The sequence below is a fragment of the Trichosurus vulpecula genome, chromosome 3 (assembly GCF_011100635.1).
Source record: "Trichosurus vulpecula isolate mTriVul1 chromosome 3, mTriVul1.pri, whole genome shotgun sequence".
Lineage (NCBI taxonomy): Eukaryota > Metazoa > Chordata > Mammalia > Diprotodontia > Phalangeridae > Trichosurus > Trichosurus vulpecula.
The window spans coordinates 200,391,959-200,536,137 of NC_050575.1; the positions used below are offsets into that span (position 1 = coordinate 200,391,959).

Below are 144,179 nucleotides of genomic sequence, written 5' to 3' on the forward strand. Positions count from 1 at the left end.
AAAGGATTATTGTAGATCCTGGAATCCTCCAAATCCAACCTATGAATAAAGACTAACTTCACAACTGTGAACAGAAACTAAAACATAAAAAATAGACTTCCTACAAGGAGTATGTGAATACCTGGAAGAAAGGAAGCAAGAGATAAAAAAATGGAAATAAAGGTTCTGGTAAGAAGAACTGGAAGAAGAATCGATAGCTTAGAAAAGAGAGTGCTAAACTTTACTGGACTCCCTGAAAAATTGCCATGACAAAATATTTCAAAAAATCATAAATGAAAACTACCCAGATCATTTAAAACTATAGAACAAAGTGAGAATAGAGAAGAATCCACCATCTTTTTCTTGAAAAAATAAATGAAAAAATGAAAAAGACCCATGAATTTCAAAGCTAAAACCCAAAGTTCGCATGCTGGAAAAAAGATAATAAACTTTAAGCAGCCAGATAGCAGTTCAAATGCCATGGAACAAGGCAAGATCACAAAAGACCTGTGAAGTTCTACTGAAAAAGAGAGATCATGGGATACAATACTCCAAAACGCAAAAGAGACAGGCTTACAACCAAAAATGACTTATCTGAAAAAGCTGATTATCATTTTATGAAGGGGAAAAATAGCCCTTTAATGGAACAGAGGACTTTGAAGGATTTCCAATGAAAAGACCAGAGCTGAGTAAAAATTTTAAAGTACGAACACAAGAGTTCAGAGAAACCTAGAAGGATAAATTTATTGAGCAATAGGATGAGGAAGAACACAATAGAAGGATAATGCAAAGAGATGAATAAGAGAGTATGTGACAATTAATTGGTTCTGTTCTGATCTTATAGCGAAGAACAAAATTAGAAGGTTCTGTTCTGGTCTTATAGCGAAGAACAAAATTAGAAGGTAAAAGGTTTTTATAGGAGGAAAAAGGGTGTAGAATTTATTGTTTCTCAAAATTGGGAGGCATGAGAAGAAAAGTATGCAAACATAGAAGAAGGTGGGGGAGGGAACAGTCATCAAATGAACGTTCTTACTGGAACAAGACAGGGAAAGGGAAAGGGAGAGAGACACAGAGAAAGAATGCCATCGAGGGAATAGTCGCAAGCTAAACAATCTTCTCTTCATAGACCCCAAACCGGGGATGGGGTGGGGGACGGGGTAAGGAGGGAAGCAAAGAACTGAAAACTAAAGGTTTGCCTATCAATTGAGGAAGGAGCCACAAATTGTGATATGGTAGCAGGACATGGTTGTATTGTGAGATTTATAAGAGATGTTTTCAGAGAAATCTGGACTGTTAAGAATGGATACAGAATCAAATTATCAAACAAATATGACCGAGACAATTTATTCAATAACAACAATGTAAAGAAAAACTACTTTGAAAGAATTAACTCGGATCATAGCCGTGGCAAATCATGACTCTAGACCAGAAGCACTGTGTCCATCTCCTAAAAGGTGATGGACTCGTAGGTGAAGGAGGAGGCCATTGCAGTGTTTTTAAAAAATGCACAAAGGAGAACAGAAGTTCAGAAGGAAGCTCTGAAAGTAATGTTAAAAACATTATACATTTTTTTTCAAAAAGCAAGTTATATGAAATAGAGATTTGTAGCTTCACATACAATCCTCTTTTTATGTTTTCCTTTGTATATGGAAATGTTCATTTTAAGTTCAGAATAAGAATAAAATATAATGTAAGGTGTTATGCTACTATTATTATTCATATCTAATAGTTTAGAGGTATGACTTCAATCACTAGGTTATATGATTACTAGTAATGCAATATTATGAGTTTTTGTTTTCTTGGTAACTTAATTGCAGCTGTTTCAAGAGAAATATTAAACTCTTATGGCCAGTTTTCCTATATCCTTTCAAGGAAAATAAAAAATTAAGATCCACAATTTATAATTACTGCTAATAAAAACAAATTCTCCCACTGATGACGCATTTAGCAACTTAAAAACTTTTTTTTGAAAGAGCCAAGAGGAATCTGAGATCAACTAACCTATCCTCCTTATCTTATAGGAGAAAGTGAGGCATATGAGAATACTTATACCTCTATATCTCTACCACTATATCAGGCCACTGGACCCAGATGGCTCTGGAGGAGAAAGTGAGAAAATGAGGCTGGTGACCTTGCATAGCCCTCCCTCACTCAAATCAAAGACAACTGCAAGTTATGTCATCATTTCCCTGATGTCATGGCCCTCTTTGAGAATGAAGGACAAACATAACTTGTGAGTAGCCTCTGCCTCTGCCCCTGCCTCCTCTTCTTTACTCTATTTTGATGGCTGACTCGCATCCTTAACTTCGCCCTTATTGGCTAGATTTCTTTTTCAAAAACCAAGCCTTAAACCCAATTCATTTTGGAGCTCATAAATTGGACAATAGGTCCCTCTCCTACTAGCACAGAATGAATGTAAATACCAAATAGAAACTGTTTCTCTTTTGGCTAGGAACCCTGCGGGTTTTTCCCCTCCCAGTTTGATATTTTTTTTGAGTTTTGATTAAAGGGGTCATCCTCTTGATCAACTTCTTAAAGAGGCCTATTCACTGAATAGGTGTTACCTTACTCAAAGTGAGAACCTGAAATGACCTTAGCCTGAAAGGGTCAGGGTCCCCCATTGCATCCTGGGCCATCTCCAGTTGTCCTAGTGAATATCAGACCACTGGACCCAGATGGCTCTGGAGGAGAAAGTGAGGCTGGTGACCTTGCACAGCCCTCCCTCACTCAAATCAAAGTCAACTGCAAGTCATGTCATCATTTCCCTGAATGAAGGACAAACGCAACAACCTCTACAGGGAGGGAAAGTGACCTGCGCCTGATGACACTAGTAGCTGGTGGCAGAAGTGGCATGGGCCTGAGCATGGGTAAGAAGAGTTGTCTGACAAACATAAAACAACAGCTTGATAGGCTTTAATTACTACACTAAAAACAACTTCATTTTTAAAACTTTATTGATTTGCCACCTGATTAAAGCATGGAATATTTTAACAGTATTATACATAATATTTTTACATAGAAAACTTTACATAGCATTTCATATTATATAATTCTGCTCATTCTTTCAAAAATGTATACATCCATTGGGTAAGGAATGCTTTTCATTAAATTACCAATATTAAATGCACTTAATTATAGCATGTAGATTAAACCAAAGTAGCTATTTAACTAAATTTTAGGCATTTTAAGTAGGTAAAACATACATTTTTGCACATGAAATATATTTGATGCAATATGCAGAGAAATCTTTTTAAAAATCAGAACATTGAGAAAACAATACCTTTGATCAGTATTAAATTTTTTTGACCAGAGGTTGCTAGCCATAGTCAGTCTTTAAAATGCTCAGTTTTTATTTTTAAACTTCAAAGTTTCTCATGGAAAAAACAGATTTGAATTTAAATAATATCTATTAATGGAAAAATACATATTTAGGGACTCAGCTTAAATTTAAAACTTATATCCATTTGCATCATAACAACAAACACTAGAAATGAATGAGAGATGGACACTCTTGGGTTGAACTTTGTCAGAAAGGTATTTTAGCATTTTTTCGGATTATTTTTGAAGGCTGTAGCCATCATCAAAAAGTATTTTTTAAAATGTTTAGGTTATTTTCATTTTGTGCAAAAGTTAACCCTTTACCTAAATATTTTGACCTTTTTTCAACACGAGAATATAGTTTTTGTAATGTATATTCTTTGGTTATGTTGGTGTACAGGGATGGGAAAGGGAGCAATAGAATATTTTATCAGAAAAAAATTCTGTCTAGAAATGTCCAATTTCCCTTCCTAGGTTCATCATCATGATGCCTATGGCTGTATAGTTCCCCATTTCACAATGAAGAAAAAATAGAACTGGTATATGAAACATTGACATTTTAAAGAATATTGTGGTTTAGAGACACAATCAACATTTAAAGCACTGTGAAAAAGAAGGTTGTGAGCGCTTCATTTCCCTACTCTACAGCTTTACTAAATGGCAATCTCACCAAAATCAGACACCCATATATCAACTTCATCAATTTTTGAACAGCAGAGGTTGTAACGTCAACTCCTAAGGAAGTAATCTAAGGAGAAGAATAAACTTATTCAAGAATCAGCCTGTGCTCGATAGCTTACTACTACTGGAGGCTAAGTGCTCTTGACAGCACTTTCCCAACCCAGCATCATGGAAACTGCTCTAAATGATTTTATATCAAGCTTTCTAAAAGGAGCATTGCCAGCAAAACTAAAATGCCATGTTCAAAAAAAGGCTTTTCCTTAAAATGATTAAAAAAATAAATTAAAGCTTGAATATTCAAAGGGATAGCTTGCAATGCTGCCCCAGACTTCTGAGAAGAGAAATCTTGTGATTATTCAAGAGTAGGTGTTTAAAGAGTAACACAGGCATAGCTTACAGGATGATACCTTGCCCAATATCATCTGACAACAGCAACAGTAATATGTTATAACCAAACCCCATCTAACATCAGGAAACCCTGGTTACTGCTGGGTTGACTGCTCATTTATAACCTGGCTTCTGTGGAACTACCTGCCTCCTACACAAGGCAATTTTGCCCAATACTGTGTTTTCAAGGAATAAACTAAAAGCAATGGAAGCATGTGGCTAATATGACTGAAAATTCATATGGTTCATGTTTGGTGAAACAATGGTACACTAAAAACACATACAAAAGTGTCTCCACGCAAAGGGGCAGTCATTATGAGGACCAGAATGCACACGGATAGAGATGCCTGGTTTTTTTGGCTATGCTAAGTATGAACAAATACCAACAGAAACTACTGACACATATATATAACAACCTACAGCACCAGGGAATGAGTCTTTGTACTGAGTTGGATGTTGCTAGGTGAAGAAGCAATGACTTCAAACATAAATAAGGTACAGGTTATATTTAAAAAATGTTTGAGTCATGGTAAAATAAACCTATTTATTCCATTCTACTGAATTCAACTTTCTTATGTGCATTTAGTAACTTAAAGGCCCCAAATTCCTATTATTTCTTTGGTAATAAAATTAAACTCTCTTAGGGGGTAGGTAGAAAAAACTCAATATAGAATTCTGCTGGCCAAAACCTGCTAGTCAAGGCTGTAAAAAAAAAAAAAAAGCATTAGTGAGAACTTTTATTAACAAAAGCACCAGGAATCTTACTCAAAAAAGAAGCCTAAATCCATCAGATATACAAACTGGTTTCCCAAGATATCAGCCTCTAAGGCTCCAGAAATTTATATTAATTCAAATTCAACTAAAAGGATCAGAGGGTAGTTAGAAACAAATATATTTTAATAATTGTGAATAATACTTTTAAAATTCTCAGTGCTGCTAGATGCAGCTCGTGAAAGGGCTCAGATTGCACAGAGTAAGGATTTTATTTTCCTTGCCTATAACACATTAAGCTTGAGACCTTCCCATGATACAGTATATAGATTATGGGATTTTGACCATACTTTTGCAAACAGAAAATTGTTTTCAGACCACTACATTTATAGTTCAGGTATACTACAGTTAGGTTATTGCACTGTCAGCAGTGTGATGAGAATTCTAGAACCTAATCCAAAGTGTGTCACCAGAGGTGGTTAACTACAGTGCTTGACCCTGTCTGTTTTCTGGCTGTCCTAACATTTTGACACGTGCTCGCTTCAGTGTAAGCACACTGATTCTGGACAGCAGAAATCATGGTGTGATGCCTGACGCCTCTCTCCCCCAAAGTCACTACTAACAGGTCCTGCAGAGCTATGATATTAACAATGGGGCACACTCTCAGTTCTGTAATAAAAATAAAAATGCCCTGATTATTTATTATTCAAATATAAATTAACTCTGGCTAATAGACATTTTCACTATTACTTAATATACTATATTTAAGAGGGAATAGATTGGACAACAAATTCTGGAAACGTTTTTTAACATTCCAGATACATTCTTACTTCAGTTTGAGCAATTTCCCTCAGGTGTTTGCCTTCTCTGATGGCTTAGCTCTAAGGTATTTAGTATGTAGGGAGGTAGGAGGCATTCACTACAGTCACTGTTACTGCTCAATCTTAACTGTAGCACATTTAAACTTTTGATAAAAGCTGTCTATAAAATACTTTTTAAAACTCTCAAACAGCGGGAGGTAAACCTCCTTTCCCTCTACTTTCTACAAACTAGGCTAACAACAGATGATCCAAAACGAACACACACCCAACTCGACCTAGCTTAGTGTACACTCAAAGAACAACAAAAAAAATCCAGCCTAGTTTTTAGGTGGCAGTGAGCCATTACAATATATTTTATTAACATACTCTCTAAACAGCACAAACTTATACAACTATATTCAGTATTTTCAAAGATAGAAATTCTCTCCATAAATCATTTACAACCAATTATGTGAATTAGATAGAAAATGACAGCATCTTTCAATGACAGATTTGACAGACTTGAATCAGCAAACAGGAACAGAATGATAGGGGTGAAACAAACAGACTTCAATTTGACTATTAACTCAGTATGCAACAATTTAAATCATATATTACCAATCCTTAGTTAAGCTACTTTTATGAGATGCTCCTTGTTGGCCAGCGTAGGATGGACACTCTTCTAAACCACAGTTTGAAATGCAAAATGCTGCTTCCTTGGTTTTCACAGTAAAGCACCAATGAGCATTTCTCCCCTTGTGAATGGAGGGTCAGCAATAACCAACCTTGCTTGGAACTACCAGCCTGGCAGCTGTGTCCCTGTTAGTTGCAATGGCTCTTTTGGAATCCATATTTTGTACACGGCACCTATACGGAGGAAAAACTTCCGCAGAACAGCTCGAAGCTCAGGGATCAGGTCAAACTGCATAATTTCACATAAATAGGGGTAATACATGGAAGCATGTGCTTTAAACTGGAAAGAGAAAAAAAATTGTGAATCACATAAAATTAGATGAGGAGCTTATCATTTACAGAAATACAGATGCAGATTTGTCTTTTCCTAGCATGCACTGATAACATTTTCAGTAAGTATTTGATAACATAATCATTCCTTTTCATTCATAATCATTCAGCTTTAGAACCAATTCTTCATAAATATGTCAGAAAACTTTATCTTCACTGGGAAATTGTATTATTGGTATTTTTTTATCTGCCATTTTAATTGGTAATAAAAAGCAACATAAAGGTATTCAAACATTTCCTGGACTATAACACTCAGAACCTCAATAACTTGAGTCTTAGATTCTGGTGTCCTTTCATAGCAGAGTGTAATAAATTTTAAAATTCCAAACCAATTTCAAAGCTTATATTCTTTCTAAGCCAATGTGTGTTATTCGAGTTGTAATTAAAACCCAACTCTAAACTTAAAATATTCAGAGATGGGGTGAGTTAAGTAAAAGTAAAACACAATGCTCAGACTTAAAAACAAAATACAATAAATCACAATATTTACCTTTTCATCACTTATCTTGAGCGTTTTGGTTAGAAGTAACAGTAATAGGTTTGTCCAGGCCTCTCGATGGCTTTCTGAATTTACGGTAATAAAATAACCAAGAGCTTCACTACAAACACTAGGGGGAAAATCAGAGAGGAAGATACTTATATAAATTCATTCATTCATTCAATAATCATTTACCAAATATTTACCAAGAGCAAACTATTTTCCCAAACACATCTCCTACTTTCCTACCTGGCTTGTGTATACTTCCCTGTGCTTAGAATACCTTCTTCCTCTGTTCCCACCAATTGACTTATCTCTTTCAAGCCCCAATTCAAATATCCCTTTTTCTATAAAGCCTTTCCAGATCTTTCTGGATAGGAGCATTCTATGTTGTACCTGTCTCTCAGAACTTTGTACCCCTCTTATAGATCTGTCAGATGTGATTTGGATTATAGATATTGGTATACATGTGTTATTTTCTCCTCTTAGAATGAAAAGCTCCTTGAGTGTAGGAACTACATATTATTTATCTCTAGCCTGATACTCTGTAGGTGCTTAATAAAAACACATTGAAGGAATAATAGAATTTGTGGAAATAGAAAGAGAAATACAATGCTGTTCTTGCCCTCAAGAAGCCTATAATCCATCAGGGGACATAAGACATAAATAGAGATCAGATGTGAACCTCAATTTCACATCCAAATCTAAATGTTATGGGAAAAATGAAGTGGGTTATTGCTCATCTATGGTTACAGGATACTGTTCATTCACGCAACAAGCATTCAATGATTATTTCCAGCACTGCAGAAAAACTATGGCAGCAAAGAAGCATATCACACAGTGGCCCTGGAAAGACAAGCTCTCTACTCATAAAACAGGAAGGGGACACTAATTCCAAGTCAACATATACATGCACAATGTAGACAGTACACACAACAAATACCGTATAAACCAAGCACACAGAGAAGATGGAACAAAGATTATATAGAAAACCCAATTTTCTTGTGGTTTTATTATCCATACTTTCTCCCACCATATATAAGTATAAGTCTTTCAGACTTATACTTCTCATTTTGTTTTCTGTCACAGAAAAGGTTTTAACATCTTCTTAAGAGAGGTTATGAAATCTCTTTCTTTGGAGATTTATAAACATACACATAAATACCTCTGGAGCACATCTTAAGCATAAGTCTGATATTTTAAGATCCTTTTTTGCCACTAAGTCTAATAAAGAAGCCTTATAAAGACCAAGCAAGATTTGTAAATATTTCATCAGAAAATTAATTGTAGAAAAATCAATGGACATGTATCAGAAAACCTAGTGGCTGAAGTCCTGGCCCTGACTTTTACTTGTTGTATGAACCTGAGAAAGGTATTTTAACCTCTGAACCTCAGTTTTCCTGTTCTGTAAAATGGGGATAATCATGCTTGTTTACCCTGCTTTACACGGTTATTTCAAAGAACGGTCTCTGTAAATCTTAAAACATTATGTAAATATACATTGTTATTATTGTGTCAGATATTGCTATAGCATGTAGTAATTTTACATTTGTAAAGTGCCTTTTGAAGGTCCAATTTTTTTTCTCAGCATGTGATGCTGTGTCTCTCCTTGACAACCATTACCATCTCCATTTTACTGATAAGTAAATAGACTCAGATAAAAGTTTAGGGACCCAGGCAAAATCAAACAACAAGCTAGTAATAGACACACATTGATTCTAGAAAGACTTGAGTATTTCCCACTGTATTAGATGTTCTTCCAACTTTAATTCCGTTTTGTACTATACAATTAACATTTTATATATGTTTTATACACACACTACATAAATATCTTTTTAATAAATACTCTTTCCTTTTCCCATCACCATTAAATAAGGGATGTCCACCCTATCTTTCTATCTCTCCCCACCCCTCATTTTTTGAAAAACAAAAAACAAGCCGCCATACGTTAAAAGTCGATGCTGTATCTCCTCCCAGGAATCTTTGCGATTTTCATCAATGTACATTCGGAATAGGATTCTTAAACAACATGCCAGACTGCTGGTTTCTTGTTTTAAAAGATTGGGTTTAGATTTGCCTTTAAATCCTAAAAGTGATTAATGCAAAATAAATACTTTTGGAATAATTCTTAAAAAACAATTCAGAAGGAACATGAGGACTTTAAGCACAATAATTACTTCTGGAAGTGCTAAAAAAGACCTAAACATTTTTATACATTCATGTTCATGGCACATGAGGTAATTTCACCTAGTAAAAAAATAAATAAGAATGTCACATAGCATCAGAGTAATCACATTTATTTTCTCCTTAAATACAATAGCCCTTTATGACACAACTACAGATTTCTGTTTCAAGGGGTTTTCTGGTTTCTATCTGTGATTTTAATGGTGTTGGGAACTTTCTCTACTAATGCAGATCAGCAACTTTCCGTCTTGGAGAGTTGCCCAAAGTCCTGAGAGAAGTGACTTGCCCAGGGTCATACAGCCAGTGTGTGTCAGAGGCAGGGCTTGAGTCCAGGTCATCCTGACAATTCTGGCTACTCTACTGCAATGCCCCTCACTCAGTCTTATGTCATAAAGTTAATTTAATAAAGCAATCAAAATGTGTAAGAGTATAGGAAGGTTCACAACAAATCAAAGGGACTAACCAAGTCAAATGTACAGAATCTACACAAGCCACTGACATCATTACCTTCAGTGATGTTTTACTATATATGATTAGAAGAATAAAATTTGGGAGAATTTTTAAAAATGGATTAGGGCGTTTGTTTTGTGAACGAAATGGAAATATAGGAGAAAACTTAAATATGTGATACTTTTTAAAGGCATATTTTATAGAAATGAAGTCACTCTGTTTGACAAAGAGAAGGACTGAGAAAAAGCAGAAAATCCATGCATCTCCTACTACACACAGGCTTTTGTAATTTGGGAAGAGAAAACTCAAAAACTTTAAATTTTTCCTTGGCCCTTTATATATCCACATATAATCCTTTTTCACAGCACAATTTTAAGGTGAGATTAATTATTTGAATTTGATTTTCATCCGCTAAAGCATTTCCTCCCTAAACAACTCAAGGAAAATAATATTTTCTGGCTATAATACAAAATGTAAAACAAGTGCTCAGATTGTCTCATCTTACTTAGTACAATTTAATTTTTACTTACCTGCTCTCCACAGGACTGTTCGTTGTTCATAATTTGAGTTAAAGGCCTTTGAGAATGAATGAGACTCTTGCAAACAGTCTAGTAATTTAAAAAGATGCTGTGAAGACATGTATTTATACATTCCTTGATCCTCTGTGTCTATGTGAATATCAGCATCCAGTGTGTCTCTCTGAGAAGTGAGAGTAGGCATAATTGAGGGACAGCATAGGATTTGTAATAGGAAGATAATTTAGATGAAGTAGTTTTTGCATATTAGCAAGTAAAGAGGCTAAGATTTGATATTAGACAGGAATACACCTAGCATTAAGGAAAATACTGCCTTTTGGTGGGGAGGAGACTGGATCCCCACCGACATATTTGCAATCAACTGCTTCTAGTTTAAACATAGTGAATAATAATACAGTTATCCCTTCCACATCATGGGGGAGAGAAGTACGGTGCCTCCACTATCTGGAAAATCCATGTAAAAATTTTTGGCCCTCTCTTTGCACTAGAGAAGGAGTCTCAATTTATTCTTTTCCTTTCATGGGGTGTTTACAGTACATTATTGTAAAATCTGGGCTAAGTATTTGGTCATAGGTTCTGTGCCATCTGCTGGCCATTGCGTGTCACCTATGGCTTCCACAAGACTCCCCAAAAATTCCTATTTAATTTTTTATGCTGATTCACAATATATCAAAACTGTAATGGAGAAAGTCATGATGTGAAAAGGATAACTATAGTTGGTATTGCACTTAATCATTTACAGAGTGCTTCAGAAGACACCATTTTACTTGATTTTTCATAGGTCTGTGAGGTATCTATTGAATGAATTATCCCTATTCTATGTGAGAAAACTTGGATTTAAAAAAGCAAAGTATTTTACTCAAGAATATACAAAGTCAGAACCTGAATCCAGGTTTTCTAACAGTGCTTGCACCACTATACCAGCTGGTCTCTATTTCCAACTTGATGAATATTTTCCCTATTTCAAGGCCTCCAGATGGGGATGTTGCTTAGTGATTTCCTCATAGGGCCACTCTTCTTTTTCATCCTTATTTCATATTAATCTTCTCCAAGTGTACTGCAATCTCATGCCTTTTCTCTGGCATTCTTCAGAATCTCTGAGATGCCCCTTATTCACATGCTCAATACCTACCTAACCTATCCCCTTTCTAAGTCCAACTCAGATGCCCCCTTCTCTAGGAAGAATTTCTAATTATCCCAAATTGGTAAAGACTTTCCTCTTCAGACCTTATGTAGTCCTCTGTACTGCTTTAATGAACTGAGGTAACATAGTAGGGTGTAGTCTAACCCCTAAGTTGGACTCTTATTCTCTTACTTGAATGAGTTCCCTGAAAGTAGGGTTAATTTCTTATATAAGCCTTGTATCACCTACAATGATGAGCAAAGTACTCTGCACCTGATAGATACCTACCAAAAGTTGTACGACCAACAAAAATAAAAGTGAGTTTGGGTGGATAAGTTGTGATGCTCTAAACATGAGACCTTACCTGAGCTGCCACCATGTGCTCAGCATCCTCCTTTTTGCTGGTTGCTGGATAGAATACTATGTTGTCAATGGTCTGTATCAATTCCAGCTGAACCACACACTTGATGAGGAGGCCAGCAAAGAGCTTCTGGTCTATGTGGACAAGGCAAATTAAAAGCCAAAAATAAACTCTGGCACTTTACAGCAGTAATTAAGAACATAAAACTTTAACTGGATTTGGACACAACATGTAAATAGAAACAGACAATGAAACTACAGATTCAGTTTGGGCTTAAGATGTGTGAAGTTCAAAAACTGGCTTAAAAATGACTGATTCCTCTTCGGATGTAGCTAGTCAGAATGGAACCAGGTAGCTTACTTGTGAGGGATTAGAAGCCAAGAAAATTGGTAGAAGGCAGATCCCAATCACAGTCTCAATGATTTAATTACACTACATTTAAGGGCTCCAAGATTGTCATGAAGTACTCCAACTACAAGTCAACTGCCTCTCACCCTGCTAGCACTCATTCTATAGGCTCTGTGAAGAGCCACCTCATCGACTGAAAACTTCCTGATCTCTTCTTCTTCTCTGTATCTGGCACAGTCTAATGTGTAGTATACTACCTGTGCAGATCTCATTCCAGAGATGGACTATAAGCTACTGAAATGCAGGGGGTCTGTCCTGTGTAATCTCTCATTTTCTATCACTTATCACAGGGATCTGCACATGTGTGATTTCAAAAGCTACTGGGAAATTCCTGAAGAAAAAATTTTGAATTTACTTTAAAAATAAACAATTCTGTTTTGTGCTTTCAGAGATGTTAACGGCATCTATCAAACAGGAAAAATCCGTCTCTCCCTAACAAATCCCACACCATAGCTTTACTTATATGGAAACGTTTTCCTACTAGGTCTCTTCCACTGTCCCACCCCTCAAGTTGTTCAAACATGAAGTCATCTGCTGTGAAGTCTTTCCTGAAACTGATTCCTCCTTCATGTGATCACCTACATTTGTCTTCTTCCTATGCAACTGTCATATTATTATCTTATATTTATCTCATTTCTCTGCTCCCAGAATCTTATGACTGTATCTTCTTTCCCAGTATTTAGCAAAGTGCTATTCATGTAGTATACACTTAAATATTTTAAAATTAATGAATAACAGGGATATCAACCCTAAAAGGTTTAAGAATAATTTTTTGATGATGATAATGATAATAAAAATCTAATCTTACTTGTATATGGTCTACCTTTCCAGCTGTCATCAGTTGGGTTAGAAATCTGGCTCTGACCTCTCTCGGAGGGATTTTTATCTATACTGCTTAAAGACTGGCGGTCCAGATCCAGATCCTACAAGTTTATCAGAAAAGAAGAGTATTTACTAAGCATTTTATTTTCCAAGCAAGACTCCACTTCTATAATATAGTAAGGTTATTTCATACCATTAATCTCTTTGGCACTGCTTGCATTTAACTTTCCCACTTGTCTCAAAATAAAATCAACCCTGACGGCTCACTGCAGTGCTCTTAAAAGGCATTATGTTTGAGAAATGAAGAGTTTGAATTATTTTTCCTTCTATAAAAATTTCAAAACAATAGATATTTTAATCCTAAACACTTAATGCCCATTCTTTGAGGATAAAAAACATATATTTGATTGATGCCTTTTATCTTCTACACTAGTCATTTCTTGATATACTCCCTATCCCCAGCACTGAATCCCTTATAACAAATGAGAACAGTCAAATAAAGCTAATTTACAGAGCGATTTGATCTGCCAATACATGTAGTATATCACACCTCACCACTCATAGGAAAGAGAGAGATACGTTTTATTATCTACTCCATAGGACCAAAATTGGTTACTAAGAGTTTGGCTTTCTTTTAACACTCTTTTTTCATTTACATTACTATGATCCTTGTCTATATTATGTTCATTGAGCTTACTTCACCATTCATCAGCTCCCACAAGTCTTTCCATGTTTACATGCAGACCTCTGATTTGCCATTTGTTACTCTGTGACTTTATTCAATAAAATCCATATGCCACAATCTATTTAACCATTCTGTCAATCTGTGGGCAGGCATCCCCTGAGCAGGGATCCACTGCTGATCCATTCATCCACTGAAATGGAATTTGAACCTAGGTCCTCTGTATCTAAATCCTAGACTTTTCTCACCACATCATTCTTCCCTTCACTTACAATTTTTTGAAACCGCAATTCTGCAGCTTATAACCTATTTGTGTCCCACAGGTTACAGAGCTATAAACTTTTGGGGCAGACAACTTTTAAAAGGATGTAGGACCAAAAGAAAAAAAAAAAGAAAGCAAAAACTAAGCAACTTTACCAAGTGTTTTTCTGATGCATCGTCTTCCATTCCAGCAGGCCTCCACGTCAGCAAACTAAAGCAAGGGAAGAGGAGATGGGAGAGAAAAATGTTAATGGAAAAAATAGGACTGAATGCAGGGTAAATTGCACATCAGCCATTGCATTAAAACTTACATGTGTGGAATGGTTGTTTTGAAAATATCCAGCATACAATTACAAGTTTCATCCCAAACATCAGGGCTGAATTTCTCACCATTTGATATTACCAAGTTTTCTAAACAATTTGTTCCAGATCGGGCCAGTTGCTCATTATCTATAAAATAAGATAATATCTGTCAACACACTTTAGCTGCCTTTTCTATGCCAGCTGTGTCATCTTCATGCCACTGGTGGTTATGCTCCTTGCAAATATCAGTGAAAGCAGTGGTGCCACACAGGTTCTCTAAGTGAAGAGCTAAGAGCCTGTGTCACCGGTACTCTGCCAACTCTATGTGCTCTTACACCCTCTGTGGACCAGCTCCCCTCCATGAAGCTTTTCCTGATCTAGTTAGATGAAAATAATGTTTTCTCATAGGATTTCATATTCTTTTTCTGCACTTACTGTTCTAATTTATATAATACTAATAGTAGGATGAATCTAACAGTTCACCCTTATTCACTATTGTGGATAGTTACTTTGATATCCAAGGAATGTTAAAATGCACACGGAATATAGATATTGTGGGAAATTCAGACAATGTTTTAATATTACATAAAATTATTACAATTGCATTTTAGTCATTTAAAATACTTGAGATACAAAGGGTGGAATCTGTATTATGATTATTTAATTCCAAATATAATAATCATCTTAAGTATTTTCTGCCTCCTAAATTTTTATCATGATAGCTCTCTGAAAAATTTTTGGTTACTAGTGAGTCCTCAATGAACATTATCAAGCCACATGTAATATTACAGAATAATAGGGAGCTGAGTACATGGAACATATCAACACGTTTCAGACACCACTGTGGGATTAGGATGAAAAGGGTAAGTACTGGTGCTTTCCAATAATGGTGTCAAAGGTTCTAATATGGAAATATGTTTTGCGTGACTGAGCATGTATAACCTTTATCAAGTTGCTTGCCTTTTCAATGAGAGGGGAGGAAAAGGAAGGTGTGAGAGAATTTGGAACTCAAACTTGTAAAGAAAACCCGATGCGTAAAACTGTACGTGGGAAAAATCAATTAAAAAAAAAAATCAACAGTGTAAAAAACCCAACGCCTTAATGGGTATTTTCCAGGAACTCAGAACTGCCTAACGGTCAAACTGCAGAGAGAAGTCAAGGTCATTTATAAGGAACAGTTCACATAAACATAAATTTAGATGGTTTTCCTCGGTCACCCCACACTGCTCAAGCAAAGGGTCATTTACATGGACTCAAGAAGGCTAGAAACACAAAGGCACAGCACTTATGAATAGGATGGAAGGGACTTCACAGATCACCTACAACTTGTCCCACCTAGATTGTGAATCCTTTCTTCATAATGCCTCCAAGGAGTGGTCAGCCAGTCCTAAACATTAAACAGCCCTAATTGCAAGAAAGTGTCTCTCTTTTGGGACCCAGCAGAATAAGCCTAACCCCTCTTCTATAAGACTTCCCTTTAGCAGTAACTGTCTTGATACAATTAAGTCCTTGTAACAAAAGAAAAATAAATACCTTTTTTGGGGAGGAGGAGGATTCTATTTTTCTGGTCCACACAATTAAGTTACACACTGTGCTGGCCATTGGGGTCTTAAAAAAATTATACTGCAGCATTCTTAGCATCTACTTATCATCCAATGAACATACCCAGAAAAACACTGCATATAAATTTGAAGAGTACCTTGTTTTACACACCAGTGTAGCTGTGCAAATACATCAGAAAGCAAAACTTCATTTAAAGCTTCGTAAAACTGTGTGAACACATCACAAATAGCATAAAGTGCATGATTGCAAGTTGTGGTCATCCATTCTGATTTCTGGAAGAAACAAAGAAATATTAAAAGGCTTCCTTCCTAACCACTTCCATTTAAAAAAATCTTCAAAACAATCGAGGCCTACTGAACCATAAAGCAGACTTTAAAAGCCCCCTTTTAAAACACAGCTTAAAATGTAATAGATAAAGCTATTTAATTTTGGGGATGGTATATAAAAACATTTTTAGGCACCAGCTTAGTAACAGAGTACTAGCAGAATGTATCAACAATTACTGCAGAAGAGGCAATATGGCGTAGTAGAAAAAGCATAAGATTTGGTATCAGGAAGCCTAAGTTCAAGTCCCAAAACCACCCCCTACTACACACTCGTATGAACATGGACATTTATTAACAACTCTGGATCTTAGTATCCTCCTCTCTACATGAGTAGAACACCTGCACTCTCACAGAGATGTCACCAAGATGAAAAAACATAATCTAAGCAGAATGGCTTATAAACCATGAAGCGCTATTAGACTATTATGTTCCATAGAGTGGATGTGGAATGGGATTGTGGTTTAACTAAATCCTCTTTCTTCCTAAGAACAGTGCTCTGTGTTAAGATAAGTGTAATCATTATTTCTGATGAACTGAATGTCAGTTATCATCAGACTATTTATCTCTCTGCACTGGCATACTTCTATACATTAGGGCACAATGGTCATAATGACCAGCATCTTTTCTGAAATTAACTGTATTTTTGATGAAGATCCAAATGAGCAAGGTGATTTTAGTTTTCTCTCTGATATGAAAAAATTGAGAGATCCTCTAGGTCCTGACTAGCTTATGCTAGTTAGAAGATTGACAGAAACATTTTAAACCTTAAAGTACTACGTAAATGTGACTTATTGAAGAGTACTTCCTATCATCTCAAAGTATTATTAAAATAGCTCAAGTCTCTTCTACCTAAATTACTTATTCAGTGCCATACCAATCAAACTACCAAAAAATTATTTTTTAGAGCTAGAAAAAAACAAAATTCATCTGGAAGAACAAAAGGTCCAGAATATCGAATTAATGAAAAGAAATGCAAGGGAAGGTGGCCTAGCTGTACCAGGTATTAAACTGTATTATAAAGCAGCAATCATCAAAACTACTTGGTACTGATTAAGAAATAAGAGTGGTAGATCGGTGGAATAGGTTAGGTATGTAAGACACAATAGCCAATGACTACAGTAATCTACTATTTGATAAATCCAAAGACTCCAGCTTCTGGGATAAGAACTTATTTTAACAAAAACTTCTGGGAGAACTGGAAAATAGTATGGCAGAAACTAGGCATAGACCAACATCTTACACCCTATACCAAGATAAAGTCAAAATGGGTACGTGATTTAGATATAAAGGCTGATACTATAAACAAACTAAGAGAGCAAGGAATAGTTTACCTGTCAGATCTGTGGAGAAGGGAAGAATTTATGACCAAACAAAAGATAGAGAACATTATGAAATGCAAAATGGATGATTTTGATCACATTAAATTGAAAAGTTTTTCCATAAACAAAGCCAATGTAACCAAGATTCAAAGGGAAGCAGAAAGCTGGGAAACAATTTTTACAGCCAGTATCTCTGACAAAGGCCTCATTTCTAAAATATATAGAGAACTGAGTCGAATTTATAAGAATACAAGTCATTTCCCAATTGATAAATGGTCAAAGGGTATAAACTGGCAGTTTTCAGAGGAAGAAATTAAAGCTATCCATAGTCATATGAAAAAATGCTCTAAATCACTATTGATTAGAGAAATGCAAATCAAAACAACTCTGAGGTACCACATGACACCTATCAGATTGGCTAATATGACAAAACAGGAAAATGATAAATGTTAGAGAATATGTGGGAAAATTGGAACACTAATGCATTGCTGGTGGAGTTGTGAACTGATCCAACCATTCTGGTGAGCAATTTGGAACTATGCTCAAGGGCTACAAAACTGCATACCCTTTGACCCAGTAATACCACTTCTAGGTCTGTATCCCAAAGAGATCATAAAAATGGGAAAAAGACCCACAAATACAAAAATATTTATAGCAGCTCTTTTTGTGGTTGCAAAGAATGGGAAATTGAGGGCATAGCCATCAACTGGGGAATGGCTGAACAAGTTGTGGTATATGAATGTCATGGAATACTATTGTGCTATAAAAAATGATGAACAGGTGGACTTCAGAAAACATGGAAAGATTTATATGAACTGATGCAGAGTAAAGTGAATGGAACCAGGAGAACATTGTACACAGTAACAGCCACGTTGTGTGATGACTGACTTTGACAGACTTGGCTCTTCTCAGCAATGCAAGGATCTAAGACAACTCCAAAAGACTCATGATGGAAAATGCCGTCCACATCAGACAAAGAACTTTGGAGTCTGAGTGCAGATGGAAGCATACTATTTGCTCTCCTTTTCTTTTCTTGTTTTGTTTCTTCTTTCTCATGGTTCCTCCCATTAGTTCTAATTCTTATTTACATCATGACTAATGTGAAAAAATATTTAATATGAATGTATAAGTAGAGCCTATATCAGATTGCACGCTGTCTTGGGGAGGAAGAGAAAATATAAAACTCAAAATCTTATGGAAGTGAATGTTAAAAACTAAAAATAAATAAATTATTTAAAAAATAGTTCAAGTATTAAGATAGGAGATGAAGCAGTAAGTAGATAAAATTCAAAGAAAAAGTTCTTTAAGTATTCAACTTACCTCTGACTGCTGCTCAGGGAGTTTCATATTGTCAAAAATTCTAAACACAATTCTGAATAGATCCTGCCACCAATGCTTTTCAAAAGTGTGACCATAGCTCTTCATTATCTCAAACATTACTGTGAGTCCTCTACAGAGAGCAAAGATAAAAAGTAGACGGCAGTGTGAAAAAGGGAAAACCTGTCAGCTTCAGCAATTGACAACAATATAATTTCAACTAACAGAATGCAGCAATGGAATGCACCTTTCATATAATTACCTTGTCCGAACATCTAACTTGCACCTATTAATGATGCAAGAGAGTTCAAACAGGATAGGGAACCAGCCTCGAACCCAGACTCTGTCTCCAGGAGCTACATTCATATCATCACTTGTGTATTCTTGAAGCACCTATAATAAAAATCAAACCTAAGAAATTAAGACCTAGCATATAAGTAAAAGCACGATGAAAAAGTAGTAGTACCAGTATATGGGTTTCTCCCTTCAAACACCTAGTAATTCAGTCTACCTTCTTCTGGCCCAGGGGTCCTCTTTCCACACATAACAAATATATGGACCACTGCCCACCCACCATTTGGTGTTTATGTCAAATCAGTCAATTCCTATGGGCTAATTTTTAAAATGCAGTGGGAAACCTGGGAATGGGAGCAGATCATGAAAGTCCTTTGAGGGGTCAAAGTTGGAAAATCAGGAATTCTCATATATTCAGAAACACTGTTAGAGGTCAAAGCATCTTGGAATACTTGACTGGACAGTTCAAGTGCTCATGGCTTTCAAGAATGCAGCTCTCTCAAATACGAAACAACAAGAGCCTTCTTTCTCCAACCACTTTAGTTACATGCAGTTACGGACAAACTTACACCTCACTATGTCCTCAAATTGTAACACTTCTAAGAGGCTTGAGTGAGAAATCCTAATCTCTCACCTTAACTTATCCACTAGTCCTCTGCTCTCACTCACATTAACCTTATTCTTTGCCCTCATCTTGACCACTGATTGATCCCTCAAACCCCTCCTCCAGTTCATCTCTCTCACTCAGGCATCATTTACCTCTTCTCTATCTGTGCCCTGCAAAGCAAACCTTTTGGTCTCGTCTAGAAGTCAATCTGTTTCCTCCCTCTAGTGGAAAGACCAATTTCTCCACCACTACCATCTTCCTGTCTGATTACAAATAAAATCAAGTTTCCTTAATACTAAAGCCTTTCATTACTCTACTGCTTCTACTACCTCATTACCTCCATCTCGCTTTCTTCCCCTTCAAGGCCTAACTTGAAAAAAGTCAATGTCTAATTCCTATTTCCTCATCATCCAGTCTTTCCCCAAGCCCTTGCAATCTAATTTTTGTTCTCATCACTTTGCTGAAATTATTCTCTTAAAAGTCCTTGCTGACCCCCTAATAAATTCAATAGTCTTTTTTCATCTTTTCTTCTTCTTGACACTCTACAGTATTTGACACTATTGGGTATTCCCTCCCTGGGAATAATCATTCTCTCTTCCCTTGGCATCAGATATACCAATCTAATCCAACAAATGTTTATTAAGTGCCAACTAAGTGAGAGGAGTAGTGCTAGGCACTGAGGACATAAGGACAAAATGAAGAACAGTTTATATTATATTGGAGGGAGGAGGGATGAGAATACAACATGTAAATACCCAAGTATATATAAAATAATTTGAGGCAGGAGAAAGCCTTAATAACCAAGAAAATCAGGAAAAGCTTCCTGCAGGAAAGGGCCCTATGAGCTTACTTTAACAAAATGTGGGATTCTTTTCTTTTAACAGCCTCTTTCCTTCACTGTCTCCTCATCTTGTTACCTCTAAAGGTGAGTGGTCTTCAATGTTCTGTCATCAGCCCTCTTCTCATCCTACCCCTAGGATACTGTATTCATTGCCATGAGAGGAAACATGTCATAATGGATAAACTGCTGTACTTAAAAGTCAGAAAGATCTGAGTCCTAATTCTGCCTCATACATTTACTAGCTGTGTGACCATAGGCAAATTTAATTTACTTAACCTTTCTTGGCTTTAGTTCCTTATGTCTAAAATGAGGGAGATGGATTTAATAATCTCTAAGGTATTTTCCAGCTCTAAATCTATGAATGATTCTTTGACTAAAACTATCGCCTCTACACTAATAACTTCCAAATTTTTTAAAAATGGTAATAATGGCATTACTGATTTGTTCCTATTTAAGATTATAGATTCCTCACTGCTTTGCAGAAGTATATGGGAAGGTGTTCCATGAGTGTGTAACCATTTTTTTTTTGATGTATTGATTATTTTGGCTGAATTTTTTCTTCTCTACTTAAAATTCTTTGTTATAAGAGATGGATCTTTGAAAGATGCAGGGAGGAAAAAGGAAGTATACATGAGGAAATTTAAGTGATATAAAAACAAATGATTTTAATAAAAATGTTTTTTAAAATTTTATTTTTTCTAAATCATGTTTTAAAAAAAGATAAACTAAAATAGTAACAGATTTATATACTGTTAGAGCTGGGAAGGAGCTGCAAAAATAATCTAATTCAAAAGCCTCATTTTATAGGTGAGGAAACTGAAGCCCACAGAAATTAAGTGACTTGACATAGAAATGGCTCCCTGATCTCTTCCCCATGCTCCATGATCCATATCTCTTAACTGCCTCACCTACTGAAATCCTTCCTTTTCTTCAAGGCTCAATTCAGATGTCCCTTTTCTCCATGAAGTAGATTATATTTCCGTAGTTCTGAAAGTAATCTCTTCCTTAAAAGATTTTTTTTAGCATTTCATTTGGATTGCTCCCTTGTACTTTATCATATTTAGTCTTTTATTAAAGTTATTGGCTTACCTGTCTAATTACCCATTAGTAGCGTTAGCAGCTTGAGGACAAGGATACTGTCATTTTCCTTTTTTTATCCCCAGCGTCTAGGCTAGTAGAGCTTAATATATATTTTTAATTGAATTTGCACATTATTGTATAAAATGAGTAAGGCTTTCCTTCTCTCTCTGACACAAGATGGTCATGTGCTCCTGTACAAGTCACACTTCGCCCTGCCTTAGGCAACTCTCTAAGACTCTAAGCTTCAGAGAAGGGGCTGACCTGCTGAGGGAGCATTTTACAATTCATAATTTGCAATCTAATTAATCAGAGAAGAAATCTTCAATGTTAATAAAAAGTAGGCATTTTTAGAGTTATTACTGCTATGATTTAACTTAGTCTTTCTTCTGTCACATTTAATGCTTTGTCACTTCCTAAAAAGGTGGCTTATTTTTAAATGAAGTGAAATACTCTAATATCTACCTGCAGTATTTATTTCAAAACAAATACGTAGATCAAAGTAAAAGCAGATCCAAAATATAACATGGACAGCAGTTGACAGTAATCATTTTCCTCCCCAACCACTCATCAACTAAGGGAAAGTGAACCTACCCTAGGCCTTTCAGAAACGTATTTCCCACAGTAGCGGATCAGTCGAATTGCTTCCATGCTGGTGTCAGGAAAAGAAGCATTGCAAGCAAACTCAGATAAGCACTTCACAGCATCTTGAAAGGAATCTATTGCAGCAGGGAAATGGTGCTGAAAGATAGTTGCTGCAGAAACATAAATTGTGTCATTTAAAAGTGTTTGTTAGGTGGATAAGACAGTAAAAGTATGACTAAACCTAAGAGAAACGTGTCAATGATTTTTTTCTAGGACAAAAGTTTTCATTATAAAGTTATTCCCGAATAATATAATAAATACGCCTCAGTGTAAATTGGTTCAAATTACTTCAAAGAATATCATAAAGGCACAAATAGTTTAGGTTCATAACAATACCAATTAGAACATTAACATTAAGTTATGCCAGTTGAGAATATAGGAAGTTGATGAACTATATAATTTTTTAAATTTTTTTTGATGAACTATATAATTAGAGAATTGAATATCTAAATGAAATTGTTTCACAGTATAATTTAGTGGAAAGTAACCATGGCTTCCATTTAGAACTGAGTTGGGGGTCCTGGGTCTGTTACTTATAACATTTAGAGTCTAATCCTCTTCACCTTACAGAAACAGAAACTGGGGCCTAGGGAAAGGAAGCAATTTACCCAAGGTCATGCAGGTATTAAGTGACAGAGTTGGGATTCATACCCAGGTCTTCTGACTCCAAAGCCAGGGCCCTTGCCAATATAACACAGCATACTACTAGCACATCCATACTCACTAGCTGTTATAAGCGTGAGTAAGACCGTTAACTCTGCACAGTTAGCTTGTTGGAAGTTCATCTGTAAAATGTGGATAATGCCTATAAAACCTACCTCACACTCTTGTTGTGAGGTTCAAATGAGATACTGTATTTAAGTGTTTTGCAAACTTTAAAACATATAAATGTCAGTTACTATAATTATGAATCATTTGCTTTCTCTGAGTCTCAGTTTCCTTAACTCTAAAAACAGACATAATATGCCTAAGCACCTTCACTTTAGAGAACTATACAGTGACAGGTAGGTAGGATAATGCTTCATGATGTAAAGCCCTTCCTAGATCAATCAATCAAGCAAAGCTCTGAGCACCCACTACAGAGTAGTGAGCACCATGCTAGGCAGCTGGGATACAAATACAAAAGCAAGACTCAAAAAGCTTACATTATCACTAGGGAGACATAGTATGTCCAAAGATAATTAAATCCAGCATATATACAAAGTAAATACAAAGTGATTTGCCAAGGCACCAAAAATTGGGCGCATCAAGGGACTTCTGTAAGGATGTGACAGCAAGTGAAGTCTGAAGACATCTGGGGTCTCCATGAGGTGAGAAGGAAGAGCATTCTGGGCTTTGGAACAGCTTGTGCAAGAGTTGGAAAAAAGAGCAAGTAGAAGCCATGAGTGGGGAACAGCAGCAAGTAGGAGATTTTATGGAATCAGTGGAAAGACAGGCTGTGGCCAGATGGTAAAGAACTTCTGAATGAAAGAGTTTGTATTTTTCCAAACAGAATGAGGAAAAATATGAGCTCTTCTAAAACTAGTCCTGCTGCACTACCTTGTCCACAGAATGAGTTACTCCCTGGTGTCCCTGTTCCCTTCCCCACCTCCACTTTCCTGCCTCCTTTTGTGTGTTGTCTTCCCTGTTACACTGTAAGCTCCTGGAGAGCAAGAACTAGCTTTCTTTTTATTCACTGTATTCCCAGCATTCAGCACAGTGCCTGACACATCGTAGGCATGTAAAAATGTTTATTAGATTGGACTGAAAGTAAATGATGTCGTTTTTGTAGGTAAATGATGTAAAAATGTCTATTTTTCCCATCTGTAAAATAGAGACAAGAGTCCCAAATTTGCTATGTCAGAGGAAGATAAGGAAGTGCCTTGTTTCTTAAATCTTCCAAATGGCACATGTTCTAAGAGAAATCTTTTAAAGTTAAGATGGCTGACACTCTTGCAAGGTCAGGCACAATTTTGGGCCGTCCGGTGACTCAGGCAAGGAGGTCTGAATGCAATGACAGCTATAAATGATAGAATAAAAATCTCCTTACTAATGACAAGAAATTAAAAGAAATCAACTTCTGCTTAAATAGGATACAAAACACAAGTCCCCTCAGCCTCCATAGTCATCACTTTAACAAGCTATGCCAGATTTTCGAAGCACTCTTCCTCCTGTTTCTCCTCCTCCTCCTCTCTCTCCCAACCCCCAACTCCCATAAAAATCTGGACACCAGATGTCAATTCTCCCTCAAGTCCTTTATACTTTGGGCAGAGAGCAAGCTAAATAGCCTCTCCATCCCCCCACAGTCCATTATGTGTGTCCTGGAGCCACCAGCCAGTATGGTGGGCTCTGGGCTGGGCTGCTGAAGAAGGGGAAGAGACCAAAGGAGCAAGGGGTTAAGTGAAAAGATGAGGAGAAGAAAGAGGGGGGAGGGCATGGATACAATTCTGTTCTCAGTGGCACCAGAGCACAGCAAACTGGCCTGTGTCCAAACTGGCCCTCAGTGTCCTATTCTTTTGCTGGCACAAACAATGGCTCCTAACACTTGTTAAACCGTATTGAATTATGTTGTTGTGGGAAAAGTGCCTGAATAGGAGTCAGGTTTAATTATGTGACTTTGAGTAGATAGGTCACCTGCTCATTTGGCCTCATTTTTTTCATCTATAAAACTTAGCCAAAGGTAATATGTTAAATAAATACTCTTTAAAATCCAACAATAGAAGTCTGGAATATTGGGCAGAAGGCCAACTTCTACTTTTACATATCTCAAAAAATTACATTTTTATAGAGCTTTTGGGTTTACAGAATGTTTTCCTCACAACTACTCAACTAAGGTATTATTAAGGTATACTAAGTATTATTACCCCATTTTACAGATGAAAGAAATTGAGACACAGAGAGATTAAATAACTGAGTCACACAGGTAACAAATGTGAGAGTCAGGATTTGAAAACAGGTCTCCTGATTTCTCCTGATGTGTTGTTTTTCACTTTTCCTTGAAAATAAAAACAAAAAAAAGGTCCCAACTTTTGAGATAAAATCATCTAAAGAATAAGCACACCTTAAGAACTGAAATCGTCCTCTGTAATTTTACTCTAACTTCCTCAGACTGATTTCTATGAGCAAAAATTTTACACAGTGAGGGCTTTTTGTGAAAACATTACATAAAATGTAAGATGTTATCTCTGTGAAATTTAATTACTACTTACTGACTATATGGCCTGTTGTTTGGAACGCCAGTTCCACAATATTCCCATCATGATCAGAAGCTGCCTGGTGGAATACGGCAAAGATATTCTTCCAACCTGAGCGAATGTTAGCAGCTTGGGAGTTTACCATCTGAGTTATGCAGCGGATAACCATGTCTCGAATGGTGGGTGATCTTAAGAAAAAGGGATAGCCATATCATCTGTTCTTCAGTATACAGGAAAGAGAGTTTAACATACCTACTAACTTATAATTAATATTCTTTACAGTTACCTTAAAGTCATTAAGGCCCAATAAACACATCCTACCTTTATTTCTCTCCATGTACTTCACTATGAAGCCCCATCAGACTACTCTTTATTCTTATCACTCCCTGAAATAGGAACTATCCTCCTTCTCTGTTCCCTATGCCTAGAATCTTTCCATCTTCACCTGTTGAATTTGCCATCTGTCTTTTAAACCCCAATTCTAATGTTACCTAGTCAGTTTATGTCCATTTCCCTCATAGACTATAACCTTCATAAAAGCAAGTGCCGTATCTTAGCTAAATTTCTTATCTCCTTTAGTACCCACAAGTGGCATTTTTTAAAATTTACATTTAAATTTTAAATATCTACAAAGGAAGCATTTAGAAAATTTCTGGAAACTAATTATGCCAAAGCTCCAAAAAATCACCCCAGGTCTACCCCAAATGAGGTGACCTGAAGTCCCAAAGCATGTGTGCTGATATCTAATTATAGTCAACTGGACTACTGACACTAATGGGGTTTATGTGACTTTTAAAGGACCTGCTTTGATAAGTTGGCCTCTGAACACATTCATCAGGAGTCAGTCTTCCTTGTTTTCGTTATAGTTCATCTTTAGAGCAACTGAGAAGGGGCTGGGGGTGCAAGGATTGTCTGGCAGGATGGGAAGCTATTGGATGCTGTCTTTGATTCACAATGACCTAGGTATTTTCATTGATAATCAATGATTAATAGAAAATTAATGTCTGTCTATGGCATTTCCTTGCCACTGGAATAGAATCAATTAGTGAGTAGGGACTCTATCTAAATTTTATATGCTTAGGGTCACAATCCATTCCATGGCAGAAGAGGGGTCAGCTTAGGAGAAGGGTGGCATAGTGGATTCAGTAGACCTGGCAGTCCCAGCTCTGCCACTATCACATGAAATAATCTTCAGTAAGTCATGTCCCATCTCTGGGCCTCAGTTTTCTTTTCTGTGAAATGAGGGGAATGGACACGATAATCTTTTATATTTCATTCCAGTCTAACAATCAAAACACTGTGGTTTGGTTGAAGTGGTTTGTGGTGGGAAGGAATCACACACCTGTTTTTCTTCATAATATGTTCAAAGGGCCTCAGAAAATCCTTCTGGAATCGGAAATTGGCTAACTCTCCCTTCTCAAGAAACTTCATGGACAGCTGCCTCAGTGAATCGACAGCGAAAATGGCCACATCTTCATTGGGGTTACATCCAACCTAATAATGAAGAGACAAAGTGTGGGAAAACATATGAAGCTTACAAGAGTAAAAATATCACCTAACATTTATACGAAACTTCCCTAAGGATCTTTCTAGCTCTGGAAGTTTAAGAATCTTTAGGTCTAAATTTAAGAATCAAATTGTCCTTTGTGCTCAAAGAGGTCCCTGATTTAAAGATTATTTTTCCAAATTTGCCCAAGTAACAGGCACAATACAGAACTGAGCACCAGAAACTCAAAGAAATACAATACACACAACATGTTTTGCTTTTTATACTGTTAAGACATTTATTTTGACCATAGCTCAATTAATTTTGGGGTTTGAGCTCACAGGTCAGTTACATTTTCCCAGATCATATTAAAGCATGAAAATGTATGCTACAGAAATTTAACTGTGGTGAAACATGTAACGATATACATAATAATAAAGATAATAATTAGTATTTATATAGTAATTTTAAATCATAAATCATCTCAATTGATCTTCTCAACAACTTATGGTAGGTACTATTATTATCTCTACTTTACAGATGATGAAATTGAGAATGAGAGAAATTTAAGTGACATGGTCACACAGCTAGTAAGTGTTTGAGGTAGGATTCAAACTCAGATCTTCCTGAGTCTAACATTCTATCTATTGTACCACATAGCTACCTCTAATAATGTAAATCTGGTGCTAAAATATCCAAAAAAATGTGGATTATTACTGCAAATGGGGCTTAAAAAGGTAGAGACAGGCAAAATATTTAATGTCATTAATTAATTCATCAAAAATAAAATACTGAGTATAACAATGTTACAAGACTACAATGTCATAGTTAATTCTATAAAAGCAATCTTATCAATATCATAGATCACCAATAATATGGGAAGTGAAGTTACAGCAGAACTTGTGTGACATTAGGCAAGATCTGGCCTGCTCTAATTTACAAAGTACACAGAGTGGTTTCCACAAACTTACAGGAAAAACAAAGGCAGCAACCAAGTTTTCCACAGCATTTTGCTTAATGGCACTGATTAGGTGGAGCTAGAGTTCAAAATCAGGAAGACAGGCATAACGAGACTGATTACTATATTCTCGTCTGTCTTTCAAGATTGATGTTAAGGACCACAGGGATGAACACAGACTAGACTGACTATCTACAGAAACTGATTAAACTCAAAGAAAATGCTACAGAGACAACAGAGACTTGGAGACCTGAACTAAACAAATACAAGAATACACTTGAAAAGAACCTCTGAGGCAAGAAAAGAAAAAATGAATGATTTATGGTTTCACAGTTGCCAGTTACAAGAAATTATGGGTAAAGACTTTTTAAAATACATTTTTATAGCTAGCACTTGTTCTTATATTACCCTCCCATAGAGTTATTCTTTATTTCAAAGAATAGAACAGACAAGTTCAGCAAAACTCTTCAACATGGAAGAGGAGTCTGATATTACATGCAGTGCGCCACAGCCACAGGGTCTCTCTCTGCAAATAAAGGAGTTGTCTTCTGATAGCTCCTCTATGGGGACAAGGTTGTCTTCTGTAATTTCACAACATTCAGGGGTTTTTTGGTTGTTCTTTCCATACACATGCAGAGCCACTGTGAATACTGTTTTCTTGGTTACGTCAACTTTTTTTTATATTGCCACTGCTTAGCACAGTGCCTATCACATAGTAAGTGCTTAATAAATGCTTGTTAATTAACTGATTTACTTTAGGTCAGTTCATGTCATTCTATGCTTTTTTGCATTCAACACATTTGTTTCTTACAGAACAACAATAATCCGTTATGTTCATATACTACAACTTGGTTAGCCATCTCTTAATCAGTAAGCATGTACTTTGTTTCCAGGTTTTTGCTAATGACAAAAATGCTGCTATAAATATTCTGGGATACATGGAGCTGTTTTATCATTGATTTCCTTGACGTATATGCCTAGCAGTGGAATCTCTGGGTCAAAGAATACGGACACTTTTTAGTAACCTCTTCCCCACAATACCAAATTTTTCAACATGACTAAGCTGGTTCTCAGTTATACCCACACATTAGTGTTTTGTTTTCCAACACTGATTAATTCCAATTTTCTTGGCATATCTGCAGATATGAGGTAGAACCTCAGAGCTGTTTTTGAATGGCATTATCTTATTATTAGTGGTTTGGAGATTTTTTTCCTTAATGATTTGCAGTTCTTTTTTTGAGAAATGTTTGATCACATCCTTTAACCAATGAGATAAACTTTTAAGGGAAGAAGTGGTGAGGATAGTTTCAAAGATTAAGTGCAAAGCACCAACACCTTATTGTTCTATGACGAGAAAAGGTTGCAATTGAAAATGAACAGATCGACAGTCAACACGTTCTGTCATGGAGATCATATGGTGTGTATTTTCATCCATTACAGAAAACCAGCAAAAATTAGTTAAAATCAGTCAACTGAATAACTGTGTAAAATAATTATTGCTCATGCTCTTAGATGTTTTTCAATTAATAATAATTTCAATTAATAAGTAGCATTGACATAGCACTTTAAAGTTTGCAAAGTGATTTAGAGATGTAATCTCATTTGAAACTCACAACAACCCCAGGGAGGGAGGTACTACAATCATCCCCATTTTTACAGCTGAGGAAACAGGCTGGGAAAGACAAAGTGACCTGTCCACGGTTCATCCACTTAGCTAGTAAGTGCTGGAGGCAGGAAATGAATTCAGTTTTTGACTCCTAGTCTAACACTCTATCCACTTTGCCTCCTAAGTGTTTATTTTTGGGAGGATATTTGAATAACTGATCTTTGTTCCAATTAAGTTTACACATACTTCGAACATGAATTCAAGCCTGAAGAATCAGTTTTCAGATATTTCCCCCCCAAAAAATCTCCCTCCCACCATATCTGTATTAAATCCATAGCTACTAGAGAAAAGGGGAAAACACAGACTGGTTGCAATTATACTTTAAAAATAAAAAAGATGTTTTTAAAAGTATAAATGGTTTATCTATATATACTTATATAGAAAACCATTTCAAACACCCAAATGGAAAGGCTGGCTTTAACAAAAGATTTAAAACTATCCATTTATTTTCAGGCCAATAAGCAGAGCTAACTAAATGTTCTCATATAGGTCAGGGTGCACATAGGAAAACACTGACCAGCTTATGAACATTCTCACTGAAGCACTTAATATACATATGCATAAGTTTAATGATTTTTTTAAAGACTACAAAGAATGGCCTTTGTGTTCTTGAGTAAAAGAACCACCTCTTTCCAATCCAGAACACTAAGCAAAAAAATCTACACTTTAAATGTCTTTTTGTTGGCTACCGCCCCCTTCCCAATCCCTTAAAATGTTTCATTTTCAGTTCCAACTAGTATTTATAGAGAGTAATCCTACAGTATAATCTGACCTATCACATATGAGCTCAGAAGTTTTATAAAGCTAATATAAAGGAAAATACTTTTCAAAAGTAAGCCCTTTCCATAACTGCTCTTATTTCCTGCACTGTGTTTCTTTGGTGAAGCCAACTCTGCTTCAAGTTGTGCCATACGTATCTGGGCCAGTTGTCTTTCAAGCTCTTGATTCTACTCAACAAATATGCAACTCTTCACTATTAACTTTCTCCCTATTTGGCTCTCAAGCATACAGTTCCAAGTATTCAGTTCATTTGGGGCTTGTTCTAGTTTGTCTTTAGTCTATTCCAGTTTACCCACCATTACTGGACTCAAGGCAACTCAAAGCTGTCAGGTTTGCTTGAGGTACAGGACTTGAGCAGTAACTGTTTGCATCTCTGTTCCTTGGATGCCAGTCTCATTATAGGAATATTTTCTCTGTGTGCAGGAGCTTGCTGTTGATGTGTTAGCTTTTTCAGAATCTCAGGTCAGTTGCCTCATTAAGTATTTAAATCTGTCTTCTTGCCCCCCAAAGCTTACACACATGCTTCATGCTTCTTCTACTTTATGATTAATTCACCTCTTCCAAAACTTTGAAATCTGATTCACTTAGTTGAGCCTTTTTGGGGAAAGGTTATTTCATCCATTATTTTGCTACTTCTACACCAAGGCCACTGCAGACATCAGTTTATTATACAGACTGAGAGGCTGATTTCCCTCAAGGATTGACTAACACACCTTTTGGTATCTGGGTTTGTGTGACCTCACTAATCTCAACCACTGGGCCTCCAGGCCCTGCTATCGCTCTTTCACTACAGAGAAAGAAGGCTTTCCCTTTTATTTATAGGTCTTACTGCAACAAAATGATTCTGGAGGAAGATGTTCTCTTAGATGTTTTTAAAAAAACATTTTTTTTAGGTGCCAAAGCAGTGTGCTACAATGGAAAAAGTACTGGCTTTGGAGTCAAAGAATATGGGTTTAAATCTCAACTCTGATGTTTACTACTACCTGTGTGACCTTAAGCATGTCACATAAACCCCTGGGCTTCAGTTTCCTCCTCTATAAAATGATGGAAATGGGCTCTGAGGTCTCTTATAGCTCTAGGGCTATGCTCCTCTAAGTTCTTGACATGATTATGGGAGAGGATCAGAAAATTTGAAGTGACAAGCACCGTTAATAACAAACATAATAACAATGATAGCGACAATGAATTGAATTTCAAGTCCCAAATCTCAGATATAGAAAACACAATAGCTATCTCCAATAAAAGTTTACTTATAGTAATCCTAACATGCATGTTTGGTTCATTAAAATCCCCAAAACTTGTTTCACAGGAATTAATTTGAGTCATGTCTCCCCCACCTTATGGCTGAGAAGAGATTTTTTTAATCTAGGTGTAAGACTTCACATTCATTCCTATTAAATCTTATCTCTGGAGAATTAAAAATGATTATTATTCAGAGAACAACTGAGAGACAAATGGCAGGTAAGAGCAGATTATAACATATAACAAAGACCTAGAAAAAAGAAGAAGGGATGACTGATGGACAGCCTGTGTGACATGCTGATGTGATATACTGGCAACCTTGCAATGTCAAGGGAAAACAGCAAAGTCCTCTATGCCCCGCATTATACCAGGTGGTCCTACTATATTAAACTTACAGGAATGTGGACAAGATTGACCCAGGAGAGGGAAGTATGGATGAACTATAATTTTAGTCTTGGAAAGGACTCCAGCAATAATCGGATCACAGATGAATCGGAGTAAATACAGTATTGTGTTGGCCTACTTATCTAGCCAACTGAGATAGCTCTGAATCCTTTTTGATTCAACATGTTAACTATTTCTTCCACAGCTACCTTAATGTAGATCCCTGGGAAATCTCACTCTACACATTTCCTATACAGAGAGATAGCTGCCCATCCCTATTGCTTCTTCATCTCGGAGCCAGGGTCTTAAAACTTTCTCTTCATCTGCCTCTCCAGCAGTGTTTCCAAGGATCTGGGTAGCACAATGGAAGAAGTCCTGAAACTAGAGTTATAACACCTAAGTGTTTTATATATCCTCATATGTGTGCATGTTGTTGCTTATTAGAATGTGAGCTCCTTGAGGGCAGACTTTCACTTTTCACTTGTATCTCCAGTGCTTAATTTACCACCTCACACATAGTCAGCACTGAATAAATGCTTGATAATTGACTAATTAGTTGCTTAGTACCAGGGGCAAACCTAGAAGCAACAGAGGGAAGTCAAAGAGGAGCAGATTGAAGGGAGACATAAGGAAACCCTTCTCAACAATAAAAGTTGTCCAAAAAATAGACTGCACTGCTTTTGTGGGGAATGGGTTTCCTAATCAATGGAGGTTTTCAAGCAGAGGTTTGAAATGTCAAGGACATTGTTGAGGGGATTTCTGTTCAGGATTGATATTCTTAGATACTATGATTCTATAAGATCATCAAGTCATCATAAGATCATAAGATCATCAACAAATGAAACCAAGACAGAAGTTTTAAAGGAGAATTCTAACAAATTAGACTGGTGATAGCTCCGGGATGACCTGGAGGCAGGAAGACCAGATATCTTATTGCAATCTTATTGCATTCATCTGAGAAAAGAAGAGCTTAGAAGAAGGTGGGAGTAGTACATATATTTAACAAAGGTAGAAGTGATGGGATTTAGTTGACTAGATGAAAACACCATGGGACATCAAGGGGAATCAAAGATGTCTATGGCTTCAAAATCAGGGTTACTAGGAAAAACTGGTAGTCCTACAGGTTCAGTCATTACTATAAACATAAATATATAATATATACTAAAAGAGAAGTAGCATAGCATTATAAATAGAAGACCAGTCTTGAAGGGAGGAAGATCTGGGTTCCAATCTTATTCTAAACACAAACTGACTTTATAACCATGGGCAGATAATCTAACCTCTCAGGGCCTTAAGTAACTTTCTAAGCTAAGTAACAGATGAACTGCTAATCTGCTCAGAGGAGGCAGTTTCCATGCAAGAATTCCCTAGACATAAAATGGTAGCTCTGGATCTGCTGTCCTCCCAAAATTAATATATCACACATACACATAAAAACACACGTATTTATATCGAAACTGGTTATGGGAACTTTCTGGTTGTTTAGATTCCAGATAAAGAAGAGTTTCTCATAATATTTTTTTTTGGAGGGGGGAAGGCAGGGCAATTGACTTGCCCAAGCTCACACAGCTAGTGTGTCCAGGGTCTGAGGCCGGATCTGAACTCAGGTCCTCCTGACTCCAGGGCCTGTGCTCTACTCACTGCGCCACCTAGCTGCCCTCTCATAATATTTTTGATACAGTTAGAGTTTCAATTCACTTGAGACAAAGTTATTTAATCAAATGGGGTGTTAGTACTAGAAACCTGTTAGGGAATAACTGAACAAAAGTACGGAATCAAGGTAGCAAAAAGATAAGCCTGATGCTAAATAATTTTTGAATGGTATTCAAAACATAGGATTATTTTCAGTTTTGAAAACTTACCTTATTAAAATGGTCTCCAATCACTTGCCATATCCGTGACCACTGCAGCCTAATTCTATTCATATTATAGTACGAAATTTCCACAATTTTCTGCAAGCTGAACATGCGTGGATGATGAGGTGAAGCCAGCTCATCCATGGAAACAGCGCATAGCCAGCGGACAAAGTCAACTACAGGCAAAGATTATCCAGAAACAAATAACCAAGTTAGCACTTTTTAGCTGCTTTCAAATTAGAAGCACTTGTAAGTCTCCTAGGAAGTTAAATATACATACCTATTGCATTTCCATCCAGTCTAGTAGATCCAGTAAATATTCTGTGGAGCCAATTTAACATAAAGTAAAATTTTATTTTTTTATAACTTAAGTAATTTTTAAAATTAAGAATTTGGGATGAATGGACTTAGAGCATTTCAATTTTGTAACTACTATAACAATAAATCATAATGCACCATAGATATAAAACAGAAAGATGATTAAAATCAGTTGGATGAAGGTACGCTTATAAGCAAAAAATGGCTAGCTACTTATGAAAAGAGGAGAAAAGGCAGCCAAAGTATGAAAGGATAGCTTTCCAATCTCCCTTGCCTATAATTGAAAGGGGAAAATGGAAACTGTAGAAGATTGAAGAATAAATGGTAACATTGAGCATGATGATATGTTGAAAACAAACAGAATAAAATATAAAAGAAGAGGAGTTTCAAAAGGTACCTCATAATTAATATTAATTAGCCTTTGGCACTCAATATAGAATTATTGAATAGTGGATAAGTGCCATGAAGAAGACAATCAAAGAAAATAAAAGATAATCGAAGAAAAAGTCAATGAAAGTGAATATGGAATCCACATGTACACACTGGGAAATTTACACAAATGGTAAATACCAGTATAGTATTTCAGATTTATCTGTCTGCTTCATACCAATTCTTGAGAATAGTGGAAAAAAGGCTGGATTTGGAGTCAGAGGGCTTGGGTTCAAATCCTAGTTCTGTCACTTATTACCTTTAAGAACGTGGGTAGTCACTTATCCCTTACAAGTCTGTTTCCCTATCTGTAAAATGATGAGATTAGACTAAAGAACCTCTAAAGGTCTTTTTAGCTCTAAATCCTATGATCCTGTAAGTCAAATTATCCAAATTATCAGGTCATAGAATTAGCTATGAGAAGGGACCTCAGAGTTCATTTAGTTCATGGGTTCTTAACCCTTTTTTGTGTCACCTTTTGGCAATATGGGCTCCTTCTCAGAATAATATTTTAAATTCATTCACATATGTATGTATATGTATGATTCCAAAAGAAAACAAAGGAGCTTAATAAAAATAATAATAATAAAAAATAAAGATGCAGTTTTTTTTTCATCAAAGTTCATGGATTCATTGAAATCTGTCCCCATGTTAAAAACCTTTTGATCTAATCAAAAACCCTTATTTGACAGATGAGGCAACTAAGGGTTTCTAACCTATAACCTGGACAGCGTCACACAGACAGTAACAGGACCATTTATTGTTGATTGCAGACCCTTAAAATAATGACAGGTCATGCAAGTTTGCAAAGGGATATAATCATTTCTAATTTTTCAAGGATTTCAGTGTGAAATTTTCTAAACCGGTAGAGTTGACCAAAATAAAGAATTGAGCTGAGGGACAGCTATAGTTTGCAATATAAATATTTATAATTGGGGAGAAAGAGTGAGAAACTATTATTTTTGACACTGTCACCTCCTGAGTATTCAGTTAAGCCTTAGGTGCCTCTCTCTATCAAGTCTAAAGAGATTGCCTGGGTGCTCTGTGAAGCAGGATTCTTATGAGGCTGGACTGGATGACTTCTAAGTGGCTCTTTTGGAGATGACATCGTATGTTCAGGATGTCACAGCAGAAAGAATACTGGCCTTGGGAGGCAGAAGACCTGCGCATAAGTCTGAGCTGTGACCCTAGATAGCTCTGGGACCACAAGGCAAATCATTTTACTTGCCTGAGCTTCAGTTTTCTCACATGCAAAACTACTGGGAGGGAATGCTCTGTAAACTGTAAACTGAAAAGGGCCACAGGAATGAGTTGTTAGTATGTGTTTATGCTAAGGGAATGTGAGCTAGTTTTAATAGTAGCTATGAAATATAGCTTAGCAGAGGCAATGTGGGATAGTGGAAAGAGTGTTGGATTTGAAGTCTGGACAGAACTGAGTTTGAATCCTGCCTGTGACACTTACTTTGTGAAGATGGGCAAGTCATTAAATTTCTCTAAAGATCAGATTCCTCATCTGTAAGAAGGGGGCAATATACCTATAGCCTCTAGTTTACAAAGTTATCATGAAGGTCGAATGAAATACTGTATGAGAAGCATTTTACAAACCCTAAAACACTCTATAAATGGCAGAAGCTATTACTATTAAATCAACTTTTAAAAAATAAATATATTTCAAGGGCAAATAAAGAATTTAGGGATCATCTACGGGATTATATAATTATAACTTCCTGATTAGCAGCGGCTACTTGGAACTCTTTCCCAAAAGTGCCTCTGGAATATCCTCCCATTGGGGATGTACATAAAAATTATCCTAAACTCTCTTTTAAGCCTCATCAGAAGACAAAACCATTACCTGTCCACAGCCACGACAACACTCTGAGAGCTTGTCTCACCAACTGATTCCTGAATGCTGGCCATCTGCCTTTTATCCACTCCACCACCAACTAGGTTACCTGAAACATGACATATACATTTACATACACATACACACACACACATACACACACACACACACACACACACATATAAATTCTATGTGAGATAAGTTACTATCTTCATGATTCTGTGCTAAGAGAATATAAACTTATATGAATATCGACCAGAGAAAAATATCATTTGGTCATCTAAAAAAAAAAAATGCAACCTCCCCCTCCCCCCAAATCAATGCATTTCAAAGGCAATGTTGAGAATTTTAAAATTAAATTAATTGTTGTTTTAATTCAAGATTGCATTAATGCAAGAGAGGCAGCACTGAATAGTGGATAAAGAGATTGCCTCAGAGCCCAGAAAATCTGAGTTTAAGTCCTACCTCTGATACATGCTAGCTTTGTAAGCCAGGGCAGTTCACTTAGTTACTCAGTGCTCTAGATAACTCCCTAAAACTAGAAGTTTCAGAGAAGGTGCCAACCTGCCTTGGTAGATGGAGTTTCCATTCCAGGGAATTCCTTTTACCAATGAAAGTATAGGTCTAGTCCCTATCCCTTTACTTCAAAATACATAAATCTTTAGAAAAGAGTACCCCTGTTGTCCCAAACACAAACAGACTAGTAAAATATGTGCTAACATCAATTTGGGGATCATCGCTGGTGATGGATTCTCCTGAACACTGTCCTTGCACCTCTTTTCATGCTATTTGATTCTAGTTTACTCCATTCAATGATTCTAATTCCTCCAGAGGGTCTTTCAGGTATGCTGCAAGTCATGTCATTAAGGATTAAGAGACGGCAGTGCAGCACACAAGTTTATCTGTGATTCTTCATTCTCACTACATGACAAGCCCACCTCACTCTCATATTCCTGATTATGTCTGACTCATGAAAAAGTAGAGGGAATGTGTAATGATTACGCTGAACAATGCTGGTTACCATTTAGGACCTCCTATCTTCCCATTCTAAGAAGAAGTACCTCTATTTTACAAAGGAAAGCCAATCTCCTTCCTCTCTACTCTAATTTCAGTAGTACTAAATGCCAATCATTAAAAAGATTATTGGACTTAACCAACACACACCTATAAATTACTAAAGGATAAGACAAATGACAGTTAAGAATCCCCTAAATCAAAGTATCAATAAACATGAACCATTATCATAAAACCTGACACGTATGGGTCTCCTGAGGTAAAAATTAAGTGTTTCCAATACTCAATGCCACCCATTTGGGCATGAAGAAAATACAGCTTTTCCCAATTTAGCATACAGAATAAAATAACTTAGCCTGATGATTTATAAAAGATAAGCATTCGCTCAGTCAATTGTGAAGCTGACGCAGTACTTTTTTTTCTATTAATAAACATAAAAGGTAGATTTCACATGAGGAACAAATCATGACAGCACTGAGCAAATGATAAATGTTTTGTCTTGGTTTGGTTGCAAATGTATATCCACAAGTTGTCAGGCTCATTCATGTTACCTAATCCCAGGCCCATGAACTCTTCTCCAGCTGATGTGTAGCCCTTTAGGCTACTTTCTCTTTCACGTCCAGATCCAGACAAGTATCGAGTCTTCACCCCAGTTCCTATCAGCTGGGCAAGCTCCAGTTGGCTGATACATTTCAAGATCTACCCAAAACAAGGATACAGAGGAGAATAAGAATCACAAGGTCAAAAGTTTGAAATAAAGTCCTTTTATTCTTCATTAAAATCTTTAAAACATTTTATAATTCCCCTTTTAGGACAGAAATAAATCATTTTACCTAAAGAACAGAATGATTTTGAAGATGGCTATCAAAACAATGGTATAAGAATGGTGAGGCCACCATGGAGTGGGGTCAAGAGGGCTGCACCAGGAGTTGAAGCCTGCATTTGAACTCTATCTCCAGCACTTAACTGGCTGTGTAGCTATGGGCAAATCCCAAGTTCTCTGTGCCTCAGTTTCCTGTTCTAAATATACGAATAACAGTTACATTAACCCTAAAGCACTGTGCAACAAATGTTTACTTTGTGCCTGTTATGTGCCAAGCTCTGTGCTCTAATCCTGGAGGACAGCGTGGAGCTATTATTAATACCGGCAATAATAGAGGCTTACGTTTACATAGCACATTTAGTTGTAAGGCAATGAAATATATCCTATCAGGTGAACTTTAAAATAATCTTGAGAGAGGTAGCACAAATTTTTATTATCTCTATTTTACAGATGAAGGAACTAAACCCCAGGAAGGTTCAGAGACTTGTCCAAAGTTTCCTAGAGCTAGTAAGTGACTGGCCCTCAAGCCTGGGCAGCTTAACTCCTAGAGCTCTTTCAACTCTCTCACCCAAATGATAACCTAGGTATCATGTAATTACAATTAGCACAGAAAAGGACACCTCCCTTTAGTTCCTATGCCAGTGGGGCTTTGGAACAGGCTCTGTCGTTCCCAGACAATAGAGAGCCATCAGGGAGTTCATAGAGAGGACAACTTTAAAAGTAGTTAGGCCATGCTAGGTGGTTCAGTGGATAGAGTACCAGACTTGGAGTCAGCAAGACTCCTCTTCTTGAGTTCACATATGGCCTCATTCACTTCCTAGCAGGGTGACCCTGGGCAAATCACTTAACTCTGTTTGCCTCAGTTATCTCATCTGTAAAATGAGCTGGAGACGGAAATGGCAAACCACTCCAGTATCTTGGCCAAGAAAACCTCAAATAGGGTCCCAAAGAGGGACACGACTGAAATGATTAAACAAGTTCATGCAATAAGTTAGCGATCTGCAACCACTTTCCATATGAAAACTATCAGACACCCTCCACACCACTACCCACAAGGTCACAGGCCTGTGACTCTGAAAGATCAGCATGTAGGTTTCCAGTTCACTCCCTAAAGGAAGAGTTCTGAGGAGGGCACTGACACTCAAGCCACCCAAGACTTCACAAGAGACTTCTACCTTTGGCAGCCTTTGGCCACTGCAAATGAAAAACAACTTTAGAAACAATTTTTAAAGTAGCATTTCCCGAAAGTGCTCTGCCTGATGTGAATATGGGTTCCACGAGAAAATTTACACTAGTACTATTTATTCCCCTAAAACATTAAATACTAAATATGTATTAAAATGCTTATTTGTTGATTTTTCAAATAAGAAAACAGACTCAATTTCCTCTCTTTTGTGCCAAATTTCCCCAATACTCCTTTCCATATTCCCAAGTCACCTGCACTAGCATTTTCTGGTTTGTGCTAATATATTTTAAGCTTGTGAGTGCCCTGTGATCAAATTAATTTGGGAAATGCTACTTTTTAAAAGTATAGGCATGAAGGCAGACACACAATATTCTCAAGAAAACAGAATAGACCAAAAATAGTTTTAGGCTACTTAAATACAGGGAAATGTCAAGAGGTGTCCTATAATGCTAAAGGGATTTGGAGAGATCTACCTCATGCCAGGAGTTTCCAAGGTAGTTGCCATCAGTATGAGCCACTGTAATAAGTGTCTTTATGGTATCAATGTTCTTCTGTTTCATCTCTGTAATACTGGAGCTAGCAGTCAACAGGGAGAAACGAGCAAGAGCTTGTACATAGGCATCTCGTTCCAGCTAAAATGGAAAAAAGGGAGAAGACAGTTAATCAACCCTCAGTCATTCAGTAAATCAATTAGTATTTAAGTACTAACTATATGCCAAGAACTAAACTCTGGGGATCCAAGAATAACAGGGAAGACGATTATTGTTGTTCATTCACTTTCAATTATATCTGACCCTTTGTGACCCCATTTGGGGTTTTCTTGACAAAGATTCTAGAACAGTTTGCCATTTCCTTCTCCAGCTCATTTTATAGATGAGGAAACTGAGGCAAACAGGGTTTAGTTCTTCCCCCTAATAGGGGATTTTTGGAGTCACAATGTTTTAATCTCTAAGGCACAAGCCTGTAACAGTCAAATTTTAGCAACTGTGGCAAGCTAGGAGAGGAAATATTGTGGAATAAGGAACATTTTTCAAATTGAACCTAGGTTGAATTCAGCCAAATTCTGCTGTCTACTACTAGGGTAAGGGTTCTTCACCTGAGGTCCAGATAAATTATTAAGAAAAATTTTGATAATTGTCATTTGATATTACTGGTTTTCTTTGTAATTCTTTGCATCTTACTTGATGCATTTAAAAACCTTATTCTGAGAAGGGCTCCTAGGCTTTACAAGACCTCCAGAGGCATCCATGACACAAGCAAGGAAAAGAATTCCTGCACTAGAATGTGATTAGCCAAGAAATTACTGTATAACCACATATGAGCCAATCACAAACATAAACACATAAAAACAGGCTGGTCTGTGACTCTCTGGGCACTGCTGAGACTGCTAAGGTGATGAAACCATCACAAATATTACTTTGCAAATTTTCTGTCATTGCAAGTCCCCAGATGTAAAGTCCAGAACCTCATAGACCTCAGAAGCAGACTTACACACCTGCATTCCAAAGATACAAGCTATCCGGATTGCACATCTTATCCCTTCTAAGCACAGAGAGGCCACTTCAGTTTCATCACAGTTTTGAAGCCCAATGCTGTACGCAGCCAACAAAGGGGTCCACACCAGCTGGTACAAAGAAAAAGGTTATTTGTTAAAGTCATTTTGATCATGTAACAATAGCCCTTCTAGAATGAGAAACTAGAAATAACTCACCCCTGACCCTCCTTTATTATGAAGGAAAACAACTGAGTAAAAACATCTGACACCAAGATCATTCTGATGATGAATAAAATATACTGCCTTAGTAGATTCCTGTCCCTCTGCAGTGAGGAAGGAGATTATATTTCATTATGTGTTCTCCAGGTCCATTAATGGTTTTTCAATCACTCAGTTTTGCTTCCTTTCAGCGATCCCCCCACCCCACCACTTATGTCATTTATAGTCATTGTGTACACTGTTATTTTGGTTCTGGGAACCTCTTGTTTTCTCTCTCTATACTATTACATTTGGGGATCTGACTCACTCCCACGGATTCAATGATCAATTATTATCAATTCAATTATCAATTATTCAATTATTATGCTGATAATTCTCAGATCTATTTGTACAGCCCTAATCTCTCTCCTGGTCAAGACAGAGGTCTAGTCTAGTCTTGCATCTCAAGCTACCTATTTATTAGTCATCTCAAAGCTGGCTGTCCTGGAGACTCAATATTTCCAAAACTTAACTGAATATTTCTGTCCCCTCACCCACCCCAAATCCTTATCTCTTCCTAATTTTCTTTTTTTATAATTTTTTTTTTTTAGAGAGGGGAAGGCATGGCAATTCGGGTTAAGTGACTTGTCCAAGGTCACAAAGCTAGTAAGTGTGTCAAGTATTTGAAGCTGAATTTGAACTCAGGTCCTCCTGACTCCAGGGCCGGTGTTCTACTCACTGCGCCACCTAGCTTCCCCTAATTTTCTTGTTGCTATAAAGGAAACCACCATCTTCCCAATCACTCAGGCTGGAAACCTAGGAGTCATACACACACACACACACACACACACACACACACACACACACACATATTCCTTTCTCTCCTCTGACAACACCACCACCCTGCTCTTATCACTTCATTACACACACACATACATACATACATATATTCCTTTATCTCCTCTGACAACGGTACCACCCTGCTTTCATCACCTCATTCCTGGACTACTACAATAGCCTTCAGGTTGGGATCAGGACCTCAGTTCTTTCTCCCCTCCAGTTACCTGTCAAATTGCTCTTCCTTAAGCACAGGTCTGATCATTTCATGCTCCTATTTAATAAACTACAGTGGCTTCCTATTTTTTATTTTTAAAAAATTGCTTTTCATTTTCAGTTTCATGCAAAATAAATTCCTGCATTAGCCATTTTTTTTAAAGCAAAATTAAAAAAAAAGTAAAAAATATGTTTCAATCTGTACCCTGAGTTTTTTGGGATTGTGGTGGGTTATTGCATTAATGAGAATTACTAAGTATTTCAAACTGATTATTTTTACAATATTGGTATTAGCCTGTGTAAATTGTTTTCCTGGGTCTGTTCACTTTACTTTGTATCACTTCATATATGCTTTCCCAGGTCTCTCTGAAACCATCCCCTTCATCAGTTCTAGGATAGCATAATAGTACTCTACCATATTTATATACCATAACTTGTTCAGTCATTACCCAATTGATGGGTATCCCATGAGTTTCCAATTTCTTGACATAACAAAAAGAGCTGCTATAAATAATCTAGTACATATGGGTCCTTTATCCTTTTACCTTTTTGGGGTGTGTGCCTAGTAGGGGAATTGCTGGATCAAAGGATATGCACAGCTTTTTGGGGATAGTTCCAGTAGTGTATTAGTGTGCCTATTTTCCCACATAATTTTCCTTTTCTGTCATCTTAGCCAATTTGAGGGGTATAAAGTAGTTTCATAGTTGTTCTACTTTATATTTCTCCAATTATTAGTGATTTAGAGCATTTTTTATTCTTACTATTGATAGCTTGGATTTCTTTGGTTTCTCTGAAATCTCTTGTTCATATCCCCTGACCATTTATCAGTTAGGAAATGGCTCTTATTTTTACAAATTTGGCTCAGTTCACTATATATTTAGATATGAGATCTTTATCAGAGAAACCTGCATCAAAGATTCCCCACCCCCCCCACTTTCCTGCTATTATTCTAATTTTGGCTGCATTGGTTTTGTTCATACAACAACTTTTTAAGTAATCAACATTATCCCTCTTAATTCCCATGAACCTGTCTATCTCTCATTTGGTCATGAACTCTTCCCCATCCATATTCCTGACAGGCAATTCCTTCTATGCTCCATTAACTTGCTTATGATAGCATCTTTGATGTCTAAATCATATACCCCATTTTGAGCTCATCTTGGAACACAGTGTGAGAAGCTGATCTATATGCCTGCCATATGCCTAAGCTTATTCTTTTGATTTCTTTTTTTTTTTACCTTATTACTATAATTAGCATTTCCAGTACAATACTGAATAATAATGGTGATAATGGACACCCTTGCTTCACTCTTGATTTTACTGGAAAGTCTTCTAGCTTGTCCTCATTACAAATAATGCTTGCTCTTATGTGTAGATACTGCTTATCATTTTAGGAAAAGATCCTTTTATTCCTATGTTTTCTAGTGTTTTTTAAACATGAATGAGTTTTGCATTTTGTCAAAAGCTTTTTTCTCCATCGCTGAAATAATTATATGATTTTTATTTTTGTTATTAATTTGATTAATTTTGTTATAGTTTTCCTAATATTGAAGCAGCTCTGCATGCCTGGTATAAATCCCACCAGGTTACAGAGTATGATTTTTGTGATATATTATAATTTCTTTGCTAGTATTTTATTTAAAATTTTTGCATCAATATTTATTAGGGAAATTGGAAATTTTCTTTCTCTGTTTTGACTCTCAATGGTTTAGGTATCAAGATCTTATTTGTGTTATGAAAGGAAGTCCTTCTTTGAATCTTTTTTCAAACAGTTTGTGTAGCATTGGGGTTAACTGTTCTTTAAATGTTGGTAAAAATCATGTATAAATCCATCTGGTCCTGGATTTTTTATCTTTGGGAGTTCATGTCTGTCTTGTTCAATTTCTTTTTCAAAGACAGGATTATTTAAGTATTTGATTTCCTGATTAATCTCAGCAATTTATATTTTTGTAAATTTTCATCTGTTTCATTTAAATCAGTGGTATCAAACTCAAATAGAATCAGATACCATGTATTTACTCAGAAAACCACAAATATACATTACCTATGCTGTATTCTATTTTTAAAAAAAATTTTGTTAAACATCTCCCAATTACATTTTAATCAGGTGACTATGGGTTTGATACTTCTGATTTAGGTCATATGTTTTTAGTGAAATACATCTGGGCAAAATAAACACCTAATAACTACTTTTATTTCTTCTTCATTTATTGTAAATTTCTCTTTTCCATTTTTGATACTAGCAATTTGGTGCTGGTGTTTTTTTAAGGACAAATTAGCCAATTGCTTGTCTATTTTATTAATTTTTAAAAACCAGCTCCTAGTTTTGTTAGTTCAATGGTTTACTTCCACTCTCTTAATCTCTCGTTTAATTAACAGAATTTCTATTTTGGTGTTTAATTGGGGTTTTTTAATTTGTTATTTTTCCAGGGTTTTTTAGTCATACCTCCAGTTTATAGATCAGCGCCTTCTTTTGCTGATAAAAGTGTTTAAAGACAACGTTTGCTCCTAATACAGCTACATCTTACAAAATTTGTTATGTTGTCTCATTGTTGTCATTATCTTTAATAAAATTATTGTTTTTATGATTTGTTCTTTGACCCACTAATTCCAATTAATTTCCAATCAATTTTTCATCTATGCTTCAAAGGCCCTTTGTTGAATTTGCTTAGCACAGCACCTTGCACATATCAGTGTCCATTAATAAGTTCTGATTGAATATAATGTTTATTGCATCATGGTCAGAAAAAGACACATTTAATATTTCTGCTTTTTTGCATTTGTTTGTGAGGTTATGACCTAATGTATAATCAATTTTTGTGAACATGCCATACACAGCTAAAAAACAGATATACCCCCTTCTGTTGCCATTCAATATTCTCCAATATCTATTAGATCTACTTCCATAAAATAACCCTAGAGTTACATTTGCAGAACTTGTTCCTGCGCTAAAAACTCAGCTAGACCCTCTGCTTGCCTGTAACTACTCCTGTCTGCTCTGGAACTCTAACCTGGAACTGGGTAACAGGCAACGGAGCTCTCGGATGGCACCCAATCCTGCTCCCAGCACTTGTTCAGGGGTCCCTAGGATCCAGTCCTGATGTTCTGTCTCAGTGCCCATTCTGTCCCTGGGTACTGGAATGTTCCCTGTCTCTGCCACCACCACACTAAGCTATTGGTCATTTCCCACCCCAGTGTGTGCAACCTTCTTCATCTATATTCCTAAGATACCCCAGGATGAAAAAATGACTCGCTGTGACTTTTTCTTGGCTTTCTTGATCTGAATTTGGTCTAGTGCCCTTTTAGGTTTTTGTGAAGGAGGTGTACTAGGTGAGTAAGGCAAAAATGCTTCCTCTCACTCTGCCATCTTGATTCTGCCCCTCCTTCCTATTACTTTGAGGATCAAATATAAAACCTTCTCTTTGGCTTTTACAGTCTTTTATAACCCGGTCCCTTCCTACTTTTTCAGTCTTACCACTTTACTCCCCTCCATGTATTCTATAATCCAGAGACCCTTGTCTCCTCACTATTTCTTGAATGAGCCACTCCCTCTCTCAATTCTCAGTATTTTCATTGGCTGCCCTCCATGCCCAGAACTCTCCCTTCTTATTTCTGGGTTAAAGTGCTGCTTTCTGCAAACAGCCTTTCCCAATGCTCCTTAATCACTGTGCCTTCTCCACTAAGATTATTTCCAATTTATCCTATAAATATCTTGTTGGTAAAACTTGTTTGCATGTTGCCTCCCCAATTAGACAGTAAGCACCTTGAGAGCAGGGAATGGTTAAAAATTTTTTTTATCCTCAGAGCCTAGGACTGTGCCTAGCAGGAACTTACTAAACATTTGACTAATAAATATTGACTGACTTGACTGTTAATCAGACTCTCTATGAGTTCATATAACTTTTCTCATGTTTTTCTGAATTCTTTATGTTCATCATTTCTTACTGCATAAAACTAGTTATTGTTCTTCCCCAGTCAGAAGTAATCTCTCTCTCTTGTGAACTCTAAGCATTTTATATTTATTATGAATTTTCACATTCTTTTTAGCATATTTAATTGATATACTCCTCATTTTCCTATACTAGCTGTTGAGGGGTAGGGACTTTTTGTTAATTTCTTTATGCCTCTCAGTATCCAGCATAGGTCATCCATCTAAAAGGTGGTCAATAAATGCTTGTGAATAAATCCAGCTGTGACAAGGGATAAATATTTCACTATTGTTTTATCATTAAAAAGCAGTCTATCTTCATTTTACAATGCTTGCTTCTCAGTGCTCTATGTTTCAGCCAAACTAGATTACCACCTACCCCTGATCACATCATGCTCTCTTTAATTTCTATGCATTCATGCAGGCCATTTTCCATGTTTGGAAAAGATGGTCTGTCAATCTCCTGATCCCTGGCCTTCTAATTTAAATCCTTTTCCTTTCAAAGCCTGGTTCAGGCCCAGGCTGCCTTTCCTGGTCCTACCATTTAAAGGTGATCCATATCATATCACCTACTCCCTTATGCCTCTCTGTCTGACCTCTTCTATACATTTCACTGTTTTCTAAGTCATATACACTTGAACTTTTATATATTTCAAGGGTTGCAATGGCCAAAAAAATTTCAGTCTTCTGATGATAATCTCTCTTTATTTAGCTAAGCTAGTTCCTCAGACAGCAGAAACATAGTCACTGCGCCAATTCTCAAAATCTTTCCAACTTTCTTGAACCTGTGAAAGCATATACTCTACTATCATAGTCTTTGAGAAACTAAGGTAACTTTCATATCAAAATAAAGCATCAGAGTGAGATTCTGTCAGCGGTGGGAGTAGCTATAACAAAGAATCCCCAGATCAAGAGTATTATAATTATTTGCAAACATATCTCATTTTCCTCCTTCACACTCCTCCCATAAAATGCTAATCCCCTTGAAAGTACCTTATTTCATCTCTGGATCCCTAGCACCCGGTACAATAATTTGCACAAGGCAGATGCTTAATATATGTTGAATAGATTCAATAAGAATTTAATAAGCATTTACTATGTGCCAGGCTCTATACTAGGCAGCAGAGACACAAATAGACAAAGATAATCCCTACTCTCAAGGAGTTTTCATTCTATTTGGAGAGAAAAATATGTATATGTAAATATAGAGAATATACACAAATAAACGTAAAGTAGTTTGGTAAGGAGGGAACTAATAGTTGGAAGGGGGAAAGTCAGGAACAGGTTCATATAGAGGGCAATGCTTGAGCTGTAGGGCCTATCTGGAAGTACATTCCAAGCCTAGAGAACAAACTGTGCAAAAGTATGGAGATGAAGTGGAGTGCTGACTATGAAAAGCAGGAGGAGGCTAGCTTGGCCAGATTATCGAGGACAGGAAAGGAAGTTATATATGATGAGGCTAGAAAAAATAGGCTGGGGCCAGGCTGTGAAGGACTTTAAAAGGTGAACAGAGAAAGCATTTCTACTTGATTTTAGAGACAATAGAGAGCCACTGGATTTTGGGTGGTGACAAATCAGAGCTGTGCTTAAGAGAAATCATTTTAGGAACAGTGTTTAGGATAGATTAGACTAAGGAGAAACCTGAGGAAAGGAAACCAATTAGGAAGCTGTTATAATCATAAAAGTGAGAGGTTATGAGGACCTAAACTAAGGGAAAGGAGTCTAATGTGAGAAATGTTGCAGAGGTCGAAATGGGGAAGGTTTAGCAACTGACTGGATGTGTGGAGAGAGGAGAGTGAGGAGCTGAAGATAACAGGGAGACTGGAAGAATAGTGATCATTTTCAGAGTAAAAGGGAAGTTCAGAGGAAGGAAAGACCTTCTAGGGGGAAAGATGATGAATTCTGCTTTGGATATGATGAATCTGAGGTGTCTCCAGGACATCCAGTGTGTTCAACACGCAGTTAATGATATGGGACTGAACTCAGGAAAAACAACAGGGCTACTTGGCTACAGACACCCATGTACATATATAAATGTTTACATATACATATGTATGTGATTCATTTACAAAGAGATGATAATTAAATGATAGGAGCTGATGACATCACTAAGGGAGAGTGAAGAAGAGGAGAGCAAGGCTAACAATGTTAAACGCAGCAGACAGATGGAGAAGGATGAAGACAGAGAAAAGGCCTCTGCATTTTGCAATTAAGAGGCCAGTGGTAACTGTGGAAAGGGAAGTTTCAGCTGTTGTGATGAGGCTGAAAGCTAAATTGCAAAAGATTGAGGGGTGAGAGGACAGGAAGCAGAGGCAATGAGTATAGATAGCTTTTTTCTTCTTTCTGAGAAAGAGCAAAGATATAGGATTAGGGATTGAGGTGATGGCAGATTCTAGTGAATGCTTTTTAAGGACGGGGGAGTGGGCATGTTTATAGCAGTAACGAAAGAAGCAGTCCACAAAGAAAGGTTGAAGATTAGAGAATTGAATTAAATTAAATCAAATCATTCCAGGTCCTATACAGAAAAAGTTATAGAGCCTTAGTCTTCCTCTTCAGGGGATTACCATTTTTTTCATAATTTTTTGCCTGCCTGCTCGTATCCTTGCTTTCCAACTCCTAAGTGATGCTCACTCCTTCCTTGCTTAGCTTCTCAAAGGACTTACCTTGAACATGGGCCTGACATGGTCCAGGTGTGTGGCACTTGTGAAAGGTGCTTTGGCATGACTCACAGCTTCCATCAGAGCTTTAGCAGTTTTAGCCATTTGTTCCATTTCCAAATTGTACAGTAATCTCCTCTGCTTTTCACTGGCTACATCTATGAAGGTACACAGCAATATGAGATTAATGTGTTCCCCAACTGATAAATGATCAAAGAATATAAAAAAGGCAGTTTTCAAAGGAAGAAATCAAAGCTATCAACAGCTATATGAAAAAAATGCTCCAAATCATTAGCAATTAGAGTAAAACAACTCTGAAGTTGTATCTCAAGCCCGTAAGACTGGTAAAGATGATAAAATGGAAAATGACACACTGAAGGGACTTTGAGAAAACAGGTACGCTAATGCATTGTTAGTGGAACCAGCCACGGATCTGGGTAACTATAGAAAGTAATCTGGAAATATACCTAGGTAGTCACCAAACCGTATATCCTTTATCCCAGCAAAATCACTAGCAGGCATATACCCCAGAAGGATCAAAGAGAAATAGGACCCATGTGTGAAAAAAATATTTGTAGTAGCTCTTTTTGAAGTGGTAAAGAAGAGGTTATTCATCAACTGAAGAATTGTGAAACAAATGATGGTATATTAGTGTAATGTAATATTATTGCACTCTAAGAAATGATGAAAGAGACAATTTCAGAGAATCCTGGGTAGCATGAACTGATGTTCAGTGAATGAATACAACCAGGAGAGCAACTGAAGACCAACAACTTTGAGAGATTTAAGAATGATGAACAATGCAATGACCAAGGACAACTCCAGAGGATACATGATGAACCATGCTCCCCACATCTTCATTGAGAGGTAATGGACTCAAAGTGTAGGTATGAAGCAGCCATTTTTAGTTAAGACCAATGAGGGAATTTGTTTTGTTTGACTTGGAATGTTTATTTTAAAAGGTTTTCTTTTCTTTTTTTTTTTCAATTTGAGAAAAAGAGGTGAAAGGGAGAGAAAATAAATATTTTTTAACTGGGGGGGGAGAAAAGATGAGATCAACATATTGTGTGTAATGGCTCAGCGACTGGATTCTGGACCTTTCAAGAGGCAGAGTCACTTGAAATGTGAGGGAAAGTTTTGATTAGGAAACTAGGACTCTTTCTTTTTCTGTCTGGACTCCATTCAATACTGTAACTTTGCCCATAAACTTACAACTGCTTTAAATTACTTCTAGTTGCTAATATCAAATCTATCCCCAAAATACTATTATGAAAGAATCAGTATAACAATAATTTGCTCTTAGGCTTACTCTGTTTATTAGATTTAGTAGCAATCGTGTGCTCTTTTGTCTCTTTCATTGCGATTTTCTTTCCTTCTATCTCTTCATAAATGGTGGAGAGGTATTCCTCTGGCAGATCTTTACTGTCATTGATACCTCGATTCATTTTAATATATTGTTCTTTTGTCATTTTATTCTTTACCTGAAAAGAAGTTTTAAAAATTACTTTAAAATCTGACAGTATGAGAAAAATTATACTCTGCAAGATGAAAAAGGATTAGCAAGTACTTTACCTGAGGACTGTGTAAATCTGTTGTGAGCATAATAATTGAATATGCCAAGACATAAGCAGTGTCAGCACTAGCAAACATAGTCTGCCTGGAAGAAAAGATTAGAGACTTTAAGAACTTCACTCATTGCTCTGTGGTTAGGAAGCTATAAACTTCTAATTGAGAGATACTCAAGAGAAATCAGGCTGACTGATCCATCTAACAGCAAATTAGTCAGGAATTTCAATATCTATCATTATTTAACATTTATTAAAGATGATGCACAGTAGGTAAGGTGTTGTGCGTGTCAAAGTCAAGAATTCTATTTCTGCATAAAGCAGTTTACAATTAAACTGCTTAGACTTTCCAATCAATTAAACAGTTACACAATCTACTGCACTATTCAACAATAAGAATGCAAGGGTAAAATTGAGTTTATTTGAATACAAAATAAGAACACAATTCAACTTTCTTACTTAGTTTCAGCAAGATTTCTTTGGAAATAGCGAGATGCTAAGTATATTAGGTTAAAGGAAAGCAATACAGTGTGTATGATACAAAAGCGGTAAGAAAAGAAAATCTTTGGTAATTAAAATACTGAGTCTAATTAAAGTACAAAATTAATTAGTAAAAAGATCTACTGTATAATTTTAAGTTTGACTGGGTCACAAATTTGCTGATTAAGACAGAGGCAGGGTCTCAATACCCACACAGGATATGTACTAAAGAATGCAGGGACATGAAATCTTTGAAGCAAATCAAGATTTCCATTAGGTTCAAATGACCTGACTGCTGACTTTGCTGACTAGCGATTTCACAAGAATGATTTTTCCAAATATTCAGCAGGTAGCTTAAAATAAAAACTGTATATTTGGTATCATGATGGAAAGTAGCTACCAAAATGTTTCCATTGTATGTTTTCCACAGGGTTTTTACACATTTAGACATTCAAGAATTTAATACATGCCACACACTTACTGCCCCAGAAAATCTGTGGTGACAGAGAAAGTCTAGTCTACTTTGCCCCATGTATGAATCCCAACTAGAACATCATGAGAAATCATAATTTGGTATCTGCTTAAAATCTCTGCTGATGAAGAGATTGCTACCTTGTGAGGCACCCCTTTCCATTTCTGGAAGGTACTAGTTGCCACAAAGTTCTTATGTTGAGCCAAGATTACCTGCTAATAAGCACATAGAAAGAAAGAAAAACAAGTCCAAAGACCTTTCCAGATATTAATCAGGGAGCTAAAAATTTCCCTATTCTAGATGTAATAAAAAATGCCCACTTCTCCTACCCATGGCTCTCAAGCATTGTCATTCAGCACAGATCTAGAAATACTAAGTCTATCCCCCTGCTCAAGCGGAAAATGATACAGAGATAAAACCAAACAGAAAAATGCTTTAGAAAGTAGGTAAGTGTTGTTACCCTTGGTTGCATTCAAGATATCTTGCTGCAAACTTCTCCATTAACCTATCAATCTTCTGAGCTTCACCAGGTAAGCGGAAACCTTCAAGAAATATTCGTAAAGCTGAGACAAAATCTTTCCCACAGAAATCAAGCTGGTCCACGTAGGCATACATCACCTCCTTGTTGAGTCTGGTGCTCTCTCCCAAGAAGTCTCCTACTTGGGTCTGAAACAAACATCCCACCAATGGACTTAGCAGTGAAAGGGGTACAGCACAGTCATCAAGTTAGTGCTGACCCCTTCACAACTACTACTCCTACCCAATATTTGGAGGTCTGGTATGTTATGTGAGGGATTAAAGACAGAATGGGCATATCTAGCAGGCAAAGAGGAAGATGAGACACGACAAAAAGGAATACTAATCCTAGAAGGCTGAGGATGAGAAACAGCTAAGAGTTGCCCAAACTTTCGCAGCACAGACTAATTCTAGTCTCACATCATGCTATGATTTAACAACTTCTTTCTGACTCCCTCCCCAAAATGGTGTCCTCAACAACTGCTCCCATCAGAAAGCTTGTGCTACAAAGGGCATATAAGTATACTGTTGTGTTTTAATCAGGTATGTGGACAACAGTCAAGTCACCCTCTGCTGGGCCATTAATATGCTCTGAGCTTTCAGGAATCTCTTAAGTCTACAAAAAGGAAATGTGAAATCTTACAGAATCCAGGCGCTCTTCCTGGTGCAGAAACTGTGCAATATCTTCCACTGGAGTTCCAAGCATGCCCTGCTCCTGCAGGTACTGGATGCCCCGCTTTGGTTTTTTGTTGAACCTAATCATGGAATAAGGTAACATCAGATGAACTGTCTAGGTTTTTTTGAAATCCACCTGCTTGTCATTTTTTATAACACAATAGTATTCCATTACATTCTTATACCATGACTTGTTCAGCCATTCCCCTCTTGATGAACATCCCTTCAATTTCCAATTCTCTGCCACCACAAAAAGAGCTTCTATAAATATTTTTGTACATGTAAGTCCTTTTCTCAATTTTATGATCTCGTTCAGATATAGACCTAGAAGTGGTATTGCTGGATCAAAGGGTATACACAGTTTGATTGCCCTTTGAGTATAATTCCAAATTGCTCTCCAGGATGGTTGGATCAGTTCACAACTCCATCAACAATGCATTAGTATCCCAATTTTCCTACATCCTCTCCAACATTTATCACTTTCCTTTTCTGTTACATTAGCTCCATCAGATGAGTTCTTGAACATGCTGCTTATTTCTGAAACGTCTGAGGGACTGAAAAGGTGATGTCCACTTAGTAGTAAATTATGAAGGAAAACACGAAGGAAAATTCAAACAAGAGATTCCTGGAAGCTCTGAGAGCTGCCACAAATTGGCTATTTCTGGCTATGGACAAAAGTCACAAAATCCACTGTGCCTTTTCTGGGCTTATGTTCTTGCCTCTCTTTCTATCCCCCTTTTAATCCTGCTAAGAGCAATTTTTCTTCTATGAACCTGACTTTTCAGGTTAATTGTGACCTGGCATGCCTCCTTTTATTTTGGTATTTATCAATCTTTCTGGAGGTATTATACCCAACCCTTCCTTGTCTGATTTTGCAAAATAGCCTCCTCATCTGACAACAGCCAAGGGTGTAGTCTGTCAGAGAATGAATCATATTACTTCATTCTAGCAATAATCTTAAGTCACAAAAGAGAGATTATGTCTTGTTCAGAGGATCAACACTTTCTAAAGCAAGCAAAAACTGATGACCTATCTCAATAGACTAGGAGTAAAAGTACAGGCAAGGCACAAGAAAAGAGTGTGGGGAGGGGGCAAGTGGCATAATACTGTCTCAGTAATAGTTAGTGAATTGACTGCTACGTGATGTCCAACATTCAAGAGCTACAATAATTGCAATTCTCTTAGTTTCTTGGGTAATTAGGATAAACTGAAAGGTCATATTAAGCAAAGGTTTGGCCTAGTTGAGTCTAATGGGACTGAAAAGAATTTAGTCTAAACAAGGTAATGTGAGTGTCTTGGTAGCCTTAAACACACACACACACACACACACACACACACACACACACACACACGGACAATTCTTGATCCGACCTGTCCAGGATAACTTTCTCCTGTTTCCATCTGTCAAGATCTTGCTCATTCCAAATATCATTTCCTGAATGAATCCTTCCCTGGATCCCTTCTAGAAGCAAATCTCATTCTCCCCCTAAAGCCACAGGATTTTGTTTCTCTTTTAGTACTTTGCCTCATATCAAGCTACTTTACGCAGTTTAGATTTTCTTGTTAGATTTTAAGCTCTCTTCAAGCAGGGATTATGTCTATGATTATTTTTGTATCCTCTTCACCACAAAAAATGCTTAGAACAGTGCTGTGCACGTAACTGGAACACACACCAAAAAATGCTGAAAGGATAAACTGTGTGAATTCAGTTTGGAAAAACAAAAATAGGAAAACCATACATTACAAAATTAGTTCAAAAACACAGCATGAGAAATTATTTGATTTGGGGGAGAAAAAAAGGATTTTGCCTTAACTCTTTGTATTATTTATTTCTTCTTTAAGGGTACAGAAACACCCAATGACCAATGTTACACTTTCAGGCAACAAAAATAACCTGATGAGCCTAAAGGAAGCATGTGGGGGGTGTGGCAGGGAGGACACTCACAGTTCTATTCCATGTTCAATGATTTCCTTTTGTTGCTTGATAACCTCAAACTGCTCAGGGTCATCTGGGACAGAGGTCTGGGTACCAACGCTTCCAATCCCTGATGATACGGTGGAGTCCATGGAGCTTACACTACTCCTCCTCCTGATGTCAAGACCTTTGGGCTCCACCAGGTCCTGATCTGTTGGTCTCTCTTGGCCTGCAATTGAACAAAAGAGCATATTTAATACAAAGAGTTAGAAGGTCACAAAACAACAATGAAGCCAAGACTGTAGATTCCAATGTCCTTTTCACTCATCTCCTCCATTTCCTGCCACATACATATGACCAAGTTTCACTTATCTTTGAAGCAAAACCTTTTTTAAAATGGCAGAGAGGAATTAGAAACTAAGGTTTCTAGTGTACTTCTATAGCCTACATCACACAAAAAAAGTTTCTGGTTCATCTTAAACATTTGTGATGGGTAGTAGAATAAAGCAAAAACAAGACTCTCACCAAGACTTGTTTGATGGTTGGGGTTCACATACAGGTCTTTACTCCACTCCACCATGCATTTGAGTATAAATACTAAACATTCAAGACCTTTCTTCCTCAGACTTAATTCCTAAGTGAGAAAAGAGATACAGGATTCATATCCAGGATAAAACTGAGTCACAAAACTTTATAGAGATATAAGGGAACACAGAGGTCATCTAGTCCAAATGCCTCAATTTACAGAGCAAGAAATGGAGCTCTAGGAAAGATAAACGAAGCTGAGGCAGACACTGTTTGGAAAACCTGAGATGACACTGGATATGAATACTTCTATATTCCAAAAAAACAAAAACAAAAACAAGGGAAATGTTAACTAATGATATAAGTATTATGGATTTTTTTAAAAAGAGAAAACTGTTAAAACTCTTTTTAAAGTACATATTACAAACATCTTAGCATCAGAATTCTAGAAAAAATATTTATCTGAAGTCAAGAACTGTGGAAGCTGAATTAATCATCTTGAGAGTTAAAAAGTTTCTCGGCACATAGTCCACATATTGGCCTAGGTTATATATTCTTATGTTTTAAAAAACCCACAAACATGGTTAAATAGAACCTACATCATACTACATTAAAAAAAAAAAGAACCAGGGACAATTCCAATAGAAATGAATAATGACTATGGAGAGTTTATAAGGACTAGGCGATAAAATATGCCTCTGACACCTACAGAAAATTATTATGACTGTAAAAATCATAACTGATAGAATCTGAGAACCTTGTCTGGTAAGTGAAAGTGAGAGATAACAGACTGATAGCCAAAGTGCTATACTATTATCCACAAAATGTCAAAATACCCAGGAGAAGCCCTCCTCTCCCCCATTCCCAACAACCAGGCACTAGACAGATTATTATAAAGACACGGACAAGAATTGCATATGATAAGAAGGCATGGATAGGTTGTGATCTGCGAATGGGGAAACTGGCTTCATCAATAAGATCATGAAAACCTTGAAAAGTGAATAAGTATTCTCAAAGCAGTGATACTCAGTGATGGTGTGCATTTCTATCACATTCTACATTCACAAATAAAACATTAAGCTGGTTTGAGGGCCCTATCTTCACTAGCATCTGGCAAGGTAAACTGTACATGATTAGGTTCTGAATACATGGTTACTGAGTAAATGATTATACAAGGCATCCTGACTCTTAAGTTCAAATGGAAAATGCTGGGAGGGGCCAAGATCAGGTGCAGAAAAGAAACAGAATGAAGGCATTTTTATTGGAAGTATAACATTTTGACTACTTTGAGAAATCCATGACCATTTTAGCATCTGATCATAATCGTATAGTACAAGTATTCTGGACCCAAAAGTTAATGAAAAAAATCAGTTTGCTAGAGAATGCACAAGAAGGACAGTTACTGGTGAAAAATAGTAGCAAGGAATTTTTTAAGGAAATGCGTATCTTCGGTATTTAAAATAAGACTGGCTTCTTTACTTAAAAATAAATTTTTGCCAGTATCTTTTATTTTGACTTGGACTGTATTTTCATTTGTATCCTCCTGACACCTCCAGGTGTCAGAAAGACCCTTCAAAGAGGAGAGACTGCTAATCTAACGTCTCCAACTATCATGTATATGGTGTGTATTTTAATAATTGTGTAAATCTATATTCTGTCTATACTGGAAACTGGGGTTTAGAGTTTTGTACTATATACTAGACCAAGTGACTCAAAGTAGAGAGATTAGATTTAGCTCTTTTCCTCTCTATGTTTTACCTGCAGTGGTGTCATTCCCAATTCATGTCCACTTCTTCCCTGAGCGATTTTCGACAAATCATTTACAAGGCGCTCAAAAATATTAGCAGCATTCAAATCACAGTCATAGTTGACGTAAATATCCACCACACACTGGGCATCTTAAAGGATAAGATATGAAGATTAGGGTTTTTTCCTTATAAAGGATAAAGGGAAAAATTCACAATTTTAACAACGAGCTTATTTTAATTTCTTAGCGTAAATCTGAATCTGAATTGGTTCTTTGTGAACACTTCTTCAGATGACCAAAAAAACCCAACAAAAGCAGAGAGACAATTGTTCACAACAAAGTTAGTTCAGTTTTCCAGTCATGTACATTTCATCATCCCATTTAGGGATTTCTGGGCAAAGATACTGGCATTTTGACATTTCCTCCTCTAACTCATTTGACAGATGAGGAACTGTGACAAAAAGGATCAAATGACTTGCCCAGGGTCACATAGTTAGCAAGTAGCTGAGGCCAGACTGGAACTCAGGAAGACGAGTCTTTATGACCCTAGGCCAGGCATTCTATCCAAGGCACCACCTAGCTACCAAAAGCCAGTGGAGTAAGCACTAAACTATTGGTCAAGAGACAGAAATTCTAGTTTCAATCAATCACAAGCATTTTTTTTTCTTTTTCAAGTTTATTATTTATTTTTAGCATTCTTTTCTTTTCAAATTTTGAGTTTCAAATTCTTTCCTCTCGCCCACTCCAAGAAAGCAAGCAATATATTATACATTTGAAGTCATATAAAACATATTTCCACATATAACCATATTTAAAAAAAAAAGTAAAGTGAGCAAATCATACTTCAATGTACAACTTAGAGTTAACCACCTCTTTCTCTGGAGGTAAAGAGAATTTTTCATCACAGCTCCTGGAATTGCCTTGCATCTGTGTCGATCAGTCTTTCACAGTTGATCCTCCTTTTAATATTGCTGTTATTGTGTACAATGACCTCCTACTTCTTCCCACTTCCTATCAGTTCATGTGAGTCCTGCCATGTTTTTCTAAAACCACCACCCTCCTCATTTCTTATAGTACAATACTATGCTGTCACAATCATGTGCCAGAAGTTCTTCAGCAATTCCCCAACTGATGAGCATTCTGTTGATTTCCAATTCTTTGCCACCACAAAAAGAGCTGCTATAAATATTTTTATACATATAGGTCCTTTTCCTTTGATCTCTTTGGGACACTAAACTAGTAAGGTTATTGCTCGGTCAAAGGCTATCTAGTTTTATAGCACTTTGGGTATAGTTCCAAATTGTTTTTCAGAAATGTCTGCACCAAGTTACAACTCCACCAACAGTTCATTAGTGTACCTATATTTCTCTTAACTCCTTCAGTATTTGATAGGTATGTGGTGGCTCCTCAGAGTTGCTTTAATTTGCATTTCTCTAATCAATAGCAATTTAGTGCATTTTTTTATATGACAATAGACAGCTTTGATTTCTCCTTCTGTAAACTGCCTGTTCATATCCTTTGGCCATTTATCAACTGGGGAGGTGCTCTTATTTTTATAAATTTGACTCAGTTCTATACTTTATATTTGAGAAATGAATTATCAGAGAAATTTGCCACAAATTTTTTGATATTACTTTATTGGCTATAATATCTTTTAGCAAAATGTAGTTTTCCTGATTATCTCTTTTAATTGGGTCTATTACTGCTTTGTCTGAGATCACAATTGCTATCTCTGCCTTGTTTACTTCAGCTGAGGTGTAAAGGATTCTGCTCCAGCCCTTCATTTTAACTCTGTGTCTTTCTGTTTCGTTTTTTTTTTTTTTTGGGGGGGGGAAGGCAGGGTAATTGGGGTTAAGTGACTTGCCCAAGGTCACACAGCTAGTACATGTGTCACATGTCTGAAGCTGGATTTGAACTCAGGCCCTCCTGAGTACAAGGCCAGTGCTCTACTCACTGCACCACCAAGCAGCCCCTGCCTTTCTGTTTCAAGTGTGTCAACATATTGTTGAATTCTGGCTTCTAATCCATCTACTTCCATTTTATGGGTAAGCACATGTCATTCACATTCACAATTAAGATTAACTGTGTATTTCCCTCCATCCTATTATCTTCTATTTCTTTTTCTCTCTTTTTATCCTGTGCCTCCTCAAAATCCTATTTTGCTTCTAACCCCTGCCTCCCTTAATCTACCCTTCCCTTTGTCATCACCCCTTCACTCCCCCTTCCCCCAGCCTTCTCTCTTACACCCTTCCCCTCCTAAATCCCTTTTGAGTAAGTAACATATTTATACACAACTGAGTGTGTATACATCTTCTTCCTCCTTTGAATTAACTGCGGTAAGAGTGAGGTTCAAGAATTGCCTTCCAGTCCTCCCCATTTTCCTGTTTGTAAAAGCTCTTCCTTGCATGCACCTTTTTTATGTGAAAATTTTCCCCATTTCAGCCCTTACTTTCCACTTCTCCCAGCATCTCTCTTCCTCCCTCCCTTATTTTTGAAGATAATTCTAATATAATCAACAAGCACCCACGCCCTCTAGGTAAACTCCTTCTAACTGTCCTAACAATGACAAAGTTCTTAGGAGTTACACATATCATCTTCCCATACAGGTATATAAACAATTTAACTTTATTGAATCCCTTCTTGAGTCTTCCCTCTTTAGCTTTGAGTCTTGAGTCTTTTGTTGGAATGTCAAATTTTCTATTCAACTATGATCTTTTAATCTAGAATGGTTGAAAGTTCTCTATTTCATTAAATATCTGTTTTTTCCTTTGAAGGATTATATTCAGTTTTGCTGGGTAGCTAGCTGCTTTGCCTTCCATTAGTCTTTTTATATGGAAGCTGCTAAATCTTATATGATCCTGCCTGTCTCCATAATATTCGAGTTGTTTCTGGCTGCCTGAAATATTTTCTCCTTGACCTGAGAGCTCTGAAATTTGGCTACACTATTCTTGGGAGTTTTCATTTTGGGATCTCTTTCAGGAGGAGATTGGTAGACTCTTTTAATTTTAATTTTTCCCTCTTTATCTAAGATACCAAAGCAGTTTTCCTTGGTAATTTCTTGAAATATGATGTCCAGCCTCTTTCTTCAATCATGTCTTTCAGGTAGTCCAATAATTCTTAAATTATTTCTCCTTCTTTTATCCTGTTGTGCCCTTTTTACTTTGTGGCCCCCCCCCCGCCCCACCACTCCGCTACAATTGAACATGGAAATATTTGTGTGTATGTATATGCACACGCATACACATAGTTATTCATATACATACACATATATAAACATATACAGTCAAATGCATATATGTAGGACTGTACTATGTTTATTTCGTCTTGTCTGTTTCTCTGTAGCTGGGTGGTATTTTCTTAATATGTCAAAGTCTTTCCATAGTTTTCTAAATCCACCAGCTCACCATTTCCTACACCACAACCATATTCCAACCCAATCATATTCTATCTAGGAGACTGTCTATGAGAGTTTTTCCCCCAAATTTTTCTGCACTCCCTCTATTCTTGCTACATAGGTTTTTATTTATACAGGAAATTTTTAATTTAAAACAATCAAAATTATCCATTTTATACTTCAACGCTGCTCTCACCTTATATGGTTTAAGGTCTGATACTACTGAATGTAGTTCCTTCACATCTTTTCCCCCTAGTTTCCCTGAAATTCCTGACTCTCTGCTCTTCCAAATGAACCCTGTTTTTTTTCTGCCTTAATCAGATAATTTTTAAGTAATTTAACTGGATGGTATTACATAAATACATTAGGTAAAGCTGTCATTTTTTTATTACTCATACACAATAAATATTACTTCAATTATTTAGATCTGTTAGTATAAAAGGTGTTTTGAGTTTATATTCATATATTGTTTTTCACTACCCCCTGATTTTAGTACAAAAATTGGTTTATAACCTTTCATTGCATAAATGTTGCATGGTATAATTTTGTTCCTCACAATGCTTAAAAGGTAAACCGAGTGTCATATGGATACACGTTTATTTCTCATGTATTGTGAGCAACAAGCCTAGAATTCTCAGTGCATGTACACTGTTGGTATTATTTCTGAAAGCATGGTTTGTTTAGAGAACTGCAGTACTAACAGTATTGTCACTCAACCCAGTGAAAAGCCATAGGCACAAGGGGAGGCGGTGGACAGGTGTAGCTGTCAGGAGTAAGTCATGTGATATGGTAATGACTTGCATCTTCCCGAGCTAGCTAAACTGTAAAGTTCGTCTGCCAGTGATACAGTTTAGTACCAGATGATTTTTAAGTCGTAACAAAATTTCTTAAAAACTTCACATAATGGTTGCACCCCACTTTTTTTTGCAAAAAAAAAAAACAAAAAAAAAAACCTGACAAAATCTGTGACAATTATACAGTGAAATATGGTAGTTCTTGTCTTTGTTTTGGCAGGTATGCTCATACATACATACACACACACACACACACACACACACACACACATATTACTGTCTAGGTATTTTGCGTGGTCTAAAATTATTAATATGACTTACACACAGTATAGTTTCCCTATTTTTAGCTTTAACTTTGTCTGAGATCATGATCCCTTGCTTTTTTCATATAATAAATTCTACTCCTGACCTTTATTTTACATTAGTGTGTCCAATTCTGCTTTTTAAGGAGTTCTTTTCTTCAGTGAATTTCTGAACCCCTTTTACCATTAGGCCATTCTGTTTTTTAATGTGTTATTTTCTTAATTTTTTGGTGCCTCTTTTTCCAAACTATTAATTCTCTCTCTCTTTTTTTTTTTGGTTAATTCTCTTTTAATAATTTTTTTGCATCACTCATTTCTTTTCTCAATTTTTCCTCCACCACTCTTATCTCCTTCTTTAATGTTTCCAGGAATTCTTGTTGGGCTTGGGTCCAATTAACATTTTTCTTTGATGCTATTTTGGTAGATGTTTTCCCATTGTTGAATTCTTCTGATTTTACACCTTCCATTCTCCCCACCACTGTAGTTATTTATATGGTCAGAATCTTTTTTTGCCTTTTGCTCATTTTTCCAGCTTATTTCCTGACTTTGAATTTTATGTTAGAATTGGACTCTGTTTGCTTGGGGGTCGGTCACAGTCCCAAGCTTCAGGCTTTTACGTGCTACTGTTTTTAGAGCTAGTTCTGGTGGTCTCTAAGTTTTTGGTGCTTCCAAGGCAGTATGATCCTCAGAGAAGTATGGTCATTGGTCTTGGTCTACACTCCGGTCTTTACTCAGGAAGGGCCACTGTTCCCCTGCTGCTGCATGTTCTGGGATTCTTCTCTGCTGTGGTACTGTGAGCAGGCCCCTGCTCCTTGTGACTGACCCCCAGTGCTCCTTTCTGCCCTGGAACTGCAACCCAGAACTGCGTAGGGGCAATAGAGTTGCCAATCAGCATCAGCTGCAATCTCTTTCTGAGCAGCTGTATGACCCATGCACTGTCTCTGGGCTAGGAGCTCCTGCTGCTGCTGCATGTGTGCGCTCTGTACAGATCTCCACCCCATTGCTGTAGACTTCTTCTGCCCACCTCTTAAGCAGGGGTAGTGAACCTGTGGCCTTGAGGCCACATTAGGAGGGAAGCAGAAAATTGGGAAAGAATTTTTATAATCAGTGTCTCTGATGAAGGCCTCATCTCTAAAATATACAACAAAGTGAGTCAAATTTATAGGAATACAAGTCATTCTCCAATTGATAAATGGTCAAAGAAACAGGCAGTTTTCAGAGGAAGAAATTAAAGACATCTACAGTCATATGAAAAAATGCTCTAAATCACTATTGATTAGAGAGTCAGATAGGCTAACATGACAAAACCTTTTGGGTCCTTTGGTGCAGCCTTTTGACTGTTTTACAGAACAAATCCTTTTATTAAAGGGATTTGTTCTGTGAAGTTTGGATTTGGTCAAAGGGCCTCACCTGAGGACCTAGAGGGCCACATGTGGCCTTGAGGCTACATACAAGTTCCCTACAGCTGTTCTTAACTTTTCTTAGACTGGAAAAATATCTCACTCCAATTTTTTGTTGGGTCTGCCTCTTCAAAATGTGATTTGAGGCATTATTTTAACGTTGTTTGGAGGGGATTCCTGGAAAGTTTCAGCTGGGTGGCTGCCCCTAATCCTCCATCTTGTCTCTGCTCCCTCAATAAGCATTTCTAAGTACTTTACATTTATCAGGTCTTGTCATTTCTAAGTGCCTCCAATATGCTAGGCACTGAACTAGGCACTTCGAATACAAGGAAAAAAGTAAAACAAATCCCTATCCTTAAGGAGCTAACATTCTAAAAGGCAAGACAACAAGCACAAGATGACACAAAACAGATACAAAAACAGTCATGAGGTAATGTTGGAGAAAAAGATACTAACTGCAGTGAGGCCTCATACATTTGAGCTAATTCTTGATAGAAATGGGCATTTCAAGAGGTAGAGGGAGGAGGGAATGTATTCCAGGGATAGGGGACAGCCAGTGTAAAAACACATATATACATGGAAAAGTGTAAGTTAGAAATAGCAAGAAGGCCAGTACGGCTAGAAGGCAGAACTGTATAAAGGGACGTAATGTAAAGGAAGTTTAGAAAAAGCAAGTTAAGGGGAAAAGCTTGGGTCGAGCATCAAATGCCAAACAAAGGTATTTAAACTGAACCCTTAGAATACTAGGGAGTTACTCTCATTTACTGAGTAGGGAGGTGACATGTTAAAGACTTGTGCTTTAGGAAAAATCACTTTGGTAGCTATGTGGAAAACAGATAACAGTGGGAAGACATTTGAGACAGGAAGATCAATTAGGAGACGACCATGACAATCTGAGGGAAAGATGATAATGGGTTGAACTAGGATGGTGGTTGTGTGAAGAGAGTGAAGGGAATATATGAGACATATCATAGATATCAAAACACAAAAAGATTTGGTAATTGGTTAGCTATGTGGTATGAGTGAGAGTGGGGAGTCAAGTGTGCCTCTGAAGGTTGTGCATCTAAGTGATTAGAATGATTTTGTTCAACTTTATGGAAATATGGAAGTGATACTATGTGTATCACTAATTGAATAATTTTAGGCAACTCCTTTAACCTATGTAAGCCCCAATTTCCTCATTCAGAAAATGCATTAAGGGAAATTTCTGTTTTATCTACTGCAAAAAGCAGCGATTTGAATGAGGTATAGTTTGAGTGTTTTATTAATCCAAGGTGAGATTCTTCCTTAAGATAAAATAAAATGACATAAATCTAATATGGTACAACTCAAAGGTATTTACATACTCAAGGAAACAGGTTCACTTAGAAGGAAACACTTCCTTCAGCTCTCTTAGCACACTTTGTACCTCACTAGAGACATCCCTCTCTTTTGGTCCAAAGTAGCTGTACTGATGATTTAGAAACATGTCATATTTCACAGCCTTACTGATTAGTGTAGTTATCCCAGTACCTAGCACAGAGCTCATGGCATTACCCATAGCAGATGTTTGATAAATGACAGCTGAATGAATGAAATACCTGCACAAATCCTAGTCAGAGTCTGAATAACCATCCATTTGTGCTCAAAAGAACTTGTTGATGTTTCTAAAATGTTCAAGAAAATTTCTTTGAAAAATACCTGTATGAATGAAAACCAAAAGAAAAGATTTAACAGACAGGTAATAATTCAACACTTTGTGTAATTCTACCCCCAAAAGAATCTTTCTTCTTCTGGAAATACAAAGCTCCTTTTCCAAGTAATCTTGGTTTTTAAAGCCCTAGTTTCTAATTGTGACATGAGCAGTTCAAATGCTATCAACTAATTAAAGACAAAATTCAATGACGATACCTCAATCTGCATTTTCAAATGTGTCTTAAAGTTTGAAAGAAGTGTGAGAAAAATGGCAAGAGACAGCTCAAAAACATCAGGCACTGAAGAAACTCCGTTTTTGGATAACGCCACACAGAGGTATTGCTTGATTGCATTGATGAACATTTCATGGGTCCTGAAGACAGGACCAGCATTTTGCAACACTGAGAGAAGCAGCTGAAGGGAAACCACCTTTGAACGTAGCTCGTGAGATCTGAAGAGAAAAAATAAAATGCAGTCTTTAAAATATTGTTGCTCCTTAACACCTTCTAACAAGAATATTTATTTGTCCTCTATGTCACTGAGGGTATCTTTTCTGCAGGAGTCAGGAAGTCATGAGTTGAGTTCTATCCCTGACTTACTGTGCAAACTTGAGGCATGATGAGGTAAAGCAGATCTAGTCTCGAGTCTAGCTGCTTTCCCTCCTACCAGCTAGAAAAAAATCTAAATGTTTTCTTCTTCATCATCATGTTCAGCTCTGTTCTGCACCAGAGGAATTAAGAAGTTTTCTTTAAAAACTTTTGAGAAAGTTTAGCTTCAGTGGCTGTAGAAAAGGATAAGCCTAAGGGCTTAAATAAGAACCCATTAGGAAATACTACAATAATTATAAAAAGGTTCATAAACTGAAGACTTGGTGCTGAAATTTCCTGCAATGCAAAAAGCATCAAAATAGGATGACTACTACTTAATAACTTTCATTGCAGAAAACCATATATTCTTTCTGGAATGAGGTGGGGAAGATACATTCTGATAAACTTCCTTACTTGGGATCTGGGGGTCCTTCTCCTAGTGGCTTCATGGAGAGCTTGCAGAGGGACCTGAACACTAGAAAGGCATCTTTCTGCAGAATGTGAGAAAATTTAGCAGCCACTTGAGGTCCATGGGCATCTGATTCCTAACGTTAAAGAAAGACAAAAAACAGTCAAAATGATGGCTTTTAAAAAATTGTAAAATTAGGAATTTTACTTCTTCAAGAGTTGAAAACATCAAAAAACTTAATTATGCCCTTGAATTTGGATTTCAAGGGTGGAGGGAGTTACAGGAAGAATGAAAATAAAAACTATGTTTGGTTCAGAAGTTTGTACCAACAGACTTAACTAGCTCTATGACTCTAGGTAAGTCACTTAACCCCAACTGCCTCCCCAACCCTCCCAAAAAAGTTTGTACGAACAGGACTAAGCTTATTTTACAAACATAAACAGAATTAATTCAGAAACCAGGCAAGGTGAAGCAACACTCCAATAATCTCAGATGTTAAATCCCCTGGCTGTTTTTCTTAGGCCTCATCTTCCCCTCTTTAACTTTTTACACCACTGACATTCCCCCTCACCCTCGATATTTTGTCCTCCCTTGCCTTGTGAGACATTGATCTTTACTACCATGTGGCTCCTTTCATTGAGTTATCATTCATCTTCCAGAAGAAAGACAGAAGAGTCCCCAAGATTCTTTCCTGGGACTTTTTCTATCTCAACATTTTCTCCTCTGGTGGTCTCATTGATTCCCATGCATAAGTTACTGTCTCTACGCAGTTAATTTCCAAATCTATATTATCTAGCTCTAGTCTCTTTCCTGATATCCAATCCCATATCACCTGGCCAGCTGACCATTCTCACCTGGATAATCCATGAGTATCTCAAATTCAGCATGTCCAAAAGAGAATTATATTTCCTTCAAAATTGTTTCTCCTTTAAATTTATCAGTTTCTATTGAGAGCACCCCCATTCTTCTGGCCACCGAAGTTCGCAATCTGAGTCACCCTTGAATTTTACTCCTTCCTCACTTTCTACATCCTATGAGTTGTCAAGTCTTACTGATATATTGCCATAATCTCTCTCAAATTCATCCTCTTTTCTCTATGCCAGCCCCTACTCTAGGTCAGGTCCTCATCACTTCTCTCTCATGTGTACTGCTGCAAGAAACTCTCTGCTTGTCTCCAGCATGCCAGTTCATTCTCCCCAGAGGTACCAAAGTTGACTCCTTTGCTCAAAAATATTCAGTGGCTCCCTGTTGGCTCTAAAATAAAGTACAAAAAATATAGCAGCTCTTTCTGTGGTGGCAAGAAATGGAAATTGAGGGTATGCCCATCAACTGGGGAATGGCTGAACAAGTTGTGGTATATGAATACTACTGTGCTATAACAAACGATGAGCAGGCTGATTTCAGAACAACCTGGAAAGACTAACAAGAACTAATGCAAAGTTCTTGTAAATGGAACCAGGAGAACATTGTACACAAGAACAGCAATATCGTAAAATGTTCAACTATGAATGATTTAGCTATTCTCAGCACTACAATGATTTAGGACAATTCCAAAGGACTCATGATGAGAAATGCTATCTACATTCAGAGAAAGAACCAATGGAGTCTGAATGCAGATCAAAGCTTACTATTTTTCACTTTATTTTTTTCATGTTTTTTTCATAACACGATTAATATGGACATGTTTTACATGATTGCACACATATAACCTATATAAAATTGATTACCATGTTGGGAAGGAGATGAAGGAAGGAGAAAATATGGAGGTCAAAATTTTTAAAACATGAATGTTAAAAATTGTCTTTACATGTAATTGGGAAAAAATAAAATACTATTTTTAAAAAACAGAATAAAGTACAAACTCCTCAGGAGTCTGGAATTCAAAGCACTAACAATCTGGTTCCAACCTATCTTTCTTTATATTTTTGCTTTCATATACTTTGTTATGAAAAAAAATTGGTCTTGGTTCAGGTGTTCCCTGAACTTGGCATTCTACTTTCATACCTTTACAAAGGCTGTCTCCCCCCTGAAATGAGTTCCCTAATTTTCAACTTTTAGAAATCCTAACTACTGTTAAGGTATCATCTCCTAGATCAAGGCTGTCCAACCTGAGATTTTTATTGAAACAACAGACAATACATTTTGATTTGCCATTTTAGTGAGAGCTCTGTGGTAGCTTAGCTTCCTTTACTAAAGCATTTATGTAAATTTCTATGCTTGGAAGCGGGCCACATAAATCAGACTGCAGGCCTCATGTGGCCCACATTTTGGACGGCCCTGTTCCAGATAAAGCCTTCCCTAAATTTCCCAGCTGTTATTTTTCTCTCCCTCCTCAATTTACTTGGTCTTTACTTACTGCTGCACTTATGGTATATTTCAGTAGTATGTAAGGTCCCGGTAAAGGGACTGTTTTCTTTTTTGCATCTTGGACACTTAGCACAATGCCTTGTACAGAGTGGAGACTTTCTAGGGGTATAGAAAATGGAATTGAAACTACTAAACCTCATAATTATTATTTAGCTGAAATCCAACTGGAGCTTGATGTTTATTAGCTTATTTCGATTTCAATTTTATTTTGTATGCAAAAGCTTACATCAACTTAATGTATCCAATAAAGGTACTCCCTTCACCAACCTAGGGTATAAGCACACCCCAGTCTTAAAAGGCTGTAGTGAAAGTCGGAGGACAAAACAAATTTATCACCTGGTGGTCAAGCAGCTCAACTGGTCTTAAGATTAGAGTTATATAGCCCACGCCAGATGTGTCCTCAAAGTCTTTTCAACTTGGTAGAAGCTGTTAAAGTTAATGCCTACATCAATGGGACCTTCAAGACCCCAGGATCACCTGTGCTCTTTCAATGTCACACCATGTCATATGAGAACTACTTCAGAGGAAGTTTCATTAAAAAAGGTACACAAAAAAATTAAACTTGGCTTTACAAAACAGTTATCACCATATCAACAATCTCATACCAGATTATCAGCCGATGATAATGACTGCCTATCATCTGCAATTCCATTGGTTTGGGAGTTTTCATCAATTCCACTAGAAGTAAGGTCCTTGGTCTCCAATTCTCCCAGGACTCTCTCAGTTTCCAAAATACCATGTTTTCCTGTGGCTTCTTAAAATGGGAATACATAACAGCAAAATCAGTACTTGCAACTAAAAAAACCCACACAGAATCATTTTAAAGTTAAAAGGAATCAAAAAATCATCAAGTCTAGCCTTCTCAATTTACTGGTAAGGAAACAAGTCTAGAGTGAATGAGTGACTTATTTCAGGGTACACAGTGGGTTTAGTAGTCAAACTGGGACTAAGAGACTCCTTGTTACATAATCTAGAGGCTGTAATCCCTCCCCACACCTATCACTATCAGTGACTAACACCAGAAAACAGGAAAAACTCTGCAAGTGTCAAGATTAGAGGCACTTTACTTTAACAAATGGAAAGCCTTGTAACACCTAATGACATCCTTCAGACACTATCAAAATGGGTGATGGCTAGATACCTTATCACATAGATGGTCCTGTCTCAAACGTTAGTGTGATCAAAATTACTGATAAACAAGTTTGTAATTTTGGGGTTCAAAGGAAAAGGGTTTTTTTTTAACTTAAATGGAAAAAAAAAAGAAAAAAGCCTGCTCACACTAACATATATGTAAGACATTCATTTACCTTCTTTTTTTTTTCATTTACCTTTAACAGCAGATGTTACTACATCTTCTAAAATGCCCTTCACCACTTCATGAGCTCCTTCAATAGGGGTTTCCTCAGAACCTATGTGCCCAAAGATTTCCAGGAAAGATACAAGGGGGCAAAAAGATAAAGGACATTACCAATCTTTTTAAAGAAAGTCCTTAGTAGATAAAATGGATCAAGTGCTACAGAGAATATCACTTAAAGCATATACCTGCAAAATTCTACAATGCCATTTGAATATACTGCCTCTAAAACCTAAAAGTCACTAAATCATATCTATTCATATTCTATTGAATTTCCCCTTTTCTGTGATGTGTATATATTTAAATCTACATCCATCCATCCATCCATCTGCAGGGACATCCACACAGACACATACCTTAAATTTATAATGATTCATATTGTGGAAAATGGGGAAGGTATTTCAAGACTTTAGACTAGTTTTATTTTTCAAAAAGGAGAAGACGAATTCTTCAAATAGCCTGGTGAGTCTGACTTTCATTCCTCACAAAATTCTAGAAATGTATTAAATATTTTCTAGAAAATACATACTTTTTCATTCGTTCAACATGTGATTGAGAATGATTTATGAGTATTTAAGGGAACGGTGATCATTACAAGACAGTAAGTGCAACCAATTAAGCAGTAAGCACTTCTTAATCACATGCTGTAAATCAGACACAGTACTAGATGCTGAGGTCACCAAGACAAAAGGGAAAAGTCCTCAAAGAGCTTACATTTTAAAACAAAAGAGACAGCACATACAAAACACATACACTGCAGATATAAGGTAAACTTTAAGGAGTTAAAGGTTAAAAACACTAGCAGGTGGACGGGTCCAGGAAAGGTCTCTGGAAAAGGAGGACCTTGGGCGATCTTGAAGAAAATTAGCTTTAAGAAAACTTCCCTGTTGGATGTGGGGAATCAAGCGAGCTAAATTTCACTCTCAGCTCTGCCATTAATTAGAAGTTAAACCTTGAGCAATTTACTTCCCTTCTCCGAACCTCAGTTGCCTTACTACTAAAATAAGGAGACTGAGTTAACTCTAACATTCTATTATTTAGAGACTATAAGATGCTAATCAGGCAGGAAAGGGAAACACAGTCACTCCTCAACATTCTTGAGTTTGATTTTCAAAACTTCAAGCATTTGCATGATTTTATTAGCAACCTCATTTTCACTTTCGTATTGGCAACTGCACACATTCACGGCTACGCACAGTAGAGGAAAAAAAATGAGAAGCACAATGCGGGCAAGGTTGTAGAGCGGCTGGTATCCTAGGCACTTCACTGGTCTTATTTACCCTACAGTTGCAAAGAGCTCCCCATGCATTCGTTACATATTTTCATTGTTTGCCTTTAAAACTAGAATTTTGTGTTGCCATTATGCCCCCAAAGTGTAGTTTAAGTCCTCTGAGCTCTAACGCCAAGTATGCAAAGTCAGTAATGTAGTTTAGTGAAAAAAATAAAGGTATTTAGAAAAACTCTGTGCCAGAATGTCTGCAGTCACTGTCAACCTCAAGTTTGGTGTAAACAAATTAGCAAATTGTTATAGACACAAAAAGGAGGAAAGTATTCATAAAAGTGTTCATGAATCCATTACAGAAAGTGAATATTATCAGAATTCATTGTTTTGTTATAAAGAATTGTGTGCAGAAAAGCATATTTTCAGCACTCTCTAGCAAAAGAGCACAATTTTTTGGAGTTTGCAGGAATCCCCTATTTCCCCTAAGTTCAATGTGTCAACATTCACATTTTTAACCTTCACATAATTTTCTAGGCACCTTAACTGGTGCAAAAGTTGAGGATTGACTGTAGTGTCACAGAGACAAAAAGAAGATTCTTTAAAGGTCTTAATTTTAGGTCCAAATATCACACAAGTGAGTCACAAAGAAAAACAAGATTTCAAACTACCTAATTTTGTGTTAACTTAATCTAAAACCATACATATCTACTTTTTATCAACTTCAAAATATTTATTATCTGGTATGGAATGTTCTTTAAATTGAGCAAAAAGAAGTTAAGAATCCATGAATAAAGAAGTTGTTCCATTCAAAAGCCAGAGTAATAGCTGACAAGAATGGTAACATTAGCTCCCATTAGCTTAATTACTATCTTCATGAACATGGCTCCCACATACACATGTATATACTTTTAGCCCTCATGTCTTTCCTGAACTCCAGTCCCACATCAATAACTGCCTACTGAACATTTTGAACTGAATGTCCCATAGGCATCTCAAACTCCAAATGCCCAAAAAAGAACCCAAGTTCTCCAAAAATTCACTCCTACATTTTGAGAACTTCTCTATTACTGTCAAAAGCATTTAGCAGTTAGCACAGTGTTTGGCACATTGTACGCACCTTACAAATGTTTATTGATTAACTGACTGTCAGGTAACACTATCCTTCCATTAGCCCAGGTTTGCATCCTTAGGTGTCATACTACACTCCTCACCTTCCCTCAACCCACATATCCATTCAGTTGCCAAGTCTTGTCATCTCTTCATACACACTGCTGCACACACTGGACCTTATTTGATCTTTCAGCCTTAAGTCTCTCTCCACTCCAATCCATCATTTCTGCCATCAAAAGAATTTTCTTAAAGCACAGGTCTAATGGTATCACTCCCCACCCCTATACAAAAAACTTCAGTGGCTCTCTATTACCTCTTGAATCAAATATAAACTCCTCTGTTTGCCATTTAATGGAAACCTGGACCCATCTTACCCTTTCAGTCTATTACAGATCATTCAAATGTCACATATTCTAAAGTACAGACAAATCGGCTTCGTGCCCTATCTCCTACCTTCATGCCTCTGCAGTAGTTGTGCTTCATTCCTAGAATGCGTTCCCCTCTTCACCTCTGCCTCATGGAATTCCTGGCTTTCTTCAAGACCATCAAATAAATGGAGCCTTTCCCAGTTCCCCTAGACTAGAGGTTAGTGCCTTCCCCCAAAAAATAACCGTGTGTGTGTGTGTGTGTGTGTGTGTGTGTGTGTGTGTGAAAGAGAGAGAGACACACACACACACACACACACGTACACATATTATCTCCCACCAATAACATGTAAACTTTATGAGGTCAGGGACAGTTTTGCTTTTGGAATCCCAACAACTAATACAGTGCTAATATGTACTCAACAAATGCTTGTTGATTAAAAGAAAAGGAGCCAAGAAGCATTCCAAGCACAGTCAAGACGCCAAAAAAAAGTAAGTGACAACAGCATACTAAGTATATTAATAGTAGAAACAGTTAAGATGTATAAACTGAAAAGTGCTTTACATATATTATCTCCTTTGAGTCTCACAAAACACTGGCAGGTAGTACAAGTACAGTTATCCCTTCCACATCATGACTCTCCCTACCACGGTTTCGATATATCAAGTTGGCATAGGAAATTAAATGGGAATTTTTGGAGAAGTTTTGCGGCACCTATAGATGACATAGATTCTGACCAAATACTTAATCAGAATTTTACAGTAAGGTACTGTAAATACCCCATAAAAGAAAAAGAAAAAATTCAGACATCTTCTCTGGTATGAAGGGAGGGCCAAAAAATTTTATGTAGATTTTCCAGATCATGGGAAATGCTGCGCCCCTAACTCCTGAGGTGTGAAGGGGATAACTGTATCATAACTGCCATTCTATAGATGAAAAAGCCATGGCTCAGAGGAAGAAATGACTTGCCTAACACCACACAGTTTATTGGCAAGAGAACTCAGATAATAATAGGATCTTTTGATGTCAAGCACAATATTCTATTCTGTCCTTCTGGGTTTTGTTCCCTGAGAAAGATAGGTAATAAAATCAAATGAAAAGAGCCCTGGACTTGGACTTGGACTCAGGAGATCAGGGTTCAAAGTTCTAGTTCTGTTACTTGTTAGCAATATGACAACATATGAATCACTTCCCTTCTCTGGGTCTAAGATTTTTTCTTTGTAAAATGAGAGGTTATATTTAAATGTCTTCAATGCTTACCAAATAAAGTTTGAATCCTGAACCTCACATTCCTGGTCTTTTATACTCTGCTAGCCTTATGGACACGGCATTATTCTAAGAACTGAGCCAGGGGAGAAAGGAAAGAGCAGAAGACAAAAACAAAATCATCTCTGCCCTTAGAGGGCTCATATCCTGTTGGTGGGGCAGAATATGTCCACAGAGAAATGTAACTCAAAGAAAAGAGAAAATGGGATATGGAAGCAAACAAAATACTCTAGGAAAGAAGAAAGTTGGGAATGAAAGAGCACTAAGAACTAAGGGATATGAGGGAAGGAGTCATAGAAGAGGTGGCACTAGATCTAAACTCTGAGAGAGAACTTAAGAGACACAAGAAAAGGAGAGCTAGCTTGAAAGGGGGGGGGAAGACTGAAGTCTGACTTCTACCACTGACCCTTACTACTATGATCAGGCTTAAAACATCATCTCTCTAAGGCTTAGTTCACTTCCTGAATAATGCCTGTAGTACTGATTTTACCAGGCTGTCTGGAATAAAGTTCAAATGAGATAAAAGACACAAAGTGCTCTGCAAACTTTAAAATGCTATATTATTGTCATTAAGCCCATGGGGACAGTATGGAATAGTGAAAAGAATGCCAGATCTGGAAGCAGAGTTCCTGGGTTGGAATCTTAGCTTTGACACTGGCTCAAAGTCATAAAAGCAACAAGTCACAACCTTTTTGAGTCATATAAGACCACTAAGGTTAGGATTCTAGACAGGTAGTGATAAAGAGGGAGTGCATTATAGGGATAAGGGATGGCTTGTGCAGATGCATGGAGGTAGGAGATGGAATGCTGATTTCATAGAACAGCTAGTAGTTCAATTTGGCTAGAGTACAAGGAGAATGATTTGAAATGATGCTGGAAGGATAGATAAGAATCATTTAAAAAGGAGGTAAATATAACTATGGCTGGGAGAAAATTCTTTAAAAATAAAGTGATCAAAAAAGATAAAACAAACACTACATAAAGTTGTAAAACTTTTGCATAAGGACAACCAATGCAGCCAGAATAAAAAGAGAAGCTGCTAAGGAAAAACATCTTTGCAACAAATATATCTCACAAAAGTCTGATACCCAACATCTATGCCCATTATACATATATGGATGTATCTATTCCTTATATACGAACAAAAGTCATTCTTTATGAACAGGGAATTTTCAAAAAAGGAAATGAAAATCAACCATATCCAATCAATCAACAAGCATTTTATTAAGTGCTTACTATGTTTTTGGCACTGAGCTAAGTGCTGAGGATATTAAAAAAAAAAAGCAAAACCAAGCTCCTCCTCTCAAAGCAAATATAGTCTAACCATAGGAAAAAATGCTCCAAATCAATAAGAGAAATGCAAATTAAAACAACTTTAAGATTTCACATCATACCACATTAGCAAAGATGATGAAAATAGTAAATGTTAGAGGGGCTGGTTGAAAACAAGCACTCCAATGCTCTGTTGATAGAAGTATGAATTGATCCAATCAAACAATTTGGAATTATACTAGAAAAGTCATACATACCCTTTGATCCAAAGATAACACTATAAAGCGTATAGAAAAAGGAAATTTAAGACAGAGGAATCTGGAAATTAAGATAGAGAAATCTGGAAAAAAATTTGGAATTACAGTAGAAAAATCAGATATACTCTTTGAGCCACTGGTAACACTATTAACAGTGCTGCACAACCTGCAGTGGGCACGCCAAAGGATTTCAGACAGCTTGCAAAAAATATAAAGGAAAACATCCTTTGTATGTAGAGGAAATCCTTTGGCGTGCCACAAGCAGCCCATGGGCCACAGGTTATACAGGCCTGCTATTAGGCATATAAGAAAAAGAAGTTTAAGACAGAGGAAAAGGTCAGTTCTCACTTTATATAAAAGAATTCTGAAAGAAATCCACATTCAAAAAAAAAATGGTAACTTTACAGTACTGTGAGCTCTCTCTCTCTCTCTCTCTCTCTCTCTCTCTCTCTCTCTCTCTCTCTCTCTCGCTGTTGCGCGGGCCACCTCCCGCCCCCGCTTTGGCTTGGTGCTCCAAGACTCCCTACCCCTTACCAAAAAAACCCTCCAAGTGAAAGCAGAAGAATGGAGGCACAGAGAGAGTACCATTGGATTGGTGATGTGGCTTGAGACCTCCTGAACTGAGAGAGGAAATTTTTGCCCCACTCTACCCACCCTCCCATGTGTTCAGCCCCAACATGTTTGTCTGCTGTGTATCCATTTGCGCTCAGGTACTAAGTGTCTCTCTCTGCCCCCCAAGTGTTACCTGTCCTCTCTCTCTGTGTTTGTTTCTGGCCCCCACGTGCCTGCCCCACTGTGTGTTCTTCCTCTCACCTCCAGCCAGGCTGCTATGTGGTTGGCCCTGGCCCCAGTACCTCCTCCTATTCTCACTTCTCTGTTCCTCGCCTCCATGTGTCCTTGACACCGTATGCTGGCCTCCTCCCTTCCTGGGCTACTTCCTCCTTCCCTCTCTCCCTTCGACATGTGAGCAAATTCTCATTACAAAAAAATCACTTAACACAGAGGTCTATAGAAGCGATACACTTTTGTAAAGCAAGAACTGTCTGTATACAAAGATATTATATCACTTTTTATGGTAGCAAAGAACTTGAAGGAAAGTAGGTTCCAATCAATTTGGGAATGGCTAAACAAACTGTGGTTTGAATGTAATATTGTAATATAATATTACACTGATACAACTAAATATAATTATTATTACAATATTAAGAAATGCAGATATGAGGAACTCAGGAAAATGGTTTACACAATGACAACAAAAAGGTTAAGCAAAACGACTTTACTACAACAAAACTCTGGGCAATGGTCATTGTGACCTCAAAGAGCTGATAGTAAAGTATGCCTCTGGCCTCTTGTAGTAGCAATTTAGATTTTAAGATCTTTCCTACCCATTAATAGGTCATGTGACCTGCTTATGGCACAGGAAGCCTTTCTGTGTGGGGGAAGGAGTTTCCTGACAGGAAAAGGAAGTTATGTCACAGGAAATGCTGAGAGTGAGAGAGAGAGAGTGCGTGTGAGCACGAGCAGTTACGGCTGCTAATGGACACCCTCGTGATTTAGAACGCAACAGGCTGACTTAGCTGTACTGTGAGTTTGTTTTGGGGAGATCCCAGTGGGGGGGCTGGAGAGGTTTTGGGAAGGTGTGGCTCCAGGTTGTTTTACTGCTGTGGTAGACTGGATAAATGGCTCGTGGGACATGGTTCTCTGGTGCCTGAATAAATGGTTCACTTCTTCTGCCTTCCATGTGGACAGTCACGTACACTTTGTGAGACAGAACGATACAGGCATTTTGACAATTACCATCTACGTTGTTATTATCGCCTTACTGGTACACCTCTAGGGAGACAGGCAGACTAAAGGTGCAAAATGATGCAAAGGAGGCCTCTCTAGAGACCTTTGGGCCTGGAGTCAGGAAGACCTGAGTTCAAACCCAGTCTCGGACCTGAGCCATATGACTTTGGGAAAATTACTTAACCTCTGTTTGCCTAGGCTTCCTCAACTGTAAAGCAGGGATAATAATATAACCTACATCCTAGGGTTGTTGCAAAGGGGACAATATATGTAAAGAGCTTAGCTTAGTACTTGGAACATAGAAGGCACTATATAAATGCTAACTATTACTATTTTAGAAAATGGATAGTCATTGGCAAATGAAAGCAATGTGACAAAGTAGGTTTTTTGAAATTAAATTTAAATTTTTAAAAGTAAGAAAGAAATATAAGAGAGAGTCAGATTACAGAGGGCCTTAAAACATCTGGCTGAGACACTAAGAGACAACAGGGAATCACTGAAGGTTTTTAAGCAGATGAATAACTCAGTCAGACACAGACAATAGGAAAATCATTTTGGCATCTCTGTTAAAGATGGACTGGAGAGGTCACACAGGGACTAGTTTGTATGGGGGCGGTAATAAGAACTTGAAAGAGGAGGTGCTTCTGTGAAATGAGAGAAAGGAATGATTATGAGAAACACCATGTAAGCAAAATCAACAGGAAATGGATTGGATATAGAAGAGAAGGGAGACTCAAGGAGGACTCACGCTTAGGGTAACAGAAGAGAAGGATGATGTTTCTCACAACATAAATAAAGGAAACTCAGAGGAAGGGCAGGTTTAAGCAGAAAGATGAGGAATTACTTTAGACATATTAAGCTTGACATGCTAGTAGGAAATATAAATAAAAATGCTGCCTTAGAGCCTATTTCAGAATAAAAACTCCTGAGTGAATGATGGTCTGTTTACTGTACTCATAGCATGCTACAGAGTCTAGAGGTTGGCCCAGGAGAGTTAAGAGCTAAATCAGAAATTCAGGCCAAGAACTTTAACTTTGTGTAATGGCAAGCAAAGTGGTATTGTTCGCTGTTTTTTCTTTTGGAGTGCTTCTCAGCTCTAAGGCAATCAAGTGCCTTTGATTGAGTCTTTGATTGAATCAAGAGTCTTTGATGACCTCCTTAAGTCACAAGAGTTTGAGTCACATGGTTGTGACGCCCTCTGACCTTGAAGAAATGTGTACATATATTCAGAGGTCAGCATTTTGCTTTGGGGCTCACTCGTTGGATGAGCATTCCTGTGATTTTGCCAGATGAGACTCTGGGTAGCCGTTAAGGAGCCTCCTGGCTTTGAAAACACAGATGTTGGTGCTTCTCTCTCTGGTAACTATGTATGTATTGCTATAGTCAGAAAGAACACCTGTCTGCCGATTTGTGTCGTTTGCTCTGTTTATATAATTTTATATAATCTTTGTTTATATAATTTATATTAATTTGCTCTGTTTATATAATTTAGATATAAATTTGTATATGTAAATATATATATAAACATATATAAATATATAAATTACATAACATATAATTTATATAAATGTAATTTTTTTGTGTGTTTTCTTCTCTAAGTTCAGGGTGCTGACTTTTTCCCCTGAACTAAGTGAATGATAGATACATGAATGTTTAATTAAAATGAGATTGTAAACTGCTTAAAGTTGCTTTCCTTAGAAAAGCAGATCAAAGAACCTGTGCTAGAAGCCCTCCTGTGTGCTGGTATTGTTGGTCTTACACCTCCACAGCAGCTGCTAGTAACACTGGTGTTACGCTTTGACACCTTTTGTTCTTTGTGAACTCATGATCACCTACAGTGCGCCAACTGAATATGGGAATGTGTCTCAAGTTCAGTCAAAGTCCTGAAGAATTGGCCATATCTTTGAGAAAGGAACGAAGTCAACCACAAGATAAGTCAAACTCATTTTCCCTTTCTTCCTCCTTCACACCCCATCTACAATGCTCAAAGAATCCAAAGCACAGGTTAGGGAGTGGAATTAAAGGATATTCTTTGTAGCCACCTGAGGAATCAAAAGGGCTGGAGACAGCTAGGGATTGGGGTGGTGGGAAGTAGACCATGTATGTGTGATTAATTAGTAAAAGAGACTAAGAAGAAATAATCAGACAGGTAGGGGAGAGAATGTCCTGAAAACAAAGGAACAAAAAACATCAAGGAAGAAGAGGAAGTGGTCAACAGTATCAAGAACTGCAAAGGAAAGAAGGTGAGAGAGAATATGACTCTTAGGGATAGGGGCCTGTTTTTCATGTCCTTGGCTTTCCCATGAATCACTGCCCTGAAACCCCCTCAGAAGCTAGGAAAACCAACACACGTTAAACATGAGGATCTTTCCTATACAAAAAAGGGGAAAACTAGGAAGCCATTTATGTGAGCACTATCCACCCCAATCTCCTAATCCAATCTACTAAGGGCTCCATTGGCTATAAGGAATATAATCTTCAATAAATTTCATTTGGATGCTGAAGTTTTGTGTATGGTCTTCCCTAGCATGGATGCTGATTTATGACAGAACCACCCCTCTGGAGAAATGCCTGCCATAAAAAGTAGGAATTAAAATGGGTAGGAGAACTTGATCAATTATTCCATTCATTTTAAGGAAAGAATCCTATGAACATGAGAAATAGCACTGCTTCAAATTGGTGCCAAGAGGTATAACTGAGATGCCTGACAGTCCACCAGAGATTTGGGATTGTAGCTCAGGAAAGAAATTAGAGCTATATATACAAATTTCAAAATCGTCAATGCAGAGATAACTGAAGCCATGAGAACAAATGATATGATCCAAAGGAAGAAGTATGGAGAAAAAGAATACATACATTTAGATGGCAGGAGACAGATGACTATCTAGCAAAGAAAACTAAGAAAGAACAAGGAGATTGCTAAGAGAACTAGAAATGAAATGTATCATGAAAGCCAAGGGAACAAAAAGCACCCAAGAGAAGGAGGTATTTAATAGCATCAAGAAAAGCAGAGAGATCAAGGAGGAAAGCTTAAATGTAGTATTTAAGAAATCATTATACACCTTTAAGAACTTAATTTGATTAGAGAAATTGTAAAGGGTTGAGAAATAAGTACAAGGTCCAATTCAACCATCCTCTCTATGAAATCACTGATTCCCTCAGCCAAAAGGATTACATTCACCCTCGAACTTTTCATAAGCCTTTTGTATTACATTTACCTCTGTATATGCTCTATATTCTCCTTATCAGATTACAAGATTCTTGACAACAAGATTGTTTCATTTATCTGTGCATGGCATACTGACTTACACATTATAGGTGTAGGTATAGGAAATATAAATATTTCCCAAATTGACTGCCTAGGATTCCTCTAACATTTTAGGTTCCATGTTCTAAGTTCCCTTATGCCTCTAATTATGAAAAAGGGAAAGGTGTTGAGAACAAGGTCCAACAAAGGAAGCTCTATGGTGATATTTACCTGAATTCCAAGCAGTTTCACTCATTACTGTGATATCTCATTTTACCTTCAAGTACAAGGTTTCTTTTCAACACAATCAGAAAGAAGACAACCTGGGACTTACCTGACAAAGGAGGGCCTCCCTCTAGTTGAGCTTCTCCATTTTCTAACCTGTCTTCATGAGAGCCCCTCTGCTGGTGTTCACCATTTGTTAAGTCAGTTTTTTCAGGAGTTGATGTTTTGCTTGGTAGCTGGTTGTGCTTTAGCCGGTTTAACTTTGGGGATCCTGCCACAGTCTGAAGCACAGGAGACTGGGGTTTGGGATGAGTTGCTTTTTCTAATTCTCTGGCCTCCTGTAACTAAAAGCCAAATAAGAATAAGATGATTCAATCTAGATAATCTCCTCCTTCAAAAACCAGTTTGGATGTTACATCATCTTCCATGAAGCCTCTACCAACTGACGCACATATGTAGCTTGATACACTTTCTCCCTTGATATACTTTCTTCCTCATCTGAATTCAGAATTCTCTGCTCTTCTGCATTTATTTGAATTTGCATTCTATTGGCAACATAGTTCAACCAAAGACAGTAGGTACTTAATGTATTCAAAGAGAATTAAAGAATACATGCATGAAACAATAAGGAAAAAAAAGAAAAGCAGATACTTATCAACAGAAATAACAAAATGTAAGAGAAAATAAAACTTTCTCAATAATTCACAGATTTGCATTCCTCCAAATAAAATAGGTTTTTATGCAACATCCAGAGTAAAATGATTATGTGCTCTGAAGGAAAAGCAGGCAAAGAGTTCTGGGCCCAAGTGGAGCCAAAAGACTCCAAACCTTCATTCCACCACCTACTAGTGATACAACCTTCAGCTTGGAACTTAATGTCTTGGTCTCAGTAAAATGGGGATAACAACCTAGACCCCGCCTTCCTCACCAGGGAATTACAAATAAAGCAGTTTGTAAATGTGAATTATTACTATAATGACATTAAGGAAATATATCACAGCCTATCTTAGTTTCATCTGACTGGTTTCGGCAAAACCAAAAAAGTTTTTAAGAAAGTACAGAAAACCAAAAAAGAAGATCCTTCCTCCTCCCCCACTTACATCAAGGTAACTTTCCACTTTCCTCATTCCTTATAAAACCCTTTCACTGATACGAAAGAGAAGCAAAACAACTCAACACATCAGCCATGTTTAGAAATATATGGCTAATTTTCCATCTGTGTTCTACCAGCAGACACAGAGTTATCTGTATAAGGGAGAAATGATAGTGGTGCAACACACAAGGCCTGGCCATGCATGCAGGCTAAAATCAAACATTTTGGGGTCTGTTTACACACCCCCCCCCACACCCCCACATACACACCCCTTATCAACCCTCCAAATACGTAACTGACAACCTACCGCTTGGTTCTCCATTCGGGTAAAAATGACATTCAACATCTGAGTGAGAGTGGCCTTGGCAGTTGTCTGATTAATGAGATTTTTACTGGCCAGATAGATGTTGTAACATGTCCTAACTGTCTGAAGTATTGTGCCTTCATGAATTTCAATGTGTGGGGAAGTCACTGCAGTAAGAAGTGCCTAAAACAGAAAAGACACACATCTTCTACTGATTTATACTTTAGGGTCTCCCAAGGGTAAACCCCACTTCTTACCATTTTCATTTTTTTTGAGAAAAACTTAAGAAAAAGATAGTTAAGCAAACTTTAAAAGTACAATACACCTAGAATAAACTGTTTTCAATGACAATATTTAAGCTGCACTCATTAAATCCATTGTGACAAATTCATTTAGAATTATAAATTAAAATTTAACTGAACTTAAAGATAGCTGACTTTCTGATTGTTCACTTTTTTCACTGAACACAACATTAAGTGTTAAACCTTTCACCTAGAAGCTAAAATTTTATACAATGGAGCTAACTTATCAATCACAAAATAGGCACATCCCAGAGGAAGTTAGTTTCCCATTTTTCCACAATTGTTTCTTTAGTTTCTTGTTTAGGTTTACAACAGTCGTTTTTAAACTTTTTGTGCGGCATAGACTTCTTTGACAATCTGCTGAAAATTATGGACTTCTTGGGACAATCTTTAAATGTATAAAACATATAGGATTACCAAGGAAACTTATTATACTGAAATATATTACCAAAATATTTTTTGAAAAACATGTTCAAGTCCTCTAAGTTGAAAACCCCTGCTTCAGAAGAAGCATAACAGTTATCCTAGTACTAGACCTTTCCTTATAAAGCAAAAAAATGTAAGATTTAAGATATGGAACCTTAGCATACCAATCTCTGAATCTATTTGCAATCAACCACAGGTAGTAATGTCACATAGCAAACCATTCTGGCAGTAAAAATGGAGGGCAGGAAAATGGGGAATTACTAATAAGTGCCCCTTGAGAAATGGTAGATTGGAAAGCAAGTCCCTGAAGGGAAAAAGACAAGAGAAGCTGCCACATAATCCTTAATTCATAGGCCAATTGTAACTTGTACTAGTGGGGCTATTAAGTTTAAAAAAAAAAAAATCCTGGTTCCACTTTTCTCATTTAAATAAATTACCTTCCCTTTTGGACCTTACATAGTACTAATTTACACCTACTTTTATAATTTAATATTGTATATTATAATTATTCACATACATGTCTTAATATAAATTCCATGAGGGCTGCTATGTCTTTATGTAAACTTGGCTAATAAATGTTGTTGAATAACTGAACTGAATTGAATTGCACACTAAGAAATTGTAATGTTTAACAATTTAAAAGGGGCAGTGGTTTAAGTAATACTGAATTCTTCTGTTTCAGTTCAGTGCCTAATTTACTTTCTTCTAACTAATCCAACTACATGGTGAATTAAAATAAAAACTCTTAAGAACCAGTCACACCAAGCAGAAATAAACAAATAAATAAGTAATACCTTAATTATTTGTAACTGCACCCCTTCATCAGTCTGAGGGCCCTGGAAGCAATTGCAAACGGTTTCAACTATCCGGTCAATCAGGCGCTTTCCAGGGGCTCCACTGTCTGGAGCATTTCCAGTAATGTGCCCATATGCGATGAGTTTCTAAATGCAGAGAGAAGATACACACATATATACAAATATCTAAATCTATATCTATCTATAATAGAGAAATTTCTGCCTTTTCTAGACAGACACTGTGAAACACAGGACAACCAATGTTCAATGCCTTTAACTTCCATTTCTCATGAATCTTATTGAAATAGACACCAAGGGACAAGACTAGAATCTTTATCTTCTAAAATGTGGCAGCTCTGAGAAGATCAAATCTGCCCTGTTTTTGCCTGAATGACTAGAGTCTATTACCTTGATTGCCAAGGTAATATTACAACATAAATTCATTATGAAAAACACTGAAATTTGCATTAGGAAATTATTTATACAAAAGATGGTCTTTTAGAAATTGACTGCTTTTATCTGTAATACTTGGTCCTACAATGGCCTGGATTTCTCAATAAAGGACTACAAAAAAGGTATTTTGTTTGCTAAGTGCCCATTCACGCTTGTGACACTTCCACAGCCAATCCAATGAAGATAAATTTCTAATTCTATATAGTACAATACTGGACTGCAGCACCAAGTCCAGATAAATGATAAACTACAAAGTACTGAAATTTCTTTTTGACTCTCCCCTTGTTAAAGTCATGAAAATACCACTATTTGAAAAGAAGAAAGGATAATAGATTACTAAAGGGAAAACAGTAGAAAGTGATACTGCTGGAAGGAGCAATACCTTATCTGAGTAAGAGAGGAGGGTTCAAACCATGTGCTATTCAACTCCAATGCACTGGGATCTCCACGCTTTTGGGGTGTGTGTGTGTGTGTGTGTGTGTGTGTGTGTGTGTGTGTGTGTGGATGGAATGACTTTTCAACTCCATCTTGATACTGGACTTCTGTTGTTATAGCCTTAAAAAGCTAACCTTGGGCTTCATTAATAGTGGTACAGTGTCCAAAATAAGGATGCCACAACCACCACCCATGGTACTGTCTGGTTCTGTGCTCTGTACTTTAAAAAGGGCATTTACAAACTGTAGTTCATTTAAAAGAAGGCAACTAAGATGTGTCAGAATCTAGAAACAATACTATCCAAGGATGAGTTAAAGATTTGGAGATTATTAAGTTGAAGAAGAGAAAACTTAGGGCAGGACACAGTAACTGTCCTGTACAAGATGACTCATTAAATTTGCTCTGTTGGCTCTAGAAAGCAAACCAGGACCAATGAGCAGAAGTTATAAGGAGGCATGATGATGAAAACCTTTTATTCTAATGAAAAAAATTAAAACCGCAAAATGAACTGCCAATGGATTGACTCCACAACATCTCTCAATACGTCCCCTTCTTTCTATTCCCCCTAGTGGTGAGCTGTCCACTGCTTACAGTTTTCAGGCAGAGGCTTCATTAACAATATGGTGGATGGGATTCCTGACTATTCCCTCACTAAGATTTTGTGGATCTACTTGAGATATAATGATCCTTAATATGATCAAGAAAGGAATGAGTGATAGTTCTGTCCAAGTACACCAAATTTCCCCAAAACTTCTTTTTTGGCCTAAGCTGTCACTTTAAATTTCTTCTCATTAATTTTTTTTTTCAATTGACAAAATTTATTTTCCCTTCTTCACACCATTCCCCACACTGGGGAGGAGGGGACACACACGGACATACATGGACGGACACACACACACACGCAAAGTGTACATGTGAGTCCTTTTCCTTTCTTTGAAATCTCCTTGTGGTACAGAACAACTAGTAGTAGAGATGAGTCATAAGGTATGCATAGTTGGGTAACTTTCTGGGAATAGCTCCAAATTGCTTTCTGGAATGACTAGATCAATTCACAGTTCCACCAACATTGCAGCACAGCAGAGATGTCAAACACATGACCCACAACACTCCTGAGTGTGGCCTGAGTCAGATTAAAATGTAACTGAGAAATATCTGACAAAATAAATAAAATACAATAAAACACAGATAATATTAATATGTGGTTTTCTAAGTTAATATGCAGCCCACAGGGATCCTTACATATGGTCTAGTGGCTCCCACCTCTATTTGAGTTGGACACTCCTGCACCAGAATAAGCTGTTTTCCCACAGTTCCCTCAACATTTGTCATTTTCCTCTTTTGTCAGTTCTGCCAATCTGAGGGCTACGATGTGGAACCTGAGAGTTGCTTTGATTTGCATTTCAGTAATTATAAGTGATCTGAAACATTTTTTCATTTCATTTGGATTTATTTCCCTTGAGAAATTTGGATTTATTTCCCTTAAGAACTATTTGTTCATATCTTTAAATTATTTACCAACTGGAGCTCTTACTCTTAAAAATTTGAATCAGTCCATTATCTATCTTGGAAATGAAATCTTTTTCAGAAAAACTGCAGCAAAGATTTTTTCTAGGTAACTGTTTCCTCTTTAATCTTAGCTCTATCAGATTTGTTTGTGCAAAACCTTTTAAATGTTATGTAACCAAAATTTCCATTTTATCTTCTGTGGATCCTCTTTATTTCTTGTTTCACCATGAACTTTCCTTCTATCCATAGATCTGAAAGATACTTTGTTATTTTGATTTGTTTATGACATGACATTTCATATTTAACTCACATATCCATTTGGAGCTTATCTTGGAATATGGTGTTAGACTTGTCTATGCCTATTTTCCGTGCAATTACTTTGTAGTTTTCCCAGTAGTTTTTATCAAATAGATAGTTCTTACCCCAGTAGCTGGGATCTTTGGGTTTATCCAGTGCCCATTGGCTTCTGTATGCTGTATACCTAATTTGATCCACTGATTTACCTCTTTATTTCTTAAGCAGTTACCAAACAGTTTAGATGATTATTTACTTTGTAGGACAGTGTGAAACTCAGTACTTTTATGCCACTTTCCTTCCAATTTTTTTCATTATTTTTCTTGCATTGTTATTTCTTCTAGCTCTAGAAGATAATCCTTTGGAAGTACAATTGCTATGACACTAAATAAGTAAGTTAATTTAGTGTTGTCATTTTTATTATATTGGTTCAGACTACTCATGTACAATTAATATTTCTCCAATTATTTAGGTTTGTCTTCATTCTGTGAAGAGTTCTGTAGCTGTATTCATAAAGTTCTTGTGCATCTCTAGGTAGGTAGACTCCCAAGAATTTTATACTGTAATTACTTTAAATGAAATTTCTTTCCATCTCCTCCTGATAAGTTTTATTGGTATTATAAAAAATGCAGATGATTTATGATGTTTTACTTTATTTCTTTCAATATATTGACATTGTTTTAAATAATTTTTTAGTATATGCTCTCAGGATTTCTAAGCAAACCATGATAGCATCGGCAAAAAAAGTAATAATTTTCGTTCTTCTTTCCCTATGCTTATTCCCTCAACTTCTTCCTGACTTGTCGAGATAGCTAGCATTTCTTGCATTATGTCAAATAGTAATAGTGATAATGGACATCCTGCTTTACCCTCAATCTTAATGGAAAGGCTTCTATTTTATCCCCAGTACAGATAATGCTGGCCCTTCATTTTAGATAATGAGATATTTTTAAAGTGCTTAGCACAGGGGCTGGCAGACAGTAGGTGCTATATAAATGTTTATTAACTTCCCTTCCCCCCTACTCATCATATTAAAGAAAGATCCATTTATTCCTGTAAGTTCTAGCATTAACAGGAATGTGTGCTGTAGCTTGTCAAAAGTTTTGTCTCTATCTATTGATCATGATTTTTAATGTTCTTGCTATTGATATGGCCTATTATATCAATAGTTTTCCAAATATTGAATCAACCCTGAATTCCTGACATAAATCCAACCCGGCCATAGTATATACTCTTCATGATATATTGCTATAACCCACTTACTAATATTTTACTGGAAATTTTTATATCAATGTTTATTAAGAATATTGGTTTATCGTTTTCTTGTTTTGACTCTCAGTTCAGCTATCAAGAATATATTTGCATCATAAAAGAAATTTTGGTAAGGACTCTTTTTCTATATTTTCAAACAACTTATGTAATATCAGAATAACTGTTTTGCATTTGTTTGTGTGGTTTTTATACATGGCCACTTTGTGTCAAGATGACACAAATAGATGAAAAATATGTACACTCCTTCCTATTCCCATTCGATCATCACCAGAAGTCTGTCATATTTAAATTTTCTAAAATTCTATTCATGTCCTTATTTCTTGTTTTTTTAAATAGTATTAAATTTGTACAGGTCTGAACAGAGTCCCCTCACTATTATACTTTTACTATTTCTCCCTGTAATTCATTTAAACTTTCCCTGTGAGTACTTAGAAACTATATCACTTGGTGCATAGATTTGGCAGGATATTTATTTATTGTTTATGGTACTCTTCAGCATAATGTAGTTTCTCTTTCTCTTATTTTTAAAGTCCTTTTTTTCTATAGCCTTGTCTGAGATCATTATGGCCACTCCTGCCTTTTTCACTTCACCTGAAGCATAAAAGATGTTGTTCCAGCCCTTCACTTAAACTCCCTATGAACCTTTATGTTTCACATGTGCTTCTTATAAACAGCTTCTTTCTAGTGCCTTGTTGGTGGCGTTGTGAACTGATCCAACCATTTTGGAGAGCTATTCAGAACTATGCCCAAGGGTCTATAAAAATATGCATACCCTTTAACCCTGCAATATCACTTCTAGGGCTGTATCCCAAAGAAAGCATACAAATGGGAAATGTACCCACATGTACAAAAATATTTATAGCAGCTCTTTTTGTGGTGGTAGAGAACTGAAAATTGAGGAGAATGCCCATCAACTGAGGAATGGCTGTACAAGTTGTGGTATATGAATGTAATGGAATACTATTGTGATATAAAAAATGATGAGCATGCAGACTTCAGTAAAACCTGAAAAGACTTATATGAACAGATGCTGAGTGAGGGGAGCAGAATCAGGAGAACAGGATGACTAATTTCTCAACAATGTAAGGTTCTAAGACAACCCCAAAAGGCTCATGATAGAAAATGCTATCCACATTCAGAGAAAGAATTATGGAGTCTGAAAACAGATTGAAACATACTATTCGATCTCTCTTTTTTGTTTTGCTTCTTCTTTCTCATGGTTCATTCCATTGGTTATAATTCTTCTTTGCAACATCACTAATGTGAAAATATGTTTAATGTGAATATATATGTAGAGCCTATATCAGACTGCATGCAGTATTGGGGAGGAGGGAGGGAAAGAGGGGGAGAAAATTTGGAACTCAAAAGCCTGTGGAACTGAATGTTGTAAAATAAAAATAAATAAATTTTAAAAAATAAGGGAACATATAGCTTGATTGTGATTTCTAATCCATTTTGCTATCTTCTTCCTCTTCTATGAATCCATTCATATTCATTTATCATCATTAATTGCAGGTTTTGCTCCATTCTGGACTCTGGAGAGTTTTCCCTCTCTGTTTCACACTTTCTCTAGGAAGACGAGGGTGGTAAGTACAAGTGTGTTTAGCAACAGAGCTCTAGGTTTGATGCAATCTTTTGTTCCCCTGACCATCCAGCGGAACTTTCACTCATCCAGGGTCAAGGTGACAGGTTCTTATCCTTTAATTCCTTTTAGAAGTTTCTTTGAGGTTCATCTTCCATGGTTAGAGTTTGTTTTGCTTATGACCCATCCTTCCATTATTCTCTCCTCCCCAATAATACCTATTCCTCCTGATTCCCTATTGAGTGAAATGTATTTCTGCATCCAACTACACGTGTATATTCATCCCTCTTTTAATGAGTTGAGATGATGGTGAGGTTCAAATATCACCCACTCCCCTCAAAATGTTCTCCTTGTTTGCATAGTTTTCTACTTATAAACCCAGATGAGATAATTTCCATCCCTCTTTTCTTTCTCCTTCCCTCCCCAGCCCCTTTCCTTTCTTCTTTTAAGATTATCAAAACCTGACAAAACCTCTCCCCGTCCTTCTGTTTTGACTCCCTCTATGAACCCTGATGTTAAGGTTCTGAGGGAACAGGTGTACCATCACCCCTATTAGAATGTAAATACTTAATCATTTTTAAGTTCATTAATACTTTATCTTTTTATGTTTATCTTGACTTCTTTTTTATTTTTATTTCAAAGTTTTTAGTCAGCTCTGATCTTTTCATCAGGAATGCTTGGAAGTTCTCTTTATTTCATTAAAGATCCATTCTTCTCCTATAGCCTTATACTGTTTTGCTATGTAAACTATTCCTGGTTGTAAGCCAATGTCTTTTGTCTTCTAGAATTCCAAGCTCTACAATCTTTCCAAGTAGTGGTTGCTAAATCTTGTATCACCCTCACTGCAAGATACTCAATACTTTAATCCTTTTCGACTGTAGTATTTTTTCTTTGACCTGAAAGCTCTGGATCTGAGCTATAATGGTCCTGGTGGTTTTCATTTTGGGCGTTAAGAGGTGACCAGTGGATTCTTTCAATTTTGCACTTTTCCATCTGATTCTAAGAGATCTGGACAGTTTTCTTGAAATCTGATATGAAGCCTCTTTCATTGGTCACAGCTTTCAGGTATTATAACAATTCTTAAATTATCTCTACCTGATATATTTTCCTTGTTAGTTGTTTTTGAACAGCTATATCTCACATTTTCTTCTATTTATTCAGTCTTTTGATTTTAACATTTCCTGGTGTCTCATGGAATCATTCATTTCCTTTTGGTTCATTCCAATGTTCAAGGAACCTGATGCTTGGGTAAGTTTTATAACTATTGTCCTAAGCTGTTAATTCTCTTTTCCAAGTCTTTCCTCCATAGATTTCACGTCTTTTCCAATTCTTTCCTTTAGTACTCTCATTTCACTTATAAAGTCATTTTAAAATTCTTTCTTAACTCTTGCTTCATTTCTTCTAGGAATTCTATTTGAACTTGTGCCCAAACTGTTTTCCTTTGAGGCTCTACCTAAAGATATTTTGGAGTCATTCCCTTCTTCTGGATTTATGTCTTGGGTGTAACTGTCACCATGAGTCTTTATTGTGGGACTCTTGTTGTTGTTGTTACTCATTCCTCTAGTCTTTTGCATTAGGGCCAGGCTCTGCATAATTCTGGAGGAAATGTCTAGGCCTTGTTTTTCTTGTTTTTTGTTCTTGTTGTTTTCTCTGGGTATTGAGTAGTATGTTCTTCGCAGATCTCAGGACCAACTCAGGCTAGGGACCTGCATGCTTTAAGTGCCCCTAAAGGTTGTCTGATCCAGTATGAAATCTGATCACAGCCCTCCTGGTCTTAACTATGTGAGGAGTTCCTGACCTGGGTTTGGGTGTAAACAACACAACTATGGTCTTGTCTCTAATTGGAACTCCAGTAAACTCCTCTTAGACCCTCCCCCCCACCCCATCACAGTCAACTAGATTGTAGGGTCACAGGTTCAGCACAACAAAAATCTAGATTTCCCCTTGGTCTGAACTCCCTACTGTGGCTTTGCTGCTGTAGGCTTTAAAATGAGATGGAATCTAGAACTGAGATTCTACTCTGTTCACACAGAGTTGGAGCACCACAGCTTCTAATCTCTTCTGTTCTTGCTCTTTGCTCAGTACCCAGCCTTAGGCTTGCAACTGCTCCTTGTCCTACTCTGCCACACTAGGTGCAAGTCCCCTTCTTAGTCTACACTTGATTTGAGATCTCATTCTATGGTATGTGTGACAGCTTCCAGCTGGCACCTGTCTTTGTTCTGGCAACAGTATTAGGCCCTTCTTGTTGCCAAAATGCACATCCTCAGACCTCTATTCAGTTCCTACACTGGAAAGCTCTATGCAGTACCCTCCTAGCTAGGCCCAGTGTCCACAAACATCTTTGTCTATCTCTATATAAAAACCTCATCTGCAACAAAATGATCTGCTGTGATTTTTTTGTTTGATTTCTCTACCAACATTTGGTCTGTTGAATTTCCTAGAGTAACTATGGAGTAGTTGTGAAGGAAAGCTGGGCTATATTCCTTCCTCCTACTTCACCATTCTCGTCGATCTCTCTTCACTAAAATATAAAGACTATATCCATACCATCCTCAGCAAAGAGGAAAAACACTTACTTCTTCTTTATTTCCAAAATTATTCTGGGTATCCCTAATATTCTTATGTAATAGCTAATCTCTGTCTCTCAAACTTAAAATTTCTGTCCTTAAAAGTTCATGTGAGAGTCAAGTTTAAATACAATACCTGTAAGCAGTCTAGTGAGGTACTGACCACCCGTGGAGATTTTGATTGACAGGCTAGTTCAAACGGAAGGAAGTATTTATCAGCCTCGATGAAGTTTGCTTTTGGTGGTGCAGCAACCCCAGGTCTGGTTTAACAAAAGGAAGCATAAAGAGGGAAGAAAAGAAAGTTGTAAACATATTTAGAACTACCCTTTTGAGATGCATGTAAACATATTTAGAACTACCCTTCTGAAATGCAGTTTTCAAATTAAATATGACTACAAACTAGCATCTGTGACCCAGACAATTAAAAATTTAAACCCCTGCATTAGGGAACACACAAGTGCCACAAGCAGCAAGCTAGATCCCTTTTTAGCTAATACATCTATCATTCTGTATTGAATCTTAGCATTAGTCATGGTTATACTGCTAGAAAGAGACTAACGAGCACCACTGCTAAGAAAGGATTTCCACGTATGTAAGCTTTCTATATGCCTAAGGCAATGTAACTGTAAACTCTAAGAAGACCAAGTCAGAAAAAGCTAAAATATTAGCATTCAGGTTATCTTGATTGTCCCCCGAGTTCAGTAACCTAATATCTCATTATTTGTATAGTAGTTAGTACTCACTAAGTATTATGAAAAAAGTATAAAGACTGCTGTAAGCTTTTTGCTCTATTTTCCATATTTGTGAGAAGCAGGCTAATATAATGGGGAGAACACTGAAGTGGGAGGCAAAAAGACATGGGGTTTATTTCTCCATGTCTACGACTAACTTGCTGTGTAACCTTGGACAAGTCACTTCTCCTATATGCTTAACAATGGATATGAGCAGCTAAGCCACATAGCTTACCTTTGCTTTTCTAGCTCTGCTTTAATTTCATCTAGAAAGGAAGGAAGGGGGAAAAAGACAGTTACATTAGATACGTGCAGCAGAATATGTTCGACTTTTTTTTAGACTTAACTTTAGATTTTTATAATATGGGTTACAAGGTAGACAAAGTAGTGGTTATAGAAAGTGAATTAAGTTGCTATGTAAAAATATAGATTAAACAGATCGATAGTACTCTGTTTCAAGAAAGAAAACAGCTTAAAAAAACAAGGGTTGTTGTTTTTTTTAAATCCGCTACCAAGACATATGGGATATTTTTTTCCTCTTTAGAGAAATTTAATACTAGATCTTAGGTTCTTTATACATCATAACTGTGTCCATACATAGAGATAATGTCTGGCATCTATTCTAAAACAAACAGACCAAAAAAAAAAAAAACACTTTTAAGCCATTAGTGTTTTAGATTCATTTATCAATATTTCTTCACACAGTATCCTGATACTTGCGATTTTGTAATATTTAGTTATCTTAGGATTCCAGGACATACATCTCTGAATGCTCAGAATTTTTTTTTGGGGGGGGGAAACTGTGTACATGACTTGACCTCAGAACTCTGTAGAAAAACTACAGTTACCAGGAAAATGCAGATTATGAACTTTTTGGTTTGTTCACATCCAAGCCAACTATCTACTGGTCAACACCATCCATAAAATAGCTGAAGAAATATCTATAACTCATAATTGCAAATGGAGATGGATAATAACTTGGAGTTCTAAACAAAAGCCTTACGCAAGAGTGTATATGTTCTTTATGAGACAAGACTCAGTTTTGCTTCCATTCTATTTTATCTTGGCAAGTAAGAGGAGACATGAGATTGTAGGAATGGTCAATGAGATCTGATACCATGAAAAGCTAAGCTTTCAGAAATCTATACTCATAACACCAAGACCCATTTGGATGATGAGATCATGTCACAGAGCAACATTAGCTCCCAATCTGGAGAAACTCAAGTATACTGAGGTTTGCCTTTAGCTTTTATATTTATTGGTATTAAATAAGGTGAGAATTCCCTGACAAGGAAGATGGCAGAATAGTTGCTTTCTTCAAACTTCTCCAATTGCAAACCTCAAAGTAAAGGTACTTTGTGATATGTCCATTGTTATTATTTATTCTTTAACTATAAGATAAGAGAAATGAAGATTTTTTTTTAACTTAGGGGAGTTTTAGTTGAAGTCTCAGCATAAGTTATTTTCTTAATATATCATATATTTCCTATCACTAGAACTCCTTCATGAACATAGAGTTGAGCTGGGTTCAGAATCTATAAAGAGAAAAAATCAGTACAAGGTAAAAGCTTCATGAAATAACATTAAAGAATTCTAATACATAGAGCTTCCATTCAGTGTTTCCACATCCAATCCATATACCATGCACAGGTTTATGAGCAGAGGTAAATTCACACACCTTCATCTCAGAGACAGATATAAAGATACTGCTCTAACCCAACAAGTGCCCAACGGTCATTTCCCAGGCACATAAAAGAAAGGACCAATGAGGGGAGGAGGGTAAAGGGAGGGTGGAGGGGAATAGAAGACTCAAACAGATCAAAAATATCAGTGCTGGGCACCACAGGCTAGAGGGGAATAAGTATCAAGGTTGTGGGAAAGGTGACTGAAACCTGGTTTAGGCTAGTCTTTCTCCACCCCAGATTATTCAGGGCAGAGAACCCAGCCTAGTCCACCAGGATATTCTCCAAAAAAATGAAGCTTAGTACAGCCAACAGCTCAGCTTTGCAGATATGTGCAGCAGCTGAAGGGGTAAGGATCAAAGAGTGAAGAGGATTCCTAGATGCAAGTAATGGGAAATACCAGCTGAAAGACCAAAAGACCAAGAGAGAAAGCATAAAATAAAAACTTAGCCCAAGCAGATAAACCAACAGGAAAGAAAATAAAACATAAGGAAGAAAAAGTAAAACCTCAAGAGAAACCATAGCACTTTGAGCAAGTATTATAATATGAAAAAAAAAATGGTTCAATACTATCCAATGGAAGGGAATCCTGCCAGTTTCTCAGAAATCACACAATAGCAAGAAATTCCAGAATGGTTCAAAAGAGAAACAAAACTCTTAAAACAGGGGATCTTAACCTTTTTGGTGAGGCATGGATCTATTTGATAGTCTAGTGAAGCCCAAGGACCCCCACCTCAGATGCTTCTAAATGGCTAAAATAAAATACTTAGTAAACTACAGGTTTACCAAGTAAATCAATAAAACAACTATGATGGTAATAATAATTAGCACTCACAGCACTTTAAGGTTTGCGAAGGATTTTACATATTATCTCATTTGATCCTTAGAATATCTCTCTGATAGGTGCTATCATTATTCCCATTTTACAGATGAGGTAACCCATCATTTATAACTAAAGAGATAGTTATAAAAAAATTTTTTTCTACAAAGTTCATGGACCCAGGTTAAGAACTTCCCTTAAAAAAGGAAACCAGTAATGAATTGGGTTGGAAATCTGTGTTCTCAACGAAGAATTTAAAAATAACAGAGCAGGAAAAATTGAATACTTGACAGACTATCTCTCCAAAAAGGTATCAGCCCTGAGAGAGGGAATAACAGATTTGAGGCACAAAAATACTAAAGTGTCAAAAACATTAAAAAAAAAACCAAAAACATATAACTCCTAGACAAGCCAAAGCAATGGACCTTAAATACTGGATACAAAGAGATAACTTAAAGATTATAGGTCTCCCAAAAGAAGATGACAACAAAGCCCAAATATTACAATTCAGGAAATAACATAAAACTGTCCAGAACAACCTCTGAATACAAAGCAATGACCAAGAGAATTCACATTGCTGCCATGGAAAAAAACAAACAAAGCTCCCTCTTCAAACTTCAAAGTACAGAGTGGTTCAACAAATGTAAGCAGTCAAGAAAATGCCATTCAAATAAGAAAAGGTAATGTGAATAACACAGGATTATTCCATATTCATAAGAAATCAGAGGAGAGAACAGAAGAGGATTTTCCCTAGTCCACTGGGAAAGGAATGAAAATGGACTGATCCAATGACTGTTGCCCAGTGAGTTATTTGGGCAAAGATAGAAACACAGCCCGTGGGATCCTCAGTTTTGATGTTCAATGGACATATTCAAATCACAATGAACAATGAGAGATCTGGATATGAAGATTAAATAAATTCCATTTGCTCACTATTTCCTATGCCTACACTGGTTTTCTGACTTCTAAGGCTATTTGTATTCCTTAAACTTATAGATGATAAAGCAATTAGAAGTACTGCTTACACATTTAAGTTTGTTCACAGAATATCCTTTCCCCAGCCCCAACATAAGGATGAGGGCGGGGGTGGAGGATAATGGGAGGGAATAAACATTTACATAGCACCTACTATGTGCCAGACACTGTGTAAGCAATTTAGAATTATTTTCTCTTTTGATCTTCACAATAATCCTACAAGGTAGGTGCTGTTATTATCCTCATCATACAGTGGAGAGAACTGAGGCAATAAGAGGTGAACACAGCTAGTCAGGATCAGAACCTGGATTTGAACTTGGGCCTTCCTGACCACAAGCCCAGTAATACCTAATATTTATATAGCACCTACTATGTGCCAGGCACTGTCCTAAGTGCTTTATAATTATCATTTCATCTGATCCTCATAACAACTCTGGGAGGCAGGTGCTATTATTATGCCCATTTTGCAGAGGAAGAAACTGAGATAAAGAGAGGTTAAGTGATATGCCTCGGGTCACAGAGCTTGTTAAATATCTGAGGCTCAATTTGAACTCAGGTCTTCCTGACTTGGAGCCCAATGTTCTATCCACTGTACCACCTACCTGTGAGTAAAATTTACGTGATAAAACAGGGGTCAAATGTTCATATTTGCTCTGTAACATTGCCAAAGAAAAATTTAAGAAATTTAGGAATTTAATTAATAAACTTGAGTTGCTTGTGAAAAATAGTAGCAGCTTTAGAAACCAAGGAATTTTTAAAAGTTTTATTAGTACTTGTGGTTTTTATACACCCCTGCCACTGAGCCTTCCTTCATAACACAGAAAATGAGTGAAGTAAAACAGACAAAAAGACCATAACGGTTTATACTTCCACACTCATAAGCCACTATCTCTCTACCAAGAGGTCTGTTTTATAATTAAAAATTATGCATTTTTATGCTGAGTGAAGTGATCAGAATCAGAACAATGACTACAATAACATAAGTGAAAACCCTGAAAGGAAGCCAAGCTGAGTAATTATAATAACCAGTCTTAGTTCCAGAGAACAGAAAACACACCTCCTTAATTCTGGCAGACAAAGGATGATAGGGGCAGGATGCTGCATAAACCATCAATGTACACCTACTGCTTTTGTTTAAATGATTTTCTTTGTCATAAGAAAAGTTTAATCTGAGGGAGAGAAGTGACATATATCCAGGAATGTTTGTCATGGAAAAACAAAACACATCAATAAATTTTACAATAATTTTTTTTTAAATAAAGGATATTGGGGAGAAAAGCATAGGGCTGTTTTGATAATCCAGTTATAAATCCTAGACACCAATTAAAATGAAGCTCCCTGAAGACAGGAGAGGAGGACACAATAGCCAAAATTATTGGATATTTTAGAGTACCATCCCCACACAAATACATTCATTTAGTTCAATGAAAGGGTGGTGCAAATCAAAGTCAATGAAAGATAAACTAACACTGCAATGAGAGAAAGTGTAATACTTAACAATGTACAATGGATGTAAAATTTGAGTTGGCTGTACTAAAATTCAAGATGTGTGAAATCCGTTGCCTGGGCTCCTGACACAGACAAGTTATCACAAGATTTGCATGTAAACATGAAGTTAAATAATCTGCTCAGAAGTTAAAAATACCATAATGTGTTATATTTCTCATTCTTTTTTTATAAATGTGTAACAAACTGGTTTCCCCCAAAAGTGCAACCTTTTAAAATTGTGATAATTTGGGAGCAATTATATCATTTGAAATTTTCATCTAGTTTAATTTCTTTAAATTTTTTATTGACCTTAATTTTGAAAATGAAATAATCCCTTCATGATGGATAAACATATAAGTAACGTTAAGAAAAAAATCCACAGAAGCAGGTGGAGCTCGTACAAGCAAAGAAAAAAGAGACAGTTCAAAGTGGCAGAGATAAAAAAAAAGGTAAAAAAGGCCAAATCCAAAAAAAGAGAGCCACCATGTTTTTTATTTGCATTAACAAGTATTGTTACTGATACAGAAAAAAAGCCTTCTGTTTGTTTTGTACAAATACATTGGAAACACCTTGAAAGTATATGTGCAGAATATGTTGGCAAGACCAAAAAACTGTTCTAAAGAAAATTAGATGCTTTTAATAAATAAAAACAAACTTTTTAAAAAGCGGGACTGTTTACATTATATGAAGTTGCTTACAGAATTGTTAAGTATAAAAGCCTCAACCAATAACCAAGCAAATAAGCATCTATTAATCTCCCTTTTATGGACCAAGCACTGTGCCAAGTGCTGAAGGTACAAAGAAAAAAACAGTCTGCCCTAAAGTGCATTCTTCTCAGTCATTTCCAAACCATGCTACCCTGTGAGAGCACCCTTCCCATGCCTTCCTCCCTCATAACTCCCCTCTATGTTGTGTTCCCCCCATTAAAATGTAAGCTTCTTGAGGCAAGGAGCTATTGTATCCCCAGAGCTTAGTACAGCGTCCAGCACATAATACGCACTTAAATGGATGAATGAATTAATTTACTTTAAAAAAAAATGGAACCTGTGCAGAGAACTCTCAGTAAAGAACTTCCCCTACCAATGCAGAATGGCACCTTTTTGCAATTTGTAGTCTCTGAGAGTTGACTGGGGCACTGAGAGACTGACTTGCCCAAAGTCACAAAGACCACATCAACCCATCAAGTACTATATTTACTAAGTGGGTGGGAGCATCATGATGCCCTCAAGAGTAAAAGGAAAGTTCAAAAGAGGTAAGGATATGGGGAGGAATTCTGTTTTGGACATGCATAGTTTGAGATATGCAGGCAATAGCTAATTCAAAATGTTCAATGACACAAACTAGAGCTCAGAAAAAACCAGAACTGATACACACATAAGTGAACCTCTGCCTAGAGATGATAATTGATAAGAGAAAGACTGGCATTACCTACAGCTAATGATACAGTCTAAATTATGCTTGGCAAAATCATAGGCAAAAATACCTTTGAATGTTTCCATTAGCAGATAATAGTGGCAAGAACTGCCTGAATGTCTGAAGACTGCAATCAACTAAAGTGAGAAACTAAAACCTTTCTATTCTGCTTTGCAAACAGATTAAACAACAAAAAGATTAAACAACAAATATAAAGATTTGATTACATTTGGTCAAGATATTGTTAAAACCGAGTGAAAATTTATCTGTAAAGCTACTGGTTGCAATGCCATATAAAGAGATATTTTCAATGTAACTAACAGATTTTTAAATGAAGATTCTATAATATGGGAGGGGCTGTATGGGACTCTGCATTGATAAAGCTTAATCAATAACATGATGAAATGATGGCCCATTGATCCTATAGTTACAGCTGTGGGCCCTTACAATTTGGACAAATTGCATGCTTTAAAGATTATCAGAAATATAAGTGAGTAGATACATATTTTTCAAGTAGTTACAAAAATGAACAACTTTATTTTAGAAAGATTATTAAAAGGAACGCTCTTTGTACAACTGTGAGACATACACAGGCAGAACATTCAACCCTTCCATAGTATTACAAAACACTTTTTACTCCCAGAATACTTCAAAGAGGATTCAAGCTAAGAAGAAATTACTATTTTTCTTAATAATGATGATGAAGCCAAATCACTTTATAACAAAAATTTCTCCTGAAACATATAGTTGGTAGATATTTTTAAAAAACTGAGTACTCCAAATAAATCAATGCAAAGTCCACAAATTCATATTCTGATCCAGAAAATCAAGCAAACTGCATTTATGAAAAATATAGAGCTACAAAAAAATTAAAAATATATTTCATCTTTCTCAATTTTAAAAATATCAAACATGCAAATGAAATAGTAGTAAAGACGTACTGATCACTTGACAAGGATACAGAAGCAATCTATGTTTTATTTTCAAGATCTAGATATTTCTATATATTGAATGTATAAAGAATATGTTTGACATGGATAAATGATACATTTGTTCTTACTCGTCTGAACAAGAATAGTTAACAGACTGGTCAGTCAGAAAGTCAACCAGCACTTATTAAGTGTTTATACTATGTGTCATTTTGTGAAGATATACTGGAAGTAAGCATTTGAACCTGAAAATTTTAAGTTTTGGATGAATATAGAGTTTTGGGGTTTATTTTTAAAAAGCAATATAAATTTACTACTCTTTATAACATAATGTTTGCATAAAATAAGGTTCTTTGCTATAGCTGTTATAAAGATAAGATATAGATTTGAATATGGATTGAAAAAAGAATTGTTATTCTAATAACCTTTTATTTATATATTTTCTGTTTACACAATCTAGATTTCCAGTTTCTCTCTCCCTCCCAGAGCTATCCCTTATGAAAAATTTTTTAAAAAGGAAAAGAAAAAATTTCAGTAAAACTAACCGACACATAGGAAAACCTGACATTACATTCAAGGACCCTGAACCATGCTTCCCAGCCCCCATTACACACCCCCTCTGTATAAACAAGCAGAGAGAAGTATCATTTCTTTTCTGTGGGGCCAAGCTTGTTCTTCACAATTTTCCAACATTTAGTTTTTGCTGTTGTAGTCATTGTATGTACTATTTTCCTGGCTTTGTTTGCTTCCCTTTTCTCCAGTTGATTTTAAGTTTTTCTGTGCTTCTCTGCAGTTATCATTTCTAACAGCAAAATGATATTCCGTTGCATTCATGTACCACAATTTGTTTAGTCATTCTCAATCAATAGTTATCTACTTTGTTTCCAATTCTTTGAGATCATAAACACTGCTGCCATAAATATTCTGGTGTAGATGGAGCCTTTCTTTTTATAAATAACCTCCTCGGGATGTATGAAATCTTTGGGTCAAAGGATATGGACATTTCAGTTACTTTATCTGCATAACTACAAACTACTTTCCAGAATGACTGAACCTATTCAGAGCTCCATCAGCAATGCACTGCTGTGCCTGTCTGTCCAAAACTCAACCAACATTGACTATTCCCATCTTTTGTCACTTTTCACAATCTGATGGTATTATGTAAATCTGAGTTGCTCTGATTTGTATTTTTCTTATTAGTTAATGATTTGGAACATTCTTTCATATGATTTTTAATAGTTTGCACTTTTTTGAGAATTGTTTGTTTCCATCCTTTGACCATTTTTCATGCCTTTTGGCCTCATATTTCTGTTAGTTGTCCAACAAGATATATTCTAGGACATCAAACTCCTATTAGAGATATATGATACAAAGATTTGTTTCCCAGGTCACTGCTTGTCTTAGATGCACTAATTATAATTGTGAAGAAGTTTTTCAATTTCAAAAAACTGTGTGAACTACACTTACCAAGCTTGGCCCCTAAGATATATGAAAATTCACCCCCCTCCCTTCTCAATACTACATATAACCATCAGATTCTATCAATGTATTGGTTAGTTTCACACAATTGGTTTTTTTCTTTGTCTTTTTCTTTTTAATTCTTTGTTATAAATAATGTCCTGTTGGATGAGGGAAAAAGAAGAGACATATCTGGAAATAAAGATGAAGTAAAAACAAATGATATATTTTTTTTAATTTAAAAAAGAAAATCAGCCACTGACAGAGTAAAAATATTCACTGGATTTGAAGTCAGAAGACCTGGATTTAAATCCCAGCTTACTACTTACTCCCTATATGAACTCAGAGAAGTCCTTTAAACTCTTTGGGTCTCAATTTCCTCATTTAGAAAATGAGAGGGATGAAAAATCTGAGGTTGTGACTCATTATTTTTGTTACATATCTAATCTCATTCTCTAATTCTGATAACACTTAGAAAAATTCAGGAGAAAGAGGAACTCAGAAGAGCCAGTAATAGACTGAAATTTATTTGCTTCTTTCATAATGTGGGAAGAAGAAATTGGATACCAACATGCAAAGTTGCCAAAAGTCAACCACAAAGATCTTAGAAAGTACAATAAAAAAAAAAGATCCTGACATTTGGATGTATCAATGATTTCATCACTGTGGACACTTTCTTTACCAGTGTACAGCCAGGCCATACGATACAATTCAACTTTCATTAAACCTATGTGAAAAGAGCTTTGAGAAAGGCACTGTGCCAGAAGTTGGGGAATCAAAGGCAAAAATAACAATCCTGGACCTCAAGGAATTCTGATTGTGCTAGCTAGAGGGATACCAGGTAACAGAGGGATAGGCAGAAAAGGTTAGTCTCTGCTCTCAGGGAACTCAGTAGGGATATGGTAAATATAGCAGATAAGGAAATAAAATGAATTTGTTATTATAAAAGAGATTACTAACAACTGGAGGACCTAACCTACAACTCTAGTCAATGAAATTCCATTCAACAAGCAGTTATTTAGTGCTAGGCAACCTGCTAAGCTATGGGGATACAAAAAGGAAAAAAGTACAAGTCTGCCCTCAAGGAGCTCATAACCTACGGAAGGAAAACAACCACGTACACACGTAAATGCAGAAAACATAAACAAAACAAATAAGTAATTTCGAAAATGAAGGAGCAAGAGTACTATCAAAGAATCAGGAAAAACTCCCTGTAGGAAGATGATCTAAATCTCAAAGGGAGCTAGGAATTCTAAGAGGCAGAAGTCAGGAGCGAGAACATCATAAGCATGTGTAAAGGCAAAGAGGTAGGATGCAAGGAACCAAATGTATATGGAGAACAGTAAGCAATCCCTTAGGCTGGAACAGAGGATATGTAAAGGCGAACAATGTGTAATCAGTGGGCTGGAACTGCATTGTAAAGGGCTTTAAATGCCAAAACAAGTTTATATTTTATCTCAGAGTCAACAGGGTGCCACCAAAGCTTATTGGGATTGGAGTGACACCATTAGACCTATGCAATATCAATTTGTAGCTGTGTGGAAGAAGGATTGGAGATGGGAGAAACTGGATTCTAGAAGACCAATTACAAAGCTATTGCAATATGCCAAGCCAAGATGTTCTAAGTGCACCAATTAGGGTAGTGGCTATGTGACTAGAAAAATGGCAATGGATTTAATAATGCGGAGTAGAATTTTTAAAACTTGGTAACTGACTGGATATGGGAGGTGAGTGAGAGTGAAGAGACAAGAATAACTCCTAAATTGCAAATGAGAGATTGAAGAATGGTGGTAGCACAGAAATAGGGAAGTTAGGATTAGGAGTGGGTCAAAGGGAAAAGATAATGAATTCTGTTTTGTACATCCTGTGAATTTGAAAAAACTAAAGAGGAGCCACCTGGGGAGTCAAGCAGACATGAAAAGTGGGATTAAAGTCCAGGAGAAAGACCTAAGCATGTATATAAAGGTGGCAAGTAAGGAATCGGTAGAAAAAGAGTATGAAGATGAATGAGAAAGCTTATTGGCATAATCTCCCAGGATAGATGGGATGAATGGTACATGATGTTAGCCTTGACAGGAAGCAGTGCCACATCTTGCTCAAAGACTGGACCAAAGGAGAAAGGGATAGGTGGAGATCTATTAGAGTGCTTGTGGAATAGGGGAAGTAAGAAACTTTATGACAGAAGGCCTCAGTAAAGCAGGAATGAAAACTCATGACAGATAGCCTCCATTAAGGAGGCAAAGTTATCTGATGAGAGAGTTAGAGCACTTGAGGGAAGAGGTTTGGAATAGCCATTTTGGGACCTATAAGGAGGGAAAAATTAAAGGATTGCTTATGCAGCAATGAGGACCCAGTTGGGATTAGATAAGGAATTTATAGTAGACCTAGTCATCACAGATGCACGATTTTTTCCAGGATCATTTGGCAGCACAGAAGTAGGAATAGAAAAGGTATATGGTAGGCAAAACACAGGACTGAAGATTAGCAAATCATGAACTGTGGTAAAACAAGAAGGGAAGTGATTAAAAAGTAGAGTAGTGTGGAGTGGAATTAGTTCAGTCTAAGGTCAAGACTATGAGGAAAGAGAAGCCAAAAAAATGACAGATTGGAATAAAAGAGGAATAGAAATATTGGAGCTCAAAGTGTGATATTGTATATAGGAATAATGCAGAAGATGTGAAAATATGGATTATGACCAAAAAGGGTCATTTCAGAGTTCAAGTTTATGAAGTTCACCTTCACCCAGAATACCATCCAGTACCATGAAGCCATCTCTATACAAGGTACCATTTCTTATTTTCATTAGCAAATTGAGTAGCTTTACTTCTTCATTAACAGAGACCATTTGAAAATTCTCACTCTTGTTATATAAATGATCTACCTCCTTTTGTGGTGTCACGTGTCCTTGATGATGTCTTTTACATAATTAATTCCATGTATCATTGGTAATATGCTGCAACCTATGTAAACCTACCATGCAACTTTCCACTTCCTGAATAGAAGACTGGATTTGGAGTAAAGAGGACCTGAATTCAAAATCTGCCTCAGACAATAGCTGTGTTACTCTGAGTAAATCACATAACCTCTTTCACCTTAGCTGTCTTATCTGTAAAATGGAGAAAAAAATAGCATCTATCTCACAGAATTGTTTAAGGGATCAAATGAGATAATGCATGTAAAGGACCTGGGCAAACTTTAAAGCACCATATAAATGTTAATTTATTATTATTCCTTTTGTCTCACCTGCAATCCTGTCCTCTCATACTGTAATTTCTATGATATACAGTCACATAGCATCACTAGAATACTGTTATGAAAACAATGGACTTTTGCCCTACAGAGCAATTAGGGATACTTATAACACTGCAATTTCCCAAATTCAACAAAATCCAATTTCTCTCTCCTATTTATTATTTTCATATTCCCCAGACCCCAGGGTTGTCATACAGAAAGTTACTATTACTACTCCCTCTCAAGGAAAATGGGCAGAAGAGTATAGAGTAGGAAAATATAAAGAGAAAGAAGGTAAAAGAGAAAGAAGGAAAGAGTGAAAAATGGGGTCTTATCTTTAAGAAACGACAAGTGAGAAATTCAGAGAACTATGAAGATCTTGTGAACAGTCGCAGAGCCAAAACAGGATACTACAGATTACAAAGTAAATGAAAAGAACACTAAAAGACTGAACTTTGAACCAAAAAACAAAAGATGATTCCCAGAACAGATAACGAATTACACTTCCCTGCTCTTCACAGAGACAGGTAATCTATCAGAACAGAAAACTGCATACATTGTCACTCCATCTGTTGTTTTTGCTGGGACAAAGAATGGGAAATAAGTTCAGAAATCACAGACATAAAAGGCATCAACAAAAACATTTTTAAAAAAGATAAATGCATTATGGTAGCATAGAGTAGAAACCAGCTCTTAAAAACATTGGTTTCTTTTCTACCAAAAGGACAGATCTAATGGAAGCAATAAATGAACAGAATGAGGAAGAACGAGCTGAGTTGGATACAACAGAAATGCTCTAGTTTGGCTGGTTGGTAAAAAATTTTAAAAAGTCCTTTCACAAAATTCCAGCTGGGGCTGCATTTCCAGTTTAACCAAGGGAAGAAAAGACTATAACCAGATTTGTAATATTACACAGGTACAATTCAACCTTCCATTTCCCAGTGCTAAGGAAGCTGCTTTCCCTGTCAATTCTTAGAAAAGCCCCAAGAGAATGTCTGAGCTAAGTCACTACTCTTCAGGAGAGTCAAGCCAAACATCTTGTGTTCCCAGGAATGAAATATCAAAAATTAAACTATTTTCTAAAACTATGCAATTCAAAATTGATAGCAGAGGGTAGAGCTGTATCATGGAAAGGACACTAGACAAGGACTCTGGAGACCTGGGTTCTAGATTTACTTCTACCACTAATTTACATAGGAACCTTGGAAAAATCTTCCCAACTTAGTTTTGCCATCTGTAGAATGAGAAGACTGAACCAGATGGTCTCTAACGTCCCTTCCAGCATTGAATTCTATGACCCAGATCAAAGGAACTATAAACACACTTTATCCTTCATTTGCCCCATTAAACTCTACCTTGTATTCTATATACCCAGTAAATCATAAGCTCCTTGAGATCAAGAACTGTCATTTTTCATCTTTATATCCCCATAACTTTTACTGAGTGCCTTGTACACTGTAGACTATCTTAATAAATGTTTGTTCAATTGATAATGGGATCAAAGGACACAGAAATGCAAGGAACTTTATATATGATCTAGTTCAACCCCTCATTTTATAGACAAGACCCAGAAACATTAGATGACTTTCAGAAAGTCACACAGGCAGAACATGGATCTATTTTATATCATCTTTGTGTCACTTGTGAACAGTCAGAACTAAATACAATAATGAGCCATTTATTTAGAATGCTATGTACTTGACAATTAATCAAAAATCTTTAAAAATCCACTCTTTCACAAAGAATGTTCCTACTGTTTTTATTGTCTCTCCTGTGGCTTAGGCACATAGGACACTAGGTCCATATATACCCAACCATTCACTTTACTAGTGAAGATATCTCCTGTATGTTTCAAATTCATAAAAAACCACAAAAACCCAACTATACATGAGGTAAAAAATGGTAGTCCTTCATTTACCTCCCCTATAACTCATACTGGTAATTTTGTTTTTCAGCATTTAAGTAGGGATATTTAAATCGATTCTAATAATAATCCAACAAACAATTATAAATAGCTATGCACTAATCAGATCAGCAGTCTAATTACTAGTCAGCTTTGGTTTCTAGTCTGACTTTCCTTAACTGCCTATTTGCTACGAGACAACCACCATCCCTTCTGAGTCAGTTTCCTCACCTGTGATTCCCTAAAGTCCCTTCCAAATTTGACATTCTGTGACTCTATGGTGTACATGTAGTTTTTAATTAAATTATTAAACCTTTCAACAAAAAGTAATCTGATTCCCATCAACTGTGGAATGGCTGAACAAGCTGTAGTATATGAATGTAATGGAATACCAATGTTCCATAAGAAATAATGAGCAGGCAGATTTCAGAAAAACCTAGAAAGACTTACATGAACTAATGCTGAATGAAGTGAACAGAACCAGGAAAACACAGTAACACACAGTACACAGCAACAGCAACATTGTGTGATGACTAACTTTGATGGACTTAGCTCTTTTCAGCAGTGCAAGAATTCCAAAGGACTCATGATGGAAAATGCTATTCACATCCAGAGAAAGAACTATGGAGTCTAAATGCAGATAGAAGCATACTATTGTCTCTTTTTTCTTTCTCCTGTTTTTTCCCTTTTATTCTGATTCTTCTTTCACAACATGACTAATGTGGAAATACGTTTAATAGGATTATACATGTATAACCTGCATCAGATTGTATGCTGTCTTAGGGAGGGGGGAGGGTGATAATTTAGAACTCAAAATCGTGTAAAAGTGAATGCTGCAATTAAAAATAAAGTTTTGAAAAAAAGTAATATGATTATTTCAATGCATGTCTTTAATTCTCAGATTTTTTTTAAAAAGGATAGCTACTACTAATGAAAAAAAAATAATGAAAACACTGGTATCTGCTTAATAATTGTGTACCAATGCAACCAACCCCTTTATTCTTTAATAGTTTCTAGAAATAGTAGCAGTATTTATCAGACTTCACAAACTGGATCACTAACAGTGAGACTTTTTTTGAATCACATCAACATGAAAGAAGAATGCCAAAAAGAAATACAATTTACTTGACATCACATAAACATAACCCAATGTATGACCTAGGATAAGTCACTGCATCTTTCTGGACTTCAGGTTCCTCATATGTAAAATGAAGTGCTGGACTCTACTACCTCAAAAATTTCTTCCAGTTCTTAGTATATCAATTAGAATCTTTCATGCACAAATACTGCTGCCCAACCCACTACCATCCTTAAGAAAAGTTTTAAAGCTCAGAATTGCTTTTTAGTGCTTTGTTAAGTTCATCAAAAATAACTAATGTGGCAAATCTCAAAATAATTAATTTTTTGCTTCTTAGACTGAAAGACCCAAAACAATTTTATTTCACAAGTCCACAAAGTGAAGACATACTCATTTTGCTGATGGACAATAATTCCCCTAAATTAGAAACATTTAACAACTAAAATGAAGTCTTTCTAGTTCAACACACATTTATTAAGCACTTACCACGTAAGCCTAGCACTGGGCTATTGAGGGGGATAACAGACAAATGAAGACAAGGAGCTTATTATATAATGTATACAAGTGGGGCTCCTTCCTTTAATTATTTCTTCCTCCCCTCAAACTTTAAAGTCAAGACTGATAAAATATTTAAAGAGACAAAGAAGTTATCCAATAGCATTTACAGTCCAACCTGCTTACAGAGAACATCCACTATTTTATGTGTGATCTTTTCAACAGAGGGCCTTCAAGTGACACTGCTCTCTACTGGTTCTCCTGCCTGTCTGACCACTCCTCCTCAGGCTCCCCTTGATAACATGGGTACAACCACACATTCACACCTGTGAGGTAGTTGCCATCATTATCCCCATTTTACAGATAAGGAAATTGAGGCTTACCTGGGGTCACACAGCTAGTAAATGGTGGCCAAGATATGAACTCAGGTCTTTCTGATTCGAAATCCAGTATGCCCAGTATCCACTATGTCTGTCCCCAAAACATCTCAAACTCAACATACACAAAACTGAACTCATTATCTTTTCCCCCAAACTCTCCCCTCTTCTGAACTTCCCTATTTCTGTCAAAGGTACCACTATGCTTCCAGGCTCTTGGGTCTATAATGTCAATATTATCCTGGACTTCTTTCTGTCACCCCACAGTTGCTATTTCTCATGAGCTCTAGCTTTACCACATCTCTCTGATCCCTTCTTTCTACTTGCACAACCACCTCTCATTTAGACTACTGCAATAGCCTCTTAATTGGTCACCCTACTTTAAGTCTCACTATTCCAGTGTATCCTACAACTGTTGCCAAAGTAGTTTTCCTTAAGTGTAGATCTGACAATATGATTCCCCTATTCAATCAACTCTGGTGGCTTCCTACTGCCTCTAAAATAAAATTTCTCTGTTAAAGATATTTTAAAATCCTACATAATCTGACCTCAACATATCTTTCCAGTTTCATGAGATGTTACTCTCCCTCCCATCATCTGATATCTAGCCAAAATATCCTTCTTCTTTGTCACACCAGGCACTCTATCATCACCTGGCTTAGTTCTTACTTACCTTTGCTTCAGAGTCCCACCCTTCCTTTCAGATACAATTTTATTAACATCTTCTGCATGAACTGGTAACACTTTTCCTCCCAAGTTACTTTTTATTTATACTTATTCACTTCATAAAAAATATAGATGATGTATACATGACAAATATATACGATGTATATAGATCTATATGTATTTGTTTTCTCATTAAAATGTAATAAACTCCTTGGGATTAAGGAATGTTTCATACTTTGTACTCCTATCCCAGAGCCTAGCACAGAGCCTGGTACATAGCAGGCACAATAAACATTAATTATTTTTGTTGGCTGTTTGAATATCTATTTGAGTACCTACATCAACTATAATCCAAAAACCCTATAAGAAGGTCATTCAACAAATATTTGTTTGATGCTTATGAGTATGCATAGCAGAAGTCTCTTAAAAGGTTCCTTGAAATATATTGTTTTGTTTCAAATACCTTTTACGGTATTTCACATTACCACACATAATGACAATGTCATTCAATTTCACATGAAATAAACTTTTTTCCCCCACTCTGACTTTTATACTGTTTCACTGCATATATATATTTTAGATGAGTATTATGAGAACACTTCAGTAAAATCCTCTTTTGGTCCTCATCTCTTCTTAATTTGATTTCAATCCTAAAACACTTATTATATGCCTAGGCAATGTTAGGCCTGGAGTCAAGATGATTCATCTTCCTGAGTTCAAATCCAGCCTCAGGTACTAGCTAGCTGTGTGACCATGGGCAAGTCACTTAACCCTATTTGCCTCCGTTTCCTCATCTGTAAAATGAGCTGGAGAAGGAAATGGCAAACCACTCCAGTATCTTTGCCAAGAAAGTACCAAATGGGGTTCATGAAGAGTCAGACCTGACTGAAATGACTAAACAGCAACACCACTTTATGCTAGGTGATTGGAATACAAAGTTTGTAAGAGTTGGTCATTGTCCTCAAAGAGCTTACTGTCTAATATGTGTTGGTAGAGGGCTGGGGTGGGGAAGGAAAGCATAACATTACATAAACCCAAGTAAACAGAATAAAGGAAAACTATCATAGGGGCAAAGAAGAACCAGAAGTACTGAGAAATTTAAGGAGGTAAAGATAACTTTCAACTGCAATCAAGGAAGACTTTGTGGAGGATGTGGTACCTAAGAGAGACTTTGAAAGACTTTCAAGAGATAGAGATGGGGGAGAGGAGGAGTCTATTCTAAGCAGAAGCTCTTAATATATTTTGCGTCATGAATCCCTTTAGTAGTTTGGTAAAGTCTATAGACTTCTTCTAAGAATAATGTTTAATTTTGTTGGGTCTTTTAAACTCATCATTGAAGGAAATAATAAATATCAGTTCAAAGCTAACTGATTTAAAGATTTTTTTCCCATCCAAGTTCACAGACCCCCCCCCCCACCCCACCAAAATCTATTTGTGGACTCCAACTTAAGAATCCCTGATTGCAAGCATAGGAAATGGGGTAAACATAAGCATACAGACAAGAGAGAATACGAGAACAGAGGAATGGATAGAGTCCAGAGAAAAAGAATTCCTAGGTGCACTAGAATCAATGGATTACACTGGGCCTTACTGCCAGAGTTACAGTTTGACGCTGCCTATGGAAACCATTTTGGGGCTCCTAAACTAGTGTTACCAAGGGATTCCAGAAACCTAGGAATTTTTCCATGTTATTCTCCACATTTTCAGGGATGTACAAATATTTGATAGAGCCTATTCCTTTGCATATCAATGTTGTCAAGAAAAGGGTATAATTAGTGAAACTGTACAACCTTCCTAACTCATCTTCCTGTCTTCTCAATGCCCTCTCTAATCCATTCTTCATAAGGCTACCCAAAAAGTCTTCCCAATTCGCTTCACTGTTCTAATGAAAAACCCTTCAGAGACTCCCACTGCCCCTGAATAAAGTTAAAATAATCCCCTGATCCTAGAAGCCAACGCCCATCAGGCCCTGGCTCCCATGAACCTTTTCAGTCTCATCTCTTATCTCTTACAACTCCTCTTCACATGCTTTACATTCTAGCTAAACTGAGCTATTGGAATTCCCTAATTTTGACCCCTCCTTTCTCTCTGGGCTTTACTTACAATCCTTCATAGAGAATTCCATTATACCACTAGTTTTAAGTCATTCCTTAAAAGCTCAAGTCAGGTGTTATCTCCTTCATGAAGCTTTGCTGATCATTCTCCTATCTCCTCCCATCTTCTAGAAGTCATGCTTTCTCTTCAAAGCACCATAGTTTCTCAAATGTGATCCAGCCCAACACACAGTAGGTATTTTAAAAAAAAGTCTGTTGAATCGACATTTTTTTTTCTTTTTTTGGAGGGGGAAGACAGGGCAATTGGGGTTAAATGATTTGCCCAAGGTCACACAGCTGATAAGTGTGTCAAGTGTCTGAGGCCACATTTGAACTGAGGTCCTCCTGACTCCAGGGCTGGTGCTCTACTCACTGTGCCACCTAGCTACCCCGAATTGACATTTCTTTACAGAAAACAGACAAGCAGTTCCATAATCAATTTTAAAACCAGTCAACTAACATTTATTATATGCTTACTATGTGTCAGCCACTGTGCTAAGTCCTGAAGATTCAAAGGAGGACAAAAAAAAAAGTCTCTGTTCTCAAGATGCTCACAGTCTGAAACACTTTATCTAGACAGATCTCCCAATGCTATATATTTAAAAAAGAGAAGTGTAAATCTAAAGAGAGGTCATGATTCCACTACTAAGAATATATCCCCAAGATAAGCAGAAAGCATTCATATCTCAAAATATCATGGTAGTATTTTTTGCAGTGGCAAAGAATTGTAAACAAAGCCGATGCTCACCATTGGGGAATAGCTAAACAAGGCACGGGTGCATGAATGCATGGAATACTACTCTACCATAAGAAATGAATATGATGAACACAAAGAAGCATAGAAAGACTTACATAAACTGATACAGAATAAAGTAAGCAGAGACAGGAAAACAATATACACCATGACTACAACAATTTAAATGGAAAGAACAACTACAAAACAATCAAAAGTGAATGTTGAAAAATTACAAAGAACAAGGACAGCCCTAGAAAAGAGGTATGGACAGAGACAGGAAGGTGATTCTATAAGTACGGAACATTGTATATATTTTCATACTTTTTCAGTTTGTTGAGCAGTTTTGTTAATTTTTTGCTTTTTCCCCCTTTTCTTTAAAAAACATAATTTGTTACATAGCAAGAAAACAAGCATTTATTAAGTGCATACTCTGTGCTAGGCAGTGAAGTGCTTTACGATACTATCTCATTTGATTCTCATAACAACCCTGGGAGGTTAATGCTATTATTATTATCCCCATTTTACAGGTGAGGAAACTGAAGCAAACAGAGGTTAAGTGACTTGCTCAATTTAGACTCCAATCTTCTTGACTCCAGGTCTAGCCCTCTACCTCGCTGGCTCTCTTGGGTGGAAGGGGGAAAGGAGAGGAATATTAGGAGAAATTTAGATGATCTAAGTACAAGATATCAATACCAAAAAGAATTTTCTTTACAAGTTATCATGGTGAAAAATGACTCTTGAACAAGCCAGTTACAGGAGAAAGGTCTCAATGTTATAATTATGTTCTTCAACAGTGTTGCAAAATTGTAAGCATATATCAAAGCCCAATTAACAGAGAAAGGATAAGCAATGTTTCAGAAGTGATAAATACCAGATCTCCAGCTAACAGAAACCGAGGCAGGACTCTTCTAAGTAGGCAGTCTCAGCTCAGTCCCCCCTGGCCGAAGCAGTTAGTATTCAAGCAAGATAAATAACCAAGACTGCTCCAAACTTGGGTGATCCTGTTTGTCACTCTTTTTACAAGATAAAATCCAGATCTCCCTGTGGTTAAGTAGGTTAATGAGCCAATAAATTGAGACTTCAAGTAATACAATTACATTTTGTTTTATGGCATCTATAAACCAAAGAGGACAGGAAGACAAATCAAAATATCAACCAACATTAAAAATGCTTTGTTTCTACAGCCTATCTCCTTTGCTGAAATAATCTCAACCAGTTAACACCAAGTTGTTTCCTGCAAGTGTGCTCTATTACCAAGAATTCCAACTTTGAATAGCAGTGTTATGAGCTAATATGCACATTAAAAGTCTCTCATTCTCCAGATCTGGACATTCACCCTGAAGCAGGTAGTAGCATTAAAAAAAAAACTTGCATATTTACCTCTGTGTTACCTAATTTTACTCACGTTCCTCTACTACATTGTGGTGGCTCGAGTGACTGGGAATAACCTTAGGGGAAACAGCCACAAAATCAAGATTTCCAAACTAAGTTATCTGCCATATTGCAACACCTGTTACACCCAACATCATTTCAACCATTTATTTGCCCTTTATTTTCCACTTCCTCTACTTAGGCAGTGTTCCCCTGCATCTACTTGAAAGATGGCACTATGGACCTAAAGATCAACATTCAGGCTGTTTCAAAGTTTTTTTTTTTGGGGGGGGGGTTTGTTTTTGGTAGCAACATCACAAGAGTTCACAGTACCAGAAAAAACTGGACAAAACGGAATCCTAAAAAGAAATGCCTACTCAGTGTAAGACACCAGGGACTTTGAGAAGTCCAGGCAGATTTAACCCACAGATGTCGGCATTCTTCCCTATTGCTAATTGGAAAGACAGATTATTTCTTCTGCTCAGTAAGCACCCAGAATTCTGTAATATTATAGAGATTCATTCACTGTTAGGGCAGCTCTTAGAACTAAGATACCATCAGAGCAGATACCATGTTATTCGGTTAAGTTAATGTTTTCCACACTCACATGGCTTACATAGATAGAGCAATCAAATTTATCTATACAGTGCCCATAATTGCTAGTGTCAGGAGGACTATAGGATAGTCCCAGGATAAGGGAGAAGGGGAGTAATCTGGGTACTTTGGAGCAATATAAGGGGATATTAAGCCAATTCTCCTACCCCCAAATTTATATACATGCACACTATACACAAGGCTTATGAGTGCATGTATATATATATATATATATACATATATAGTGTGTGTGTGTAGGCATGAAATTGCATGTGTATTTCCTGTCCCTACAACATATACATATTTGCATAACTCTGGTACAGTGGGAAGACTTGTATATTTGAAATCAAGAGGATCTAGGTTCCAGCACTAGTTCAACTTAATATTTGTGTGACCTTGGGCAAGTTACAACCTCATTTCCAGTCTCCTCATCTGTAAAATGAGTAGGTAAGAGTTAGATGACCTCTGAAGTCCCTTTCAGCTCTAAACTGATGAACCTATTCTATACTACCTATTCCTGCTTTAAACTGATGAACTTCTTCTAAACCATCTATCATCGTGGACAAGAAAATATTGCTAGCATCACAGAATTCCTATTTACAGCCACAAACACCACAGTTTTACAAGAAAAATGTTTTACAAACAATTAAGCTATGGTGAACTTATTACCTGTCTAGATCATGACTTACAACTCACTCCCAGACCACTATGAATGTAATACCATGTAATCAACCAATATATGCCACAAAATATCAAAATCTAGATAACTTATCAGAAAAATATCAGAAAGTCCAAAGTTGGAATCCAAATTAATACCATGAGAATTACATAAATAATGTTTAATGACAATTCTATACAAACATTTGTACTAAATATCTTCTACTAAATAACCATTTTCTGAAACTTCTCTCAAAGCATTATTAACATAAGGGAATTGTATGAAATTTCAAAGAACCAGTTACTATTTTGAACTGACGCACCTTGGTTACTTAACATTGCTTAGTTAAATTAGGTCTGCAAAAGTAAGTACATAATGACCTATTACTTGCTTGGTTATCAGAACTATAAAGTTTTAAAAATCTTTAAAAATTACAAATGAACCTTAACGAAGTTTTTTTCACTAAACCTGTACTTTTTACTCAGGCAGGTAACTAGTTTAAGACTATCATTTTCCCCTACTCAGGCAACATCAGTCTCTATACCCTAGAAGAAAATGTGGTGATGACAGCTTCAAATTGCGGCAAAACAAAAATGCTTTCCAACTTGCCTGGTCAATTAACAGAAAAACGAACTTTTCCTAGGGGTTCTAAAATATTTTAAAGAAATGAAGCTATGAGTGGGAGGCAAGAATTGATGTATCATCTTCCAAGAGATTTAACTAGCAAGAAGCTGAAGTCATTGCCGATTCCTCTCCCACTCTCCGTTCGGCACACCTGGAACAAACACTCCGCACCTTACAACCTCTGCTGTGATTTCCTACATGCCTCCACCGATGAAAGGATGTGGAGAATACCCAGAAGGAAAACATTTCACATCCAGGCACTTCCCGGGTGAGCCCTAGCTCCACTCCAAGAAGATGGCACGACAACTTCTGCATCTTGTCTATCCTGCTCAGCTAAAGGAAACACATCTGGCAGGGAGGATCCGGGGAGGGATGGAAAGAGAAACCAGGAAATAAAAAGGGAAGATTCAAAGCGAGTCGAGCAAGTCGCTTCTCTCTCAAGTCTCACTTTTCTCATTTAAGCTAAAAAAAAAAGAGGAGGAGGGGAGGTGCACTAGGTGATCTGTAAGGTCATTTCCTGCTCTAAGATTCTACGATCCTAAGTCACTTCCAGTACCCAGGCCTCGGCTGTTCACCTTTCAAATGGGGGTGTCTGGACCGGGTGCCCTCTAAGGTCTCTTTGTGCCTTAAATTCTACGATTCCATGGATGATAAAAGGCCAAAGGGCACCTAGCCATGAGGAGGAGAAGGGAGGAGGAATAGGAAGGGAGGGGGGCGGGGCAGAATCGCTGACATTGGGACGAAAAGGGAAAAAGTGAAGAGAGAAGAGGTGAACCGTTCAGTTCAGGGAGGGAAGGATGGCCAAGTGTCTGAGGACTTTATTATATTGAGAGAATGATTCAGTAAGGGGACGGACGGAAAGGGCTGTGGGATGTGGAAGGATATCGGCCTGGAGGGCCGGGTGAAGGAAAGGGGACCAGATCGAGAAGGAAGGAATAGACCTGGAGGGTCCTGAGATGAACAAGCTGGGGGAGGGGGATGTTTGATGTCCTGAAAGGAGAGGGTGGGGGAGGGGGAGAAAGGGACGGGGTGCGCTTCGGCGAGGGTGGTGCAGCGGCGCCGGGGGATGGGGGGGAGTTGAGCCCAGGGAGGGGGACCCGGAAGCCAGGGGCCGGGAGGGGGTGTAAGGTGAGGGCGCGGGTCCCTGGAGGAGGAAGAGGGTGAAGAGGAGGGAGTTCTGCCCCGAAGAACGCGGGGAGGGCGGACGGGCAGCGGCTCACCGAGCGCCACCTGGCAGGCTCTGCGCAGCTGGGAGTGCTGGGGCCGCTTCACCTCCTTGTCGGCCAGGATCTTCTCCAGAGCCCGGGACACGAACATGCTCTTGGTCTGGCTCTCCTGCATGGCCGGGGTCGGGGAGGGGCTCCACCGGCTGAGGAGCGGAGCAGGAAGGGGATCCCGGGGCTCCGGGGCGGGCACAGGCTGCCAACGCCGCCGCCGCCGCCCCCCGTCAGGAAGCGACACCGCGGCCCCACGGCGCCGCCATGTTGGATCCTATCACGTGACGATGACGCATCCTCCGCCCCCTCCCCTCACCCGTTCCCTCCGCCTCGTGGGCACCCCCAGCCCCGCCTCCCACGGTGAGGGGAGGAGGGAAGAGGGTCGCGGCATTTTAAATCGCCGAGGACGCTTAAAGATCTTTTAGTCCAGCTCTTCTGCAGTCTGGGTGGGACCTTAGAGACCTCTGGCCCTACCCGATCGTCATTTTACAGATGAAAGATTAAGTGACGTGTCCAAGGTCATAGAGGTCATAGGTTCCTAGATTTACACGTGGAAGGAACCTTAGAAGCCCGTATGGTCAAGTCAAGTCAAGAAACCTTTGTTAAAAGTTTACTGTGTGAGGCAGCTAGGTGGCGCAGTGAGTAGAGCACCGGCCCTGGAGTCAGTAGGACCGGAGTTCAAATGCAACCTCAGACGCTTAACACACTAGCTGTGTGACCTTGGGCAAGTCACTTAACCCCAATTAATGCCTTCCCCCCTCCAAAAAAAAAGGCTTACTGTGTGCCAGGCACTTACCTAGAAGCTGAAAATATAAACGTGAGCCAGAAGGATGACCGCCCCTGCTTTCAAGGAGCTTTACCTCCTAACCACACATAATGGAAGTTCAAAAGGGAGGGAGCAGGGTGGGAGAGGTACCTGAGTTGGAACATTGGCAGATTTTATTTGTATTGTTTTATTGACGTATAACTGGGCAAAATGAAACAACGTGGTTTGCCCATGGTCACAAAAGTCATAGGATCACACGCTTTTCTGAAAGGGATTGTATCTAATCTAATTTCCATGTATTACAGATGAGGAAACTGAAGCTCAAAGATTAATTGACTTGTCCAGGGTCGCACAGCTAGTAATTGTCTAAGGAAGGATATGAGCTCAGGTGTTTCTGATTCATACGTAGGATGGGAAGGATAGAGCCAGGATTCAAGTCCCGAGTCCTCTGACTCCAAATTCAGGGCTCTTGCTGCTGGTTCAGGTCTGCATTCTTCATGACCCCATTTGAGGTTTTCTTGGCAAAGATCCTGGAGTAGTTTGCCATTTCCTTCTCCAGCTCATTTTATAGACAAAGAAACTGAGGTAAGCAAGGTTCAGTGACTTGCCCAGAGTCACGCAGCCAGTAAGTGTCTGAGGCCAGGATTTAAACTCAGGTCCTCCTGACTCCAGAGGCAGCATCCTATCCACTGTGCCACCTAGCTGCCCCCAGCCCTACATCGATCAATAATCATCAAGTATTTATTAAGCGCCTCTGTACCAGGAACTGCATGCCCTTCAAAGACACAGAGAAAAGACACGGAATGCCATATGTGAAGGACAGTAAGTAGGCCAACCTGGCTAGACCCTAGAATGCCTGAAGCATAATAATACGCACCAAGTCTGGGAACAGTAGGCTACCACCGTGCCTCTCACAATTGCCCTTCTTCATTTGCCCCACAGTCCTGTGAGGTCGGTGAAACAGGTATCATTAAACCCTTTTGTACAGATGAGGAAATTGAGGCCCAGAGAGGAAGGGGACTTTGCCACAAACTGAGTGAGTGATAGAACCAGATTGGTATACAGATCTCCTGATTCTCAAGTCACTTCTCTCCCCTGTACTATACTGTCTGACTAAAGAAAAAAAAAATTTCTTTTCCCCTTTTCTTCCACTTCTGCCCTATACACACGATGGTATGCTAGAGCCAGCTCATACTTTCTCCTAAGAGCCAATTGTTAAATTTCAAGTGGAGCATTTATACTTCATAAATCTTATGAATCAGGGCTTAAATTATGGTTTTGTTGATCATTTAGACTTAAGAAAGTGATGGGAAAGATGTTTACTAATGCAGATTTAATTTAAAAGTATGTCGTGCTTATGTTTTCTGGGGAAAACCGATTGTTAGACAACACCCCAACGTACACATGTGCACATTCATATAAGCACTGTGATGTCCAGTCCACGAATGAGATATCAGCACGTGATATCATCCAAGCTTTGGATGATTCTCCCACATCCTCCTGACCTTCTAAAACAAGCACATCTTCTGCTAGATTAAGTCATTTTAGGAAACAGTGATATATAAGAATGGTCAGAAGATGGCATTATGGCCCTGGAAAGGATGTGATACTCTGGGCAAACTTACCAGTTAACTAGTGGCAGGCGTTATTAATATATCAGTTTGATGAGAAAACATAAAAGGATAATGAATTTATATAGTGTCTGTACATTCATCATCTCATTTGATTCTCATTAGAACCGTGTGAGGTAGACAGGGCAAGGATTATTTTGCATATGTTTTATGCAGACATCTATTTAGCTGTCTCCCCTGATAGGATAAAAGCCCTTGAGGACAGGGACTGTTTTATTTTTGTTTTGTATCCTCTACACTTAGTGCTATACTTACCAGTGAGCTATTGATAAGTCCCCTTGTGACAGAGGAGACAAGGTTGGGGGAAGGAGGGGAGTTGGGAATGATTTGCTAAAGGTCACAGGTCTGATTAACAGAAGAACCAGGATTAAAAGCCAGATTTTCTGACACCTAGTCCAATGCTCTTTTCCATATACTATAACTACTGTTGTAAAATGTTGTTGTTGTTTGTCCTTCTTTTTTTAAGAGGACTAATGATATCACTGGATGGTTTCTTGATTTGCCTGTGAATTGAATTTAAGTGAAGCAGAGCTGCTGAGTCCTCAGCCTCACTCTCTCTTACAGAGTCATAAAAGTCAGAGCCACTGTTGATAGCTCAGGATGCAGTGGATGACCTTGGTGTCTTTGATGTCTAACCAAGCTCTAAGCCCTCCACAGAGCTTACTTCAGTCACTTTCATGGCCATTGGAACAAACTCATCATTCGGGGAATAGCTGAACAAGTTGTGATTTTTCATTTTGATGAAATACAATTGTAGTATAAAAAATGCCAAGCAGAATGGTTTCACAAAAACCTAGGAAGAATTATATGCACTGATACAAAGTGAAATGAGCAGAACCACGAGACCATTGTACACAGTAACAGCAATATTGTAACAATGATCAACGTAGACTTAAAGACTGTGATCAATACGATAATCCAAGACAATTCCAAAGGACTTGTGATAAAAAATGCTATGTACTTCCAGATAAGAGAACCGATGAACTCTGAGTGAAGATTGAAGCATATTTTTTTCATGTTATTCTTTTTGCGTTAATTTTTTTTTGCAACATGGCTAATATGGAAATATGTTTTGCATGATGTCAGTATAGTTGATATCCTATTGCTTGCCTTCTCAATGAGGAGAGGAGGGCTGGAGGGAGGGAAAGAATTTGGATTCCATAGTTTAAAAAATGTTTAAAAAAATGTTAAAAATAAATAAATATTTTACAAAAGATAAATGTGGTGTCCCATGATTTAGCTTTCCAGTCTATAGTATCATTAGGCATTAACATTAAAGGCATGAGCTTTTGTGGTAACCAAATGCCTGGGATGATTGAAAGCACTAGACAGTTCCCTAAATCAAATCCAACTTGATTTTCTCTGTTCATTCTATTCTGGATGCAGTTCATTGTCTGACTCTAGTGCCTGTACAAGGTATACAGGGTGTCTCAAAAGTCTTACTGCAGTTTTAAGCTATTAAAGCTTATGGTCCTTAAAATAGCTTTAAGCTATTTCAAGCTATTAAACCTTAAAACTGCACTAAGACTTTTGGAACAAGTTGTATATGCTGATAAAATACTTTAATGGGCTCCCCTCCATTTGAATGTTAATTATAACAATGACAACATATGTTTCTTGTCTACTTTGTTTTTTCTGTGTGAACAGTTAATTCTATCTACTGAATGACTATGGTTTTAATTAAGAAGGGTCAATGTAATCAATATAATATCACCGGTTAATAGGACCCTTAAGAGATTCTCACCATGAACAGGGATGCACCCTTCTTCTTGAAAACCCTAACTTATTTGGGCCTCAATTTCTTCATCTTTAAAATGAAGAGATTGGAATATATGACTTACGGGGTTCCCTTCGATTCTAAATCATCAGCCTGTAATCTTATGAGTGTATGTTTCCCTTTTTTATTCCTCAATGTTTATACTCAGTGGATTATTGAATAGTTATCCATCTGGTCATTTCTGTTACAGAATCTTGCATGACTTTTTTGTTCTACTGAGTCAAATGATTTTGAATTTTTTTTTAAAGAAAATGAAACAAGAGATGTTATATTCTCAGCAGCTCTCAATTACTCGTGTGATGGAAAAGGTTGCCTTCTGTGAAAAAGTTTCCAAGAAAGACTCTGCCTGCCCTCATGTTTTCATTAAAGACAACTTCAGGGTATACATAGACTATTAAAAAATTTTATAGAGACGACAGAGAAGGTCTATGTGTCTCTGGTTGCTAACATCCTTTCAGTACTTTTTTTTGCAGCAAAAAGTATAACCTAGGTCTGCACATGGATTAGTCACTTAACCTCGGTCTGCCTTGGTTTCCTCGTCTGCAAAATGAGAATAATAACAGCACCTACCTCTGAGAATTGTCGTGAGGATAAAATGAGATAACGTCCGTAAAGTGCTTTGTAAAGCTTATAGTGAGATATATATATATATAAATGCTATTATTATCATTTGTGATTTTTTTCTTCCACAATCTTCCCCTCTTTGAAGTCTTCCCACTTCCACCCCAACCCCTCCTTCCTACCACTGTAATAGTAAGTGTTCTTATACATAGATCATATCACACCAATGCTCCTAAACCTTCAGTAGCTTTCTGTTATGTTATCTGTCAAATGCCTTTACCTGCCATTCAAGACCCTTCACAATCTAGCACTAGCTTATTTTTTTTTCATAGTGAACTTACAAACATCAGCAAACATGAACGTTTCTTACAGATCAGAAAAGAGCATTATATGTGAAACTCTGAACTTCTGATATATACAGGGTTTTTTTTAAATTGTGCATTACACTTAAAACTATAGTGTTCCCTTTTGAGCATCCCTCTCCTTTCTTCTTTCTAGTTTTAAAAGTTTTGTTGTTATTTTTTCTTTCTCTTCTTTTTTTTTTGCATCACTAACTCCCAAACCACCAAATAGAAACACAAAGCCTTGACTTTAGTCCAGCCAAAAAAGAAAGAAAGAAAGAAAGAAAATGACCCTATTAGCTGTATCTGAAAATACAACTCTTTCTACATCTTTAATCCATCACCATTATACAGGGTGTTCCTGTCTGGACACATAAGGAAATGCAGAGCTATTGCATCGAGTTCACTTGAATCTTGCAAAGCGCATCGACCTTTGCATCACAAATGATGGAAAACATATTGAAGATGTTATTTGTTAATATTCCAATTAAAATGTTGTTGAAAATTTCATTCATTTTATTTTTTGAAAATATGCATTTTTGCCTATGTTTCCAGACTTTAGGAACACCCTGTATGGATTGTTGCTGGGGTTGTATTTTTCTTTTCCTCCTTATCTCTCCTTACAAGTCTGGGGGTGGGAGTGGGAGAGATGGGGGGAAATGATCCCTTCCCTCCAGGGAAGCAAATGTACAAAATGGAACTCTGGACTGGATCTTGCTCCTTTGACCAACCATGGCAGCTGGTTTAGCCCAGTCTGTGCTTCAGCTCCCTCTAACCAGCCTCAGTCCACTCCTGCACAAATTCATTTTCAGTTTTCACTCTCTTCTCTTCTATCCACGTTCTACCATGAAGTGTCAGCCCCACTTGCTTTCCCTACTTCTGACTGTAGCTTGGCAGTGTACCTGCTCCAACTTCCTTGCTGAGCTGGAACTATATGTGGCCACACTTCTTCCTCCTTCCTCTCTTTCTCTGTGATTTCTCAGTGGAAGCTTTTCTTCTGTCAAAAGCCCCATAAGCCTAAGTATAGCATCCCCTGTAGGACTGCAACCTCCAACTTATACTCCAACTCTCAGATTGGATCCCTAGAGGGCTGTGATACCTACTGTCTCAAGGTTCTAGAGGCAACCCTCAGGGGCTAGGTTTCTAGAGTGGCACTCCATTCTAGAGGGAATGTGCACATTCTAGAGAGAGCTAAGAAGGAGAGAAGATAGATGTTTATTAATTGAAAAAATATTTTTTAGTATTATTTACCATAAAAAATGCTTACTCCTGTCTCTCCCAGATTTTCTCTAAAATTTCCCAGAAATCTTCTTCACCCTGGAAGCTCATCCTACCCCTGCACTTCAGGCTATACTTTCTTTATGAAGCCTTCCCTCTCAGCCTCAGTTTTTTCCCCTGTATAATGAGGGGATTGGACTTGTTGGCCTCTAAGCTTATATCCACTTCTATGGCTATGATCCTAGTCGGATGTGGTAAGTGCAAACAGAAGGCTCAGACAAAGGGCTATGAGAAATTTATGAAGAAAGAAATCACTTTCAGCTTCGGAAATCAGGGAAGTCGTCATAGAAGTACAGCTTGAGTTAATCTTTGAAGAAAAGGATTTCAACATGCACAGCTCTATTAATCAATCAACCAATGAGTATTTAATAAGTACCTTCTATGATCTGGTCCTGGGGATACCAAGACAAAAATCAAACAGCCTTTGCCTTCAAGGAGCTTACATTCTATTGATGGAGACAACATGTACATGGGTAGGAGAAATATAAAATTAAGACAAAGTAATTTTTTTTTCTGGGGGAGGGCTCTTGGAATTGTGAAAGATCTCATATAGAAGGGAGTGCTTGAGCTGAGCTTCGTGTAAGATATGGAGGAAATACATTAAGGCCTGGGAGATCAACTACACAAATGCATAGATATGGAAAAAAGAAAAGACTGGATAAGTTAAAGGAACAGTAAATACTATAGTCTATCTGGAACAGAGCAATGTGAATAAAGGCTGAATGGGAAGGCTGGCTGGTACCTGATTCTGCAGGATCTTGGATACTAAATTGAGTATATATGATATGATATAGGCAAAGGTGAACCATAAAAATTTCTGAGTAGGGTGACAACCACAAGGAAAAGTGATCAATCAAGAAACCATCAGACCACAGCTTTGGGAAGATCACTTTGGCACCTGTTTGGAGGAGGCATTAGAGAGGGGAGAGGCTTGAGGCAAGCAGACCAATTAGGACACTATTACAATAATCCAGGTTAAAAGTCATGAGGGCTTGAAGCGGCCAGGTATGAGAGATGTTAGGAGGAGAATTGAGAGGCCTTAACAACCGGTTTTTCTGTGTGAGTGCTAAGAATAGGGAAGAGGCAAAGACAACTCTCAGGTTTCAAGCCTGGGTGGTTGGAAGGATATAGGTACTATCAATAGAAACTGGGAAATTGGTAGGAGGAGCAAGTTTGTTGCTGTTTGCTGCCTTTCCCTGAAGTCTTTGTTTAGTGTTTTAGCAAACTCTGGAGGCAGTGCTCTAAAAAAAAAATAGAATAACTCTAAAAAGATTCTGCTTATTCCTTTAAAAATATTTTTGTTAAGCCAATGCAACAAAAATTAGGAGGGAAGCAGAAAATTGGAAGAAAATCTTTACAACTAGTGTATCTGATAAAGGCCTCATTTCTAAAATATACAGGGAACTGAGCCAAATATATAGAAATACAAGCCACTCCCCAATTGAGAAATGTTCAAAGGATATGAACAGGCACTTTTCAGAGGAAGAAATTAAAGATATCTATAGGCATATGAAAAAATGCTCTAAATCACTACTGATTAGAGAAAAGCAAATCAAAACAACTCTTAGATACCATATCTCTCCTGTCAGATTGGCTAAAATACAAAACAGGAAAATGATAAATGCTGGAGAGGATGTGGGAAAATTGGAACATTGTTACATTGCTGGTGGAGTTGTGAGATGATCCAGCCATTTTGGAGAGTAATTTGGAACTACGCCCAAAGGGCTATAAAAATGTTCATACCCTTTGACCCAGCAATACCACTTCTAGGGTTGTATCCCAAAGAAATCATACAAGCAGGAAAAGGACCCATATGTACAAAAATATTTATAGCAGCTCTTTTTGTGGTAGCTAATAATTGGAAATCAAAGGGATGCCCATCAATTGGGGAATGGCTGAACAAGCTGTGGTATATGAAGATAATGGAATACTATTGTGCCATAAGAAATGGGGATGATACAGACTTCATAACAACCTGGAAAAACCTACACGACATAATGCTGAGTGAGTGGAGCAGAGCCAAGAGAACATTATACACAACCACAGATATATGGATTCTGTGAGGACCAACCCTGCCAGACTTCGCTCTTCTCAGCAACACAAGGTACAAAGACAACTCCAAAAGACTCATGATGGAGAATGCTATCTACATCAAGAGAAAGAACTACGAAATATGAGTGCAGATTGAGACACACTTCATGATAGCCTTTTCCCCCCATTTTTTTTTCCTTTTCTCTCTTTTGTTTTTGTTTTTGGGTAGGTTTTTTTTTTGGTCCTGTTTCTTCTCTCGCATGATTCATTTCATTGATCACAGTTCTTCTCCATAACTTCACTAGTGTGTAAATTAATTCAATGTGAAGTTATACATGGAAGCTATATGGGATTCCATGCCGTTTAGGGGAGGCAGGGGGAAGGGAGGGAAGAAAATCTGGAACTCAAAATTATGTAGAACCGAATGTTGTAAACTAAAAATAAAAATTTTAAAAAAAGAAAAAAAATTTTGTTTATTTACATTTTTATTGATATCTTTTGTTTTTATATTAGCTTCATTTCTGTATGCATCCCCTATCCAGCAAGTCATCCTTTGTAGTAAAAAGGGAAGAAGAGGGGGAAAAGTCAATTCTACAAAACTAATCAAAGTTTAGTCTTTGCAATAGTTAGTGTTTGCAGTATTCTACTTACATTATCCCCAACCTCTCCAATGAGGGGAGGGAGTTGCATTATCTCATCTTTTCTCTGGGGCCATCTTTCATTGCTCCTTTGAAAGGTAGAAAACAAGATGGAAATAGTATCAGAATAAAAGTCAGAAGACCTGGGTTTAATTTGTGGCTCTTCTGTTTATTAGCTGCTTGACTATGAGCAAGTCATTTCTCCCTCAGCCTCAGTTTCTCCATTCATAAAATGAAGGGGTTGGACTAGATGATCTCCAAGTCCCCTTCCAGCTCTAACATCCTATATTATTGAATTCAAGAAATTCAGTTCCTTTATATTCTACGTTCTGTATAGACTTAGTTGCTGTTGCCTAAACTCATTAATCTATTTCCCACAGCCTGTGCCTTTGAATATGTGATAATGGTCTTGGACAAGTCATTTCCTCTCTCTAAGCCGTTTCTTCATCTGTAAAATGGCAGTGCTCTTCCAGATCTAAAATCCTTATCTTCTCTGCTAAAAACAACACCCCTCTCCCTTCCCATGCACTCCCTCCAAGATCCATTTAGTTTCCTTCATAGTGAGCTGAGGCTTAGATGCCACCTCCTACATCAGGAGTTCTCTGAATTACTTGAAGAGTGGCATCCTCTAGTGGTTAGAGGGGGTCTCCAAGCCCCTTAGTTATTGGTGTTTATCTTGTTTATAATTATCTTTTTGAATGTTGTATCCCCCTATAGAATGTAAACTCCTTGAGGACAGGGCATGCTTTTCTTGTTTTTGGTCTTTGTATGCTAAGCATCTAGCATAAGGCCTTATACGTAGTAGGTGATGAATGAATGAATGTCCTAAAGACTCTTCCAGCTCTGACATTCTAGTTTCAATAGTAAGGCTTGTGCATCCTTATGGCCGTCTTAACCTTACTACAGCATGTACCACTAGAGGGTGCCAGTGCACAAATAATTCAGGGAAATCCACCATATGACCCTGGTATTCTCTCTGGCTTGGCTCAGAGATCTCAGCTTGGAATAATTCTCATTAACTGCACCGGAACCAAAATAAAATCTGATCTCTGCAGCATGTGGGTGGAAGGGCTTGGAACTGATTTATTTTACCCCTGCAACACTAATCAGACTTCCCTCCTGAATAATATTGTTTTCCACATATGCCTTCTTAATACATCCCACAGAGTCGTGGAAAGAATGAATGGTGTCCAGGGATAGGCCTGGCAAAAATAGTTTATTTTTGGTGTCTTCTCATCCCTTCCTCTAACACTCCAGACTGCCTCCCTAGAGCCAAAAAAATGAAGAGACACCTGGATTCAGAGTCAGAGGACTAGGATTCAAATTCTGGCTCTGCTATTTAATGTATATATGATAATGGTCTTGGATAAGTCATCCCCTCTCTCTGAGCCTGTTTCTACATCTGTAAAATGGCAGTGCTCTTCCAGATCTAAATTCCTCATTTTCCCTGCTAAAAACAATTCCAGAAGCACCTCCTCTAAGGGTGCTTTTGCATGTACTACAGTACATTTTCATTTTACCTCCTTTACCTGGGTGGGGTGGGGGGTAACCTTGGGTTAGAAAAGCTTTGAACAAGGCTATGGCACTTGGACTCTATATCTGTCACCCCAAGGCTAGCTTGGATAAGTTCAGAGAGACACATTACAAAAAGGACAGTGGCGGGGTGGGGGGGAATGATTTTGACCACAGCAACCTATAAAGACCATTTCCCAAGACATAAGAAGGCTGACCACATCAGTAAAATCACATATCTTCTGAATCATTGAAATAAGGGGAGTTTGGAAGACCAATACTCTTTAAAAGATTCAAGGAAATGAATCTCTAATGCCTTTGTTTGGCATTTAAAGCTCTTTACAACCTGGTCCTTTCCTATCTCTCCCACTTTCAGTCTACTGCCCTCCAAAAATGCCATGCTCCCGTCATAGTGACCTACTGGTTGCTCCTTGAACTGGACACTCCATCTCCCATATCTGAGCCTTTGTACTGACCTCAAGTCTGGAAGGCTTTCCCTCCGAACCTCCTACTCTTGGAATCACTAGTTTCCCTAAAAACTCAGCTCAATGGCCATCTCCTTTGGGAGGCCTTTCCTAGATCCCTGGCTTTTAGTGCCATTCTCTCTGAGACACTCCATTGATCCCTCTGGCAATCTGGTGAATCCTATGGAACCCTCAAAATAATATTTTTAAATACATTAAATAAAACACATAGGATTACCACAGAAACTAAAGCTATTGAAATAAAGATATAATTTTTTTTCCCATCCAAATTCATGGACCTCCTGAAATCTATCAGGGTCCATAGACCCTAGGATAAGAGCTCTAGTTCTAAGCTTACTTTTCTTCTACGGTTTATCTTGTATATTCTGATATATCTGATATATATATATATATATATATATAGTCTCATATTCTTGAAAATTATTGATTTAATTTTAGTTTTCAACATTCACTTTTTTATAAGATTTTGATTTCCAAATTTTTCCCCTTCCCTCCCCTCTCCCCTCCCCAAGACGGCATGCAATCTGATATAGGCTATATATGTACAATGATCATATATATGTATATACATATATGTATGTATATATTTTGTCTCACTCAATAGAATGAAAGCTCCTTAGGGAAAAGATTGTTGTTTTTTTCTTTGTTTCTTCAGCACTTAGTGAAATGGCTGACACACTGTAAGCACCTAATAATTGCTTGTTGATAGATAATGGTGAAACTTCACCATTATATAACCAGTCCATGGGGAAATTTTTTGTGGGGAAGGTCATTTGCAAAGCCCCTGAAATCACATTCCCTTGAGGTCCTTCATTGCTTTCTTGGAAAGATTGGCTCTCATAAAAGCCTTCCTGTCCCTTCCATCTGCATGACTTAGTGAACCTGGGAGCTTTCTGACTTTATGAGAGCTGCTGATTTCCTTACAAACTTGCTTTGATCTCTGGGAATTTAGCATCTTGTTCAAAAGTCTGGATTGCATACTAAGTGATAGTTCTCAAAGGCCCCTGGGGCCAGGAAAGGGGGAAAAAAGACTGAGCCACACAATGAGCACACTGAGCTCCAAATGGAATAAATTATTTGGTAATAAAATCCCTGGAGGTATAGGGACTCCAGGAGATGTCAATGCTGCCTGGTTAAAAAAAAAAAAAAGCTCTCTGGGATTTGGGGAAGAGTAGCCCATTACAAAGATAATTTCTGTGTGAAAACACAACTCCCACCAGCACCTACTCTATTTTTTCATCTCAGCAAAGTGATAAAACCAGGCTCCATGTCCCTACCATACTTACTTATAAAGCACCTCTCTCTTGTCCATCCTTTAAGACTTTTGTCATTCACAAGGAAGCCCGATGTAGTAGAAAGAGCCCTGAACTTGGAGTCAGGAGGCTTGGGTTCGAATTCTGGTTGTGACAGTCAGTAGGTGACCATAGGTGACTGTCAGGAACCTCATGCTCTCTTCTCTCTCCCTCTTTAAAAACCCTCTTTCAAAAAGGTTATCTGACAAACTCATTCACACTAATGTAAAACTGACTGCTGGCGCCCGATCTTCCTACTAGGGAGGGCCTCTAGCTGCGGTACTTTATCCCTGTCTCCCCAGACTCCGCGAGGGGGGTCTGAGGAACGGCAGGAGGGGTCGTGGCTAGACTGCCTGAAGGACTTTCACCCCACACTCACTGACCGTGCCCAGTTCGGTTGGGGGGGGTGGGCCCACGAGGAGTGAGACTGGGGGATGGACACGATGACCCCAGGGTGACCAGACCCCTGGAGAAGTCCAAGCCCACTTAGACGGATGAAGGAGAGAAGACGACCCCGAGGTCACTCTCTCACTCTCCCCCTCCTCACTCTCGCCCAGGCCCGGCGTCCAGGGACACCCCTAGTCCAGTGGACCCAGAGTCTGTGGAGGTGCTGATGACCTTTGAGCCTGACCCTGCTGACCTGGCCCTGTCCAGCGTCCCAGGCCAGGACACTTTCGACCCTCGGAAGCACCGCTTCTCCGAGGAGGAGCTGAAGCCCCAGCCCATCATGAAGAAGGCTCGAAAGATGCAGGTGCCGGAGGAGCAGAAGGATGAAAAGTACTGGAGCCGGCGCTACAAGAACAACGAGGCGGCCAAGCGCTCTCGGGACGCCAGGCGGCTAAAGGAGAACCAGATATCAGTGCGGGCAGCCTTCCTGGAGAAGGAGAATGCCCTGCTCAGACAGGAGGTTGTAGCAGTTCGGCAGGAGCTCTCCCACTACCGGGCAGTGCTGTCCCGCTACCAGGCCCAGCATGGGGCCCTCTGATGCTGTGGCCTCCCCAACACCCCTGAGCCCCAACCCTGGCCGGCCCCACCCCCGGACACTGACTCCTGGCCCCTACTGGCTGCCAGCTCACAGGCTGGCTTCTCTGTCCCTGCCTCCACCCCCAGGACATTCTCCTCTGGGGAGGACCCTGGGCTCCTCACCCTGAGTTCTTGGCATACTGGGACCAGCAGGCTCTTCCCAGGAACACTGCCAGCTGGACCTTGTGTGGTCCTGGGCAGGACTGAGAAGCCAGACCCAGGTGAAGCACCATAAGAGCGGAGGATCCCACAGCAGCCCCGATCCTTTTCCTTGAACGTTTTCCCCATCTGCCCACTAGTGTGGCCATGGACCGGACATCTGGGCTCCTCGAGGGGCTAAGGCCCAGGGAATGGTAGGGCAAGGTGCTTAGATGATGATAAATCTATATATATATATATTTTTTAAGAAAAAGAAGTACAGATACCTTCTCCTCCCAGCTGAGGGGTATGGGTGTCAGGGGAGGGGGGGAAGGACTGAGGAGTTGGGGGGGGCCCCCTTCCCATTTCTTTGCTCCCTGGCCCTCTCCAGTCGAATAACTACAATAAACCATGAGAAGCCAAAAAAAAAAAAAAAACTGACTGCTTCCAGCTTATGTTGTTTTCTCCCTCAGGATAACTTATATTTTAATTATAGGAGGTAATATATAACCTATTATAAAAAAAGAACATTAGGCTTGAAACATCAAGGGGTTCAAATCCGGGCTCTAAAACCCTGGCCACCTGTGTGACTTTGGGGAAGGCCCTGGCCCTCCTTGGGCTACTGTTTTCCTACTCTGTAAAAAGAGACATTTGGATTAGAAAATGCCCAAAGTCTCTTCCAGTTTTGACAGACTGATTCTGGATCCATCTGCATAGCTGTAATCATCAATTCAATTCGATTCAATTCAAGAAGCATTTACTAAGCATTTATTATATCTGGGCGGCTAGGAATCGTTCAGTGGTTTTTAGTCATGCCCAACACTTCCTGACCCCATTTGGGGTTTTCTTGGCAAAGACACTGGACTGTTTTGCCATTTCTTTCTCTAGTTCATTTTACAGATGAGGAAACTGAGGCAAACAGGGTTAAGTGACTTGCCCAGGATCATATAGCTAATAAGTATCTGAGGCCAGATTTGAACTCAGGAAGATGAGTTTTCCTGACTCCAGGCCTGGCACTCTATCCACTGTACCACCAAGCTGCCCCATGGCTCAGGATACAAAGACATAAATGAAATAATCCCCCCCCACCCCAAGAAGCTAACGTTTTACTGGAAGACTGCAACATATTACAAATCTACTGTATCACACATGTTCACACTCCATGTTGTATTCCATCATATCAGTATAGAAGGGGTGTGGTGGTTGTGCTCAGACTCCATCAGCTAGCTCTGCTGAGATAACCTCTCCATTGGGGGAGCTTGCTTCTAGGAGAATCATAATAATAAATAAGGGAACAACCATGGAGAGACAGTTAAGCAGTCTTAGAATGGTTCTGGTCAACTAGTCACATGGTGAGAAGGAGGAAGCTCTTGGATTAGCTGTAGAGCCATTCATAAAGTACCCTCAGCTTCAGCCACTTTCTTCTTTGCTTCATTTGCTCATTTAGTTTCATTTGGCTCCTTTGACCCCTTTGCTCATGCTGTCTGATGAGAGACCACGTGATAAGAGGAAGGGCCTTAGGAACTTCTCTTGCTTTGAGGCCATAGAGCCCCAGGAAAACGGGTCCCAGTCCTTGGCCTTTTAGTTCATTCTTGTCTGTTCTAGGTATAGAGAATCTCCAACCTTGGTGGAGAGAGCCAGCCACAGGAATCTGGGAGTCTAAATTTAATTTGGGTTTCATAGCCAGTGCAGGACCCAAGGAACAAGAAGCAATCTTTGGGAGTGACCTTTTAGATCTCAGCGCTCACTCAGCAGTGAGGTTCAATCTGGAAGTGAACTTGCTATGGACAGTGCTACATGGGAACTGAGCTAAGTTTTCAGTCTGATCCTTCAGAGAACCTCCCTCTCACTCCACTTCCCAGAGACCAGATCTCATAGGGGAAAGTTTGCCCAAGAGGAATTGGGAAAACAATAGCAAGGAATGAGCTAATGGGACTTGAGTTAATGGCGGGAAGTAGAGATACCCTAAACCCTCAGGGTTCCCCCCTGGAATCCTGAAGGGCACATTTGTAGTCTTTCTGGCCCAGGAGAGAGGAGCCAGAGGGAAAAAGCTATACCACTGTGTGACCTTGGACAAATCACCTAATTCTTTGAATGTCCATTTCCCCATCTACAAAATAGAGTTAGAAATTTCACTACCTATTATGCAGGGTTCTTGTGAGGCCAATTAACATGTTGAATGACAGAGTCTGGATCGAAAAGATCTTGACAGACTAGAACATTAGGTTGAATCTAACGAGAGGTAATGCAATATAGATAAATGTAAAGTCTTACACTTGGCTTCCCCAAAAAGTCAACTTCACAAGTGTAAGATAGGTCATAGCTAAATAGCAGTTCCTTGGATAAAGATGTTGAATTTTCAGTGCACAGCAAATTTAGTACAACAACAACGCTTAGACTACATTAAGAGATGCATAGTGAGTGCCCAAACCAGAGAAATGATGGTCCTACTATATTTTATCCTGATCAGCATAAATCTAGATTACAGTATTCAGTTCTTAGTATCGTATTTTAGGGAAGAAACTGATAAACTGAAGAGCATTTAAAGGACAGAAACCAAGTTGACTAAGGCTTTTAAGATTGTGCCACATGAAGAATTGTTAATGGAACTAGGGATATTTAACCTTGAGAAAACTATCTTGAGTTGGACATGGCACAATTTGAAGTGCTGTTGTATGGAAGAGGGGCTAGACTTCTGCCCGGCTCTGCAGGACAGAGATAGGAACCAATGAGTAGGAAAGAATTAAGACTGATGTAAGAAAAAATTTCCTAACAGAACTGTGCAAAAAGAGGAAGAGGCTTTCCCAGGAGGTATTGTGATCTCCTTTTAGACATCTGGATGGGTGTGGATGACCACGTGTGACTGTAGAGGGAATCCATATTCAAACATGAGTGACATTTCTTCTAACTCTGAGATCATGTGAACCTACATACCCAGAAAAATAAATCCAGGATAATGTGTGGAAGGAGAGAGCCATAAGTGTAGAAGAGAGAAGAGGAGAGGGCCATAGAGGATATTAGCACCAAAAGAAACATTATAGGAAACTGAGGAGCCCTCAAAGAGATAAAAGGAGAACCAGGGAAGAATAGCATTACAAACCAAAGAAAGAGACAGTATCCTGGAGAAAAGGCTATTCAGCAGATTCAAATGTTGCAGAAAGGCTAAGGAGGATGAGCACTGAAAAAAAAAGACTGCATTCCCCTCTGTGAATACCATCTTCCCTTGCCTGGAATGCACCTCTCATCTCTGCTTATTGAATGCTTTCTCTTCCTTCAAGGCAAAGCTCAGATGTCCCCTCCAGATGAAAGAAAACAATCTCTCCCCAAATTTTCTTGGCCTATTTTGTTTGAACCTTCTTTTGCTCCCATGACATTGTTCCTTGTGATATATTTATTTGTGTACATGTAAATCAGTGTAAACTTCTAGAGTGTAGGGACCAGGTTATTTTTCATCTTTATAGCCCTAGAGTCAAACATAGTACCTTAGATAGTAGGTATTTAATAAATGTTTGAATTAAATTGAATATAGAACAGTCTTGAACCTTGAGCTTTGTGCAAAGGAATAATACCCTAATGAAGTCACAGACCCAGTCTCTATCCCCCTAACTCCCTTTCCCAAATCATTTGAATAGGAGAGATATTTGCTGGAATGCAGATCTTCCTGGTGGTACTTCTAAAGTCATACCACATAGGCAGCCTCCTATTTTGCTTTTGTGGCCAAAAAATGACCTACCCCTCCATTCCACATTGACTACACACAGAGATAGTCACACTTTTGATCCTGCCATCACCCACAAATTTTCCACTTCCATGATCAAGAACTCTGAAATTCCCTTATAATGTGATGACATGCTATCTCTTGCTCTGCTTTACAACCCCTAACCCTCTTTGTCATCCTCAGTTCCTCACAGCAACACTCTAGCCCTCAGTTCTTTCTCAGCTGAACACTGTTGCACAGGCTGTATTCTTTTCCCTCTCCCATCTTGGCCCCTTGGTGAATCAGTTCAACTCCATACTTTCCTCTTCTCTCTTGCCCCCTTATCCTGCCACCAATCTTGCCATGCCAAACATCAGCCTTGTATTACTCCAACCATCCACTGCCTTCATTCTTACTTACATGCTGTTGAATGAAGCTAGAGAAAATCATGAAACCATGTTTACTGAGTCCACTATAAATTTATGTTATATAATTTCAACTGGCTCCTTACCATGGCAAGAAAACCCTTTTACCCTTCCCCCCAATCTATTCACTTTCTCACCACAACATCTTTTCCAAACTTTTTCGTGCCTCCTCAATCCTTCCATGACTTTCCTTCTCTCCACCCTTTCAGATGAAAACTGGGCCTCATTTTTCACTGAAAAATTTGAGGCCATTGACCAAGAGCTCTTTCTTCTCCCCTCCTCATCTCACATCACCTTGATGCCTTCTGCCATTGTCTCCTCTGTTACCTCTGTTTCATGTGAAGAGGTGGCTCTTCTTGCCAACATGCATAGCCGCAAAGAAGAGATAGAAGGAGGAGGAGGAGGCAAAGGAGGAGAGGAAGATACCTTCCACTTGTTCCTTTGTAAAGGTGGGAGAGCCATAAATGTGAAACATTGCTTGTATTTTCAGATTTTTAAAAATGTATTGATTGTTTATTCTCCTTTTAAAAATATCTTCCTGAGTTCAAATCTGGCCTCAGACACTTGATACATGTACTGACTGTGTGACCTTGGGCAAGTCACTTAACCCCAATTGCCCTGCCAAACAAAAAAAAATCTTCCTCTTTTTTCTCTGAAAAATATTCTTTGTTTTTCTCTTAAAAATATTCTTGTTTGATAGCTCTCTGAGAGAGGGGAGTAGGAGAAAAAAGGGAGGAAATTTGGCCAATATAAAAGGAAAAGATATCAATAAACATGTTTTTAAAAAGGGAAATTAGGCTCATTTGTCATGTCTTATCCTTAGTGAGTCCATGCTGGCTCCTAGTGATCACCACTTACTTCTACAAGGTACTCATGGACCATTTGTTTAATAATCTGTTTCAGAACTTTATTGGAGAATTGATATTACTTCTGAGTAGGCTCATAGTATAGAAACAGCTTGCTAAATAGGAAGAGAAGGAAAATGACCAACTCACCATCATACATAAATAAATGTTACTATAGAATGAAAGCCAGTCAATTGATAAAATTTGGCAGCTGTGATCTTTGGATCTCTTACTCTTACCCTTATTCCAAGTCAATTGACTTTCCTAAAATTTGATTTCTGCCTGTATCTAAGGAGACAGGATATCCCCGGAGTATTTTTATCTGTTTTTTTTGTTTTGTTTTGTTTCTGGGGTTTGCAAACTCAACCTTTGATTGGTTATCTTAAGAGTCTGATCTCCTTATCAGCCTCTGGCTGGTCTTCAGCTATGGTGCAGCTGTAACTGCAGGGTTTGTATTTCCTGAGCCTCAGCGACTTTCTTCCTATCTTAAACAGCTTCACCACCACCCCCATGCTCACCCCTCATCCCCCTAGTAACAGGATGTAAAGGTCAAATTCACCAATCCATAGGTTCTGTAATTTACCCTTTTGCCTGTTTTCGGTCTTTTGGTACCACCATGTTCTCTGCTGTACAGTGACAATGACCTCCTTGCAGTTCCTTGCACAGGCCCCTGCACAGACTGCACCCCATTCATGGGACTCTCTCCCTCCTCATCTGTGGCTTCTAGCTTCTCTGGTTTCCTTCAGGTCTCAGCTAAAGTCCCACTTTCTGTAAGTTCTTCTTAGTCCTCCATAATCTTAGTGTTTTCCCTCTGAGACTAAACTGAATGTATCCTGTTTGTACATACAGACATCTTGTTTGTATATTTTCCTTGTTTGTACACAAATGTTTGCATGTTGTCTCACCCATTAGACTATGTGCTCCTTGAAAGTAAGGTCTGGGTGTTTTTGGTTTTGTTTTGTTTTCATTTTAGCACTTAGCACAGTACCTGATACATAGTAGATAACTTAATAGATGCTAGGTTACTGACTGACAGACACTAACATTCACTAGGATTCTACAAAGATTGTTGTTAGTGGTTTAGCGATTGCATCTGCAAATTCTTTCAGCACCCTGAGATGGAAGGTGATGATGCCAATGCCAAAATTTTGTAAAAAAATATATATATATAGACTTTTGCAAGAATAGCATTAGGGAGGATTAAGTTCATAATGAGCTGAGCTCTGTAAAAAAATACTAAGAACAAAAAAGCTTTTTTTGGTAGCTATGTTTATAGCAAAAAGCACAGCAAGGAAGGGAAAGAAAGGTCTGCTGCTTGGGGCAAATGATACAATACTAACAGAGAAACAGAACCATTTAGTTCTGTTTGCTTCTCTAGTCTTCTCTGTTCTCAAAAAGCATACATTTCTATCATCGGAGTCAGCAGCAATTACATCTATTAATGTACATAGAATAAATACAAAATAATTACAAAGTAGTAAAATATAAGGGAAGGATGGAGGGAAGGCACCAGCAACTGGTGGGGTTCAGGAGAAGCTTCATGTAGAGGTGGTGCTTGAGCTCTGTTCTGAAGGAAGAGAGGGATTCTGGGGATTAGCAATGAGGAAGGAATATATTCTAGCTATGGGGGAAATCTAATGCAAAAGTCCTGAGGCAAGGTATGGAGTGCCTTGTGTAAGGAACAAAAAGAAGGTGAATTGGACTGGAGCATAGAATGTGGGAAGAGAAGTAAGTATAATAATGCTATCAAGCTAGGTTAAGGCCAGGATATGAAGGACTTTAAAAGCCAAACAGAGTAGTTTTTATTTGCTTCTAGAAGCAATAGGGAGCTATAGACTTTATCGAGTAGGAGAATGACCTGGTCAGATCTCCACATCAGGAAGATCACTTTGACAGCAGAATAGAGAGAAACTTGAGGCAGGGGTAGCAATTAGAAGGCTATTTTAATCATCTAGGTGAGGACTATATGAGCAGAGTGGAGGGGTAGGATAGAAGTGATGTTGTAGATGTAGAAATGGAAAAATTTGGCCATTGATTGGATATGAGTGGTGAGGAAGAATGAGAAGTTGAAGATAAAGCCAGGGTTAGGAACCCAGCATACTGAAAGAATATCGGTATCTTTGGTAGAAATAGAAAAATTGGAAGCAGAATGGGTTTTTGAAAAAAGACAATGAGTTCTGTTTTGAACATGATGAGTTTGAGACATCTGTGGGATATCCAGTTCCAGATGTCTACTAATAGGTAATTGAGACAACTAGGTGGCACAGAGAATAGAGTGCTGGAGTAAAGAAAACGTGAGTTCAAACCCATTCCCTGACACTTACTGACTGTGTGACCCTGGGAAAGGGTCTTAATTTCTGTTTGCCTCAGTTTCCTCAACTGTAAAATGAGAATAATAATACTACCTTCCTCACAGGGTTGTTGTGAGGATCAAATGAAATATTTGTAAAGCAATTAGCACAGTTTCTGGCACATAGTAGGCACTGTATAAATGCTTGCACTTCACCGCAGTAGGTGATGCAAAGGTGAAGGTCAGAGGAGAGATTGCGTACAAGTTTCTAGATTAGGAGAAATTATATACCAGGATACTTGCTTCCATCTTTTTTGTAAATATCTTTTAAAAAAAAATATGAACTCATTGAAGAGCTCTCACATTGGTTTCTTGAGATGCGTCCACTTTTTCTTCCTTATCAGGACTATTTATAATTCTATCACTAGGACTTTATTTTGGAGAATTATCATATTCCCAGGTACAAGCTTCGATCACCATAATGATATATTTCTGTCTTCTCTCAGCTTTTTGAAATCTGCTTTCCTAGAGTTGAGGATTTACACCTGACTCTGAGCAAAGGTCCTTTCCTTGTCTATTAAAAACTCTAAAATTACGTAGTCGCTTTCTCCCAAAGTTCTCTCCATGTTCATTTTACCAACCACTATCTTCTTGTTGCTCTAAATTAAAGTGGATATTAGCAGTTCCCCTCATTGCTTCTTCAACATCTTGAGAGATGACATTGTGTGAGTCAAAAATTTATCCCATGCTCTGAATCTAGTCAAATGAGACTTCTGGCAGGTGTGTGGAACATTGAAGTCTACCATCACTATTATTTTTAGATTTTGTGTCATTTCTATAATTATATTAGGATAGCACCATTCATAGCTTCACCTGGATGGGTGATTTGTACCACACTCTTACAACAATATTATTTCTGTTTCTTGCCTTTCTCCTCACCCAAATTTTATTCATCATACTTCTACCAGAGGTTTGTCTATTCCCCTACTTTCCTGACATTCAGTACTATTTTGTTTCCCATAAGAGTCCCCACAACCTTTAATGATCAGGATCCCAGGACCCCTTATATAGTAGTCCTCCAAGAAAAGAGGCAAAGACAAGAACACACTTGTCCCTGAATTTGTGACAAGATTCATCACATCCAAATGCTTCAAGATTCTCTGTGCCCAAGATCTTGAATGACTTGCATAGCATAACTTGGAACACAAGAATTCCCTGGGGGACATACGATGAAAGGGAATACAAATACAGACAGACAGGTGTAGTTAGATTATCTTAGATTTCTAAGCTTGGGGCATTTTAAATGCCTCCACACATGTAAAAGGATACACCTACTTGGTGCATCAGAGGTTCCCAAAGTGGGCAATATTGCCCCCTGGGGGGCGCTAGAATGATCCAGGGAAGCAATAATAGCCTCGTGTGCAATTGGGGGTCATTGAATAAAAATAAGGAGGAGGTGGAAGCATAAGGAAAGAAGAGAAGAGAAGGAAAAGTTTAAAAAACGTTCATACATGTTTCATCAGTTGTGTAACAAAGTTAAAGTCATAGTGATTACATTATTTTCCAGATAAACACACAAAATGCAGGTTATAACCGATCTGTGATCAAGTCAGCTGACAAGTCTTAACAAGCAAGTGTTGTCAGGCTAGCATGTTTTGCCCATTGTAGGGAAATCCATCATGTATCGGCAGGAATACATGTGTGTAATGACTTGTTTACAGTACAATACTATATGGTTATACAACGTAACATTCATCAAAATTTCAATTCAGGAAAAACTTCCACCAATTTACAATAAATTATTAAATTTAAGATTGTCATATATATATATACATATATATATATATATATTTGAAATGATGCAAATTAAAAAAAACCATTAGAAGGTTAAAGAAATTAGATTTCCAGGGGGGTGGTGAGTAATTTTTTTGATAAGGGGGTGTTAGGCCAAATAAGTTGGGGCACCTCTGGTGTAAAGGATGATGCTAATTTGGTGGAGATAATGCTGAAATGTCCTGTCTTGTGCTGACATTGCCTGCCTGTGTGAGAGGCAGACTTGATTTGAGAGTTTCTTTGTGGAGAGAGACACATGTGATGCCAGACTCTAGTCAACTGCTTCTTTGTCAGAAGGTGGGGAGGATTCTGGACCACTCTGGACCACTTGTGATTGGCCATTGCCTTGATCAGTTCTCCCATCTTTCAAATTTGTTTACTTTTACAATGTTTTAGTATAAATCTGTCTTCTAGTTCTGGTCATTTCACTCTGTAACAGTTCATATGAGTTTCTCTGAAACCATCCCTTTTATTGGACCCCTCATGGTCCAACAGTATTCTATTACATTCATAGACCATAATTTGTTCAGCCATTTCCCAGCTGAAGAGCATTCCCTTAGTTTGAAGCAATTATTCTCAATAACTAGGTAATAAGGTATGTTATTTCTTCACTCCTGGCGATCAATAAGCCTGTTACTAATAAGGTGGCAGTAGAGTGGTAAGCCCTAAAGAAAACAGATAGTTGCTTTTGGGGAAGGGTCTGAAAGAGGCCTTAAAGAGACCTCAAAAGCCCTCAAAACAATTTCACTGTTAATACTCTCTCCCTCTTGAAATTACTTTTTTATTACCTTGTACATACATTGGTTTTATATATGTCCCTAATAGAACTTTAATTTCTTGAAGGAGAGTAAGGGAAAGAAGAAAGAGTACTAGGCAGACTCTGACAGCTTGGATTCAAATCCTAGCCTAGCTATTATCTACCTGGGTGACCTTGGGCACATCACTTACTTCTCTAGGACCCAAATTTTGTCAACTGTAAAATAAGTGGAGTTGGACTAAGCATTTTAAGCTCTAACCATCTTAAGCATCTAAGATCCCTTCTAGCTGTAAATCTATGAAAACAGAAAATGTTTTACCTTTATTTCTATAGTCACAGAACCTAGCATAGTGCCTTACGTTTAATAGGAACTTGATAAATGTTTGCAGAACCCATGAAATAATAGAAGGAAACAAGTCTCCAGCCCAAGACAGCCTGGATGGTCGCTGGGAAGGGTCTATCGCACTGTGCTGGGGGTGGAGCAGAGCCCAATGTGAGATGTGCCAGGACAGACAGGCCAGAGTAGACTGAGTAGAGTAAGGCCCTGAATCACTGAGCTGTGGCAGTTTCCAGATTTCTCAACCCGCAAACAACAAAGACAATGGAGCAGGTCAGTGGGGAAACTGTTGGACCTAGGTGAGAGAAGTGCACGGTCCGGCTGCAGCTGCTTCTGGAGCTCCAGACCCACAGACAGTGGGGGGAATCAAGTGGCTGATCAGAGTGAGAGTGCAGGGATTTCTTTGCTGGCACTAAGGCAGCGTTCTCTTGCTTTGCCCTGCTTGGATCTGGGTTGCAGTCCTGGTTGGCGGTCCTTGGGGGAGGAGGAGCGCTGATGTGGCAGAGCTTGCAGTGACTGTGGAGAGGGAGTCCTCCTGGTAGTTACATGGCAGGAAGGAGTGCCTGTACTCACAGACCAGAACACAGGCCAGGAGAGGAGCATCACACCACCTCAGAATAGAAGTAGCTCTGAAAACAGCAGTGCAAAACTCTGAAGCTTGGGACAAAGCACTCTCCACTCTGAAAGCAATCATAACCTGACAAAAAGCTCAAAAGTCAAGTAATTGGCTGGGAAACTGAGCAAGCAGTGTAAAAGGACTCAGACTATAGAATTTTTCTTTGGTGGCAAAGAAGATCAAAACATACAGCCAGAAAAAGTCAACAAAGTCAAAGATCCTGAATCAAAAGCCTCCAAGAAAAATACAAATTTGTCTCAGGACATTGAAGAGCTCAAAAAGGATTTGGAAAATCAAGTAAGAGAAGTAGAGGAAAAATTGGGAAGAGAAATGAGAGTGATGCAAGAAAATCATAAAAAACAAGTCAATGACTTGCTAATGGAGACCCAAATAAATACTAAAGAAAATAACACCTTAAAAAATATAACCCAAATGGCAAAAGAGCTCCCAAAAGCCAATGAGGAGAAGAATGCCTTAAAAGGCAGAATTAGCCAAATGGAAAAGGAGGTCCAAAAGACCACTGAAGAAAATACTGCCTTAAAAATTAGATTGGAACAAGTGGAAGCTAGTGACTTCATGAGAAATCAAGAAAAATAAAACAGAACCAAAAAAATGAAAAAATGGAAGACAATGTAAACTATCTCATTGGAAAAATCACTCACCTGGAAAATAGATCCAGAAGAGATAGTTTTAAAATTATTGGACTAAATGAAAGCCATGATCAAAAAAGGAGCCTAGACATTATCTTTCAAGAAATTATCAAGGAAAACTGCCCTGATATTCTAGAGCCAGAGGGTAAAATAGAAATTGAAAGAATCCACTGATTGCCTCTTGAAAAAGATCCCAAAAAGAAAAATCCAGGAATACTGTAGCCAAATTCCAGAATTCCCAGGTCAAGGAGAAAATATTGCAAGCAACCAGCAAGAAAGAATTTTACAGAGGAGGAAATAGAGTTAGTGTCACAACAGGGACTTGAACTCAAATCTCCTGGCTCCCATTCTAAAGCTCTTTCAGCCAGGTTGTTGAAATTTAGCTTTCTTGGATATAGCCAAGGCTCCTGGCTGGCGGGGCAAGAGCCAGGCATGTTTGGGAACTTAATATTAGGCCAGTTTGGCTGGAGCATAGAGCGTATGTGAGGGAGAATAATAGCACTAGATAAGCCTGGAAAGGTAGGTTGCTATCAGATTATAGAGATCCTTGAATGTCAGGAAACTAATCATTTTTTTCCTTCTGGCTTCCTTTTCCTTGCCCAGAACTTAACTACTTACATGTCAAAGGAGATCCTCTCGGCCAAGTACTAAGACAAAAATGGAGTGTGGTCTAGCAATTAATCTTTCCCTTCCCACCCCCCAACTTCAGTCAGTACGTACTGCTGGAGAGGTAAAGAAGTACATAGGGCATGGAATCAGAGGACTCGGGTTCCAGATTTAACTCTACCACTTAACTAGCTTCTAAGCTGTCACTTAGAATTATACATTTAGAGTTACAAGTCGCTGCAGAGGCCTCGAGTTCATTCAGAGAAGTGAAGGAGCTGCCCAAATTCATCCTGGGAGCAAGCATTAGAGGTAGGATACGAATCAATATCATGACTCCAGTCAGAGGCAGTTAGGCAGTATGCTGGAGAGATCACTGGGCCTGGAGAAGGGAAGACCTGAGTTCCAATTCAGCCTTAGACACCCATTTAGTTGTGTGATCCCAAGTCACTTAACTTCTGTCTCAGTTTCCCCGACTATAAAATGGGGATAATAGTAGCACCCATCTCCCAGAGTGGTTGGGAGGATTAAATGAGGTCCTGAACACAGCGCCTGGCGCATAATAGGCAATAAATATTTGTTTCCTTCCTTTCAGAGACGGTACTCTTCCCACTCCACCGTGGACTTTGGGTGAGTCGCTGGCCTCATTTCCCTCATCTGTAAAATAAGAATAAGAATATTTGCTATTTGTAAAATACTTTGTGACGGTAACGTGTTCTTCAGATAGAAGTTATTGCTCATCACTCTGCTAAACGTTTTAGGGGATACAGGAAGAGAAAAAAGATCTGTCATCCCTGTCCTTGGGGACCTTAAAATGTAGTTGAGAATATTTACATTTTTAAAAGCCTCTGAGCCTATGGAACGGCATCTTTCGTGAAGAGTTGGGAATGGGGGCATTATACTTCATAACGACTGTTCTATTTAAATTACAGTAAAATATTTTTAAGTATATGTACATATAATCCTGGAGTATAGTGAAAAAACTTTGTTTCTGGAGTAAAGAGGCCTAAGTTCAAATCCCTCTGAGATGCATATTAGCTGTATGACTATGGGAAAATTGACTTAACGTTTGTGAGTTTCCTTATCTGTAAAATGAACATCATAATACTTATACTATCGATCTTACAGGACCGTTCAGAGGGCAATGTTTTGTAAACCTTCAAACACTTTAGAAATTTTACCTCCACCACTATTACTGTTACTACTGCTATTACTACTACATCATGTGTCCCAGGCTATTGGCTATGAATTGAGAGGTGGGGGCAAATGGAAAGCAGAGGAGTGGGGGAGTGTCAGAAGTTGCAGAGAGCTTTCACTGTGGTAGGACCTTGCTAAAGTCATAGTCACGCTGTGAAGAACTTCAGAGGAAAAGAAGGGGAGCTGAGTATAAGGTTTTTCCAATTTTACAAGGGAGAACCCCAAAGTATTGTCTGGGGAACTGGAGCCAAGCTGTCATACATGGAGCCATCTAACTATACAATACCAGGTAGATGGAGCTGTCAAAACCAGGAGGCAGGCAGGACTGGTGAAGCCTGAGTCATATGAACTGTTTTCATTCCTGGCATGATCATGCCCAACTCTGCTAATCTCCTGCAGCTCTGCTGGCCAAGAGGCCAGATATTAGTACATGCCAGAGTTACTCAGTGAAGGGCAAATCACTGTGAACCCAAGTAACCAGACTTTCCCCAGAAGAAGAAGAAACAGGTCATGAGTTGTTTAGACTTGAGGAAATTATATTGGCCTTTGAGTTAGAAGTCCTGAGTTGAGTTCTGGTTCAGCTCCTTATCAACCATGTAACCTTCGAAATCTCCTCAGTTTCTTCATCTGTAAAATGAGGACACTAGACCAGATGATCACTGAGATTCTTTCCTGTTCTAACAGATTCCTCCTACTTCTGACATTCTACATTCATACTTTCTAGCTTTGACATTCTGTGTTCTGAGGTCCCTCCCATTTCTGACATTCCATGTTCTGAGGTCCCTCCCATTGTTGACATTCCGTGTTCTGAGGCGAAGGTAGCAAATTCATAGCCCCACTCAAACTAGAATAAATTGTAACTGGGAAATATTTAACAAAATAAAAATACAGTATAACATAGATAATGTTAATTTGTGCTTTTCTAAGTCAATGCACAGCCTCAGATATCCATTTTTTTTAAGTTTGTCACTACTATTTAAGGTCTCTTGCAACTGAGACATTTTGTGATTCTCGGATGGTTAAGATTACAGGACATGGAGCAAAATATGAGGAAGATTAAGGTTTAGATGGTAAGGAAAACTCTGTAGGTTAGAAACTTGTCTTTTAACTTGTTTACAAGGTTGAATGAAGAACAAGATTAGGGATGCTGAGACCTAGTCCCAAGTCAGCACTAGACTTCACATGTAATCTTGGGCAAAACTCTTTTTGCACTTTTGGCTTATTCCCCATCTGTTCCATAAGGGCATTATCTCTGCTATCAACTTGGGAGGAATAGGAGAATGGATGCTGTCTGGGCAATGCCTTTGAGCTCTTCCTGGAAAGAAAAGGGCTAGATAAAAGCCATAGATGATAATGGTGCCTGCAGTACACAGAGGGTAGTGTTTAGTAAGCACTTCTGAGGGATTACATTCACTCTTGGCCCAAACTCAATGGAGCTTTTGCTCAGTAAAAGTAGCACCCCTGGGGTTTCACAACACTGCCTGGTGCAGGGGAATTTGAAAGTCTGCTATTACTGGCCCAGGGGTTATGCAAGATTCCAGGCAAGAGCCAAAAGCAGAAGAAATCAAGGAGCACAGTCGCCATCATGCATTGTTAGGCCCAGTGGCTATGACACCATGCAGGGAGGCAGGCCAGTTAGCAGGGTTTTTTTTCCTTCTGTTATCTCATACAACTCTTACAATATCTCCATGAGGGGCCAGGGCAGAGATTTTTATTCCCATTTTACCCATGAGGAAACTGAGGTCCATAGGGGAAAAATGACTTTGTCTAAAGTCAAACAATATCAATGACAGAATTTAGACTTAAGCTCAGGGCTTCTGATTTCAAGTTCAGTATTCTTTCCACTGATGATAGGAATGAATCTCCCATGGTTGTCCTTTCACATGGGCCCCCAGATCAGTAGCCCAGGCTCAAGTTACCTTGTGAGTGAGCATCCACCCAAAAACAAAGCTCATTTTCAGCTATACAAAGATCC

At 37.8% G+C, this 144,179-nt stretch overlaps 2 protein-coding genes across 2 annotated transcripts; one reads left to right on the forward strand and one right to left on the reverse strand.

Annotated features, from left to right (window-relative positions):
* Window positions 1-2,915: 2,915 nt before the first annotated feature.
* Window positions 2,916-115,779, reverse strand: ARFGEF2 (ADP ribosylation factor guanine nucleotide exchange factor 2). The gene is made up of 39 exons (XM_036752533.1): window positions 115,485-115,779; window positions 91,909-91,939; window positions 91,079-91,202; window positions 82,834-82,980; window positions 81,315-81,494; window positions 80,024-80,258; window positions 69,136-69,216; window positions 68,413-68,561; window positions 65,446-65,576; window positions 64,661-64,895; window positions 64,351-64,450; window positions 56,892-57,031; window positions 55,134-55,242; window positions 54,639-54,837; window positions 52,662-52,773; window positions 51,963-52,168; window positions 50,558-50,642; window positions 50,295-50,466; window positions 48,992-49,143; window positions 41,150-41,278; window positions 40,128-40,286; window positions 38,197-38,344; window positions 36,641-36,740; window positions 34,322-34,362; window positions 34,048-34,217; window positions 27,012-27,163; window positions 25,685-25,857; window positions 22,446-22,606; window positions 19,295-19,425; window positions 19,036-19,165; window positions 16,207-16,342; window positions 14,516-14,654; window positions 14,361-14,415; window positions 13,248-13,362; window positions 12,035-12,165; window positions 10,542-10,710; window positions 9,325-9,463; window positions 7,390-7,507; window positions 2,916-6,849 (listed from the first exon to the last, which is right to left on the reverse strand). The coding sequence occupies exons 1-39, from the start codon at window positions 115,603-115,605 to the stop codon at window positions 6,673-6,675; spliced, it is 5,382 nt and encodes a 1,793-aa protein (XP_036608428.1). The 5' UTR covers window positions 115,606-115,779; the 3' UTR covers window positions 2,916-6,672.
* Window positions 115,780-119,954: 4,175 nt separating this feature from the next.
* LOC118842365 (D site-binding protein-like) lies at window positions 119,955-129,198 on the forward strand. The gene is made up of 3 exons (XM_036749907.1): window positions 119,955-120,035; window positions 128,096-128,189; window positions 128,294-129,198. The coding sequence occupies exons 1-3, from the start codon at window positions 119,955-119,957 to the stop codon at window positions 128,776-128,778; spliced, it is 660 nt and encodes a 219-aa protein (XP_036605802.1). The 3' UTR covers window positions 128,779-129,198.
* The last annotated feature ends 14,981 nt before the right edge of the window (window positions 129,199-144,179 follow it).

Bases quoted from the DNA above. Each gene is read 5' to 3' on its own strand.
- ARFGEF2 (XM_036752533.1), bottom strand. From the start codon at position 115,605: ATGCAGGAGAGCCAGACCAAGAGCATGTTCGTGTCCCGGGCTCTGGAG. The intron at 49,144-50,294 runs GTAAGCCTAAGA...GTACCTTCATAG, and splicing joins TACTAAATCTAATAAACAGA to ATGTAGCCAGTGAAAAGCAG. The intron at 19,426-22,445 runs GTAGGTTCACTT...TTTTTATTATAG, and splicing joins ACGTTTCTGAAAGGCCTAGG to GTGCTTCAAGAATACACAAG.
- LOC118842365 (XM_036749907.1), top strand. From the start codon at position 119,955: ATGGAAAAGGTTGCCTTCTGTGAAAAAGTTTCCAAGAAAGACTCTGCC. The intron at 120,036-128,095 runs GTATACATAGAC...CTGTCTCCCCAG, and splicing joins TCATTAAAGACAACTTCAGG to ACTCCGCGAGGGGGGTCTGA. The intron at 128,190-128,293 runs GTTGGGGGGGGT...AGACGGATGAAG, and splicing joins CACTGACCGTGCCCAGTTCG to GAGAGAAGACGACCCCGAGG.